This window comes from Pipistrellus kuhlii, unplaced genomic scaffold (assembly GCF_014108245.1).
Source record: "Pipistrellus kuhlii isolate mPipKuh1 unplaced genomic scaffold, mPipKuh1.p scaffold_m20_p_7, whole genome shotgun sequence".
Lineage (NCBI taxonomy): Eukaryota > Metazoa > Chordata > Mammalia > Chiroptera > Vespertilionidae > Pipistrellus > Pipistrellus kuhlii.
Window position 1 is genome coordinate 78041280 of NW_023425573.1, and position 144179 is coordinate 78185458.

Genomic DNA, 144179 nt, shown 5'->3' on the forward strand with positions numbered 1-144179 from the left:
CATATTTCTTCCTTTATCTCTAAAAAAAATCAATAAAGTATTAAAAAAAAAAAAAAAAGAAAAAGGACAAATATTTGCACAGATAGATATTTGTATAAATAAAATAGTTATTCCCAGACAGCCTATGGTTCCTAATCCACATAACCTATTATTAGCTACTAGAGGCCCTGTGCACCCTTGACCTGGCCTCAGGATCAGGCTGAAAGTGGCCCTCTGAGATCCCCTGAGGGGTCCCAGAGTGAGGGAAGGCACAGGCCAGGCTGAGAGACCCCACTGATGCACCATTGGGGTTGGGGAGGGATGCAGAAGGTTGGCCAGCTGGGAAGGGACTGTGGGAGGACTTCAGGGCTACATCTTGCCTATCTGTCTCTGCCCAGTAGCAAGTAATCTATTGGATGGAGTGTCTGCCCCCTGGTGGTCAGTGCACACCATAGCAAGCAGTTGAGCAACCTTAGCATACATTAGTATTGTATATTACACTTTGATTGGTTGAATGGCCGATCAATACTTAGCATATTAGGCTTTTATTATATAGGATTTCTGTACACTGACAATATTTTTCAGTAATATATTTATGTATTCTTTTTATCAGTATTTCTGTTAAAAAAATAAAAAGATAAAAGTAACTCTTTTCTTTCATCTGGAAAGATAACAAGTATACTTGGATTGGATGCTTCAGAGATACACAGAGTCCTACCTATTCTATTAGACACAGAAGCTAAAGTTGTCAGATATTTTACTATAATTCAATATGCAGATACTTTACTTTAAGGCTATAGGACATATTAGACTTCCAGGAGGACACAATTTTCCTATTACAACAGCTAGCCATAAAAATACATCTTATCTAATAAAACAGTAACATGCAAATTAACCATCACTCTGCGACAAAATGTCGGTGCCCATAGACCCAAGATGGCGGTGCCCAGTCTTCTCAGGCCCAGGGAAGGCTGCCGCTGAAAGCAGGCAGCATGAGGCCCTGCCTGTTGGCCTGGGAGGCGCCTTCACACCCCTGGCACCATTTGCTCCCAGCCTTGACCTGGGCAGTGGCCTGGGAAGCTACAACACCACCACCCCCCCCATAAGATTGCGCACCACAGGCGTGAACAGCACCCAGCTGCAACCTGGGCCATAGGCCTGGGAGGTGGCTGCACCCTCCCCCCCATCCCTCCTACCCTCTTATCCCCCCACTTCCACATGCAATCTGCTTCTAGCCTCAGCCTTGGCTGTGGGCCTGGGAAGCATCTGCAATTGCTTATCCCCACCCTCCCCACCCTCCAGCAATTAGCTCCCATCCACATTGGGGGGTGAGGGGTGTAAGCCTGGGAGGCAGCTGTGCTCCCAAGAGCTATCTCTTCCCTGGGGCAGCCTGGGGTGTCAGCCTCCAAAGGGTCTGCGCCCCCATGGAGTGACCCTCCAATCACACACTTATAGCCTTGGAATTTCCCTTGCCCCCTGCAGAGTGATTAGAGACAGAAAAGGAATAAAAGGAGAAAAGAAAGAAAGGACAAAAGGTGAAACATCAAGAAAAGGAAAGAGAATGAAAAAAGGAAGAAACAATCACATGTTATCAGCTTTCCAAGGCCTCATGAAATTCCTGTTTAAGGAGTTTATTTTATGACACTTTTAGTTTGGGTTTACATTTTTACTGGTTTGTCAAGACCATGGCAGGCAGGTATACTATTCAATATGTCAAAGAAAAATCCCTATCTAATAAAGAGGGAATACGCAGGGGAGGGCATTTGGGGCTGACCAGGCTGTCAGGGGAGGGCAGTTGGAGACTATCAGGCCAGCAGGGGAACAGTTAGACAACAATCAGGCTGGCAGGGGAGTGGTTAGGGAATTATCAGACTGGCAGGAAGAAGTAGTTAGGGGCAATCAGGCAGGCAGGTGAGCAGTTGGGAGCCAGCAGTCCTGGATTGTGAAAGGAATGTCTGACTGCCCTCAGGATTGGGCCGAAACAGGCAGTCAGACATCTCCTGAGGGATCCCAGATTGAAGAGGGTGCAGGTTGGGCTGAGGGACACCCTCCACCCTCCCCCATGCATGAATTTCATGCACCAGACCTTTAGTAGAATATAAAAGGACACGACTCAATCCTGTTTATTCCAGGTAAAATACCTTGTCTATCTAATATCTAAAGATGGGTTACTATATTATCCCTGAAATAAATAAATGAAAAATAGCTTAGAGGATTCCTGGGATGATTGAATTCTGTCACAATGTGATTGCAAAAATATTTATTAATGACCTAGCCTCTATCTGTTTTATTCAAATCAATCAAATGGAACTGATCCATTGCAGTGGCACCCAGAAGGGAAAAATGCTATAAAATCTCTAAATAATTACCTGCAACTCCCATTCCAGAACCCTGTAATTGTATGCTTTCTAACTTTTTATGCATGAAAATAAAGAAAATAATTTAGAACTCAAAACTATAGGACATTATAGACATCAATTAGATTCAGAAGCCAGAAGGCCCCTCCCTGCATGACAGCTATCTCCTCCACAGACATCTTATCAAACAAATAAACAAAAAAATAGTTATGAAATTTCCTTTGTTTATGTTTTTTATTTTGTTGGATCCTCAATGAATTCTCATCGCATTAAACACTTCTGTCATTCAACTGGTTCTCCTGTGCTGAATATTATTTTAACTGGATGTAACAGCTTTAACCCAGTAACTTTGCTACACTCTTCACAGGATGAAAGCATACACTGTTCTGTTTTGCTTACTGACCACTTTACTGACCACTTACTTGTTCCTGGATATGGTTTAAAGGAAGATCCTGTTGTTAATGCTGATGCAATTTAGTTTACAGATGTATCTTTGAAAGATGGACAGAGACATTGCCATGCTAGGTATGTAACTTTTCTGGTGGACATAATTAAATGTTCTTATAAGATATGCCCCAAAAGTGAGTTAATTGTTTTAATGTGGGCTTGTCAATTGGTCAAAGTTCAAATAGCCAATATTTTCACTAACAGGTATGTTCTTGGTATAGCTCACAACTCTAGAATGTCATAGGAGCAAAAGAACTTCTTAACTTTCTCAGGACAGTTGATAAAGAATAGAAAATAAGTTGCAGAATTATTAGATGTCATACAGAAATTGAAATAATAAGCAATTATAAAAATTCCTAAATATTCTAAAGTTGCCACCATAAAAGCATTAGGAAATTATTTAGCTGATGCTGCAGCTAGACAGGCAGCATTAAATAGCCATGTTTTCAGACATGAGAATGGTCCTTGCTTCCTCTCCTATCTAATAAAAGACTAATATGCAAATAGACTGAACTGCAGAACAGGAACAACCTAACAACAGGTCACTATGATGTGTGCTGACCACCAGGCAGCTCATGGGGACCATGGCAGGCATTAGCAGCAGGCAGCAGAGAGCGGAACATGGCAGACATCGGTCACAGCGGGATAGTGGAGGTGAGCAGTGGCGCCAGACTAAGGTGGGGGCACTGGTCTTTGTTATGGGGCAAGCCTCTGGTTCTTACTGAAAATTCTTTCCTCTCACACACCATGGTCCTGACTGTCCTTCACACCTGCTGCCAGTGTTACCCCCACTCGCACCTGCTGCCCAGACTGCTCAGGGCTGTCAGTGGGTACAAGCAGCAGCTGACAGCTCTGATCTCCCCTGAGGGCTTCTCCACCTTGTTATGCCCAGACTTCGTGATCCCCAAGAACCACCAGGGAGCCGAATCTGATGCAATAAACAAAAGAGCCTTCTCCATGCTAGCATGGGCTCCATGTCCCACTCACGCCAGCAGCATGGTGGAAGAGAGCAAATTTTGCCCAGTCCAGGGGTTTTACTCTGGTCGGTGGTGATGTCACTGCCTCGGCTAACCCTGATTGGTTGGGTGAGGGCTAGGGATAACTCCGCCCTGCGGGGCGGATTTGGGAGCTCATCCTCACCACGCCCTGCCCTCTCACACCTCCCCCTGCTCCTGAGAGGACAATCAGTGCATCCACACCTCTCTTTCTGTCAGCCTTTGCTGTGGCTGCTGATCAGCCCCACCTTTCTGATCAGGCCAAGAGACACTGACTGGCATAGAAACTAATCAATCAGAACCAAATCTGGGTAAAGTGTGAGGAGTAAATGACTGCCTAGGAGGCAGAGATTTTGATGCTAACTGGCAAAGAAACTGACTAATCAGAACCTAATCTGGGTGAACTGCAAAGACAGAACCTAAGGTGGGGGCTGAGGAGGGTTTTTAAGGGCAACAGCTGTTTGGTGTGAGGTGTGAGAAAGCGGTTCAATTTTTAATGACCAGTTTGGCAGTATAGTGCAGTGTTTCCCAACCTTCTCTCATGATGAGAATCACCTGGTGGAGTTGTTAAAACACAGATTCCCGGATCCCAACTAAGAAGTGCTAAACTAGAATTTTTGGGAACATATAGGTAAAATTGCATACCTAACTTAGTGCTCTGTATATAAAATCTGTCTTAGAGCACTAGTTAAGTATACAATTTTACCTATATGTTCCCAAAAATTCTAGTTTAGCACTTCTTAGTTGGGATCCGGGAATCTGTGTTTTAACAACTCCACCAGGTGATTCTCATCATGAGAGAAGGTTGGGAAACACTGGTATAGTGCATATGGCTGGCTATCAGTCCAGATATAGGGATTATGCATTTCTTTCTGCCAAGTGCATATCCTCCTGCTAAAAAAGGCTCCCCCCATTCCAATTTAAGCAATCCTATGCTATATAATCTATCTATACTAATAAAATGGTGATATACTAATTAGACCTAGTTGACTGGCCATCTGCCGTACATCTGACTTTCTTCTTGACAAGGCCATGATGGTGGGCGCTGAGGCAGAAACGACAATTGGGGATGAATAGGCCGGCAGGTGAGAGCAGTTGGGGGCAAGATAAGGCAAGCAGGGGAGGGCAGTTAGGGGCAATTGGGCCAGCAGGGGAGAGCATGCTTGAAGGGAAGGGCCATGGGGAGTGGGTCAGGCCAACAAGAGAGGGAAGTTAGGGGTGATCAGGCACACAGAAGCAGTTGGGGGTGATTAGACAGACAGACAGAGGGGTTAGGGGAAATAAGGCAGTCAGGCAGGTGGTTAGGAGCCAGTGGTACTAGATTGTGGGAGGTATGTCCAACAGCTGGTTTAAGCCCAATCCACAGGGATCAGGCCTAAACTGGTGGTCGAACATCCTCCAAGGGGTTCCTGATTGGAGAGCATGCAGGTTGGGCTGAGGAAACACTCCCCCCACTGCACAAATTTTATGCACTGGGCTACTAGTGAGGAAAATAAATTACTTCTCAATTGGTCAATCCCTCTGAGTTATAGAGAGTGAGGGACTCATTTTTCATTTCACTGGGCAAATAATGCAAATCATTTGTGAAATTTGGCCTTGTCTACAGTATTTTCATTGTGCCTATCATTCTGTTTTCCAGATTAGCGGAACATACAAGTGGTACATTTAAAATACAGCTAGGTAAATTTTCAGAAGCTTTTAATCTCCCTTGGCCAAAGCTCCTCTTATACTTCTCCTCAACCTGAAACCCACTTCTTTGGGCAAATACATACAGTGGTGCCTCACACAACGAACTTAATTCGTTCCAGGAGCAAGTTTGTTATGCGAAAAGTTTGTCATGTGAAACGCGTTTTCCCATAACAATACATGTTAAAAAAAAATAATTCGTTCTGTAGCATAAAATATGCTAAGATGACATAAAAAAAGATAAATTTTTTGTTATTATTTTTATTTAGATACATCTAAAAACATAATTAAAAAAAAACAAACACACACATTTTTTTAATTTTAAGACAGACTAAGTAGAGTCTACCGAATCTTGCACATCTTCATCCATTTTCTGCTTTTTGGCCGATGGTTTCATGAAAAACCTGTCCAAAGTCGTTTGTTTTTCTCTTTTCTCCAACATCTGCCGGAAATAACGGACAAGAGTATCGGAGTAAAGATCGTTGATCCTGTTTGCTTCAGCTGAATCCGGATAGTGGGCATTGGTAAACTCCTGAACTGCTTTCCATTTGACCAGGATGTTCTTGATGTCAGCAGTTGGGATTGGTTGATTGTTTGATTGTTGCTCCTCGTTATCAGATGACGCTTCCCTTTGAGCATTGTCCTGTTGCTGGACCAGAAGTGCTTGGAGCTCTTCAGTTGTCAGCTCTTCTTCGTGTTCCTCAATAAGCTCCTCTACATCCTCTTCCTCTACCTCTAATTCCAACCTTTGGGCCACTGTGATGATGTCCTTCACCACTTCTGTGTCATCAACTACTGCTTCTTCCTGGGTCCACGAAGGCACAAGCATCTTCCAAGCAGAAATGAGGGTCCTTTGTGACACTTCTTCCCAGGCCTTCTGTATAAGTCGTATTGCCATAAGGACATCAAATTTCTCCTTCCAAAACTTTCGGACAGTCATATTGTCTCCACCAAACTCGCATTCTTCAAACACCTTATTAAAGAGGGCTCTAGTGTAGAATTTTTTAAAGTTCGCAATAACTTGCTGATCCATTGGCTGAAGAATGGATGTGGTGTTTGGTGGCAAATACTGCACCTTGATAAAAGGATAATTTTCCTGCAATATTTCCTCTAGGTCTTTTGGGTGAGAAGGGGCATTGTCAAGTATCAGAAGGGCTTTGAGCGGCAGTTCTTTTTCCAGCAAGAATTTCTTCACGGCAGGAGCAAAGGTTTCCAGAATCCATTCATTGAAGATAACTTGGGTCACCCAGGCTTTTTGATTGGACTTCCAATGGACGGGCAGTTTGGACTTAGTAACGTTATTTTTCTTGAAAATTCTTGGATTTTCAGAGTGATAAACCAATAGAGGTTTGATCTTGAGGTCTCCGCTGGCATTAGACGAAAACATAAGGGTAAGTCTGTCCTTCATGGCTTTGTGTCCTGGCAATTTCTTCTCCTCTTTTGTAATGAAGGTTCTGCTCGGCATTCTTTTCCAGAAAAGACCCGTTTCATCGGCATTGAACACTTGTTGTGGGCAGTATCCTTCATCCTTAATACATTTTTGAAAGTTAATAGAGAACTTTTCTGCTTCTTTCTTGTCAGCACTGCCAGCCTCACCATGCATAGTAACGCTGTGGATTCCACACCTTTTCTTAAATCTAAAAAACCACCCCCTGCTGGCTTTGAATTCTTCTTCATTATCTTGATTGCTGCTACTTCCAGGGACGTTTTTCTTTAGATCGTCATAAATTCTCTTGGCTTTGTGACAGATAATATCTTGGGTTGTTACGTCACCTTTCAGCTGCCTGTCCTTAATCCAAATCGCTAATAGCCTCTCCATTTCCTTGTGGATTGAAGACCTATGTTTTTCATGAAATAGTTTTGATACTCCTTTGGCTACTTTGGCTGATTTGATTGGATCCTTATTTGTCAAAATGGTGAAAATGGTGGTCTTGCTGAGGCCAAACTCTTTGACGAGGTCACACTGTTTTACCCCACATTCACTCCTTCTAATTATTTCCTGTTTCATTTCAACAGAAATCACCTTCCTGCTTTTTTTAGAAGCCATGATATAAAAAAAGTATTGAGTTTAACTTAAAAGGACGACTGCCGTGATACGTGCGTGATTTAATTCGTAATGAAGAACGATTGCCGCGATCCGTGCTTAAGTTAAGCACAGTGACTAACGACTGCCTGCAGTGCCTGCGCGGAAGGATGCAATACATCGGCAGTGATCGTGGAAGCTCGGGCGAAGCAGTGGTGGAAGCTCGGGCAAAGCGGTCATGGAAGCTCGGGTGACTTCGTTGTGTGAAACGAAGTTCGTTGTATGAATCATGAAATGAAGTTCGTTGTGTGCAGCGTTCGCTGTGCGAGGCGTTCTTTATGCGAGGCACCACTGTACTTGTTCTTTTTCTGTTTGTTTTTTTCCCCTCAAACATCATTTATATAGCCCATATATTAATAATTGCTACAAGGGTATGTATGATAACTTTTATATTATTAGAAGCCCCATGCACGGTTATCAGGGTCAATCTGTGGAGCAATTGGGGAGCAGTGCTTACCTGCTTGCCAGTGACTGGAGCATGGAGTGATCAGGGGGAAGCTCTGGCCAACTCGCCACTAGCCCCGCCCCCCACTGCTGCCTGCTCAGTCGCTGCTCTGCCCCCTGCTGCTGCCACCTGTTGCCTCCCTCTGCAGAGCAATTGGCAGGAAAATCTGGGGAGCACCTGACTTGGCTGGCCTGGGGCCTGCAGGCTGGGGAAACACCTGCATCAAGCAACTGCCCCCTGGTGGTCAGTGCGCATCATAGCAACTGATTGTTCCACTTGTCATTCCACAGTTTAGTTGATTTGCATATTAGGCTTTTATTATATAAAACTAGGGGCCTGGTGCACAAAATTTGTTCACGGAGAGTGTCCCTCAGCTCATCCTGCCTGCATCCTCTCCAATCTGGGACCCCTCTCACAATCTAAGACTACTAGCTCTCAACTGCTCACCTGCCTGCCTGCCTGATTGCCCCTGTCCACTTTTGCCTGCCAACCTGATCACCCCTAACCACTCCCCTGCCAGCCTTATTAAAGCCTAACTGCTCCCCTGCCAGCCAAATTTACCCTAACTGCCCTCCCCTACTGGTCTGGTCACCCTTAACTACCATCCCTTGGCAACCTGGTCACCCTTAATTACCCTCCCTCGTTGGCCTGGTTGTCCCCAACTACCCTCTCCTGCCAGCCTCATCCTCCTCAACTGCCCTCCCTTGCTGTCTTGATCATCCACAACTGCCCTCCCCTGCTAGCAATCTTCTGGAGGACATCTTGCCTCCACATGGAGGCAGCCATCTTTGAACACATGGGGCGGCCATCTTGGGTGTTGGAGTGATGGTCAATTTGCATATTACTCTTTTATGAGATAGGATAATACTCCTTTTTATGATTTTTCTTTTGCAATTTGGAAGGAATACTATTGCAAAATGAAGGAGAGGATGTGTGTTTTTAAGTGAACATAAAAGTAAGTTGTTTGTCCTAATAAGTTGGTTATTTCTGAATGAATAAAGAGACAAACTAAGAAGAACAATAAAAGTTATAAAAAGTCAGTGGAAAAGAAATAATGAGAAAGGAATTTTATGTATAAATGTTAGAACACCATCATTGGGATGTGCTTATAGCCAACAATGCTACTATATTAATTCAGATGGAAGCTAAAGCAACTATGAAAGCATGGCCCTTGGTAACTGCTGTTGAGGCACAGGAACTTTACTTATGAAAATCATACTGTCCTCCTGACCTTAGGAGTTTTTAGATAGCAATTGCAATTAACACTATTATGTTCTTAAAATCTTGGTTTTGAATTAACCTTTAAGTTATAGCTTCTAATTGCTCAATGAATGGGATTCAAATTAATAATGAATGGCACTAGAATGCTTCCAAAGGAAATAGATAGGCCATAGTGAATGGGAACTGATGTCCTGGGTAGACTATGAAAACTGATAAGGTGTTTGGTGTGCCCTCCAACTATAAGTAAATGTTGTATCAGGTGCAAAATAGAGAAAAGACATATAAAAAACATATGATTCTTGATAACTTATAGATTAGAAATGATTTAGAGTGCTTTTCTTAATGTAGGTACATAAGATCTGACTATTTCCCATTTACCTGATTTTCATACAAGACTCCTCTCTTACCCCATCCCCAATGGTCGATCTTTCAATGAGAAAGACACTGATTGACACTGAGACTTCCTAGAAATGAGTCTTCCTAGCATCATGGGATCACATTATTCAACTAAAAGGTTGGTCATCAATACATTCTTAGTATTGATTTATTACCAAAATGGGAAAGTGTGGACAAGAAAAGGGCCACATACTCAACCTGACAAGTTCAGAGGAAGTCTGCATCATGGGCTTTATGACCCTGAAGTAACAACATTAAATGGTTTGAAATTAAAACTTTCTAGCTCAAAGTGAATCATGGTGGGTAGTTATGTCCTAGGCTGGTATCCTTCTTGACAAAGGTCAATCTTTACCTTCAACTGAGCCTTTCTATTGCCTTTGACATGTATGATAACATACCTTTGAAATGTGAGGATGATTTTTTTCCAGATCTCTCAAGGTACAATCTTCCACCAGAGCAGGAGACCACAGAGCCCCTCATTGTAATCGTTATGGTGTTAAAAAAAAAAAAGGTAAAAAAATAGTGTGTGTCTATTTTTTATACTCTAATCCAATTCCAGAGATTTTCCCACTTTGCTTTATCCCACCACCCTAATCCATCAGCAATTAATTTTATATAACCTCCTTATGTTTTCTCCTTGAATGAAGTAAGTAGTAAAACTGCCATTGTCTAGAGCATTTTCTCAATACATTGAGATTTTGCTTCCCAGAAATCGTCAGTCTGCTTCAAATAAACTCATAAAAATTCTAACAGGTTTGGATGTTTCTTATGTTGACATTCTTATGGATCTAGGATAATATACTTTTGAAATATAATGATTTTCTTTTCTTACCTCTTGAAGACACAGCGCAGAGTACAAGACCACAGGACCTTCTATTGTTATCTTTTGCCCTGCATACTGTTCTTATGCTATGTTGTAAATGTTTATTATTAACAATTCTTTACCTGATATTGGACTGAGCCAAGTATAGTTGCTCAGTATTTTCCAGCCAAAAGACAACACTGAAAATATTTTATGAGAAGGAACAAACTTTATTACTTCTGGCAACAAAAACATACCTGGAGGATGGAGGTGGGTTCACTTCACCAAAACAGTGTGTCCCTGAACAAAAAAGAATACCATTCATCTTCATTTAGGGACATCCCTAGGCAGGTGCAGTTAGAAATATGCCTTTAATACATTGAAAAATCTCCACTCCTTGGGGATAATTTAGTATTAGAAAAACTGTATCAGAAGAATAGCTTATGCAGAGGTGAGCAGAGGGTCCTCCAGGCTGCTGGGCCAGCCCCTGATGCTTGAGCCAGATGAATCCCTGGTCCTGAAAGTCATCCCGGGCTTGTCCCTGAAAAGACAGGTCTGCCATTCGTCAATGTCAGGGGTGGCATTGGCACTAAAGAAGTTTAACCAATTAACTCTCAGACCTGATAAATTCATATAAAATTACTTGCTATGGTTACACACACTTATAACATCTAGGGTGATATAAATGAGTTAATATATAAGGTTCATCTAAGTAAATTTATGAATTTTAAATAAAAGTTGGTCTAGCCGAAACCAGTTTGGCTCAGTGGATAGAGTGTCGGCCTGCGGATTGAAAGGTCCCAGGTTCGATTCAGGTCAAGGGCATGTACCTTGGTTGTGGGAATATCCCCAGTGGGGGTGTGCAAGAGGCAGCTGATCCATGTTTCTCTCTCATCGATGTTTCTAACTCTCTATGCCTCTCTCTTCCTCTCTGTAAAAAAATCAATAAAAATATATTAATAAATAAATAAATAAATAAATAAATAAATAAATAAATAAAAGTTGGTCTAAGCTAGGTCAGCTGCAAGGATATATAGGTTAGATAATACATCCACCAATATGAAAAACAAAAGATACGTTCCTCTATTTTGCCTTTTATCCAATCCTAGAGATTTCCAAATTATGCTTTGCCTCTTTAGTATACCACCAATGAATTCCATGCACCTTCTTTGTTTTTTCCCTTTGATTCTAATCCTATCTAATAAAAGGGTGATATGTAAATTAACTATCACTCTTTCACAAAGATGATGGTGCCCATAGCCACAAAATGGCAACGCCTAGTCCCCCCAGCCCTGCTGCAGTCCCTGGTCCTGTCCGAGCCACCACTGGAGTTCCCAGTCCTGTCAGCCCCATTGAGGGATAAGGTGGCTGGGGTCTCCAGCCCTTTCAGTTTCTGTAGCCCCTGGATTGAAAGCAGAAGCCGAGAGCACGGGAAGCACCAGGAATGCTGGGAATTGTAATTCTGGTGGAGCATGCATTGCATGATCTCCTAGACACTCGAGTGAAATGAGCCTGGAGCAAGTTATTGTTGCGGGTGGGTGATGGAGGGAAAGCAAAGGTGAGAAACATTAGTAAAGTCAGAATGTTGAGGAAAAATTAAAAGGAAGATATCCTGCAACTTCTAGGAAAGCTGGAGCAAAGAAAAAAAAAAGAGGTCTATTATTTTGTGAGCACCAAACCAGATTGGGCTGGGGTCTCATACAATTCACTCATATGATTGCAAAGGCAAACAGAAACTTTACTCTTTTTGTAACCAGTCAAATACAATACATGGCATGAACATTTTCATGGAAGAGGACTTAACCACACTTTTGTTAAGTAACCTTTTTTGATGGTCATTTCTGTTAGTTAATTGCCATAAACAAGAGTAAAAATTTAAACTTTTCTATCTCTATGACAAGCAGGTCCTTACAACTTGGAGCAAGTCAACTATCTACATTAATAAAAGAGAAAGATGCAAATTGACTGTACCTCTATGACACCCACCAGGCAATCAGGATTCAGTATGCAAATTATTCCAATAAATATGGTGGGTTAATTTGCATATGCAAGCACCAAGTGGCCGGGGGCAGGGAGGAATGCAAGTGTTCCACACCAACCCAGCTGCTCTGGGTTTCTGGGCAGCATGGGGAGGTGAAAAGGCAGCTCTGGCAGGGAAGTAATGAGGAGACAGCAGTCCTGGATTGTTATAAAATGGAAGCAGGGCTAAAGGACCACCCGCATATGCATGAATTTTGTGCACTGAGCCTCTAGTCTATACTATTAAAAGGGTAATATGCTAATTAGAGCAGGTGACTGGACAACTTCCAGATATCCAACTTCCTTCTTGAACAGTTAGGGGGTGATCAGGCAGGCAGGCTGGTGAGCAGTTAGGAGCCAGTGGTCCCTGATTGCAAGAGGGATGTTCAACTGTCATGGGATCAGGCCTAAACCAGTAGTAGTACATCCCCTGAGGGGTCTGTGATTGGAGAGGGTTCAGGCCAGGCTGAGAGACTCCCCCTGGTGCACGAATTTTCTGCACCTGTTCTCTAGTGCATAAAATAAGCTACAAAACTGTAATTCTCAAGAGCATTTGAGATCTTGTTTTCTAGTATGTATCATCAGTTTGGCTCAAATAAACACATAACAATTCTCTGTAGCAGTGTTTCCCAAACATATGTGTATCCCTTCTATAATTTTTGTAAAGCTGAGTACCCCATTTACTCATGAGAACGTAGAATTAGGCATAGCTAAGCATGGTGCAGTACATATCCCCACCAAACTCCGGTGCAACACATACCCCCTCCAAACTCTTCCCGTCCCCTGGGGGTACATGTACCACACTTTGGGAAACACTGCTCTATAGGTTTGAATGTTTCTTACCCAGATACTTTCTGGGAGTATAACAGGCTTTTGAGACTGATTACTTGCATCAGGGGATCAGACCCTGAAGTGTTTGAATTCCTGATGATATAGGGAAAAAAGGATCACTGTTTAACATGTTGACCATATTAATCCTAACTAATGAAAGAGTAATATGCAAATTGACCATACCTCTGCTATATCCACAAGACACATTCACCAGCCAATCAGGAGCAAGGATGCAAATCAAACTAACCAAGATGGCTGCAGCCACAGAACTGCAGTAAGCAGGAGGCTTGTGTTTCCCCAGCAATGGAGGAAGCCAAGTTTCCCTGCTTCCCTGGCTGGCCTAGGCCTACACTCAACACTATAAAGTTTCAATTAATGAAGATAAATAAATCCCCCAAAAATGGCAGCAGCCACTGAGCTGGAGAGAGCAGGATGTTTGAGTTGCCCCCGGCAATATAGGAAGCCATGTTCCCCACAGCACTGGCCTGCCTTGGCCTCTGCTACAAAGTTTTAATTATAGAAGATAAATAAATCCCTATAAAAATGGCTGTGGCGTGAAGTGAGCAGAAGGCTTGGCTCTGCTCCAGGCTACAAAGTTTCAATTATAGAAAATAAATAAGCTCCAGATACCAGGCCTCTGTTTGGGTTACCGGGGGGTGTGGTCGGCCTGCAAATCATCACAGGCCCCCTGCCCAGGCCACCGCATTCCCCAAGGGAACCCCCATCCTGATCCAAGACACACTTCAGGGCAAACCAGCTGGCCCCCACCTGTGCACCAGGCATCTATCCTATCTAATAAAAGAGTAATATGTAAATTGACTATCACTCCAACACACAAAGATGGCTGCCCCCATGTGAACACAACATGGCTGCGACAAGATGACCAGCAGGGGAGGGCAGTTGGGAGGGACCAGGCCTTCAACCGAGGGCAGTTAAGGGTAATTAGGCTGGCTAGGGAGCAGTTAGACATCAATCAGGCTGTCAGGGGAGTGGTTAGGGCACCCCCTGCCATCAGGCTGGCAGGCAAAAGTGGTTATGGCCAATCAGGAAGGCAAGCATGCAAGCAGTTGGGAACTAGTAGTCCTAAATTGTGAGATGGATATTCTACTGCCTGTTTAGGTAGGATCGGGTCTAAATGGACAGTTTGATATCCCTTGAGGGGTCCCAGGTAGGAGAGGAACACCCCTCCCCCCCCCAGTGCACGAATTTTGTGCACCAGGCCACTAGTGTTTAGTAATAAATATTAAACTTTTTTTTTTTTTTTTTTTTTTTTTTTTTTTTTTTTTTTAAATATCTGAAGGCAGATATCAAGGAAGAGGACCAAAATGGAAGCAAATATGCAGACCTGTCATGCACCTCATTCCAGGGCCAGACTGGAAATACAACTAAATCAAAGAACATCTACTAGAAATTAACAAATGAAGCCCAGCTGAGGAGGCAATTTATAGGAAGGAAGGACAGAAAACACCTGGAATCTAATAGAAAGGAAAGTGAGGTTCCAAGAGGTATGGCAGGCTTGCTGGCTGAGAGGGAGAGAAGAAAGCTGTGCTATGGGAGTATCCATTCCCTCAGAAAAATAGAAACCTGGCCGACTCTGAGCACCAGAGCTGTACCCCAAGGCAGCAGGTATAATATCCAACTGTGAAAAGGAAAAGCTGAAGGTCTGCTGTCTGCCAGGGAGTCTGGACCTGAAACTCCAGCTGCCAAAGGCTGCACCACACAAGGTGGGCCCCTTGAAAGGAGGAAGCATTGTGGTGCTGCAGGAGGGTGAAGTGTGGGGGGGAGGGAGGAGATCATAGTTTCCTTGTTTTTATTTTGATTCTGTTGAGACCCAGAACAGAGGACTTTTCAGTTGCAACCACTTACCTGAGGGAGGCTTGGACTTGAGGGGCTTGAGGAGGGACCGGGGAGGGAAGTAGGGTAGGAAGACATAGAAAAGCAGGAGCCAGGAGTCCTGCAGTGGGAGGTTCATAGGCTTCCAAACCTAAATGGCCATTTCTTCACAGAAGAGCTAGCCCCTCCCAGAAGCCTCAGGGCAGGTGGCACAGCCTGCCATACCCTGCATTTGAGCTTTACAAAGGAAATAAAGGGAGAGGCGAAGCTCACAGTCTGAACCATCTCAAGGAGCCCTCATGACTGAATTAAAAGAGGGGCCATCTACCCACTATTAAAGGGACCAGACTGATGCAAACTCTAGGGTCCCAGATGACTCCACTGGTCTCCATGCAAGGCTCTCTGTCCAGCCTAAGGCAGATTAATAATTTGTATCACTCATAGAGGAGTAGCTCTGGGACAGGAAAAACACCCATCATATTCCCTGAAAGCAAAACAGCACCAACCCCACTCAGGAGTCTGAAACAGACCTTTGAGTGATTAAAATTGACAGCTGGCAGACAGTCAAAGAGGGGAGATTGGCTCTTAATGTTTACAGCCAAGTCCTGTGGAAATAGATACAAACAGTACACCAGATCTCTTGGAGCTTCAAGCAGGGTGCTAAAGGCCAAAGATAGGTCCTGATGTATTATTGTTAGCACCTAAGAACCAAACAATACCAGAATTGGCAGAACAGAAGCTATCCCCACGGTGCATTAAATAACTCAGCTGAAATGAGTGACACTTCACTTTGTGTTTATTTTTTATTTTTTATTTTTATTATTATTTTAGTTTATTTTCTACTAGAGGCTTAGTGCACAACATTCATACATGGATAGGGTCCCCAGGCCTGGCTGGTGATAAGGGGTGATTGGGGCCTTCTGGTTGCTGATGGGGCCTCCCGTTTCCAGTTGCCTTCCTTTGTTTCACACCACCCCCTGATAGTCAGCACACATCATAGTGAGAGATTGAACTTCCAGTCTCTGTTTGAACTCCTGAGGGGACAATTTGCATATTAGGCTTTTATATATAGAGATTTTATTTCATTTTTTAAAATTTGCACCTTTTTCTTCCTGTTCTTTTTTCCTCCTGTTTTTCTTCTCTTTCCTACTTTTTAATTTTTCTCTTTCCTTTGTTTCTTTTTTTAATTGATCTTCTTAGTTTATCTGTTTTATTGATTTGTTGTTATTTTAGTTTATGTTGGTTTATTCATATATATAATTTACTCTGCTCCTACTCAATTTCCCTTTCTCTTTTCCTTTCCTTCACTACTCAATTTTTTTCTCTCTTCTATTTCTCTTTTTTTCTTCTAATTTTAAAATTTGTTTCACTTTCTAACTTTAGGTCTATGTAATCTCTACTCTATCATCCTTCCCAATTTTTTTCTTGTCTTCTCATTTCTTTTATCCCTCCTCTATTTTAAACCATGGTACTTTCCCTATTCCTCTAATTCATTAACCTTATTTTCTGAATTTAAGCTCTGCATCTACAGATTCTGCTCTTCCACTTTTTCTGAGTGTTTTATGGTTTGTGCTTTCTTGGTTTATTTGTTTATTTTGTGTGTGTATGTTTTTTTCTTCCATATTTCCCACCCCCTCTATTATACTTGCTTACTTTTTTCTTTCCTAATTCTATTTTCTCTGCTGGTCACTTTTATGGGGGGAAGAAGGGAGATTGTAGGGGTCTAGAGTACATTTATGTTCTGTTTCTACAGTAAATCATGTTTTCTCATGTTGTGTTTTGTGCTGTTCAGCCAGCACCTACAAAGGCTGGTACAACATGGTTAAGAGTGAGACACATAATTAGATACCCTGAGAGGATATTCCATCCACAAAAGGGACAATAATATCCAGACTCAACTACCTCAGGAGAACAAAAATATCTCATGCAAAGAGCCCTTGAACACCCAGTCCAGGAGAACAGAGAGACTTGTGCCACTGGGTCCAACAGATCTCTATTACATAAGACCAACCCCCAAAATCTTGATAGCATAGCAGTTTGATCTAATACATAGAAACAAATACAAAGAAATAAAAAAAAAATGGAGAAAGAAAAAACACAAATGAAAGAAAAGTAGGAATAACCAGAGAAGGAATTAAATGAAATGGAGGCAAGTAATTTGTCAGAGAAGCAATTCATAATAATGTTTATAAGGATGCTCAAACATCTTGCTGAGAAATACACACAACTCAATGAGAATTATAAGGAGCTGAATGAGAAATGCACCAAAAGGAATAAGAAACAAGAGGAAATGAAGAATGTCATAGCTTGCAGGAAAAATAAAAAACAATGGAAGGTTTCATCAGTAGACTGGAAGAAGCTGAGGACTTCATCTACCAGTTAGAAGATAAGGTAAGAATAAACAAACAACACAACACTTAAGCTAAGCAGCAACTAGAAAAAATAAAAAAAAGCAGGAGGAGGAAACTCTAAGGGAGCACTGAAACAACATGAAATGAAACAACATCCACATAATTGGGATGACAGGAGAGGGAGCTGATCATGGAAGAGAAAACACGTTTGGAGAAATAATGAAGAAAACTTCCCTGACTTTGGGAAGAAAAACTTCACACAAGTCCAAGAAGCACAGAGTCCCAATCAAGATGAAGCCCAAAACACCAACACAAAGACACATCATAATTAAATTGCAAACATAAAAGACAATGAAAAAAATTGAAAGGATGCAAGAGAGAGAAAGTTACCTATAAGGGATCTCCCATTAGATGATCAACTGATTTCTCAATAGGAACACATCAGGCCAGAAGAAAATGGAATGAAGTACACAAAGTGATGAAAAACAAGGGACTGAATTCAATAATACTGTACCCAGCAAGGCTATCATTCAAAATTGAAGGTGAAATCAGAAGCTTTACAGACAAAAAAGAGCTAAGGAAATTTATTACCACCCAAGCAGCAATGCAAGAAATACTAAAGGGACTGTTATAAAAAGAAATAAAAAGGGAAGAAGGAACACAGGCAAAAAGATAAAAATGGCAACAAACAAGTACCTATCAATAATAATCTTAAACATAAATGGATTCAATGCTTCAACCAAAAGACAAAGGGTAGCTGAATGAAAAATACAACCCATATATATACTTTTACAAGAGTCCCACCTCAGAACAAAAGACTCACACAGACTGAAATTAAAGGAATGTAAAAAGAAATTTCATGCAAATGGAATGAAAAAAAAAAAGCTGGGGTAACGATATTTATATCTACAGAACTCAAAGTGAAGGAGATAAGAGATAAGGAAGGCTGTTTCATAATACTAAAAGGATTGATATTATTACTCTGATAAACCTGTATGCACCTAATACAGGAGACTCTAAATATATTTAAAGAAGAAAAACCTTCTGGAGGATATCAAGGGAGAGATTAATAGCAGTACAATCATAACAGGGGACTTTAATATCCTACTGACATCACTGGATAAATCTTCTAGATTAAAAAAAATCAACAAGGCCGAAACCGGTTTGGCTCAATGGATAGAGCGTGGGCTTGGGGACTGAAGGGACCCCGGTTCAATTCCCAAGGGCATGTACCTTGGTTGCAGGCATATCCCCAGTAGGGGGTGTGCAAGAGTCAGCTGATCGATGACTCTCATCGATGTTTCTAACTCTCTATCTCTCTCCCTATCTCTCTGTACAAAATCAATATAATATAAAAATAATAAAATAAAAAAAAATCAACAAGGAAACAGCAATCATAAATGACACTCTAGAACAGATGGAACTAATGGAATCCTCAGAACATTCCACCCATTAGGTATGAAATATACATTCTTCTCAAGTGCACACCTGACATTTTCAAAGATAGACCACATGTTAGGGCACAAACTAAGTCTCTACAAATTCAAGACATTAGAAATCATATGAAGCATCTTCTCAGACCATAATCACATAAAATTAGAAATCAGCTACAATTAAATCACTCAAAAAGTATCAAATACATGGAGACTAAATATCATGCTATTAAAGAATAAATGGATTACTAAAGAGATCAAACGAATTTTAAAAAATTCTGAAAACAAATCATAATCAACAAACCATAATCCAAAACCTATGGAAACAGTGGCAGCAGTCCTGAGATGGAAGTTCATAGCACTACAGGCCTACCTCAAAAAACAAGAAAAACTGGTAATAAATTGTCTAACACTACAACTTAAATTATTAGAAAGACAACAATAAAAAATCATCCAGAACAAGTGGAAGGAAGGAAATAATAAAGATCAGAGTAGAAATAATTGACATAAAAACTAAACTAAAATAAATTATACATAAGATCAATAAAACCAAGAGCTAGTTCTTTTAAATAATAAACAAAATTGATGAACCTCTAGCCAGGCTCACCAGGAAACAAAAAGAGAAGACCCAAATAAACAAAATCAGAAGTGAAAGAGTTAAAGTAACAACTGACCCCACAGAAATACAAAGGATTATAATAAAATACTATGAACGACTTTATTTCAACAAATGGGACAAACTGGACAAATTCATAAAAAAACTATAACCTTTAAAAACTCAACCAAAAAGAATCAGAAAATCTTAATAAGCCCATAACTATTGAGGATATATAAACGCTAATAAATAAAAACTCCCATGAAACAAAAACCATGGTTTAAATAGATTCTCAGAGGATTTTTTACCATATATTCAAAGAAGAACTAACACCTCTACTCCTCAAACTATTCAAAAAATTCAAAAGGAAGGAACACTTCCAAACTCTTTCTATAAGGCCAGCATCACCCTAAATCCAAAACCAGTCAAAGACATGGCAAAGAAAGAGAACTATAAGCCAATATCCATGATGAAAATCCTCAACAAAATGTTAGCAAACCAGATCCAGCAAAATACTAAAAATATTATATATTATGACCAACTGTGATTTATTCCAGGAAGGCAGTACTGGTACCATATTCATAAACCAAGAAATGTGAGATAGCACATTAACAGGTTATAATACAAATATCACATAATCATATCAATTGATGCCAAAAAAAAGCATTGGACAAAATTCAGCACTATTTTTTGATAAAAACTCTCAGCAAAGTGGAAATAGAGGGATAAAACCTTGACATAATAAAGGCCATTTATGACAAATTTATAGCCAACATCATACTTCATGGGAAAAAATTAAAACCATTTCCCTTGAGAACAGGAATAAGACATAGATGCCCTCTATCACCATTCTTGTTTGACATAGCTCTAAAATTCCATGCTATAGTGATTAGACCAGAAGAAGTAATAAAAAGCATCCAAATTAGAAAGGAGGAAGTAAAACTCTCATTATTTGCACATGACATGATACTGTACATATAGAACCCTAAAGACTCCATAAAAAAACCAAACACACAAAATAAACAACTACTAGATATAATAAATGAATTTGGCAACATAATAGGATACAAAATTAAGATTCTTAGGAATAAACTTAATCAAGACAGTAAAAGTCTTGTACTCTTAAAATACAGATGTTGAAAAAAAAGATAGAAGATATAAACAAATGGAAGGTATATCAACATCATTAAAATGTTCATATTACTCACAGCAATCAAAGATTCAATGAAATCTCTATTAATGGCATATTTCACATACCTAAAACAAACACTACAAAAATTTATATGGAATCAAGAAAGACCCCGAATATCTGTAGGAATCCTGATAAAGAATGAAGTTTAAGAATCACAATATCAGATATCAAGTTATACTACAAAACAATTATGCTGAAAACAACCTGGTACTGGCACAATAACTGGCATATAGTTCAATGGAACAGAACAGAGAAACCAGAAATTGACTCTTTTCATTATGCTCAGTTAATATTTGACAAAGAAGGCAAGAGCATACATTGGAGCAGAGACAGTCTCTTCAATAAATGGTATTGGGAATAATGGATAGATACATGCAAAAAAATGAAACTAGACCACCAACTTACACTATACACAAGAATAAATTCAAAACAGATACAAGATTTAAATGCAGGAAGTGAAAACATAAAAGTTTTAGAAGAAACCATAGGCACCAAAATCTCAGACATCTCTCATAGCAGTATGTTTATAGATGCATCTCCTAATGGAAAGTAAGGGGAAAATAAACAAATTGGACTACATTAAAATGAAAAGTTTCTGCAGCAGAAAAGAAACCATCAACAAAATAACAGGAGAGCCCTCTACATAGGAGAACATATTTGGAATGGTACATCTGCTAAATGTACCATTAAATATCAAATATTATAGGGAACTTATACAGTTTAACAAAAGGAAAACAATCAAGCCAATTTAAAAAAATGGACATAAAACCTAAATAGAAAGTTCTTTAGAGAGTACTAACAGAAGGCCAAGTGATATATGAAAAAATTCTCAAAGTCACTAATCATCAGAGAGTTGTAAATTGATAATGAGGTATCACCTCCCACCTGTCAGAATGGCTACCATCAACAAATCAACAAAGGGCAAGAGTTGGTGAGGTTGTGGAGAAAAGGAAACCATTTTGCACTGCTGGTGGGAATGCAGGCTGTGCAGCCACTGTGAATATGGAGTATGGAGTTTCCTCAAAAAACTAAAAATGGACTCCCATTATCCCAGTGATCTCACTTCTAGGAATATATTTTCAGGAACCTGAAACACTCATCAGAAAGGATGTATGCACTCCTGTGTTCATAGCAGCACAATTGACAATAGCTAGGATTTGGAAACAATCCAAGTGCCCATCAGCAGTGGATAAAACAAAAGAAACAAAACAACAACAACAACAAAAACTATGGTACATTTACACAATGGAATACTGTGCAGCAATAAAAACAAACAAAACAAACAAACAAACAAACAAAAACACACAAACTCTTACCATTTGCAACAGCATGGAGGGACCTGTAGAATATTATGCTGAGGGAAATAAGCCAGTCAGAGAAAGATAAGTGTCACATGATCTCACTCATGTGTGGAATATAATGAACCAAATAAACTGATGATCAAAAATGAACCCAGAGACATATAAGTATGAAAAGACTGTTGAACTTCAGAGGGAAGGCAGTGGGTGGATGGGTAAAAGAGATCAATGGATGAACTTGTATGCATATATGCATAACCCCGGGACATAGACAATGGAGAGGTGTATGGGAGTGGGGGCAGGGGAGGGAAGTATGGGAGTGGTCTTGAAGAGGTTAATGAGGAGGGGGAAGAGGACTTATGTAATGTTTTCAACAATAAGATTATATATAATATATATATATATATATATATATATATATATATATATACACACACACACACACACACACGCATACATAGAAAGGGATCTGTTGTCTTGAAGACCAACATGTTTCAGACATGTTTTGAGAATGATGGAAAGACTGAGAAGTGTGTACTACAGATATTAGGAAACAATGAATGCTACAATGGTAAAGGTATCATTAAAACAAATCCAGAGGGCATGTCTACTATATTATCCCAAGGTTTCACAACCATGACACTCATGGCATTTGAATCAGATAATTTTTTGTGTGCATTGCAGGACATTTAGCATCATCCTTAGCCTCCATTCACTGTATGCCAGGAACAACTCAACATTTGTAATAACTAAAAGTTTCTGTGGACACTGTCCAATGTCCCCATGGGGTGGGGTGAGAGGCATAGAAATATCCTTAAATGAGTTGCACTAGGGTAACTGAAGGTTTTTAATGAAAGAAAACTGTACTTCATGGAAGTTATTGTGTTATATTATGCAGGATATATTGCAAGTGAGAATGACCCGTTTGGGTGTTGAGTCACAATAATGCACAAAAGTGAATGAGGGCAGAGGGAAGACAGGGATAAGATGTTAGTGAGAAGAAGGGACATGGGGAAGCCAGAATCAGCAGAATAGTGACTGATGGTGAGAAAGAGGAGGCACATGTTGATGGTTCAGTGATGTAGGTGGTATAGCCATGTGAAAAATAGCACAATTTGAGCCGTTTTAAAAAGGAGCTAGAGCAGTCATTCCAGAGGAGCTACATTGCTTGTCTTGTTCTTTAGTTTTTCGGCAGGTTCCTGAAGTCAGCAGGAAAGCAGGCATCCTGATCCCAAAGACGGATGATTGTGAGCCTTCTATATGAAGGTGGAATCAATAACCAATCGTGTATAGCCAGCAAAGCTCAGCTTCTAAGCACCCAAAGAAATTTTGTTACATGATTATTTCTTTTCTTTTTATCATAAAACTATTTGCTTTAACCTTGTAATCAGGATAGGAATTGAGTTTCTGTCTGAATCTGTGCTGCCTGAATTGCAAGTTTTATATTCCAAATAAACACTTCGCCTCTTGAACTGGGCTCCAATGTTTTGTTTTGTTTTAGGTTGGCTCTGTACTTCCATTATTTTCACTCTTAGAGCCATATATTATTGAATTGTTATAATTTTTTTTCTTCCATCTTTGAAAGAACAAGTTGAATGTTTGATATGATAGAGAGAAGAAATGTGCAGTAAGTTTATGATGGCAGTGTCATAGGTGAAAGAGGGAGAAAAACTTTGAGGAATCATATGTGCAGTTCAGGGTTATAATTTCTATGGGGAGAATGGTAGGTGGAAAATTTAAGGAGGATAACAGGATGACAGGTAAATGTCTCCATGGAAAGAGGAGAAAAAAGGCAGGTCAGATATAAAAGGAAATTCAAAAATAGTGAAGTTAACTTTAACACTGTGTGGAGTTAAAGATCATGAAAGCTAAGAAGAGGACAAAATATTTGTGTGAATATTAGATACAGGTCATTCACTGAACAGTAGTAGAGACAGCAATTAGATGGACATGAGTTAGGGGGTGGTGGGAGTACTGTCGACATTTTGCTAGAGTAAGAAATATGAAAAGTGTAATGTTATCCTGAGGTAGAGTATAGCTTAGGTAAATATTTTTAAGAGTTAAGATAAATATATGTGCATAGGATACACGAGTAAAGGGAAGAAAAATAACAATTAAGAATATTAGATAAACTCTAATTAGATAAACTCTAAATATTATAGATGCTAGTAGTACATGGACATGTCCTATGTGAGTGATTATATTCATAAAGGAGTGATTTCTGTTTCAGTGGCTTTCAGCTGTGCTTTACTTTTTAAAATAACTAAACAAAGATTGACACAATTGTACATTGCATCCTTTTGTGCCAAAAAAACACACAAAAAAACAAAAAACAAACCTCAAATCCCACAAAGCTTGGCTTTTCCAAGAATATATATATTCACACACACACACACACACACACACACACACACACACACACACACGGAAAAAATAAACCATTTTCTCTAAATGTTAAATTCATGATCAGAGGCATGTCAAAAGGATTGATAATAATGCTGTGCTTATAGCCACTGCACCTCAAAAACCAAACAGGTATCACATTCTCAGTGGAATTAATACTCTGGCTGTTTGTTAGTCCTCAGAGTTTTGCCATATTTTTGCAAGAGGATGAAATTTTCTCATCCAAGACTGGTAACAATAGCTTCTGAAACATCATGTCATGTGGGCCATTTTCACTTGATTTTCTTAGAAAAGCAAAATGAGAGAGACAACCTATTCATTGCTTCTAAAATAAGATGCTTCAGTCATTTCCTTTAAAATCCTTAATTTTGTTATGGTTTACACATGAAAATGAAGACTGCCATCCCCGCCCATCCTTTGTGACTCAATGGTTGAGCACCAACTCCATTGACCAAGAGGTCATGAATTGGATTCCTGGTCAGGGCACAAGCCCAGATTGTGGGCTTGATTCCCAGTAGGGAGTGTGCAGGAGGCACCTGATAGATATTTCTCTCGTCAGTGTTTCTAACTCTCTATCCTTATCCTTTCCTCTCTCTTAAAAAAATCAATAAAAACATATTTAAAGAAAAGAATGCCAAGCCACAGCTCTGCCCATATCTAGCTTGCCAAATAGCATAGTGCCTCTGCTAGAACCCGCAGCTGATTTCACTGCAGAAGGTGTAATATTCCAATAGATATGGGCTTCACTCTTGAGGTGAGCTGGAATTGTGGACACTGTGCACATTGTTTATTTAGTGCTCTGTTAATGATGTGAAATAATACAATGTTAATTTTGTATGCATAACCATAATTTATTTTACATTTTATTCAAAGTTAAAATTGCATACTTTTTTATTCAACATGTTCCTAAGCCAGAGCTTTAAAGCAATCTGGTTGTATGTCACTAAACATTTTTACATACGTATTGAGAAGTTTTATCTCTGCTCTGACTTCTCACAAGTTGAAAACAGACTATGGAAGCTGTTAGCTAAAGTGAAATCATTCAGTACTCCTTGCTATTTTATGCCAAATTATCATCACTACTACACATTGGAGAAAATCTTGCAATGCCTTCTCTCTGCAGGCCTTGCACTAGGGACTAGGAATAAAGGAAAGGAAAGGGAAACACTTCTGACTTACATGGCTCACAGCAGGGATAGTCACTGAAGGAGATACACATGGTGGGCTGTGGCAAGAATCAGGACACTTTCTAAGAGGAGAAGATCCATGAAGGTATGTGGAAATAAGCTAGTTAGTCAGATAGGGTAAGGTGATGGAGCCTCAGGAAATTAAAACAGTAAGCACAGTCCAGACTGCTAGGCTAGAATGTGTTGGGGAAATTGAAAGCATTTCAGAATATCCAAAGCTTAGCGAACACCAGCCTATGATTAGAAAAAGCAAATAGGAGTAGCAATATGAAGAAGATGTGATGAGAGAAGTGTTCTGGAAACTGCATTTGCCTACCAAACACACCATTTACAATTACTGAGATTGGCTTTGGTTTTGACAGAGAATATGCAGGGGAGAATAACCCATACCACCCTCCAAAGCAGGTTCTGGAGCTGCCTTTACATATACAATTTTTTTTTTTTACAAGAAATTGGGTAAGAAAGTAGGAGCTAAGTCCAAAAGATTTTCTCATCCCCATTCTCCCTTGAGCTGGAAAGAGTCAATCAATGTTTTCAGGCAGGAAGAAAAATTGGTTTGAAATTCAGGAGGAGCCTTTGAGACTTCAGCAGTCTGGCTGGGAATGCATCAGAATTGGAGAGAGAACCTTTGTCCTGGACTCCTTTCTTGGAATTAAAGCACATAAAGATGTCACTGAGGCGAGGCCATGAATCTCCTGCCAATGCTGGTGTAGCAAGCTGGCATTTAATTTGTCTTGCCATTGATCATGTTTAATTACTGCTGTTTTACACTGAACAAATTCTATACCCTACTTACTTACCACTCTCCTTCCCTCTGCTTTATTGCTCCATATTGAACACTATATTCTAATGCATTCATTTATACAACCTAGTTTATTTTATGAGTTACACACATATATAAATAATTGATTCTACAAAATTTTTATAAAACCAAGCTTGACTCCACTTTTATAACCCAATTCCAATTTTACCAAGAAAGGTATTATTATTATTAAACTGATTATTTTAGTATCCATTTCTAAACATTTTGCAGATATTATTGATAATTTTCATTTAAATATTTTTTCTAGTTGCATTCCCCAGTTAAATAGGAAGATTTCCCATTTTTTCATTTGATCTTCTATCTCTACCACACACAAACACACACACACACACACACACACACACACATACACACACACACACACATGTTAATGTTCTATCCCCTTCATTTCCCCAACACAGAGGAACCATAATTGTTTCAAAATTCAGTATTTATACTTTTATGATCATATGGCACCTGCTATTCATAGTTGATGCACATATTATGCCATCTTTTACTTTTATTTATATTTTTTAGTTTTGCTGCAGTTGGGGTTTATTACTATTTTCTATTTTTTGTTTGCCTAATTTTCTATAAACTTATAACTAGTTCAACTTTGTGCTGTTTGGCTCCCATGTGATTCTCTGGTCAGTTTATTTAGTTATATTTTTAGTTCTATGATGTTTACCATCATGAATAAGTGACTCCTATAATCTACTCCTTCAGACTGGAAGCCTGTGTAGGAAGCAGAACTGTCCTAGATTATAGCGTCCAACAGCATAGAATCAGAACTACATGTGTAAGAGTAAAGTGCTAGCCTCTAGATATAAAAGAAAATACAAAATAAACAAATTTATTTTTAATCATCCTATATAATAAAAGGCTAATATGCAAATTGATGGAACGTGGAATAACTGGTCACTATGATGTGCACTGACCACCAGGGGGCAGATGCAGCACTGCTCAGCCAGAACCCCTGAGCTGGCAGGCGCCTCGGTGGTGATGGAAACCTCTTCTGCCTCCACAGCAGTGCTAAGTATGTCCATCTGCCATCAGTTGGCTCCCCCAATGGCTCCTGGATGGCAAGAGGCCACAGGCTGGGCTGAGGGACACCCTCCCCCCCTAGTGCATGAATTTCATGCACTGAGCCTCTAGCATTTACTATAAAAGGTGACAATTACAAAACTATAGGCAAGAGATTAAAATGGTGTTGGACTAAGTGAAAGTGCACAGACATGCTCCCAAGACCAAAATGAAATTACAACTAAAATACATAAAACCGCACTGAATAATCAGCTAAAGATCAGCTGGAGAGCACCCTGACAACCCAGGACAGAAAGTAGAGATCACATAGAGACTGGGAGGAAGGACAGAGGCATGACAGGGCTGGCTGGGGTCCCACAGCAGCTGAAGTTCTAGAAAGATATCTCAGTTGTGGCAGGTAGCCACTGAGAACTTGGGGGTCTAATGCCCAATCTTGGCCCTCCAGCAGAGAGCAGCAGAACTGAAAAAGGTGCTTACATAACATATAGCTGAGAAAAGCAGCAGGGTTGCTGACTGCCAGGGAGAGACAGCTGGAAATACAGGAACCCTCTTAAAGGGCCATAACACAAAATTTTGAGTGTAGCCACTCACCTTGGGCAAGAAAACAGGGCTTTTCCTAAGCAAAGGGAGGGCAGAGTGGACTGGAGCTGTATGAACCGAAGCCGGGGTCGGAGGCTCTGGAGTTAGAGCTAGAAGGCAGAGGCTCTGGTTTCCTGTGCTGAGTCATTCCCTTACACTGTGGACGTCATCTTTCTTAGGCAAACCTTTGCTGTCCAGGTAGTTTTTCCTTTGGGGAAGAGAGTTGACCACCCTTTTGCAAAACTCATGCCTCACCCAGTGGGGTTTCTGAGACCCTTTAACTGACTGGGAATAACAATTAGCCTCCAGGCAGGAGCAACTGCCCCACCCTTTGGGAAACCTCTCACCCTATCTATGGATGATTGCTTGAGGTGAATCCAGACTGGATCTAATCAGTCTGCAGGAGGATTTGATTCTTTGATGGATCTAATTAATCATAATTAATCATAATTAGATCCATCAAAGGCAGCAGTTTGGGTCCCTACCACAGACACCATCCAGATTGCTCAATGAGGCAAAATCCAGTGGCACCCCAGGCATCTGCAACTGACACCTGTGGGACCAGCTTCATGGAAGTAGGGAGTACAGCTCGGAACAGGGACAATTGGGAGGAGTTAGCTTGGAAGACAGGTAGTCAGGGCAGGGGTCCAGTAGAAAATAAAGGCAAGCTGAAACCAGTTTGGCTCAGTGGTAGAGCATCGGTCTGTGGACTGAAAGGTCCCAGGTTTGATTCTGGTCAAGGGCATGTACATTGGTTGCAGGCATATCCCCAGTAGGGGGTGTGCAAGAGGCAGCTGGTCGATGTTTCTCTCTCATCCCACGTTTCTAGCTCTCTATCTCTCTCCCTTCCTCTCTGTAAAAAATCAATAAAATATATATTTTTTAAAAAAGAAAAGAAAACAAAGACAAGCGGAACACAAGCCGATGGATCAGCCTAAACACAGAAAGCAGCCATGCAGGAATAATGAAATGTTTTTAGACTCAGAGCAGGAGGTACGTGAAACTAAAAAGAGTTTGCAACAATAAGGTGAACTGACCCATAGGAACAGGGTAAGTTCAGGTCCTTTGCTGGACAAGAACAATTGAGGGAATCAATCAGGTGGTGACACAGATATAGAGCAGGTTTGCAGCAAACATATACCCCTAGACTACAAGGCTTCAAGTGGAAACCCATGATTTTTGGCCCCCTCCCCACGTGGGTAGTCTGAATCTACTTGTAATACATTTTTCTTACTTTTGATCAAATCTTGTGGTCTGTGGTGCACTTTCTTCAGACTGTGAGATATAACTCCAGGCAAAAACCTCAGATCAATGTTCCAGTAATCACAATCAAGGTGTTGGACTCAAGGCAGACTCAGACTCTGGGCTGAGGAGTTCCCAACCACTGAACTATCAGGTAATTCAACCTCTCAGACCTCAATAAATTTTCCCAGGGTAAGAAAGGGACAGTGACTCACATTCACCTGCACTAGAGAAGTTCCCATGAGGCCCAGGATAGACACACCAAAGAACCAGATTAAAAAATATCAGATCAAAATTCAGCAGCTCCATAAATAGCAGACCGAAAGCACCTGTAGAACAACTTGCATGACAATATGAGGGTTGAACCTCACTGGCAGCAAGTTGGAGGAGAGAGAGATCCCTCTCATGAATGGGACATCAATAATCAAGTCCCAATTACAACAGAAGAGCCAAACAAACAAAACAAAAAAAAAACACACAAACAAACAAATAAAAAAACACAGAAAGGACAATCCTAAAACATCCAGCACAGATGCACAAAGAGATGATATCACTAGACCCTCAAGATACTTCCTACATAAGGCCATTCCACAAACACTTGGAGGCATAGCCATTCTAATGCATAGAAGCAAATACAAAGAGATAGCTGAAATAGAGACAAAGAAACAGCCCCCAAATGAGAGAGAGTAAAAGGAATATGCAGAAAAAGAACTAAATGAGATGGAGGCAAGCAACCTATCAAAGCAATGGTTATATAGATGCTTAAGGAGCTTAGTGAAAATTACAACAGCATGAACATGGAAATAGAGGACAGAAAGGAAAAGTGATATATCTGACATCAAGAACACACTAGAAGAATTACAAGTATATTGGATGAAGGAGAGGATCAAATCAGCAACTTTGAAAACAAGGTATTTATTTCTACCTTAGAACAGCAATAGAAAAAAAAATTAAAAAGCAAAAGATAGCTTAAGGGAGCTCTGGGACAACATGAAACATAACATCTTTACCTTTACCTATGCCTGGCATCTCCAAAGCCAGAAGCTTCTGTCTTATCTTCTCTAGAGAATAAATATTTCCTCTTTTGTTCTGTGAACCATTTGTCCTAGGGAGAGTGAGAGAAGAATAAATGCATTTGGTTAAAATGAATTATAATGTTCTTAGCCATGCCTTCCCTCCTACTATCATAAGTACCTGGAAGCACCAAGTTGTAGACATTTGGCTTTGTTTCCTTTCCTCTTCTTCCTTCCTTCCCTCCCTCACTCATTCCCTCCCTCCTACTCTCCCTCACTCCTTCCCTCCCTCCTTCCCTCCCTCCCTTCATCATTGCCCTGAGTTCTATCTATCTATCCATAAGTCATAGTAGCAGCTTTAAATAACATGGCACAGATGAACAGTCTTATGAAGTTCTGTGGCAGCACTAAGGAACAGCAAGCAGTCAGGCAAGCAGTCAGGCAGTAAGGAGCAAGGGGTCCCAGACTGTGAGAAGAATTTCCAACTGTTGGTGTAGGACCATTCCCCAGGCAGACATCCCATGAGGGGTTTTGGACTGCGAGAGTGTGCAGGTTGGGCTGAGGGATGCCCCCGCCAGTGCACATTATAGACCAGGCCCATAATGTATAATAATAAAAGCATAATATGCTAATTAGACTGGATGACCTTCCAGATAAAGCCAGGGATGCCAGGCAAGCCCAGTACCTTGTGCTTGCCAGTGGCTGGAGGGAAGCCCAGTTCCCAGGTGTAAAAGGAAAGCTGGTGCCAGCAGCCAGGGGAAGAAAGGCCTACTTTTTCACGATTTGGTGCATCAGGCTTCTAGAATCTATATAATAAAAGGTCAATGGGCATAAAGACTAAAACAACCAAACAAATGGTCACCAGAAAGTGCATGGAGTACCTCTTGGTCTGTCCCCATGCCCACAAGCTCCTATCACAGCAAAGCTGGCTGCCAGTGGGCGGGCAGGGCAGTGGGTGGGTGGGGAGAGGCAGGCACCCTGAGCGAGGCAGGCCCTGATCAGCAGTTGCTGCAGAGGCTGTGGATCAGGCCTGGAGATAGGGGGGGGGGGGGGGAGAGAGAGAGAGAGAGAGAGAGAGACAGACAGACATGCCAGTGGGCTGTTCTGGATTTCCCAGAAGAGCAATTGACTGCCTAGGAGGCAGAGCTTTTGAGACTGACTGGCATAAAAACCGACCAATCAAAACCAAATCTGGGTGAACTGTGAGGAGCCCACAGCTATTTAAGGGGTGGAACTTTGGATGCTGACGGGCATTGAAATCGACCAATCAGAACCTTATCTGGGTGAATTGCAAAGGCAGAATTTAAGGAGGGGTTTTAAGGGCAACAGCTATTTGGTATAAGGTGTAAAAAAGCAGTTCAATTTTTTAATAACAGGTTTTGTAATATAGAGCATATGGCTGGCTATCAGTCCAGATATAGGGGTTATGTATTTTTGTCTGCCAAAAGCATCTCCTTCTGATGAAAAAGGCTACCCCTACCACCCCCCAAGCAATCCTATTCTATATAATCTATCTATACTACTAAAAATGTGATATGCTAATTATATTGTATCAACCAGACATCTGGGATCTTTCTGGACAAAGCCATGGTGGTAGGGGCCAAGAAATAGGCAGTTAAAGGCAAGATCATCTTGCAGGGAGTTAAGGACAATCAGGCCAGCAGGGGAGGGCAGTTGTGGGTGACCAGGCTGGCAGGAGAGGGCCATTGGGGGCAACCAGGCCAGCAAGGGAGGACAGTTGAGGACATGGCCAGGCCAGTAAGGGAGGACAGTTGGGCTGACTGGGCTGGCAGAGGAGGGCCATTGGGGGTCCCTAGGCTGACAGGGAAGGGCACTTTTGAGAATTAGGCAGGCAGGTGAGTGGTTAAGAGCCAGTGGTCCTGGATTACAAGAGAGATGTCCAACTGCCAGTTTAGGCCCGATCCCTGCAGGGGTTCTCAGATTGGAGAGGGTGCAGGTTGGGCTGAGGGACAACCCCCCCCCCTCAACCATGCTGAATTTCATGCACCAGGCCTTTAGTAGTAAATAAACTCCCAGCAATGACACTTTCAGAAAATGTTTACAATAATTGCCACATAGAGTTTTTCAGTGTTTTTATGTAATGAGAATTATTTTAATATTTTAAACATACAAACAAACAAAAATCCACAGATCTCAAATGTGAAAAGATGGCTCCGAGCATACTGAAAGTTGTTTTTCTGTAATAAGAGTAAAATTCTGGAAATTGACAGCCTGAGTTTGAATCTCAGTCCTCCATTTATCAATTATTTGTTCTCTATCAAGCTACTTAATTTCTTATCCCTCAATCTCTTAATATCAAAACAAAGTAGTAAGCATAATAGACTGTTTCATCAAGCTGTATTAAGAAGTTAAATGAAACACAAAAATACAGTGTAAGGTCACTATCGTTTTAAATGATCAATAAATGTTAAGTATTATTATTGATTGAGAAAACATGTATTGTCCAAATGGCAGTATAAATTTGCATCTTGCTAGTAATCATCACAGGTGGCTTCTGCATAAATTTAAATCAAGGAAACAATATTAATAAGTATATAATATATTATGCAATATTACACATATTGGTATACATCTGGAATTGCTGATTTATTTCTGGTTCTTTAGGTTTTAGAATTATATTGATGACATTTCAATTTTCTAATTATATTTACTTTTGAAATCAGTATTTTAAAATCATTTTGTGATCATAAATCTTTGAAAATCTGATAAAAACCTTTCAGCATTCTGCTTAACCATGAAAATAAAAAAGCAAATGAATAACATGTTAATTATTCTGGGTTGAGTTAATAGAGTTTTAGTACTAAAAACAATATCTAGAACATAGTAAGTGCATTAAATATTGTAGTAAATGTTAATTATAATTGCATGTTTAAGAGTGTCTGTAAAGGCATTCATGTCCTATTCTCCAAATTAAAGAAAAAGAAATGTTCTCAAAACAATGAGAATAAAATTTAAGTTGAAACGTTAATAAAATTAGGAATTACATATAGTACACTTATAATGTTCAATGAGGAGCTGCCAAATGCACTGAAAATTACAGAAGAGTGGAGAGATACATGAAGTCACATCTTAATTGAAGAGCTTAGACAGATGTGGAGGCTGAACACAATTTTCTAGAGCAGGTAGCTTATCTTGAAAGGCCCAAAATTAATATTAGTTTTGAACCATGGGAGGGGCTGTTGACTTCAATAGTACAGCCTTTTTTCAACACCATTTCACATGAAGAAGAAGTAGAGGAGTCAGATTCAGTGAGGAAATACCCAGGAGTTATTTTAGCTGAAAGTTGTCTGTGAAGCATGCCATGAAAGGGAATTTTTCATTTGGTATCATCATACAACTGCTGATCTCTATTGACCAGAAAGGAGTTAAAAGTCAAGGCAGCATGGTAAAGACAACTATACATCTTACAGAGCTTTGCTATGATCTAGACAGAATTCCTTCTGGCTTAGGATACTTCCCTGGTTCATTCCTACAACCTACTACAAATAGTTGATAGAAAAGATGAATTTTGTTCAAAGAAATAACCAAAAAGGACAACACAATGTACAAATATAGCACTCATAATATGCTAAAAGAGAATAGAATGTTAGAGACAGTATAATGAATAGCAAAGAACACTCACTAGAAATAAAGATAAAATGCTACCAAGCAGACAAAAATGTAGACTTCACATAATTTTTAAATTTTAATAAGACAATAAGATAAAGATCAGAGTTATTCAAAGTTATTAAATATATGTCATCAAACTTTTTTTTTCTGTAAAGAGTCATACAGTAGCCCTGTCCTAGTAGCTCAGTTATCTCAGTACTCCAAGATTGCAGGCTCCATCTCTGGTCAGGTATACATACAAGAATCAACCAATGAATGCATGAATAAGTGAAACAAATCAATGTTTCTCTCTTTGTCTCTCCCTTCCTCTCTCTCTAAAATCAGTAAAATAAAATATCATAGAGTAAATATATATTTTTAAATCATATGGTGTCAGTTGTTACTTCTCAAGCCTGCCATCTTAGTATATAAAAACCATAGAAAATCTTATAAATAAAAAGTTAATATGAAAATTATCCTCTAGGGAGTTCAACTGACTGAAAGTTCAACCACTCATTAATTATGACATGAGTTGACCACCAGGGGGTGGCTCAGAATGAAGGAAGGACCGGTCCAACAGCCGGCAGCCAGAAGGAAGGCCCTAATCAGCCCTGATAGCTGGCCAGGCCTGGGGATCCTGCCCATGCAAGAATTTTGTGCACTGGGCTTCTAGTACATAAACGAATGTGTACAAGTAGAAGTTTCATTTAGGCCATAATTTACTGGCTCTTAATTAAAAAGAAAGACTAATTAAATCACAAAGTTAACCAGCTACAGCAATACATTCCAAATAAAAGAAAACACAAATTTTTAAAGAAATGATAATAATTAAGGGAAGGACAGAGCCATACTAATTATATGTAAGAAGAAAGCAAAAATATTATATTCATATAATATATTAGACAGCGTATTCTATTGATATTAGTTCCTCATGTTTAACATGAAGGTAAGTGTATATGTTAGCATAAATACCAAAAGATTTACAAATAACTACATAAAGTCAAACTGAAAATGCAATGACAAAGAGAAAGCCATGAAATTCAGCTAGAGAAATTCATCATAGAAGCAGGATATAATATCAAAAACATTAAATAAATTTTATTTCTACACACTATAAACAATCTTTCTGAAAATAAAATAAGGAAATGAGTCCATTCACAATAGCCTCCAAGAAGAATAAATACTTAGTAGATTAAAAAAAATAAGATTGCAAATTGAATATACAAAACATTATTGAAAGCTAAAATAATTTCTAAATAAATAAAAAATATTTTACATTCATGGATTGAAAGAATAAGAAAATTCAAACCAGCAATTTTCTACAAAACAATCTACAAATTCAATGCACTGCATATTCTATATAATAAAGAGGTAATATGCAAATTGATATGCATCATGCCCTCACAAGTGGCTGCCTACAACCAGGCTGGCAGTGGAGTTAATGAGGGACTTCCAAACAACTGAACAAGTAGGTTGTATGGGGCAACCAGTCTGCCGGGGGTGGGGGGGTGGGAGGGGGAGAGGCAGGGGAGGTGGGGAGGGGGGCATGAGGGATGACCAGGCCAGCAGGGAGGCAGTTGGAGGCAACCAGGTCAGCATGGGGGGCCAGTTGGGGGTGACATTTAAAAAATATTGTTTGCATAACAATCTGGTCTTGGTATAGGTTAGGCAGATAAATTAATGGAAGGAATTGCAAGTCAAAAATTAAACCCTACAGCCCTGGCCACAAATGCCGGTTATAAAGGTTTGATATTGGATCAGAACACTTGTAGGAGGCAACTGATATTTATTTCTCTCTTACATCAATGTTTCTATCTTTTTATTACAGATGACCACCTTTCTCCCATTGACCTCCTTTCCCCAGCTTCCCTCTTCTCTCATAGACCTTCACTGCATTATTGTAGTTAATTGACTTTTGATTCAAGTATCAAAACAAGGCAATGGGAAAAGTATAGTATTTTTAGCAAATGATGTTGTAGCAATTACATGCACATGCAGAAACATCCAGTTAGATTTTTATGTTTCCAAACTATCTTAGCATGGATCAGACACTAGCAAACTAGAACACTCATCTAGAATACATATGACATAATGTTCTGACCTTGTGTTTGCCAAAGAGTACTTATATAAAACACTAAGAGCATGATTTGTAAAATAAAATAAGAAACCCATCACTTAATGAAAATTGTTGCATTTCAAAAGACATCATTAAGAAAATAAAAAGTTGGACAGACCACAGTCTCCTAAAACTGAGAGAAAATATTTTCAATTATGTATCTGCTAGAGAATACACACAATTCAACAGGAAAAGAACAGAATTAAAGAACAAACAAATATTTAAGTAGACATTTCACCAATGCAAATGGCTGAAGGCACATGAAATGATGTTCCAGATCCCTGCAGAGGAGTGTTAATTCAAACTGAAACGAGAGATCAACTCTACGGGCTTTCGTCACAGAAAAGGCAGGGAGGAGCTGAGAGCCTTGTGCACTGCTGGGAAGATGTGAGATGGTAAAGCTACATTGGAAATCACATGACAATTTTCAAAGGCTGTTGTAGGTTAATGTATTGTAATGCATCTTTTTGTTTCATTTTATAATATTTCATAATATTTTAAACACGACAAACTATTTTTAAAGTAGGAATAAACTTAATGAAAAACACACTAGAGCCATATGAATAAAACCTTGAAATGCTGATCTGAGGGGGAAAAAGAGGGGTGAGGGAAGGCATATCTCCTCCTTACATAAGTAAGTAATATCATAGAGCTTCAAACTTTCCCTAAATTCATCCATAAATTTCATTCATAAGTTCCTATTAATTTAACAAGTGGACTTCTTAATTAATACAAATAAATAAAAGCTTAGCTCATTAGTAGAAAACTGATGAGTACAGTTGTCTGCAGAAATGAAATTTAACTGATACCAAAGTCAGTTATATAGCTACCGTAATTAAAATTATAATATTAATGTAAAGATAAGTAAATCATCAGAGGAACAGAGTGAAAGTCCAGATATATACCTGAATAAATATTGAAATTTAGTGTATGAAAATGATATTGAAATGTTAGTGGCCCAGAGATACTTTATGAAATAAATGATGTTGAGACATTAAGTATGCATCCAGAAAATTAATTTGTGATGCAAAATTAATTCAAACATTTAAATGGGAAAAATAAAATAATACAATATTTTAGGCAAACAGATGAGTTTGTATAAAACTTCTCAAATATGACAGAATCTCCAAATTATTGAAATTCTGTGAATTTGAATTTTAAAAAGGATTTTGCCTGTTAATATCACAGTAAAAATCAAATTACAAATTGGGGAACGCTTTTGTAATACAGTTTATAGATAAGAAGGTAACATCTTTAAAAAATAAACATCAATATTGAGAAGGCTAAAAGGCTAATTCCAATGTAACTCTGATGTTTGGGTGGCTAGCAGTCTGAATCTGTGCAGTAACCTAATGCACACATTCTTGATGACCTATAATTAAGTCACTGCCCCTTCCTCCACAATCTGGTCTTGCAAGACCTGTTACCTAAATGCTCACATTTTACAGAGGCCATAGACCATGAACAACACACAACCCCTTAGGGGTTATCAGCACTAGTGCCAGGCCAGGCCCTTAGATATGATCTCAAGATCCCATCCCAACCCACGGGGCTTTCTGCAAAGCCCATGAGAGGTCTGGAAGGCCTCATCCATATTTGGGGGACAAAGCAACCAAAGGGTTAACAGAAGGGCTTCCACCATATTGGTTGGCTCAGACTCTGGAGGCAACTCCTCTGAGCTGCCAGAGTAATAAAGCTGTGAAACTCCTTTTCTCTAAGTGTCACTTGGGTTTCTTGGGTCTTCTACAACAATATGAGTTATTAGAAAATTTAATGAATCCCTTAGGAAAGTGGAAAAATATGTGGATAAACAGCTATAAGAATAAAATGCAAATGGGTTTAGCTGGCTAAAAGTAAGTATAATTTCACTCAAAATAAGAAATGTCCACATTAAAATTAGAATGAGATATTAGTTTTACTTAAATAGTAAATTTATAGAGAAACATATGTATATTTACTTTCCTGAATGGAGTATAAAATTAGGTATCTCTCTTCTGGGGCAATTTGGCAACCTTCATCGTGATTTAAAATGCACATAAACTTTGGCACAACACTGATTTCTGTGACTATGTCCTACAGATATATGCAAAACGACAAATAAGGGTACGGGTACACATTGAGTATGCGTGTGTATTAGCAAAAGATTGAAAATATGTAAATGCTCATCAATAGATCACTGTTTAAAGATTGTGTGGCAAATATATGTAACTGAATGCCATGCTGCTGTGGAAAAGAATGAGAAATCTCTGCACTGTGTGCAAGAACCTCCAAGGCATATGATACGCACGAGATGGAACAATTTTTGAAACACATTGCGTTGATTTAAGTAGACTTTGCAGTCTTTGCATAGAGTATTCCTGGACCACTTTGGTAGGAGGCAGGGTGAGGGCTGGTCAAAGAACACTGAAGGATATATAATTTTCACTATGCACATATTTGAATAGTATCAATTTAGAACATTCATATAAATTTGAATTAATAAATATTCCTATATTACTTAATAAATTATTTAACAATATGCAGCACAGATGCCAGCATGGGACTCTCAGTCATCTGTGTGTTTGGCTTGTTTGTTTGTTTTTATTATAACTAACAGACTACGAACAAAGCAAGGATTGCCAAATACTCCCATAGTACAAAGCACTAGACCACACTGATGAAGTTACATTAATTTGTGACTGTTTACTGCAGTTGTTACCACTTATTTATAGGATGATTGCAAAGGTTCCCCAACTGTTCATTGTCTGTGACTATATTTTCTGGGTGTCTGGAAGCTATTAGGTGTTAGGTTTTCCTCAGAGTGATGGGCGTATTGTGGTTCCCCATCCCACCCCCCCCCCCCCCCCCCCCCCCCCCCCCCCGCCTAAGGAACTGGAGGGTGTTTCAGACAACCTCCCCCAGCGTCACCTGCTCCTGGCAGGTTGGAAGTGTGAGGTGTGTTTGGAAGGACCACTCAGAGCAAGCAGGCCTCTCACTGCCCAGCAGGCACGTGCTTCCCAGTGGGATGGTGGAAGACCCCCGGGTGGAAGCCTGCCTGGGTCATTTTGAAAGGAGGGTTTTTGCTGGGTAATCTCAGCAGAAACGGTCTGTCTAATGAACAAGAGCATTGGGGGGCACGTTAATGGTCACCGAGAAGAGGTGAAGAAGACACGCGCCTCATGGGGCTCGGGCAGCCAGGATGTGAAGGACCCACATTCAGAACCCTGTCCACACAGCAGACAGCACCTGTGCCGGCCGTATGCCAGGAGCCAGCCAGGAGCCAGCCAGGGCTCAGCGAGGTCAGAAGGAAAGGGGAGCTTCTGAGAACCTATGGCAGTGGCAGCAAAGACTCAGAGGCTAACAAGCTGCTGAGACTTCAGGGACAGTGGGGGAGGCAGGGACACTGAGCCCAGGGGCGGTCACCAAGCCGAGGCGGGAACCGGTGGTCCTATTCCACAGGAGATGGGGCCATAGCAGAATCAGCTCCTGAGATAAAAAAGAAAGGACAACAGGAAAAAGCAGCATGATCCCCCTTCCCACTGGTCTCAGCCTTGTTTTGGGGCCTTTCATGGGCAAGCTCTCCCAGAAGTTGAACCCTTGCTGGACATGCAGTCAACAAGCACTTTCTGCCCCAACTTCAGGGCACAGGAAGGGTTTAGGAAGGTACTCCGATAAAAAGGTGCCCAACAGCTGAGCAGTGGCATGAAGCCTTCCCTGTGGTGCCAGGACAGGGAGGACCAGAGAATGCAAGGCAGGAAATAGAAGACACCAGCTATGCTCACCCTCTTCCCCCTCACTCCCACCAAGCTCCCCCCACAGGCAAGTCACAGAACTCCCTACCCTGCAAGGAGGAGCCTGATCGAGGTACATTAAGCAGCCCAGCACGAGTGGTCTGCACACACTCTCACCCTGACCACCCCAAATGCAGGCTGTGCTGCACGGGCTGGTTCTATGTGCTCGATAGCTCACCAGCAAAAATAGTATTTTTTAAGGAAGAAGGTAGAGTTAGGGTTGTTTTAAGTCTAATTTAAATCCTATCTAATAAAGAGGAAATATGCTAATTGACTGCCCTGCCCTAAAAGATGACGGTGCCCACAGCCAATAAGGATGGAATATGCTAATTGACTGCCACACCTTCAATAATGGTGGCACCCACAGCCATAAGATGGTGGCACCCAGTCCCCTCAGCCCTGCTGGGGTGGCAGGCCCAGCTAGTCCACACACCTGATTCAGGAGTCCCCAGTCCTCTCAGCCTCCCAGCCCCCCAGCTGCCCAGGGCTGGCCTGAGGCTCAGGTAACCAGGGCGGGCTGAGGCTTGTGCTGATTGCAGTGGCAGCAGCAGAGGTGTGATGGGGGTGTTGCCTTCCCCTGATCATTGGGTCACCTCTGGCCCCAGAAGGCTCCCGGACTATGAGAGGGGGCAGACCGGGCTTAGGGACACCCCTCCAATGCATGAGTTTTTATCCTCCAGGCCTCCACTCTGTTGAATATTCATCATCTCATTAAAAATAGTTAACCTTTGAGAAATGAAATGGCCTTACCTATTAAATGATGATAGCAATGACCATCATTTCGGCTTTCACAAGGATAACATCCCCACTTGGGCCCAGGTAGATGCTTAATAGTTGCCAATCTGTTTCCATGACTTCATTACCTGGGATATTCTTGATCTCCTCCCCATCTGGAAGAAACTCATCTATTGGATAAGATCTGCCTTAAGTCTTTTTCAAGATTAAGTCTGTCAGGGACAGCAGTCATGTTTATCCGTACACCTGGGTACCAGGCTCGTTCCTTAGTGGTCCCTGGGTGGTTATTCAGTGTGTGTACAGGGAGGGCACCCATGCACAAGGCCAGGCTCCCAGTTCCTCTGCATGCCCCTGTGCACGGTCACCATTCATCAAGCATTCGCTGGTGCATCCTCCCAGAGCTCAGGACAAGGCCAGACTACTTAAGGTCAAAAGTTGGCTCTACTTCTTGGCAACTAAGGAACTCTGGAAATTTTCTTTAGCCTCTCTTCTATAGTGGGAACAACTACAAAACAGGAATAATAAAAATAGTACTCAATTCTGAGAAGGTAATTTATGAAAGATACTTGAAATCAAGTCTTTTTATTCCCATCAAGTAATAAATATTCATGCAGGTGGGTGTTACTGAGGGAGTTTGCTGATACAGACTAGTATGTGTATATATGTTCACTCATTCACTTACTTTACTTTTCATTGTTGACAATGTTACAGATGTCCCTCACTTTCCCCTTTATCTTCCGCTGTATTTCTTATCACAGGAAAATTCACATGCACATATAATTGCCAAAATTCAGTCCCTCAAATACTTATGATTGGGCTGTCTATTTTGTAGATGGCTTTCCTACAAGAGGTGATAGACATTTGTGTAAAAATAAACACAGACTGAATTGGCTGCCAGGGAAAATGGAACTCTTATCTGCGTCTATGGACTTGTATGCATTAAAATAGTACCTCAATATATATGCTACCTTTGTGTACATCCGACCCGAATACAATAAATATTAGAATAGTTTTCTTGTCTCTCTAACATATACATCTTTAGATTATAAGGAAAGGAAAGCATAAATGTATGGCTTAATATGTTTTGATATGTTTTCTCTCCTGTCTCTTCTGACAAAGGACTGTGGTCCCTGCCTTTTCCTCTGTGGAGCCCCCAGGCCTGCGGCTGTCACTCTGCTCAGTGCGGGGTGCAGGGAGAGAGAGCAGGAATGTTCTCTCCTGGCAGAGCCCTGCTTCCCTGAGCGACTGGCTCCCAGCTGACAGGTCTGGTGCCTCACATCTCTGATGTTTGGCTTCCTTAACCTTGCCAATAGGTATGTTTTTAAACTAAACTCTCGCAAATCCACCGACTATGAGGCCATGGCTTTGGCTGTCTTGGCTGTGCCTTCCAGTTTTTCTAAGAATCACCTCTCATTTCAAACCGATATGACTTAAACCATCTTGTTTATTTCCCTCCTCTCCCCTTTTCTCAATGAAGGTCCAGTGACTCCCCTGGACCCACGCTGCCCCTGCCTGCCACACAGGCACCCTCCTCCACCAGCCAGGGCACAGCCCACTCAGCTGTTTGATATGTTCATTTGATGAGGAATGTGAACATCTTTGGCAGAGATAATTAATTTTACAGCCTGTGTTTCTAAAAGTAGCTCCTGGGCTATTTACACCTTGCCATGTGAACACCTGAGAGAATGAGTGAGCTGACAATATAAAACTTGGAATCGAACTGTGTGCAGTCTCCCTTTAAATGTAACTCATTACTCAGGAGGGGTCTTTCTGACTCAGGATCAAACACTCTCTGGTGCTGCATTTGATATTTGCACCTCATTTTAGCTAGTATTATGGCCTGAAGGACCATACATGCTGGGGCAAAAGGCAACATTTTGTTTTTACTCATGACTGAATAAATTCCACTGCATGTTTACCCTGCATTTTCTTTGACTACAAATGTCTTTGACTATGTTGATTTCAAAACATTTAGTGTCCTTTTGGATTTAGATATTCAAGGTGAAAGTATTACAATTCATCTTGGCAGGGGCACTTACTCTATGAATTAACTTGTGAAAGTGTCGTGAATTGCAAAAATATTTTTCAATTTAAGACAACAAATTATTTACTTTATGAGAGAAGGAACTGAAAGGAATCACAGAAATTATAGAGTCATGAAGTTTGTTTTATTAATTTAAAATTTCAGCTTTATTGATATACTAAAGGCCCGGAGCATGAAAATTCATGCCGTGGATGGGGTGTCCCTCAGCCCAGCCTGCCCCCTCTCATAGTCCAGGAGCCCTCAGGGATGGGAGGCAATCCAGCTATCAGGGGAAGACGATGCTTCATCACACCTCTGTTGCTGCCACAGTGGACAGCGCAAGCCTCAGCCGGCTCTGGTTACATAGCCCTGGGTGGCCCTGGGCAGCTGGACACAGAGCATCTGAGGCTTGCCTGCACCTCAGGTTGGCCCTGGGCTGCTGGAGGGCTGAGGGCGGGTCTGGCCACACCGTCTGTCTGCCATCATCCCCCACCCATCCACCCCAGCTCTGCTGAAAGGACTATGGGACACTGGCTGCAGGTGCAAAGAATGTCTGGGCCCTTCTCAGGGGTAACAGTGAGGGGTGACCAAATGACCGAAAAGCAGGCTGCATGGGGCGACCAGGTTGGCTACGCAGGCAGTCAGGGGCAACTAGGTTGGCAGTAGGGTGCAGTTGGGGGTGAACAGGCTAGCAGTGGGGAGTAGTTGGGGGCAACCAAGCTGGCAGGGGAGGCAGTAAGGGGGGAAACCAGGCTGACCAGGGGGCAGTTAGGGGTGATCAGCCAGTAGGTAGAGCCAGTTATGGGTGTTCAGGGTGGCAGGGTGGGGCAGTTAGGGGCAATCAGGTAGGTATGCAGAGGCTGTTAGGAACAATCAGGCAGACAGGCAGGTGAGTGGTTAGTAGCCAGTGGTCCCACATTGTGAGAGGGATGTCCAGCTGCACAAATTTTGTGTGCTGGGCTTCTAGTTTTCATATAAATATGTGTATATGTATTCTACAAATAGTGAGTTTTTGTATTTGCATTTCTCTGGCTCATTTTAGTTAGTATTATGCCCTGAAGGACCATCCAGGCTGTGGCAAAGGGAAAATTTTGTTTTCACTCATGAATGAATAAATTCCATATTTACACGACATTCTCTTTATTAATTTATGTACATATCTTGGTTACTGTGAGTAATGATGCAATAAACCTAGGAGGGAATATAGCTCTTCAATATCCTGCTTTCATTTCCTTTGGATATACACCCAGATGTGAGACTGCCGGATCATATGGTATTTCCATACTTAGTTTCTTGAGAAACTTCCACACTACTCCATAGTGGCTGTACCAATTTACATTCCCACAAAGACTGAACAAGGATCCATTACTAAGCATCAGCAGTGGCATCCATCACTTGTCTTTTTTATAATACCCATGCTAACAGGTGTGTGGTGATAGATGCATATTGTTTTAATTTGCTTTTCTTTATGAATAGTGAGGACAATCCCTTTTTATATACCAGTGGGCCATTTTTCATTTTTCTTTTTTGTTTATTTATTAGTATTTATTGATTTGAGAGAATGAGTGGAAGGGGAAGAGAGAGAGAGAGACATTATTTGTTGTTCCATGTATTTATGCATTCATTGGTTATTGGTTTTATGTGCCCTGGCTAGAGATTGAACCCCCAACCTTGTTGTATTGGGAGGATGCTCTATCCAACTCTTCTACCCATTTCTGTTATCTTTAGAAACAATCTATTCAATTTCTTTTCTTTTTTAAAGTTGTTGTTGTTGTTGTTGGTTTTTTTTTTTTTTTTTTTTTTTTTTGGTAGAAAGGGAGAGACAGAGAAACATTGACCAGTTGCCTCCAACACATGCCTTATGTGGAGACAGATCCTGAAATCTGGGACTGTGCCCTGATCACTGGGAATGGAACCCACCACCACCTTTGGTATAAGGAAGATGCTCCAACCAACTGAGCTACACAGGCCAGGGTCCTCCTCCCAATCTTTAATCAGATTGTGTTTCTTCTTGCAATTGAGTTTTATGAGCTCATTATTATATTTAGGGGCAACTAGGTAGGCAGTAGGGTGCAATTGGGGGTGAACAGGCCAGCAGGGGGGTAATTGGGGACAACCAGGCTGGTGGGGGAGGCAGCGAGGGGGGAAACCAGGCTGACCAGGGGGCAGGTAGGGGTGAGCAGCCAGCAGGTAGAGCCAGTTAGGGGTGGTCAGGTCGGCAGGGTGAGGCAGTTAGGGGCAATCAGGCAGGTAGGCAGAGGCTGTTAGGAGCAATCAGGCAGACAGGCAGGTGAGTGGTTAGTAGCCAGTGGTATCACATCATTAGATATATCATTTACAAATATGTTCTCCCATCCCACAGGCTGCCTTTTAATTTTGTTGCATGTTTCCTTTGCTGTGCAGAAAATTTTTAGTTTGATATAGTCCCACTTATTTTTACTTTTGTAGCATTTGCTTTTGGTGTTATAAAAAAAAAATCATTGCTAACATCAGTATGAAGTAGTTATTCATACTGTGTTTTCCTGCAAGTTCTGTGGTTTCATTCTTATATCCATGTGTTTGATCTACTTTGAATTGTGTTTTTTTTTTTTGTGTGTGTGTGGTTTATGGCAGGCATCCAGTTTCATTCTTTTGCCTGTGTACATTAAGTTTTGTTAGAACCATTTATTAAAAAAACTCTTCTTTACAATTGTATATTTTTTGATCCATTGTGATAAATTCATTGAACATATATGCATATGTTTATTTCTGGGTTCTCTGTTTTGTTCCAATGATGTATATGCTTCTTTTTATGTCAATACCATATTGTTTTGATTAGAATAGGTTGTAATAAAATTTGAAATCAGAAAGTGTGATGCCTGCAGCTTTGTTCTTCTTAGTATTGTTTGGGTATTCATGGTTTTTGTGTTGTCTACAAATTTTAGGTTTATTACTATTATTATTATTTTATTTCTGTGGAAAACATCACTGAAACTCTGATAGACTGCATTGATAGATTGCTTTAGGTAGTAAGAACATTTTAACAAAGTTAATTTTTTCAGTCTATGTGTATGGAATATATTTTTTATTTATTCATGTTTTCTTCTATTTCTTTCATAAATGTTCTATAGTTTCCAGCATATAAATGTTCACCTCATTGGTTAAATTTATCATTTTATCCTTTTTATCTAATGGCATATAGGATTGTTTCATTTTAATTTCTCTTTCACATTTTTTATTGTTACTGTGTAGAAAGAAATACAAGTTATTTTGCATATTTATTTTATCATGAAACTACTGAACTCATAGTATGAGTTTTTGTTTTGTTTTGGTTGAGTCTTTAGTGATTTCTATTTAAAAAATATCATGTCACATGAAAGTAGAGAAGTTTTACTTCTTTCTTTATAATTTGGATATCTTTCTTGTTTGTTTAACTGCTTTTTCTAATACATCAAATAAAAATGGCATCCTCATCTTTTTCCTGACCTTTGAGGAAAGCTTTCAATTTTTGACTATTGAGTATAATGTTAGTTGTGGGTATTTATTTAGAATATTATGTTGAGGGGTGTTCCCTATATAATCATCTTATTGGGGGTTTAATCATAAATGACTGTGGAATTTTTAAAATGTTTTTTTTCCCTCTGTCTAGACAATCATGATTTTTGTCTTTCATTATTTTTAATATGGTGTATCGTACTGAATGATTTGCAGATGTTGATTCTCAAATCCCTCTTGATAAGTTAAATTTAGTTTGCTAATTTTAGACAAATTTGCATCTAAATTTTTCAGGAATATTGACCTATAATTTCATTTTCTTTCTTGTGGTGCTGGTCTTAAAAGATAAGTTTAAAATTATTTTCTGTTCTACTCTGTGGAAGAGTTTGGGAGGACATTTAAATAAATGCTTGGTAAAACTAACCAGTGAAACCAAATGGCCCTGGACATTTTTTAATGGAAGTTTTTGATTACTGATTGAACTTTATTGCTAACAATTTCTCTGTTCAGACTTTCTATTACTTTATAATTTAAACTTGGCAGGTAGTAGGTTTCTAGGAATTTGTCAGTTTTTTAAAGTTTAATTACTTGATTTATCTCTTTTTCTTGGTTATGCTAGCCAAAATTTGTTTACTTTATTTTTTAAAAAGCTCTTAGTTTTATTGATCTTATGTACTATCTTCTTTGTTTTTTTTTATTTATTTCTTCTGATCTTTTTAATTTCCTTTTTTTCTACTCATTTTTGGATTAATTTTTCTTTTTTTAGTTATTGGAGGTATAAAGTTAATTCAGAGTTTTTAGGTTTGTTTTTTTTAGGGGGATTGAGGTTTTTCTTTGTTCTTAATGTAACTACTTATTACTTTGAACTTCCATCTTAAAACTGATTTGTAGCATCACTTAAGTTTTGGAATCTTATATTTATATTTATATTTATATTTGTCTCATCTCCCTGCCCCCCTTTTGATTTCATTGACCCAACTTTTGTTTAGGTGTAAGTTTTTGAATTTCCACACACTTTTAAGTTTTCCATTTTTATTTGTAATTATTTCCAACTTAATGCAATGGTGGTAGAAAAGGTGCTCTGTGCTCCTGCTCTTTCCTTTGTGGTTTGGCGATTCTCCGTGGTTGTATGCATAGATGCTTCTCTCCTTATTTTTTGTATATATTTTTTATTTTTTTATTTTTGACAACTTAGTTATAATGTGTATTGGATATATCTTATTAGAAAACTTGCTGGGCTTTTCAGATCTCTTTCTTTTCTCAAATTACGGATGTTTTCAGCCATTAAGTGTTTGAATAAACACTCTTCACCTTTCTCTACAGCTCTTGATTCTTTTTTCCTCCCCACTCTCTCTTTCTAGGACTGCCATAATGCAGATATTGGTCCTATTAGTAGTGTTTCACAAGGCCCAGAAGCAATCTTTACTCCTTTTTACATTTCTTTTAAAAACTTTTTTCCCCCTTGATTGAATGAATTCCACTGAACTATCTTTGAATTTTTAGAGAATTTTTTGGAGGAGCGGTCAGTAGAGCAGGGCTAGATCTAGTATTTATTTTCACTTATTTATGTATTTATTTTCAGTTCAGCCACTATATTCTATAGCTCTGTCATTTCTGCTTTGTACATTTTTATACTATCTGTCATTTTGTTTCAATTCTCAGTTTGTTCATGAATGTTCCTAGTGACCTCAGTGAACATCTTTATAACCATTACTTTGAATTCTTTATCAGATAAATCACTTATGTCTATTCCAGTAAGAACTATTTCTGGAGTTTTATCGATATTTTGTTTGTTTGCTTGTTTAAAGGGGAAACATAATCCCTTCATTCTTTCTTCTCCCTGACTGTTTTCTCTGTACCTCAGAGAAAGCCCACCGTGCTCACTCTTGAGGGATGGTTTCTTGTCCATGGTGAACCTTCTTATTTACCTTAGCCTGATGGTTGGCTCACATGCCTTTGTGATTCTCCATGTTGCTTTCTTGATTCATTCTTAGTGGCTGCCAGGAGCTGAGGGTCAGCCAAGACCTGTCAGTGTCCTGCAGGGGAGACATAGGAGGCTCAGGAGTACCTGAAGGTTGGCTGATTGGAAGCCAGACTCTCAGACAGCAGCTTTTAAGTATTCAAACAGACTAATATTAGGGAATGACTGGGAATTCGGCATTTCTGACCTATTCCTGTTCCTGAGCCTTGGGGTGATAACCAATTAGTAACTGTTTGTTGGTTATAGTCCTGTAGGACCTGTGATAGCAAACCCCACTGGCTACCAGTGCAGGTGGTCCAGGGCTGCTCCAGAGGGAACTAATTATGTATAAATGTGGGACCTTGGTAGAGCAATCCAAGATTGCCAGGCATGTGTACAAGCTTCTTCCAGGGACACGTTATTGACCTGGAGCAGGTAAGAGGGAGAACATGGAGATGTTTCCATTGGCAACCCAGTCTCCAGGAATAACTGTTGTTAGCTCTTAGCCTGTGCTCAGTTATAAGTCAGTCACTCAGACAATAGCTTTTAAAGTACACAAATAGGCCTCTTTCAGGCAAGGACTGGGAATGGGCAAGTCTGTCAGTTCCTTTTGTACTGAACCTTGGGGCATAGCCGCAGGAAGTGTCTGAAAGCCTGTTAGGAACTCTTTCTTCATTTGATAAAGACTTGGGGATCTAGTGGAAGCAAGGCCTGCTGGGTTTCAGACCTTGATGCTTTGTGAATCCATCAATCAGTTGAAAGTTTTAAAAGCTTGAACACTAATGTTGGGTTCTAAAACTTTGTTCCTTGGGAGAAGGCAGGGTTGTGAGTTTCCTCCCATTGCTAGGTTGCTGTGTCAGGGGTTTATGGTGAGAGTGTCTCAGCCTTCCCTTCTTGTTTTGATGTAGATGTTTTCTCATTTGCTTCTTGTGTAGGAGTCACTCAGCTAATTTCTGGATTTCTTTTCCCAGAATTGCTTTTGTGCAGCTGTAGATTTAGTATGTCTGTGGGAAGCTGTGAATCAAGAGCCTCCCATGTCACCATCACAGATGCTAACCTCATCTTATTATTTTTATTGCTAAAGCAAATGAAATCAGAAAGCTTACCTGAACAACTATGCAATTAATTCTAGCCCCGGAACCTATGCAATGCTTGACATACAATGTGCACTCCAACTTATTTAATAATGAAAGAGCTTCTACTCTTCCCTTCTCCCCCCTCTTTTTCTACTTTTTTCACCCCCTGTAATACATGTTTACTAATAATTTACTGGTGAATAGATTAGAAGTGTGGATAAGCAGATGTTAGATATGTGGTATAGAAGGGGCAGCTGTAACAGAAATAGATTTAGTCTATGACAAAGACTAAACTGTATTTATTTAGCAAAAAGAAGCTGCAGTGAAGAGACATAGTATTCCACAAAGCAAAGGGAAGGCTGTCTTTTCTAGCAAAAGTCCCTGCCCAGATTCCAAACCAGGTATTGTACATTTTATGTGAATGCGGTGTCCACATTGTGCAATTCTGATTGGACAGGATAGGTCTCAGTCCATTGGTAGGAACATGTCACCATGATTTCTTACAGCTGTTGACAGACAGTGTATAGAGGTGGGGCACAGTGTGAGATGCTGAGGTCAGTCTGAGGTTCTCCCCACTAAACAGAGGACATGAGGGGTCCTGGTCTGTAAATGGCCAGAGGGACCTAATTATGTATAAAATGCAGGCCCTCAGTGAGCAAGGGGAATCCATCTCAGCAGATAAGTTCCTTCTCAGCCTCCATATCAAATGAATCTTTCTTCCCAAATCTACACAGCTTTGAGCAAATGCTTTTATCCAGAGCATTTCCAAGGCGATCATTCAAAATGCTGACCTGGACTAGCCTAACACAACCAAGACCTCAATAGAAATTACTTTAAACTTACACTTATTATAACTAGGGTGAAATATAGGGATATGCACTTTTAATATCCTCTTTTTACATTTTTATTTATTTATTTATTTATTTATTTTTGCTCAAGTTGCTATTGTACATTTACCTACCACTCTCCTCAAAGTTCAGTGAAATATTCCAGAAAATACACAAGGGCAATAAGTAGGTGATTCGACAGGGAGGTGAAGGCACCAGGGATGTTAATGTTAGGAAGGCAGAAAGAGAATAGGAGTTTAGGACAATGGTGAGAACTCAGTCACAGGCGTTGAGGGGATTTGGGCACTGTGGCCATCCTCACAGAGGAAAAGTTTTGTTTTGACATTGGTGGGCACAGGCAGCCAGAGCAAATAGAGCACAGAGGTCACTAGAAGCAGTAGGTTTCCCGTTTCCCATTGTACCCCATTAGAGACTCAGGCACCCGGGGCCAGTGGCTCTGACAGGAGCGGCCTGCAGTGGTGTTTCACTCTCTCTCTGGTCAGGGGCAGCCCTCCTAGTTTCTGCCCAGGAAATGGACTCAGGGTTTGGAACCTTGGGGAGAAAGTGAGGTAGGAATTTTCCATCCCCTTCATTTTTAAGCACCTCCAATAAAGTATTTTATTCAAAACAGTCTTTAACAAGCACACGCTTATAGTTAGCCCCTTCCCAGCTCTTTCAAATACAAAAGCCCAGTCCATGCAAGAGCATAAGTAGCTACAGCCTCTCCAGGTACCATTTTCATTCATAACCACAGAGAAACATCTAGCAATCCTCACACATTTGAGAAGAACTGACATAACAATAACAAAAAATAAAGGTACGAAGAAACAAAATAGAATATGTTTTTGAGGGGGAAAGAGAACTTAAAATAACTATAATTCTGCATTCATTTATTAATGTATTAATAAAAATAAATATTTACCAGGCCCCGACTCTAAGCTAGGCACTCTTGTACTGGGGTTCGCAGGATGGGTAACATCTCCTCCATCACAGAACATACATTTTTCTGGGAAAATATGCACCAAAGAAATTAGCAAATTAAATGTAACTTACATAGCAGTTAAGTAATAAAGTGATAATTAAACAGATTAAAGAATTAGAGTTATTAGAAACAAAATTAACATTGTCGCAGAGAACACATCTATTAACAGGAACTCAAAGAAGGCTAGACAAGTAGGCTTTTGTGACTCTACAGACTGGTGAAAAGCAGAAACCAGGACAGTCATCCCAGATGCTGTGCTTATGTTCGTCATTGGACATGCCCAGGAATCCCTGCCACGGGGGCATTGCTCAGGTCAGAGCAGCCACCCCACTGCTGAATCTGAGGAGGCCACTCTAGTCACAACAGGAGGGAGTTTCCAAATTAGTCTGTAAGGTGGGCGTATCAGATGCGAGGGTCTTGCCTTCCTTGTAACCAGGAAAACTGTGAACATATGTGGCATTTTCAGTTCTAAAATGTGAAGCAAACTCTGTCTCATTAACAAGCATTTCTAAATTGTAGGAAAGGGCTTTGGACAGTGGCCACCAGAACAATGATGGTTCAAAGGGTCAGTCTGCATTTCTGGGCATTTTTCCATTGTCCTCTGCCTTCAGTGCCTTCATGTACTCATTTCCAAATATGACAGAGTAAGACTCAGGTATTGCTGAAGTTCCTTTCATATCTTACTTTCTAAGGTTCACTGATTCAAAGAGAGACAGGAGAACAGTTCAAATGTGATATTCAGAAAGCAGACAGGGCAACCAACATGATAAAAGAATTTTCTGAGTAAAAAAAAAAAGAACTCAGGGCAATCTTGTAATTGAAGAATAATGATCAAATATAGACTTATGAGGGAGGGAGAGAGATATATAGATTAATGAAAAATAGTGTTAGAGAAGCTGACTCATGCATTGATGTTACAGGTGAATTCTGCTTGGAAACTTGGTCAGCTGAAGGGACTGGCACAAGAAGATACCCATAAAAACTCCCCAGCCTCGCATTCATAGTGGAGCATGCCAGGGAAATTTGTAATGCTGATGGCCTGAGGTGGAAACATTTAATAATGATAAAAAGGAGTGTCATTCATCCATTCATTCATTCAGCAAACATTCTGTTCCACCTTCTGCATTATTAAGAATGAAACGCATGCTTCCAGCTGACAATCATCCCGGCCTAGAAACTGATTACTGCAGCAGTATGCAAGTGTCAAAAAAAATCAGTGATACATTATAATCTCAGAGAGCAGGGACAGGGTACCTGTCATGTAGAGTGCACACGCTCACGCACACACACACACACACACACACACACACACACACACACACTATTTCTAAGACATATTGAAGGAAAAATAGGAGCTCATCAGGAAGATAAGGAGATGTTTGTTCCAGAAAAAACAAAAAACAATAACAAACAAAAAAACAAAACACATATGATCTGAGAAAACAAAACAAACAAACAAAAAACAACCATCTTGACATAATGAAGTGTTTGACTTGATTTGAGAATCCAAAGTGCGATGGTGATTCCAGACAGAAAGAGGGGCCAGGAGATGGGACTTCAGTCATATCACACTGGATGCTGTGTTTCTGGCTAAGGAGTTGGAGTGAAATTCTGGATAACATAGTGGCACAGGAGGGTCTGGGGTGAGGAAGTAATGAAGTTAGAGTTGAGCAATAGGACAATTGAAAGATGACTTTTATAACAGGGTGAAAGCAATGGTAGATCTAAGGCAAGCAGATAGGGGTAGAAAAACATGTGATGGACCTGAGAAAGCCTGGAAGATCAGTTAAGAGGATGCAGGGAAGTATAACTTGAGTGGTTTTCCCAATCCCTAATTCCAAACTACTTTCAATCCAAAAAGCAGGAAAAGAAAAAAAAAAATGTGTGTGTGTGTTTGTGCATGCACACATTTATATACACTCTAGGGGCCCACTGCACAAATTTGTGCACCTTGAAAAAAACTCTGTGGTGGGCACAGGGGCAGGTTTCTACTCATCCTCCGCACCTCACCCAGCCCTCCTGCTGCAGCCCCGGGTCCCCTGTCTGCCCACAACCCTACTCCTGCTGCCACTGCTCCCATGTGCTAACCGTGCTGGCCCTGCTAGCACCCACTACCTGCGCAGAAAGATTGGGGTCAGTGCTGGCAGTGGGTGTGAGCAGTGGTTCTTGCACCAATAGTGGTGCAAGCGCCCAGCAGACTGCAGTGTGTGGGAGAAAGTATTTTCAGTAACCACCAGGGGCTCGCCCTTGGCCTGGTGAGCCCGCTCACCTGCTCCACCATCCCACCAGGGCTTATGACCTCCATGTTCTGCACTCTGCAGCCTGCTGTTGACACCTGCCATGTTCCACCTGGTGGTCAGCTCATGTCATAGCAACTGGTTGTTCTGTTGTTTAGTCTATTTAGTATATTAGGGTTTTTATATAGAGATACAGTATGTACACACTGTATGCAGAAATCTAAGACAGTTTATTATCACATCAGTTTTGTTTGTGTTTTGTTTTTGGTGATGAATACTTTGATAACCACATTTCCTAAAGGTAGCATTTTTTTATAAGGCCAATATATTCCAGAAACACATGTTTTATGGTAAAAATGGAGTTTTTCTTGCATCATTGAAAACAAATAACAAATAACATTTCATATATTAAAGTTGCAGGTTTGGTCTCCAGTCAGACAACATATAAGAAGTTCCAAGTGAATTCATAAACAAGTGGAACAGCAGATCCACCTTTCTCTTTCTCTCTCTCTCTCTCTCTCTCTCTCTCTCTCTCTCTCTCTCTCTCTCTCTCTCTGTCTCTTTTTATTTCTTGAATATATATATATATATATATATATATATATATATATATATATATATATAATTAAAGTTAATATTTAGCTTCCCAGGAAGAGAAATGTGACTTTCAGCTGTGGGAAACAAGTGTAATTAAATTGGAATGAGTCTGATTTGGGCTAGAGATGGTAAGATGATACCAACTAATTAAGCAGGCCAGGCAAACAGGGAATGAGTTAGAATATTAAAAAGGTAAAACTAATTACTCCCCTCTCAAATAATCTTTGATTGCATTGTGGATGTTAGTAGAGGGATTGAGAGATAGTTGGTTTAAGAGATTACCTAAGACAGAATGAGGTTAGGTTAGACAAGCGGACAGGGCTGTATGGGCATGGAGACTGTCTGTGAGTGGCTGGAAGGCAATGGAGGAAGAGTCAGGACTGGAGTGTTGGGGAGTTTCCAGGAGCAGGGGAAATAGCAGAGATATGTTTGATAGTTGCACTGAGAGACAACAGAGAGACAAAGCAGAAACATCATTTCAGGCAGCAGGATGATCCTGTATGAGGACAGGTGGGCACACAGTGGCTAGGCGTGTTCACAGCACTGTACGTGGCATGTTGGAAGGATGCCTGTGTGCACATGCCTGTGTGGACATGTGGAAGTTTAATGGGCAGAGAGGGCATGACTAAGAGAAAGGCAGCCGCAAATTTTAGAGAATCTAATACCACGATCTGGGCTTTGTCTGATAATGTTGTGTCATTAAGATTTCTGACAAGATTTGCAGTTTGAAAGATCTCTCCTGCAGTGGACTGTGAAGGGAGGTGGGAGGGACTCAATGCATTTTATACATGAATCACCTGCGGACCTTCAACAGAGATTCCAACCAGCAGGCCTGGGATCCTCCCCTCTTCCTGGGCAGCATTTTTGAGATCGGAAGGCCCCAGGTTGCTGGTCCCTGGGTAGCACTTTGGCCAGTGAGAGCCAGAGGGTGACTTCTCTGCGTGACGTGCTGAGGGCATGAGCTATAGCCTGCAGCTGCTGCTGCACACCCACGTCATGTCCTAACGAGGCAATGATAGTCCCAGTCCTAATGTGCACACACGTGACTGTCATGGTGGACGGGAGAGCCCCGGGAGAGTGCTCACACGGCTTGGCCCCCTGGGTTGTCCCCTTTGCTAAGTCAGGGACACCCTCATCTTCTTCATGGGAATATCTGTTTCCTGAGTTGTATGTCCAACTGATTTCCTCTAATACGAATATGAAAACAGATAACAAAGTCCAAATTCTTGCGCTCACAGGACTGAGTTTTCACTCCTGTCTGGAGAGGTTGTGCCACCGGAACCTGGTCTCTCCAGCCCTTGCTGAGACCCCGATGTGCGGAGGTTCTGTTTCCGCTGCTGTCCACACCGATCTGAGAACAACCGTGCTTCCAGGGAGGGGTTGCTTCTGTGTCCATCTTCCTCAGGGATGTGTGCCTATTGCTGAAGTCTGTCATTGATTTTAGGGTAAAGATCCACTGGCTACTCATTTCTAAAAACAAGAACAAAAGAAAAATAATACCTCTGAAAACTCTTTATTTTATCAACTGAGTAAAATTCTTCCCTAATGTCACTCTTCCTTCATTATCTGATACAAACTTTGTTTTTGATTCGCAAGTTAGTTGATGTATTAAACTATTAAACTATTAAACTATTGATTGATTAAACTATGAAATATTTTTGTCTCACTTGTAGCTTTATTTCTTTCTACTTCATGTTTATTCTTTCTCATCTTCTTGACTCATCCCCAGACATACCTGTGAAATTTGCTTACTCAAAATATCCTTCAATTTTCTATTTAAAAATTACATTCCACCTTGCTAGGGTGGCTCAGTTGGTTGGAGTATCATCCATACACCAAAAGGCAATGGTTTTGATTCCTAGTCGAGGCACATACCCAGGTTTCGAGTTTGATTCCTGGTACGAGGCAACCAATTGACCTCTTTCTCAACAAAACAAAAAGCACACACACACACACACACACACAAAAAAAAAAAAAAAAAAAAAAAAAAAAAAAAAAAAAAAAAACAAACAAAAAAAAAAAAAAAAAAAAAAAAAAAAAAAAAAAAAAAAAAAAAAAAAAAAAAAGAAAAAACACAAACAAACAAACAAAAAAAACACAAACAAAAAAACAAATAAAAAAGTAGGTGGCTATCAAATAAAAGGAAGACAATGAAAAAATATTTATTTACCAGTAAAAATATTTCATTAGATCTGTCAAAAATTGGGAAGCGTCAAAGATTTTATGCGACTGGAAAGCTGAAATAACTTCAGATACTCATCATTATCTATAATATTTAATATAAACCATTGGACCTATTAACTAAAACAAAAGTCCACTTTGTTTTCTCCAAAAACTTAATGCATTTATGATATAGAAGATGCAAATTGTTAGAGATCAATGAATACCCAAAAATGTTTGAACTCTATTAGGTAATTAGAAACCATGGATTTAACTTGGCTTATATTTGAAGGATTGATCAATGGCCAACAGGCGAAATCTAAAGTAAGATGCTAAGTAAAAGCTTACTCAGACAAGAGGCCTTCCTGTGAAGTGCCCTGGGCATGAAAGCTAGTTGCATTTAATTTGTCATTGTTATTAATGATTTGGAGCAGAGATAAACAACAGATAAATTAAATGAGCAGGCAGTTGAAGATTGGAAAGAGTTGTATGTCTGCACAATACAATCATGAGATCTGAAGCAAGTTAGAAATCCTCAACACACAGATGAGATGACAAAGCACTCTTTGAACCAGAAAATAACAAAATATATACAAAAAACACACAAATAAGATACTTAGAATAATGAAAACATAACTTAAAATAATTTACTTGAATGGCTCAAAGTAAATCATTCATGTGGGTCATGTGTTCAGGTAGGCAGGCATCTCTTGAAACTCTATTTACTACTCTTTTATTGTATTTCTTTTAATGGTTATGCCATATTCATGTATTCATCTTCCTTGTAAATATTCTTAGTGTACATTCTACTAGAAATAGGATAGAAACTAAAGTAAAAATGACAGGGACTTAGCAAGAATTCAACTTCTTTGTGACTTTTTGCTCTCCCCAATCAGTGTAGAAAGTGCCAGTGATAGCATTGTGCCTCTTGTAGACAGGAAAGGTCACTAAAATGTCTACTGAAATATACCACAGCTGCTCTCGCTCTGTAGAGACTATGTTTGTTTAGTTCTATATTCTTGACTAAATATATTGAGATTTATTGTGTATGCATTTATGGTCACTTCCCATAAATTCAAAATTTTAGAATGCTATAGACTCATTTCACAAATGCCTTCTATATGACCATAACTTTCAATTCTTGTGTTTATACGATCATTTTCATGATTTCACAAACTGTGAATGGTAAAGGAGAAAACAGAAGAAGGAAAAAAAAAAAACATGTAGGGAATATGTGAAGAAAAAAAGATTTTTCAAAATAGAGATTGGCCCTCACCTCAGTACACATATGGTTGATTGCTCTCTCTGTGGAAGAAGGAGCTGAGCGGGGGCTAGAGTTACCAATCAATTTAAGAGAGACGATGTATTGACTCAAACTGTAATAGACTTCAAAAAGGTATATAACAAATAACAAAATACTAGAAAGAAATCCAGGAGGCTGTCGAGTTGGTCATAGATCCACCAAATTATGTTAGCTCAGGCTATAGTAATCAAGTTAAAACATTCTTGAAATAGATACAGCCAAGTATCGAATCATGGGCTCTCAGAATGGAAAGTGAGATTAGGTCATCTATATTAACCCTCTAAATAGATGCATAAATTCCAAATAAGTGGTCATGTAGTTCTTTATTGCACACTTTCAGAGATGGGAATTCACTGTGTCACCAGGCAGTTCATTCCGTTTCAGGACAACTTTAATTATCTAAAAGTCCTTTCTTCCATTAAGCTCAAATCTAGCTCTCAATAATTTCTACTTATGAGTCTTAGCCCTTTTTTTCTGTGGCTACAAAATAGTATCCCAACTATTCCTTCTAATCCATTCTACTAAATATTTGAAACGATGTCAACTTAAGTCTTTGCCACTGGCTGAACCCATTTTCTCCCCAAATTTTCTCTTGATATGCCCTCAACTGCATTCTCACCACTTGATGAGACTCTCCCAATCTTTTCAACTCCAGTTTACTCTGGTCATTTTAAAGAATTTCACCCAGTATTTAATGTGTTAGTGCTCTAATATCGAATTAGATAGCATGAAACAGAGTCATAAATTCACTGTCTGTTGATGAGAACTATTTATTCCACTTCAAAGAAAACAGTAGTTGGTTCTAGCTTTCAAGAACCACTGTTGACTCAGAATGCCTGCTTACTGAAGATTGCTTTTCTACCTGAGAAAACTTCTATTCCCCTCTCCTCTCAAATTACTTTTGTCTCATTCAGATATCATTGGGCCTTAAAAAACTTTAATAAGGAATGGAACTTATCATCCTACAGTTTCTTATTGGAGGAAATACAATGATTTAAAATAAAATATTAAAGTCATAGATATTTATTATTAAATTAATGGCACGTGAATGAAGAAACTGATAAGGTGTGATTTTGTAAAGGGAAAAAATGGGGGCTAGCGAGTAAACATCTGTAACAAAAACAAAACAAAACAAAACAACACACATACTTTTCTAGATTACATGTTTTTCCTAGAATCATTCCTAAGAAATGTGTAATGAAATAGAAATGTCATCTTTGAGGATAAGAAGACCTGGCCATGAATTTATGCTCATTCACCTGCTTGTTATCTGAACTTAAAGTAATTAAAATTTATCTAATACTTAATTTTCTCCTTTATATAATCAAGGCAATTCTAACATTTACTTCAAAGGTTTAAAATGAGAATTAAATAAAATTATATACTAAATTAGTGAGCATATTTATGTGCAATAACTTTCTCTTCTCTAATAACTGAGATTTACTCATGAACATTTTTAAGTGTATAGGTAATTCATTAATAACTCTGGTTCTCTTCACTCAAGCCCTGGTTAAGGAATAAATGCATATCCACAAACTGTTGTTTGAAGAAAAATAAAAGTATTTTTGCCTGCACGTGTCCCCTCTTGCTCACTGCCATTGTGTCTTGATACTTTCTGAGTAATTTCTCAAGTCTCTTTTCTCTGTGAGAGCCAAATGACCAGAAAGTGTAGAAAAAATTGAAAGAAGGTAGACAATGCAAAGGTGAAAGTATGAATCACCCAGGGAAGGTCAGCTCAGAAAGGATGCTTTTGCATGCTTTCTGAAATGGGAGAGCTACAGAGCATGTGAAATGGTAGTAAAGAGTAAGGGAATAATTTCCTTTCCTTTAAGAAATTTCCAGAAATACCTGGAATATTTATCTACTAGTGTGGACTAAACCCATACCTAATTGACAGAAAAGGATCCTCCTATACTCAAAATAAAAAAAAAAGAGAGAGAGAGAAAACTGATTCAAAGAAGAATAAAGACCTTTTTTTGAGAAACATTTATTATTATTATTTTAATATTTATTCTTGAAAGTATTACATAGGTCCTCCTTTTTCCCTAATTAACCTGTTCTAGTCCACTGCCATCCTCCCCTCCTCAGGCCCTCACCACCTCACTGTCTGTGTCCACAGGTTATGCATATATGCTTGCAAGTTCATTGCTTGATCTCTTCCAACCACCAGTCCCTGCCTTTTCTCTGAGGTTCAATAGTCTGTTCATGCTTCTATGACTATGGGTCTATTTTTGATCATCAGTTTTTTTGTTCAGTAGATTCCATATGTGAGTGAGATCATGTGATACTTATCTTACTGTGACTGACTTTTTCCTTTTTGTTTGGTATAATATTCTCTAGGTCTATCCATGCTGTTGCAAATGGTGAGAGTTCTTTCTTTTTTATTGCTTCTTTGTATTTCATTGTGTAAATATACCATAGCTTTTTTATTCACTTATCTACTGATGGGTACTTAGGCTGTTACCAAGTCCTAGCTACTGTAAATTGTGCTGCTATGAACACAGGACTGCATACATTCTTTCTGATTGGTGTTTCTGTTTTCTTAGGATATATTCCTATAAGTGGGAAAAGGGTCCAATAGGAGTTACATTTTTTTTTGAGGAAATTCCATTCTGTTTTCCACTATTGCTGTACCAGTCTGCATTCCCACCAGCAGTGCACGAGGGTTTTCTTTTCTCCATAACCTCACCAATACTTGTCCTTTGTTGATTTGTTATGACAGCCATTCTGATAGGTGTGAGGTGCTATCTCATTGTTGTTTTGATTTACATCTCTCAGATGATTAATGACTGAACATTTTTTTCATATTTTTCTTGACTTTCTGTATGTCCACTTTGGAGAAGTGTCTATTTAGGTTCTTTGCTCATTTTTATATTGGATTTTGTCTTCCTTTTTTTTTTTTAAGTTGTATGAATTCCCTATATATTTTTTAGATTAACCCTTTATTAGATGTATCATTGGCAGATATGTTCTTCCATGTAGTGGGTTCTCCTGTTATTTTGATGATGGTTTATTGGACTGTGAAATATTTTTTCCCCATGTAACTTCCATTTATTCATTTTCTCCTTAGTTTCCCTTGTCCTAGGAGATTTATCTGTAAACATATTGCTATGAGAGATGTCTGAGATTTTTAATGCCTATAGTTTCTTCTAGAACTTTTATGGTTTCACATCTTACATTTAAGTCTTTTATCCATTTTTAATTTATTTTTGTGTATGGTGTAAGTTGGTGGTCTAGTTTCTTTTTTTTTTTCTTTTTTTTTTTTTTGCATGTACCTATCCAATTTTCCCAACACAATTTATTGAAGAGACTGTCTCTGTTCCAATGTATACTCTTCCCTCCTTTGTCAAACATTAATTGAGCAGAGTGGTTTGGGTCGATGTCTTGGTTCTCTGTTCTATTCCAATGGTCTATATACTTGTTCTTGTGCTAGTACCAGGCTGTTTTCAGTACAGTGGCTTTGCAGTAAGTATAACTTAATATCTGGTATTGTGATTCTTCTGACTTTTTCTTCTAGAAAGATTTTTTTTAATTACCAGGGGAAAAAGCAAGAGTCAAGACTAAAGAGGCATGTCAGGGAATTTGCCAGAATAAGGAAATCAGCTAAGAGTCATAGGGGTAAGGGATTAGCCAGGAAGCAGAAGTCAGTGTGAAATAATGGGCTCAGGGCTGCAGTGCAAGACTTCATTGCCAATGAAGACAGACTCATGCTAAGGGAAGTGAGATTCTCCAAGGGTCCAGACAGACAAAAGAAAATAAATATGATTTTAAATACTAGAGGCCTGGTGCAAGAAATTCCTGCATGGGGATGTGTGTCCTTCAGCCCAACCTGCACCATTTACAATCTGGGATCCCTCATGGGATGTCTGACTGCTGGGCCTAAACAGGTAGTTGGACATCCCTCTAACAATCAGGGACTACTGGCTCCCAACTGCTCACTTGCCTGCCTAATTGCCCCTAACCACTTCTGCCTGCCAGCATGATCACCCGTAACCACTCCCCTGCCTAACTGCTCTCCTGCCAGCCTGATTGTCCCCAACTGTCCTCCCCTGACATCCTGTTTACTCCCAAATGTCCTCCCCTGCATATTCCCTCTTTATTAGATAGGGATTTTTCTTTAACATATTGGAAAGCCTTAACTGGTTTGGCTCAGTGGATAGAGCAACGGCCTGCAGTCTCAAGAGTTCCAGGTTTGATTCCATTCAAGGCCATGTACCTTGGTTGGGGACACATACCCAGTGGGGACTGTGCAGAAGGCAGCTGATCATGACATAGATGTTTCTAGCTCTCTATTCCTTTCTCTTCCTCTCTGTAAAACATCAATAATTATATATGTATGTGTGTTTCATTTAAATGTTTAAATGAAACATTTAAGATTCCTCCATATCTGCCTGGCTGGTGTGTCTCAGTGGCTGATAACCCAGGCTGGGCTGGGAGGGGATTTCTGTGTGGGTCCTCAGGCCTCTACCAGCCTGAGACCCCAGGCTGGGGGCATAGACCAAACTGCTGCTTGGTGCTGGAGCATTCTAAGGCAGTTGCAGACAGAGTGGGAATGTCCCCGAGTCACCTCCAGATGCTTGGTGCCTGCACTCATAGGCTTCTAGTATCCAGGGGTGTTCTGGGACCCCTGCAGCTCAGGGTCTAAGTGCAGGCCTACAGGCTAGGAGCAGCCTGGGTCCAGAGGATGTTCCAGGGACCCAGGCCACTCAGTGCCTGCATATGCAAGTTAATCGCCATCTTTGTTGGGTTAATTTGCATACTAGCTCTGATTGGCTGTGGATTTAATGAAAAAATGGTCAAATTACATTTTTCTCTTTTATTATTATAGATGCCTCATGTTGGCTATGACCAAAGCAATGTGCTAGTTCAAACTCTTACATCTTCTTATCAAAACACATTTTTGTCATGACCCAGAAATCTTGAAATATAATCACCTGTGTGGCTGGCTGGGTTAAATGCTACAGCATAATTATCACAGGCATGATAACCATTGATAATGAAGTTGTTAGTTACATCTGAGCTCATAAAACAGAAGGGTAGTGATTAGTGAATGAATGCTTGAAGCAGCCACCACTGCGTGTGGTCTTTTGTTTGTTTAGTTTTTTTTTTTTTTTTTTTTTGAATATATTTTATTGATTTTGTACAGAGAGGAAGGGAGAGAGATAGTCAGAAACATCGATGAGAGAGAGTCATCGATCAGCTGTCTCTTGCACACCCCCTACTGGGGATGTGCCCGCAACCAAGGTAGATGCCCTTGACCGGAATCGAACCTGGGACCTTTCAGTCCCCAAGCCGATGCTCTATCCATTGAGCCAAACCGGTCCCGGCTTGTTTGTTTAGTTTTAATTCTGACTATAGATAACAGTCAGAATTAAATTGCCCTGTTTAATTGCCCTGCTTTAGAGAAACTCAGTTTAGTTTCAATGTTGGATTTTTTCCCCTACAAATAGATATGATTATTATATTTTTGGCTACTGAATTTGGATTCATTTACCCCATAAATGAAGTAGAAAAGAAAATATCCTTTTTGGAATAAGGAGAATTTAAACTAGAGGCCCGATGTATAGATTTATATCGGGCCTCTAGCGTGTGTGTGTGTGTGTGTGTGTGTGTGTGTGTGTGTGTGTCTGTGTGTGTGTATTTAAAGTACAAAGCAAGTCCATTACCTTAATCATGATTTAAGTAAATCAGATTTATTAAGGACTTTTTTTGCTCTAAATAATGAGTCATTTCAATTAAGTCTTTAAAAATATCAACTGTGAGTTATGAGTCTTTCATCAAGAGCCTTTGTTTCAGATTGTAGGGCAGTATAAAAGGAGTGACTTCATTGTGTTCATATACATGCCTGTACATACCCACTAGCTATGTCACTCTGGGTGATGCATTTAATGTCTCTAAACCTCAGTTTCCTTGCCTGCAAAACTTGTATATTTCTATTGTACCACTTTGAATAATATTGGCACCTTCTCTAGCAAGTAGAGGTATTTATCACTTAGTACCAAATATCATCATGATCCATTAAGTCTCTATCATACAGTGGCCAATATTATCACCCACATGTCTGTATCATATGGTGGCCAATATCACCATCTATAAGTATAAATAATTTAGCATAGTGCTCTTTAAATAAATACTATTAACAAGTAGTGTCTAGTATATAGCTATTAATATTTTATCTTTGTATCAGATATAGACTGTCAGAGGGAATACAATATATATAGTTGATATTGAATAAATGGTAGCTGCATAGTTTAATATAAACTAAAGTCTATTCTTACTCAAATAGAGCTGGTGAGTGAGATCTAGATTAAGAGAACATGCACAGGAGGTTTTTAGTAAATGGTGCTGATAACAGGAGTGTTTATATTGCATGTAAAGCTGCTAGTACAAAGCTAAAGCCACAATGGTTGCCTTGTAAATGATAGCTGGTATGTTCTCCCTAACCAGTATTAGACCTAATAACTTTACCCATTGCCTCAATTGATTCCCATACCAATGCTGGATATTTATGCTTCTTAAGTGGATAAAGTTCAGGAGGCCAGCTTTCATATCAATAAGCCCCTGGTATTTTGTTTTGTTTTCTTTTTTCAAAGAGTTTAAGCCCTTATTGATACAAGGCTTATCCAAAACAAACAACATGAGTCTGTACAAGAAAAGAGTCAGGTGAACGGAGAGAGATGTCTGTGTCAGAATCACTGTAAATATGGGCCGATGGGCGGGTGGATGCAGATGCTGTGCAGTTTACATGAGAATTCCATACATCACTCTCTCAGCGCATGGCATTTTGAAGCTGACAATCCCTAAGCCAGCTTACTGCAAAGTGCAGACTGCAGGGGATAAATGTGAAGAGGTTATTTCTGTCAAGGATTTCCACCTCAGCACAATCCCAAGAACTAGCTCCACAATATCTCAATCTAAAAAGGTGTCTTGGCATTAGCCGGCTTTCAACAGTATGCTTCTGAGAAAAAATTATGAATATAGACAACAGAGAGGAAAGCAAGCTAATTAAAAAGGGTTTTATTGTTATTTTGTTGTATTTGTGTGTGTGTTGTGTGTGTGTGTGTGTGTGTGTGTGTGTGTGTGATTGGCCATTGCTGGTACTCACTAAAGCTTGTAATTGGGTTGAGATTTTGAGAGTTGGACAGATTAACCAAAGATCACTCTGAAAACACACATATATACTTCAATAAGAAGAAAAAATATAAATTTTCATGTACTGTTTGACACAAGCTTAAGAATAAATCATATTCCATGTACCATAAATTTAAAAATCCTCAAGCTGTGTGCTTACTGGAAATCAAGCATAAGGTCTCATAAAAAAAGTATTCCTACTTCTCTCTTCTGAATATTTTTGTTGATTTATGCTTATCATCTCTACATATGAGAGCTTTATTATGTTTGATGTTGGAAATTATCCTCAGACTTGTGAGAAGGGTGTGAACAACCATCATGATTAAGCAAAGGCACCATACTTAGGATGGATTTTCAGACTTTGCCCTCAAATTTTCTACCATTGCTTTGATGAAATCTGAGATTCTGTTGTTAAATTACAGTCTTAAGTCATAAACACTGACTTAAGTTTATTCAATACAAATGACTATCAACCAAATCTCCTGAAAATGACTTCAGGTCAAAGAAAAAGAAGGAAAACAGATGATGAAAATACAAAAGGAATTCTATTGAGATAATCTAAGTGATTATGAGGATTAAAGGTAAATTTTGTTTGGCAGCAAGAAATGTACCATAACTAAATGTTAAGAGCTAACATATGTGTATAAAAACATGAAGAAATCTAAGCATTGCTATTATAAATTTGTGGGTAAAGACCTTTATCTGGATTATTAGTGAAAACAAATTCCCAGGCTGACCTGACTTTATTAAAAGAACTAGAGGCCTGGTGCATGAAATTCATGCATGGTGGAGTGTGTATGCCCAGCCTGCATCCTCTCCAATTTGGGACCCATTGGGGGTTGTCTGTCTGGTGGTCAGACATCCCTCTCACAATCCGGGACTTCTGGCTCCTAACTGCTCACCTGCCTGCCTACCTTATCACCCTAACTGTTCCTGACAGCCTGTTCACAGTCAACTGTCCCCCTGCTGGCCTGGTCACCTCCCAACTGCCCCCCCCCTTGCCAGTCTGGTTGCCTCATGCAGCCTGCTGTTCAGTCATTTGGTCATCCCTCTCTAAACCCCCTGCTGGCCTTGTTGCCCCACACAGCCTGCTGTTTGGTAGTTACTGTGATGGTGTCCTGGACAATTTGCATATTCCTCTATTATTTGTATAGATGGTGGAACTCAAAAACAGCTCATATTTTACCCATAGGATCTAAGATACAAAGTCAGACTTATAACATGAAAAAAAAAGTCACTTGAGACATGTTCTTTTCATTAAAAATTTGTTTTAATCTTATGCTTAGCCTTTTCTGTGATAGTTCTGCTTGGACTTCAGAGGATGGAAGTATGGCTTTGTGAAAAACTGTAGAGGACAAGGAAAAATAACAACAACAAACATCTACTTTAGGAACGATGCTGAAAATCAAACTGAAACATGTGGTTTACCTCTGGGCAGGATGCAAAGGTGGTTTCTTTCCTGGGACCTTGTCCAAGTGGATTTGAAAAATGAAGCCACAGACAAAAGGTGGTATAGGAAAAGGTGGAAATTCATTGGGAAACGAGCATAGACTCCCAGACGGTAAGGGGGCCCCAAAGCGGCAGTCCACTAAGCCCCTTTTCCTAAGGTTTACTAGTATAAAGGTGGCAGTTCTTTGTTTCCTCTCTGATTGGTTACCACAGCAGTTTCAAAGTTCAAACCCCAAGTAGGGTCCCCTATTTTTCTCCTCTTTCTATGGTAGAATTCTCTATTCCCTGTGAAAATCCATTTTCCTCTTTCTCCCTTTTGTTTTTCTATTCCCTGTGGCTGTCTCCTTATCTCTGTGAATGGGTAGCTCCCTCTCTGTTTAGGCTGTGGCTCCTTTAGTTCTTTGTGAATGCATTTAGCAGCTCCCAGCCCCCAAGTTTTGCACTTCTCCTATGGACCCTCCTTTATTTCTAAAACTCCCTAAACCTGCCTATTTTAGCCCTAAAAATTCATTTCACTGGGTTCTGGAAACCCAACAGACAAAAAGGCAAGGCAAACCTTGTATCCATCCTTATCTTGGAAAGCCACATCTAAAAAGAATACTTTGGAATTTATTCTAGATATGTGCGGGGATCTTAAAAGTGTCTAATCACAGGGGAAAACCTTAATTATTTTTAAAGATAACTTAAGTAGAAAATTCAAATCATGCTAGTCTGAAGACAAGTCCTTACCATAATTTTAGTTTTTACATGAATTCGTTGAATATGTCAGTGATCTCAACCTATTTCTTGGCAAACACACTTTGAACTCACTCAGTGAGGAATTGTATAGAGATACTACAGGCCCGTGCATGCAGTTTGTGCATGGGGGTGACCCTCAACCTGGCCTTCGCCTTTCCATTCCGGGACTCATCTCACAATCCAGAACCGCTGGCTCCTAACCGCTCAGCTGCTTGCTTCCCTGATCACCCTAACTGCTCTCCCATGCCAACCTGATCACCCTAACTGACTAACTGCCACCTTCTTCCTTCTCCCTTCTCCTGCAGCACCCTTCTTCCTTCTCCTTTCTCCTGTCGCACTGGCCTTCTCCCTTCTTGCATGGTGCTGGCCTCTCCCTTCTCCTGCAGTGCCACCTTCTCCCTTCTGCCTTCTCCTGTAGTGTCTTCTCCTGTGGCGCCTTCTCCCACGGCCTCTGCAAAAGGGATCATGGCGCTCACAGCCACAGCTGCTGGTGCTAGGCCATTGCAATCACTGTGGCTTTGTCTGGAAGGAAATCCACCCTAATTAACATATTACCCTTTTATTAGTATAGATAGAAAAATGCTGGCAACAAATACTCAGAACTTGCATCACAGGACTGCAGTGACAAAGGCTATATCTTGGTCCATATGCTCAGATGCATCTCACCTTTGCAGTGAAGGAGTAATGGGCTATAAATCTTGTAAAGAGAAGGATGGCTGTTAAATTATATTCATTTTTGTGATATGAGGTGTCATATTCAGACACTCAGTACCATTCTCTGGCAGTCCTGTACTTAACGTGGAAGAACTTCTCATCCCAATTCAAAGGTCAAATTTTTGGATAGGAAGAAAACAGGTGTTACCATCCCTGATTGGTTTGTATATAAAAATAAAATAATTAAAATATAGTACTCCTAATTTGCATAGGCCTTCTGTGACCTTCTGGAGCCAATCATACTGTTGCATGTATAAATGAGGTCCTTTCATGGAGTCCCAGAAAAGTTTTCCTGGGACACATGCCTAGGTTGATGTAGTTTAGTGATAAGATTTATTGGAGTTGAAATAAATGGCTGCAGCCAGGTTGCCCATGTCTCATCCCTAGCCATCACACTGTGGGGAAAATCCTTGCCTTCACCAGGCCCAGAACAAAGACTGATGTCCACAGATTCTGTGCCACAGGTTGAGTTCATGTCAAAGCTTAGTCCAGTTCAACCTTTGTCTCCATCTGGCTAGTGTAATTTGTGTTCCAAACCACCCTGGTCAGGTGCTTGATTGCTATACCCAGGTTTGCACTTGGATCCCACATTTGGAACCCTTGTGGCTGTCGGTCACATTGCTGTTAGGGCCACATGGCTGAAAGAACACAGAAAGGAATGGGGTGAGAGACAGAGTTTTGTTAAGTTTGTATTATAATAATAGGGGCCCACCAACAGGCGGGACTGCAGTATGCAGAAGCAAAGAATTAATTACCAGGGGCTCGCCCCGATAACAGCAACTGGTGCCTGACTTAGTCTGCTCCACCATCCTGCTGTGGCCAATGCCCGCCATGTTCCAAGCATGCCCTTGTGGTCAACCGGTTGTTTGGTTGTTCAGTTGTCCCTGCTGTTCAGTCTATTTGCATATTAGTCTTTTATTATATAGGATCTTGGGCTTGGGAAAAACCAGGCACCCTTTTAAACTAACAACTCATCTTTCCAGTCTTTCAGGGGCTTATGAAGGGTCCTACCCTTAATCAAGCCATTTCCTAGATCTTCCAGGATTCTCAATCTGATCTTTTTCCCAGGCTAGGCTCCGCCCCTCATGGTTGCCATCATAGTGTCTACTGCGCAAGATTTAAAGTAGAAGCATCTTTCTCAGGGCCATCTTGGCTTCTACTGGTCGTGTACCTGGTAGAGAAATTTCTCCTGCTGTTTTAATTCCTCCTTTGGTAAGGACCACTAACCATGATCCTTCCTGCCTATTTGGGGCTTTTTAAGGTGGAAGATGCAGCAGTCCCCTGGAGAGTGTGTGAAGCTGTACCTTCTGAATGAAGCAGGCTTATTATCAGATTCAGCTCCCTGGTGTATTAGGCTTAATAATGCCCCGATCTCGTTGGACACTTTTTTAAAAATTAATATCTAGTACCTTGATAATACCTGTTCATATAACTTAGTTGTTGTGAGAAGAGTTAGCCTGTCTTCTGACTTCTAGACCAACACTGTTTTCATTGTGCATCATCTTCTGAGACACTGAGTCCAAAATTACAGGGCTTTGATAGCATTATTTGCATTCCAGCTTCAGTGTTTTAAACATTCCTCCACTTGATTCTTTCTTTTCCTAAATTTCCTTCTCCATTACATTTTGTCCTCCTAGCTTCTCCTAATTCAACCAATTCTTTATTTTTTTTTAAATCCTCACCTGATGATATATTTTTTAAAATTTATTTTTAGAGAGAGAGGAAGAGAGAGGATGTGAGAGAGAAACATCAACTGGAGGCCTTTCATATGTGGCCAGATTGAGGATTGTGCCCTGACTTGGAATCAAATGCACTACACTTCAGTGTATGTGACAACACTCCAAGCAACAACCACCTGGCCAGGGCTAATTCAACCAATTCTATTAAATTACATACACATGCCTTTTTATAGAATTACGTATTTGGTGGCTTTAGCTCCCAGAGTTGGGTAGAGAGAACTAGACATTGGGAAATATTTTATAGACCAGGAGACATTTAAAAATTCAAATTTTAATAGTTATTCATGACATTTAGGCAGCCTCGCATGACAAATGAGCAGCTGATGACTGACACTCATAAAATTTACTATGGAAATCTTAATTGAACTCCAGAAAAATTGAGAATTTTAAAATACTTTAGGCTTTCTGACTTATTTCTTCCTAATTTTTTAAAAAACTATCTCTTTTTCTCAAAGTTCACCCATAGAAGTAGAAAATAATCCTAAACTAATTCTCACTGACAGCTTAACTGTCAGCTTTATGAAACTCCTTTGGGCAAAGGCATCACCTACTTTATATTAAACTAGAGGCCCAATGCACAAAATTCATGCGGAAGTAGCCTTTCCTTCCTCCGGCTGCTGGAACCAGCTTCCCTCTGGCACCCGGGAACCAGGCTTCCCTCTGGCTGCTGGTAGGCACCCAGGACCTAGGCTTCTCTTCAGCCCCAGCTTCTCCTGGAAGGTTGTCCAGAAGGACTTCTGGAAGGATGACCAGTCTAATTAGTATATTATGCTCTTATTATTATATATTATTATAGATACCTCCTTTGTATCTTTATGACAGGTGTTACTAATGCTTACTTTATGCTTTACACAAATAGTATGCCTACTTAATATTACTACTTATTTGTAGAGGCTCAGAAATAAATAATAAAAATTCTTTGCTCTTAAAAACCTTATAATCTACCATGGTACAAACAGATTGAAATAACAAAAATATTAAGTGAGTTCATTTAAAAACCAAACATGTTCTTAAAAATAGAGGAGGGCACACATCCATTTCTCTTGGGTATGTTCTTGAGTGGAATTGATTATTTGTATGGTAAGTTCATTATTTAAACAGTTTCTCAAAGTGAGTGCACCATTTCCATGCAAATTGCCAGAACTAATGCATCAGGGTACCAGTTTCTTAGCATACCATTCAACACTCTTGATTACAGTCATAGTATCCTGTTTCCCTGAAAATAAAACAGTGTCTTATATTATTTTTTTCTCCCAAAGTTGTGTTGGGTCTTATTTTCAGGGGATGTCTTATATTTCCATGCGCTAGGTCTTATTTTTGGAGGATGTCTTATTTTCGGGGAATCATGGGTAGTAGATATAAAGTGGTATCTCACAGTTTTGATTACCACTTTCTTAGTAGTTAATGATGTTAAATATCTTTTGATGTTCTTATTGGCTACTTATATAATGTTTTGTAAAATATATTTACTTAAATTTTTACATATTTTTAATTGGGTTTTTCTTTTTCTTTTTACACTGAAGAGGTTTTTTTTTTTAATATTCTAGATATTAGATCTTTATTTCATATATTATTTTCAAATATTTTCTCTACTCTGCTAGTTCTCTTTTCATATCTCTTTTCAGGGATATGGACCTGAGCAAATAAAAAAAAAAAATCTATAGAATGCGGGAAAGTTGGCAAGTTATATACCTGACAAAAGGTTACTATAAAAATTATAAGGAATTGACACAATTCAATAGCAAAAATAAATTATGAAAAACATTAAAAAGTCCTGAATAGACATTTTTCCAAATAACACATACAAATGGCCAACATGGACATGAGAAGGTGATCAATATCGTCAATATTAGAGAAATGCAAATTAAGACTACAATTAGATATAAACTCATACTGTTTGTAGTAGTTATTGTTACAAAGACATGAAATAACAAATGCTGGCAGAGATGTGGAGAAAAGGGACACCTTTTGGGGATGTAAATTTGAAATAGAACTAATTGAGAAATTCTATTTCTAGTTATATATCCAAAGGAAATTTTAAAAAGAGATGCATTGAATATGTTATAGTCATGAGAAAAAAGAAAATCTTGTCATTTACAACAACATAGATGAGCCTAGAGAACATTTTGTTAAGTGAAATGCAGTAGACAGAGAAAAATAAGTACTCTATGATATATGTAGAAACAAAAAAGAAACTTGAATCCATAAAAACATAAAAATAGAATTGAGGTTACTGGGGTCTTTTAGATGGAGGTATAGAGAGATGCTGATCAAAGGTAACAAGCCTTCAATTACAGTATGAATGACCTCTGGAGTTCTGATGTACATTGTACTGTGTACTTGACATCTACTAAGAGACTAGACCTTAAGGATTCTCATCACCAAAGGGGTAGGGGAAATACACAAAGAAAATAAAAAATACTATGTTAGGTGATAAATATGTCAAATCATCATGTGTATTTTATATACATATATTTTAAATCAATTTTACTTCAATAAAGCTGAAAATGTTTTAAAATAAATTAATAAAAACAGTGATATGAACCTCAGCAAGACAGATCTTATTGTTGACTTCACTTGAGTAGCTGTGTTCTTGGAGGATAGTTACAAATAAAAGCAGAAGTAGGTAATGTCAACTTGAATAAAAAGAGGTGTTTTGCTAGAAAACAAAACAGAGAAAAAAGTAAAAAAACTTATTGGGAGATGAGGCATTACATTCTGTAAAGTGGTCAGTAAAAACATCCTGATTGAGGAGACATTTATGCAAAAATTTGAATAGAAGTGATTGAGCCTTATCTAAGTGGTCTGTTAGCAGAGGTAACAGTAGGAGCAGAGGCACTGGAGCCTGAAGAAGCAATTATCCTGTCACACTTGAGAAAGGGCAAAAAGCTGGTGCAGCTGGTTTGGAACAGGAGTCAGAAGGAAAGATTTACAAATCTAGAGAAGGTGGGGTTTAAATGTCAAGGTAAAGCTTACTCTCTAATTTAAACGGTGGGATAAACCAATGGAAGGTTGTGAACTCTGGAGGGATATAATAATTTTTGAGATTTAAAAAATACAGTTCAGGAGTAGAAACAAGGGGAGGCTCTAGAAAAAGAGATGCTGCTGCTTAGACAGTGGGCAGCATTGCATTCACACATCTGAAGACCTGACCATATCCATTCATTAGTCAATTGCCATTTGATTGATTTGAAACATGTAGTGAAACCAAAAATAGCTCACCTTACCTTATTACTTTTGTTTGTTTATTTTTCCTGAGCAACTTGGTAAATGGTTTACCTAATAAATGATCCACAGAAAAGGGTGGAAGGAGTAGATTTGTTTGTGTAGTGAGGGAATAATTCTGTGTGAGGCATGGAAAGTTTGTGCTGCCTCAGGCATGCAAGTAAGGGTATGGACCAGGCAGAAAAATATGCCACATTTTATTGATTCCAATGCTCATTTTTCTTCTATACTTTAACATATACATCACACAACTGAAGTTCTCTTCAATCACAGGTAGTCATGTGGAAATGGTAATATAGTTGTCATTGTCTGATATTGCTATGACTTCAATTATGTGCTGTGCGATTTCATCCTTTGTGAAATAAACGTGTTTCTGATTGTTACCAGAATTATTTGAGACTTTTCAGCATGTTAGTAGCATTTTAAACCACAGTACTGGAGGGGATATCCGATGGCATCAAATAAATAGGATGACAATAAGTCTAAACCTTAGCCCTCTGGCATGCCATCATGTACAAGTTATAAAAACAGCATGGACCCAGCAATGGAAACAAACAAACAAACAAACAAACAAACAAAAAAAAACTCACACAAAAAAACCTCATCAATTAGATTATTTTAAATTGAAGAAACTATTATCTTAGACTAGAGGCCAAGTGCATAAAATTTGTGCACTGGTAGGGTCCTAGGGGCTGCTGGCTGCCGGCCAGAACATCCTTCCCTTCCCCTGCTGCTAGCCAGCACCAGGGCCTCCTTCCCTTCCCCAGCTGCCAGCCAGCACTAGGGTCTCCTTCCCTTCCTCCGGCCAGCCCACTCCCTGATTGCACTCCTGGAAGAACTCTGGTTGAGGGGACAATTTCAATACTATGCTTTTATATATAGGATGCCAGAGAAAGTGTTGGCAGAAGGATGAAATAATCAAGTAGGTTAAATATTGCTGAAAGCTCAAATAGAATAGAAACTGAGAACTGACCACTCAATTTGGCAAGATGTAAGTCATTGGTGATGTTGGCACAAACAGGAACAATTCAATGGGAGAGGCAGAGTCAAAAGCTCAATTGGACTATCCCAGAAAAAATAATAGATAAAAAGTGGAGTCACAGAAGATAACCTCTTTGAGAACTTTTTTAATAAGGATGATAAAATATAGGGATGAGGGGTTTGTCAAGAGAGGCATTTTGTTCTAAGGTGGATGATCTTATTTTATATTTAAAGGTAAGTATATTGCCCTAAATAAAGGGGTGAAATATAGGAAAGAAGGAGGTAATTAGGGGAATAGAGTTGTTAAGTAGATAAGAAGTTTTGTCATAATAGGTTTGGTCTTAAAAATAAACAGAAACAATGCTGTGTTTGCTGCAATAAAAAACTTTCTTTAAATTGAATATAGACAGGGGTAATCATCCACCTATACTGAAGATAAGCAGAATAATCTATTGACAATCTAACGTGGACTAGTCTTCCACCTCCCACTTCTGTCAAATGCATTCTGTACCCTGGGCCTTTACAATGCTCATGATACCAGAGATGGATAGAAAGAGAGATGCCAGAGTAGCTGGACCTGTTCAAAGAAGCCAACCAAATGCAAAGTGCCATGACTGTTCCACCAGACTACTGTCAGCAACATTTTCTCATCCCTGTGCTGATGTACCTGAACACCACCTCCACCAGCACCCTCATTAATTTGTTGATAATGGTAAAAAGCCCTTCTAGAGAAGAAACCATGTACTGCACTTCACCTGGCTTGCTGCATGCCAATAGCTCATATGTCAGCACAATTCAGAACACATTTGGTATCATGGATCTCCTTTAGAATTTTTTTCTTATTATTAATGTACTAGAGGTCCAGTCCACAGATTCATCCATTGGTGGGGTCCCTCAGCCTGGCCTGCACCCTCTCACAATCTGGAACCCCTCGTGGGATGTCAGAGAGGCAGTTTCCCTGCAAGCCCGGCCGAGGGACCCCATAGTGTATGAATCCATGCACTGGCCATGTAGTATGCATATAAGATCTTTGGTTAATCTCTTCCCATCCTCCTCCATACCGCCTCTGCTCTGAGATTCATCAGTCTGTTCCATGTTTCAATGCCTGTAGTTTCTGCTACTGCATTGACCGTTTGCCCCAAGGTGGTCAGTGTGCGTGATAGCTCCTGGCTGATTGGCTGGTCAGCTGGTTGCTTAGGATTTTTTCTATATAGACTAGAGGCCCAATGCATGAAATTCAGGCATGCATAGGGTTTCTAGGCCTGGCCGGTGATCAGGGCCTATCTGTGGGGTGATTGGTGGTGCAATCGGAGGCCCCCGCTGGCACCTATCTGTGGGGTGACTAGTGGTGCAATTAAAGGCCCCTGCTGGCACCAATTGGATGGCCTGGCACCACCTGGTCACCAGCCCTGCCCCCTGTTGCCCATTACCTCTCTCTGTGGGAGGCAATCGGGGGATGGCACTGGCCCATTTGCAGGCCAGCCCCATCCCCTGCTTGCCAGCCACTCCCGTCCCCAGTGCCAGGCGTGGTAACCAGCGGGGCAATTGGGGGTTCCTGCTGGTACCTGTCTTGGCTGGCCTGAGGCCTGTGGGCTGGGGAAAGCTCCTGCATTGAGCGTCTGCCCCCTGGTCAGTGTGTATTATAGTGACCAGTTGTTCTACTGGTCATTCTGTCATTTGGTTGATTTGCATATTAGGTTTTTATTATATAGGATTTTTATTAATTTCAAAGAGGAAGGGAGAGGGGGAGATGGAAATGTCAATGATTAGAAAGAATCATTGATTGGCTGCCTTCTGCATGCCCCACACTGGGGATCAAGCTTGCAACCTGGCATGTGACCTTGACTGGAATTGAACATGGGACCTTTCAGTCCACAGTCTGATGCTCTACCCACTGAACAAAACCAGCTAGTACCACCTGACACCTTCTTGATTCCTCCACCAAATTTTGAGGAATCCGTGAAGACCTGGAACACAAAAGAAGTCAATACCATATATCTGGAGAAAATTAGAAAATGAGAAACAATATTGTGAGGTTTACTAAACAAAGCATTTGGGATTCCTATGTGTTTCTGTTGGCTGCTATCCATGAAATGCTGTAGATACCTGGGACATGCCTATATTTCAGGCATGGCCTCATGCTTGAGGAGCTCATAACCTAAAGACAGCATTGACATATAAATGACTGATTGTCTCAGAAGAGCTAAATTTGAAGAAAACCCAAGTTTCAGAGTTCTACAGTGAATGTCAACAGCTATCTCAAGCAAGTACTCAGGGACCTCTGCTTTTATATGTGGACTAGTGGCCCAGTGCACAAAATTCATGCATGGAGGGAGGGGTTCCCTCAGCATAACCTGCACCCTCTCCAATCGGGAACCCCTTAGGGCACATGTGTCAAACACAAGGCCCGCAGGCCAAATCCGTCCCGCCAGGCCTTGCAATGTGGCCCGCACCGCGCTGTCATCACTGCACTCCACTGCGTTTCCATCACAATGACAGTTTATGACTGTTCAGTAAACCATTTGGCCCGCGATTTAGGCTGGATTTTAGATTTTGGCCCCTTCTCTGATTGAGTTCGACACCCCTACCTTAGGGAATGTCCAACAGATTGAACTTAAACTGGCAGTCTGACATCCCTCTCACAATCTGGGACTGCTGGCTCATAACCGCTTACCTGCTTGCCTGCCTGATCACCTTTAACTGCCTCTTCCTGCCTGTCTGATCACCCCAACAGCCCACCCCTGCCAGCCTGATCTAGCCTCCAACTGCCCTCCCCTGCTGGCCAATTTGGTTCTGATTGGTTGGTTTCTATGCCAGTCAGAATCAAAAGCTCTGCTTCCTAGGCAGCCATTGGCTCCTCACAGTTCATCCAGATTTGGTTCTGATTGGTCGGTTTCTAAGCCAGTCCACATCCCCAGGACTATCTCTGGGCCTGATCAGAGAGGCAAAAGCCCAGAAAGAAATAGAGTTGTGGCTGCTGGCAAAGCCTGGAGAGAAAGAGAGAGGCAATAGCTGATCAACAGCTGCCATGGAGCCTGTGGATCAGACCCTGCATATCTCTCCTGGCCTCTCTCTGTGCCTGATCTGCAGTCCCCTCAGCAGTCAGTGCTGGGTTTCTGTGCCTGCACTGGCTGAAGTCAGTGCTGGGTCGCTCACGGTAACCCAGAACTAAGAGAAAGACTGACTTCTGGTGTTTGGTCATTGTGGACCCTGAGTTTTTATATATGAAGATTGAAGAAGGTGAATATTGGGTCTCTAAAAATTCCAGAGAGAATGAACAAGCACTGTAAAAACTCAGAAATCCAAAAGGGCAGCAGAGCCCTGCTGGTGCAGTACAATGACCCATGAACCAGGAGATCACAGATTCCTGGTCAGGGAACATGCCTGGGTTGTGAGCTCTATCCCCAGTAGGGGGTATACAGGAGGCAGTTGATTGATGATTCTTATCACTGATGTTTCTATCTTATCCCTCTCTTTTCCTTTCTTTGAAATCAACAACATTTTTATAAATAAAAGAGCAGCATATTGGATAATTCTAAACTTTCAAATTTGTCACCCTTCTGAGCATGTATTGGATCACAATGTAGTCAATTATAATTTTTCTGTTATCTAACCAAGGTAATTGACAATAAAAGAAGTATATGAAGTATGGTCAGCATGAAGATACATTGCCTAACCTCTGTTTAAAGAAGCACTTACTGCCCATCTCTGAAGTACCCTCAGCAGACAGCATACAGTTGTCAGGTATTCTAGAGTGCTTCACTGCAGGGACTAGCCTCACCCGAGAACATTTTTTTGTGGTAATTGAGCAAGATGGAGTATCTAATCCTAGCCGCTGGACACAATTTGAAACAACTCCATCAGCCAATATTCATTCAGAGTTCCTCTGCTAATTTTGTTCTGATTTTGTGAGCCTGCATTAGAATCTGACTTTTGATTTCACAGGTGTTGATCTGTATGTACACCTTACTTACACTTTAAACTCTATGTCAATGTAAGCCTCTAGAGAGCTCAATCTGTAGCAAGGAGAATGGGTGGTTGATTGCCTTTTAGCTGTATGATGCCATGTAGGAAAATATCTGCTGTTATGTTGCATTGTTTTCTCTTTTATTCAAACTACCATAGTGAATATAAAAACATCCTTATAATCATTTAAACTTTCTTTTACAACATTTATCCATACATATGTCAGGTGATTTCCATATGAAAGGAAGCTGAGATTAAGACATTGAAAAGCTGCTGGGTCAGAGGGAGAGATTATTTGAGGGACTAGAAAGCTGTGGAGTAGCAAAGGCCTCAAAGAAGTAGCAAGGGCAGGAATCTGGCCATTCCCTGAATGGGGTGATATCAAGGGGGTATATTGGGGTGAAAAAGGGATTGATATTCTACCATTGATTAATGAGAACTCAATCAATGGTAGGTTAGTTATCACTGATTCCTATTGTTTTCAGTGTGGTTATTTTCAGAAATAGAAAACAGAGAAAGAATAATTAAGACAAGCTTCAGCTACTCTAACTTTGCCTAAGGCCAGCCTTTTTTCCCATTCAAAATGAAGAGGGCATATTTTAGCATCAGTAATTCAACAATAATAAATGGATAAATTGCCCATAATTTTCTGCAAATTCTTCACCCAAAAGCAAAAGTGGGGGTATAAGAAAAATAAATTAGGAATGATAATAAAGATTGAGATAGAGATCATTTGAGAATAAGTGAGTTTTCATTATTTTAAGTGCAGACCAGAATTAATTCAGGCCATCAGCAGAGGAGGCATATAAAAATTAAGAAAAGTGTGAATATCAAAATGATTTTTAAGGCATCAAGATAAATTTAGTTAAAATATTGGTATAAAAAGCCATGAACAACAAAAACAACAACAACACAGCACCTCTTCTCATCTGTGCAGAGAACTAGGTCTGCTAAAAGCAATGCATGTATACCAGTGGTGGCCATGCTCATTCTCTTAAGAGACATTAACAGGGCTTTTTATTTAAAAATGACTTCGCTTCTGTTATCAGGCAAGTAGCCTCCGGCATGTATTTCTTCTGCCTGAGGTAATAATCAGTAGAATAGGATGATTGTGTGTTGCCTGAGAAATCAGTGGGTCCAATTTCCCCCACATTAGTGGGATTGGAGAAGTTCTTGCAATATTTTCAATAAATTAATTTTCTAAGACTTGCACATGAGATTGAATGGTTTTAATTGGCATGGAATTATATTTCTTAGGTTGTAAAATCCCATGCCCTTAATTGAGTACTGCAAAAGATGCAGCTAGGGAACCAGCAGGGCCAAAATAGGTACAATTTCCAGAGTAGGTACAATCACCATTTCATGGTGAAGTTGGGTCCAATGTGGCATCTGGCTAGTTAAAGTCCATCAGTCCATTTGGTCGTGAGCCACATGGGCAGATACAGAGCATGGGAGTCTCACAACATCAGCCAGACCTCACTGAGCATGCATCTAATGGCCCAGTCCTTTCCCCCAATGATCTACAGGGAATGGACTTGGTGAGGGTGAACTGCAGCTCCCTGGCGAAGCTGTCTAAATAGCATACCTGCATTATCTAATCTCCCCTTTGTTCCTTTCCTGGTAGTAATAACCAGGTTATTATAGGACTCCATTTAGTTCAATCTCTTCATTTTATAACTGATAATACAGACTCCAAATAAAGCTTTAAATCAGATAATAGAGATAGCAAAACCAGAATAAGACTTTAGGGCCTGAATTACAGTCCAGCAAACTATAATATCCAAAAATGAAAAGTGTTATTTGATTGCTTTTGAAAAGTAATCCCACTTCTTTATCATATATAACACAATGAATGGTATGAAATGCTTTAGAATTATGATAAAATAGGGGAGGGGTTGCAGCTTTGTTGATTTCTATGATGTAAGTATTTATAAATGTGTTCACTATGAACAATTTCAAGCTACCAATCATTAGAACACTTAGTTGAGAAGAAATGTGCATAATCAGCTATTGTAGAAATCTTGTAGATTATTTAACTTGGTCTGTGGCAAGCACCTACAGCCCCTTGGCCTTCCCAGATTCTTACATGTTCAAAAAATAGCATTTCTCATAAACTACAAGTTAACTCGAGAAGAAATTATGATTATTTACTGCAAAAAATCTGTAGACATCCTCCTGCAATGTGCATTACTTCCCTTGAGGTCCCAAATAAACAGGTGGAAAGGGCAAAATTGTTACATTGCTTCAGGAATTAGGGTAGGGGTTAAAGAGTCATGTCTTAATTTATACTTTAGAATGCTGGATCTGTGAAAATTGTATCATTTAATATCATAAGCTATTGACAAGTTTCATGATTTAATAAAGCCTTTCTACTTTTCCTCTTAAGAGAAGAAAACCTAAATTTGTGTGCACAGGAGATTGAATTTTTTTATTGGCATGGAATTATAGTTGGTATGTTGGCAAAAAGAGAACTAGAGTACTGTCTCCTAACTTTCAATCCAAAATCCACTCTACTGACCTAACTGACCTCTGTATCCAGGAATAACACTAAGTTCCTATAAAACCATTTATACTGTCCAGAAATTGGAATATCTGGAAGCTGTTTCACTATGAGAACATTTTAATAAAATTTGTGTTTTATATCTGTAGCTAATGCCTCTCTCTTAATTTCTGTTCTTTCAGTGGCATTCCTTCCCTCATTATTTATCTACTGAGCTACTCATAAGGTGTGTATTATTCAGTAACAGAACCTCAAAATCAGTACTTACAGTGCTCATATTCTAAAATGGAAGGCATAGAAGTTAAACAATAGCAGTAATAGTGCAAACAATATTGCTATAGAATAATAAATAAAACTATAATTATAAGCATTCAGAGTGGCATAAGGAAATTACATAGTCTTCTGTGGTGGGCTATTGGTGAGAGAACTCATTGGTGGTGTGGACTTCTTGCAATATTTCAATAAATGGAATTCTCTGAGGTTTTCTTGGGAGAATGAAGTATTGCAGAAAGCTTTATTTCTGTGGAATCCAACCCCTGGTCCTATACCCCTTTGCCCCATTTTGCCTTCAGCAGAGCTTAGATCAAAGCTAGTGCCCAGAGTTTCCATTCCATGTTGGGACACAGTCTAATTCACCATCAGGCTAGCTTAATTTGTGTTCTCAGCTGCAGTCCATTAGTTCATTGTGTGTGGAGTCCACATGGCTGTGCCCACATGGGCAAATGCAAGCCAGCCAAGAGCCAAGAAGTAAAAGACAGTGCTCCTTTGTCTGCGGATTATGTAGTCCCCAAATTTTCATGGGTTTAACAATGGCCCTGCCTGATCTAGCCAATCCAAAATTTCCCAGGCTTGACTGACAGGCAATTCCTGTGTGTTACCCTGACTCATTACACAAATATCCATCCTCCACTTTCTCCAGTGCCTTCCTTCTGTGATCTGCAGGCAATGGGCTGGTGGTTCCCTGAGGAGAGTGATATGCAACTTCCTGGTAAAGCTGCCAAAATGACATGCCTATAATGCCTGGCCTTTCTTTGCTCCTTTGCTATTATTAACAACTAGCTAATTGCAGTGATATCAGTAGGAAATTGAAATCTGCAGAGGTTTGGAACTTACAGGATGACTGAGAGTTTACTAATAAGGTGGACAAAGTGACCAAGGAAGAGGGAGTTCCCTCTCCTCTCCTCTCCTCTCCTTTTTTCTCCTCTTCTCTCCTCTTCTCTCTTCTTGTCTCCTCTTCTCATTCTCCTCTCCTCTCCTCATCTCTCTTCTCCTCTCCTCTCTTTTCCTCTCCTCTCCTCTCCTCTTTTTTAGAGGCATTGCCTTTCCCCCAGATAACCTGCAAGGCAGCAGAAGATAGTACCCCATATCTGACTAACGGTCACAGAATCTGGATCTCTGGCAGGATAAAGATCACTTCTTGACCTAAGTTATATTTTAGTTCCTGATCCTCCCAAAGATGGAACTTTCCCATGAGATTGGAAGGAGGGAAACCAAAACATGTCTTAGAGCTATCTTCATGGCCTGAAGGAATGATTCATTACCCACACTTCACTTCTGATCAATCAGCTTTCAGCAAGACCCCAGCTCCTCACCATGCTGTTTTGTGATTTTGTCTTATGTACTCTGTAACCTATAGCCTATCAAGGAGTTCTTGCTTTTGATCATCAGCTTCCCATTCTCCTAGATGGTGCTATTCATCAATAAACTGGCCAATATTTCTCCTCTGAAATTCTGTGTCCAGCTCTTCTAGCACCAAGTGAACAAACTCTGTTCTGCAACACATGTCCAGATGTTTTCTTATGTTTAACCAGTGAGCATATTCACTCCTTATTTATATTCCTATTGCATCTTTCCTCTCCAAACACAGACTGCTAAGTCCAAGGACTATCATCACTAAGGAACCAGGGACAAAAACCTCTAATGCTTTACTTTCACATTTAAAAAGAAAATTCCAATATATGAAACTTAAAGGCTTTGAAAAGGAATACCTTCAGACTTAATGTTTATATCCCAGAAAAGATTTTTTAAAAATGGTTAGACCAGGAGAATAAGGGTAATGTTATAGAGAAGGTAAAATAGAGCAGTTGCTGAGATTTCTGGGAAAAGGTCTGCACCTGTCCTCTTCTCCTTAGGGAATGTTCTGAGGAAGAGTCTCTCTAGAATCCTTAGTCAGGTTTAAATATCTGGTATTGATAGGCACTTGTACTCTGCTTTATGTTATAACTCTGAGAGGTATCAGCCCTTTAGGGGCTCATCTCTCTATTGTGGTTTTAAAGAAAAAAAATCAAGATGCCTGCTGGGGGAGAAAGAGTCTAAAGCAGAAAGAAGTTCTTTGTCTCCTATTGTCCCAGAGAAAGATGGGAGCGGGTCAGATTTCTCTGAATCCCCAAAAAAGACATAGTATTGAGCCAACGGAGACAACCTCATGACATAGGGGTTCTGGATGGATGGGGGAGTGGGCAGTGTGGTGTCAGAAGTCAGGGTGAGGAGATGGCTGCACAGGATCAGCAGGATTGAACACTGCAGAGAATTCTACAAGATGTCTATGGGCCGTGTCTTTTCCACCTGCAAAGAGAATCTCCTGAGAGTTATAAACTAGCTGCAGATATAAATAGGAGAAGGAACTAAATTAGCATCCTGAATTAACTGCTTAAGCTAAAATTGTGGCAGGATAGTAAGAAGCTAGGAGAATCCTTGGGCAAGTGGAATGAGGTAGCTGAGATAAGAAAATAAGGCCAACCAGCTCAGGCAGCTTGCACATAGTTTGGGAATTGCAAGACCTTATCTTCCCCAACCAAGGACACTTGAGAGCAAATCATTAATACCTCTCCTCCCTAACCAGAAAGTACAAAGCAAAATCACCCTGGCCTGTGAAGATAGAGAACCAATTAGTCCCATTTGTGCCAGCTAAAGCCAAGGACAAATACCACTTGGGGGATGTTAGGGAAGCAAAAGAAAGGGAAGAGGGGGGGAAAGGAGGATTTTTATCTCATGCACTAAACAAAGAAAACAGCCACTTTAAGACCTACCAAATAAAATGATCAAATATTTGAATAAACATTCTGAGATAAGCCACAATAATGTAGAAGGGGACTTTTAAAACTAGCCTGCTACCCAAGATATCTGCAAGAGAACTTTGCAACCTATAAGAGGAAGGGTATAAAACCCCTTGGGTCCCCACAAGTTGGGGGGCTCAGACTAGCTGAGTTGCATGTGTGTGCTTTGTGCCAAGTGTACTGGTAATAAATTTGTTTGCTTTACTTCAACACTGCTATCTGTCACTCATCTGACATCTTTTTTGCAAGACTGACAAGAACCAAGGAGAAGACAGCCACCCCCTGACTCAGGGGCTGTCCAGTATCAAGATGACTGAGAATATCTACAGTAACTGAGTTTACTGAAACTGGCTTTGTTGTAGGCAGTTAGACACACATGAACAGAGGAAGGACAATGGGCCAGGTAGAGGGTCATCAGCCTGGAAAGCCCCAGATGCCTAGCAATGGACAATCAATTCTAGGGTGAGACCTCACTCCCAGGGTGACTTTTCCTCCCCTAGCATATCTCTGGCCCTGAGGTTAGGCCCCCCTGACCTTTCCTCCCTAGAGGCAACATCTAGGCCTAAGTTGTATTTCAGCTCCAGGCCCAGATAAGCAACAAAACCAGCCACTGCAGACTTCAGGACTAGCTGCATTGAATAATGACCCTCTGGTGTCTGCCAATCAATCAGTGGACACCACACCCCTGGAAGGAGACACATGGAAAACTGCAGAAATGTCTTTTGAGAGCTTCCCCAGGACCTCCTCTACAGTTCCACCCTTAAACTCTTAGCATGGAGGACCAGTGTGCTCTCCCTCCTGGGAGCCTGCTTATGCCTTTCCTTCCCCGCCTCCCCCAGGCATATTTTCATTACCTCCCTTGTTTCCAAGCTCCAAGAGCCCTTCCTTTACCTTCATAACTTATTTCCTAACCCATTTCTTCTAGGAATTACTTTTTCTACAATACTTCTGTAATTTATCCAATAAATGTTTTTTCCTAGCCAGAATCCAAGTGCTGAGGTTGATGAACCCAGGTTTGGGCTTACCCCACTGGTCAGACACCTGGTATTGTTCCCACCACCTACAACAGTTTGATTAAGTTTCCTATTCTTCAATAAAATAGAGTATTAGATTTAGACTCACAAACATAGACTGAGAATAAATATTTAGAAAAGTATATGCCATAAAAACAACAGAAAAACTGGTATGGCTACACTGATGTCAGACACAGAAAAGTTTAAAACAAGAAATGCTTTAAAAATAGAATGTAAAATAAAGTTTTTAAAAACATTATAACAAGGAAACATTATAATAATACTAGAGGCCTGGTGCATGAAACTTGTGCCCAGGGTGAGGTGGGTGTCCCTGTACCCTCTCCAATCTGGGACCCTTTGAGGGTTGTTAAACTGCCCATTTATACCTGATCCCACCAGGGAAACCCAAGCCTCTCAACTACTCTCTGTGGCTGCAGTCATCTTGGTTGGGGTTAATTTGCATACTCACTCTGATTTGCTAGTGGGCATGGCTTAAACAGAGTGATAGTTAATTTGCATATTATTCTTTTATTATGTAGGAAGAGACTGATTCTTTAGGAAGATATGATAATTATACACATATAGGTCCTTAAAATAAAATTCACAAAGTAAAACTAACACAAATGAAAGGAGGAATATTCAATAATAATAGTTGGAATGTTTGATATACCATGGTGATAACAGAAAGTAATACTGTTATAATAATCTGGTTATTATTAATAAGAAAGTAATAAGGGAAAAACTAGATAATATAGGCATGCCATTTATATAACTTTGCTAGAAATCTGTAAGTTAATATTCTCCAAGTCTGTTCCCCACTAATCCACTGTTGAAAGGATTGGACAAAGGCAGTTTGTATGCATGACCAGTAAAGTCTGAGGGACGTGGGAAGGTGCTTGTCTCCTGGTCATACCTGGGAACAAATAAGTGGCTAAGGCAGGCATGGCCACTGCAAGCCTGAGAAACCTGAATATTTACACTTCTGAACAAAGAAGCATGCTCTCTTGACTTTTATACTTTCTGGCACACCTGTCTCCTGTGACTCCTGTACCAGGGGCTACGTTCCCCTGTGCCTCATGGCTCATGGCCCTGTGGGACCCACAGTGGATTAATGGACTTTAATCAGCTTGGATACTATCTACCACCGGCTGCACATGGAATAGAAGCTCTGGACACTGGAACCCCATATGTGCCTCTTGTAGGACTGGTTTAAGGGGCATTGGGACTTTACAACCTGAGGAATGTAACTCCACACAAATAAAGCATTTTACTACATCTCATTCTCCCATGGGGGTTTCTTAAAATGCTTATTTCAGTGTTATCCCAACAACTCACACCCACTGGTGTCTGGGAGAACTGGCCCATTAATTTCTCCTGCAACAGTAGAACAATTTGAAGATCAATGAGAGAATAGAAGTTTTAAATGATATCATAGACTACAGATCATTGAATACTATTAGTCATTGATAGAACATTCCACCCAACAACAACAACAGCAAATATATATTCCTTAAGTGCAGATGAATAATTCTCAAGGATAAATCATGTCCTAGGTCATAAACCAAGCATTTGTAAATTCGAATGTATATAAATAATACAAATATTTCCTCCACCCATCATGGAATAAATTTAAAAAATTCATTATTTTATTATCATGCAAGAAAAGGGTATCAGCGGAAATATTTTAGGCAGTTGTATCTTCTGCCATAATTAGTAGGATAAACCAGAATAGATTAGACAAGCAGTAGGAAGACCAATTTGACAATAGACTTTGGCAAAAGGTTCTGAACAAGGGCATTGGATGTGGAGATTCAGAAAAACAAACAAACAAAACAAAACAAACAAACAAAACACACACACACAGAGGGGATATAGTTATCATACCACATCCATTTTGAGTCTGTACTTTGAAGCACAGAAAATTTCTTAGCCAATCCACTAGAAATGTGATCTTCATAAATGGCATGCAATACTTGACAATAGATTTTTTTTTGGAACAAAACAACACTATTAATAAGAATTGTCTGCCTCTGTGAAGAATGACCTTATCCAAGTTAAAAAAAAAAATGCTCTAACAAAAATAATAAATAAATAAATACATATTGCATATTGGTTATAATTAGCAATAGTAGCAATACTATCATAACCAAACTGATCAGAGCAAGTGCCATAAACAATAATTCCATGTGAGGAGAAAGTTTACAATATCTATTATGCTTGAAAATATTTGGAATTGGGTTTTTATTAATAATGTATGAGAGAATAGAGTTCATTGGAATGAAAGTTGTTGAGAAAAAATGAACATGGATATTTTGCAATGAAATTTTTGTACCTGAGTTTGTTCCTATGAATTGAGACAGAATACATAAATTAGTTAATAACTGTAGAGGGCCGCCTGGGAAGGCATATGGGCATTTTCCTTAAATTGCCAGCTGTGTCTGAGATGACAAGCAGAGCTGCGGCACAGATACACATTTCCCCAAGATGGGGGGAAATGTAATCAGCTTGGCCATCATATTAGCCCAGGTTTTGGCAGGAGCGGGTCTAGATATGTAAATCCAAGCAATCTAGGGCCTACTCAAGAATGCAAATAAGCTCCTTTGACTTCCTGGTATTTGGGGGTATGAATAAATGTGCTGTGTTGGGCTGGGTTGTCTTCATGCTGCCTCTCCATCAGAGAGGTTGGCATCCCACCCAGCTCCCAACTTTTAAATCTATCTCTGTGTCTTCTTCCTTTCTATTATTTCTCAATCCCTGGCCACCTCCACTTAGAACTGGTTCATTCATCTCTCTTTCTGTGCTGGACTCAGGAAAGGGAGATCCTGCCATGTCTGACCCTCGCCACATCAGGCCCCCATAAATAACATAATTTTTACTGGGTTCTTTAATAATTTAAAGCAGGAGATGTCAACTACCATGACAGCATAGTAAAAGAAATACATAAAAGAATAAGTAAACTTCCATTTCTAGAAATGCCTTAAATACCCATATTAACTAAGAGATTGCTCAAAGGTGCTTAAAGAGTGATAAATGGCAATAAATAAGTTCCTGTCAATAATGACTTTAAATGTAAATGTATTAAGTGCTCCAATCAAAAGACAAAGGGTAGCAGAATAGATACAAAAACATGACCCATGATATGCTGTTTAAAAGAAACTCAGATCAGAAGAAAAGATTTACATAAGATGAGAGTGAAGGGATGTGAAACTTTCTTTTCATGCAAATGGAAATGGGAAAAAAGAAATAAAAGAAAAAAAGAAGAAAAAAAAAAGCTTGGGTAGCAATACTTATACCTGACAAAATAGACTTCAAAATGAAGGCCATCACAAGAGACAACAAAGGTCACCACATAATATTAAGGAGATCAATCCAACAAGAGTATATAACCATATAACCCTGGTAAACATAAATGCACCCAATACAGGAATATCCATATAACCCTGGTGACAGATGTTTACCAGGGTTATATGGATATATAAGTATATATATATATATATATTCCTGTAAAATATATATATAAGGGAGATATATATATCAAACTTTGAAGGAGAGATAAAAATCAATACAGTCATAGTTGGAAACTTTAATACCCGGCTGACTACACTGGATAGATCTTAAAAATCAGGAAACAGTGACTCTAAAGGACACACTGGATCAGATTGATTTAATTTACATTTATAAAACATTTCACCCCTAAGCTGCAGAATATACAACAATTCAAGTATCATTCATAAATATGGACCACATGTTAGCACACAAAACAAGTCTTTGAAAGTTCAATAAGTTTTAAATGATAATAAAAGTTTCTCATATCAGAGAGAAATGGAATTAGAAATCAACTACAATAAAAACACTCCAAAAATTTCAAACACATGGAGGCTAAATAGAATGTTATTAAACAATGAATGGATTACCAACAAGATCAAGAAAGAAATAAAAAAAAATTCTGGAAAAAAATGAAAATGAATATACAACAACCCCAAATTTCTGGGACATAGTAAAAGTAGTCCTGATAGAGAAGTTCATAGCATACCTCAAAAAACAAGAAAAATCAGCAATAAACTACTTTACAACTATAAAGAGAACAGCAAGAAAAGCCCACAGTAAGGAAAAGAAGGAAAATAATAAAGATTAGAACAGAAATAAATAACAGGAAAAAAAATACCAAAAAATCAATAAAACCAAGAGCTGGTTCTTTTAAAGGATAAACAAAATTGATAAACCTTTAGCCAGACTCATCAAGAAACAAAGAGAGAAGACACAAATAAGTAAAATCAGAGGGGGGTTCAGGTGAGGCCTGGAGAAAGGCCTGCAGAGAGAGAAGAAGGTTCTGATCTGCAGCCTCGGTGACAGATGTTGATCAGCCATTGCCTCTTCCTCTCTGGGCTTCACCAGCACCCTGCCTCTGTTTCTCTCCAGGCATCGATGGGGCTGTGGATCATCCCCACCTCTTTGATCAGGCAACAGAGATAGGCCCAGAGACATTGTCAGGCATAGAAACCAACCAATCAGAACCAAATTTGGGTGAAGTGCTAAGAGCCAATGGCTGCATAGGAGGTGGAGCTTCGAAGGCAGAACCTAAGGTGGAGGTTGAGGAGGAGTTTAAGAGCAACAGCTGTTTGGTGTAAGGTGTAAGAAAGCGGTTCAATTTTTTAATGACTGGTTTGGTAGTATAGTGCATATCAGTCCAGATATAGGGATTATGTGTTTTTCTCTGCCAAGAGCATATCCTCCTGCTGAAAAAGGTTTCTTCCCCTCCCCTCCATTTAAGCAATCCTATTCTACAATATATAATCTATACTAATAAAAGAGTAATATGCTAATTAAACCAAGAGACTTTCCAGAAATCCTTCTGGACAAAGCCATGTGGTGGGGCCAAGGCAGAGGTAGTTAGGGGCAACCATACTGGTGAGGGATGGGGGCAGTTGACAGTGAGCAGGCCAGCAGTCAGAGTGGTTAGTGGCAATCAAGCATGCAGGCAGGTGAATGGTTAGGAGCCAGGTGTCCCAGATTAGAGAAGGTTCAGGCTGGGCTGAAGGACACCCCACCTCTCATGCATGAATTTCGTGCATTGGGCCACTAATATGTTAATGATATGCTAAGTATGCTCAGCCACTCACTATGACATGCACTGACCACCAGCGGGCAGATGCTGTGACTGGTAGGTGAGCTTGCTACTGAGGTCTGACCAATCAGGACTGAGTGAGATGGGACAGACATTCCCAGTAATCCTTCCCTAGTCCCTATCTGGCTGGCCAACCTCCCATGTCCCTCCCCTAACCTGATCATGTACTGGTGGGGTCTCTAGGCCTGGCCTGTGCCCTCTCACAATCCAGGACCCCTCGGAGGATGTCAGAGAGCTGGTTTCAGCCCGATCCCACAGGCCAGGCCAAAGGACCCCACTGGTGCATGAATTCATGCACCCAACCTTTGGTGTACCAATAAGCTGGATAATGAGGATTATAGGGCAAATTCTTAGAAAAATACAATGTCCAAAAATTGAAACAAGAAGAATGAGAAAACCTAAATAAAACAACTGAGGAAATAGAAGCAGTAGAAAAAAAAAACAAACCTCCTACCAATCAAAAGCCCTGGTCCAGGTGGCTTCACAGGCAAGTTTTTCCAAACTTTCACGGAACTAACAACTATGTTCCTCAAGCTATTCCAAAAACTCCAAGAGAAAGGAACACTTCCAAGCTCTTTTTATGAGAGCAGAATTATCCTAATTCCAAAACTAGATAAAGATGCTTCAAAGAAAGAGAATTAAAGGCCAATATCTGTGATAAACATATATGCTAAAATTCTCAACAAAATATTAGCAAGTTGGATTGAGCAATATATTAAAAAGAACATACATCATGACCAAGTGGGATTTATTTCAGGGATGCAAGGCTAGTACAATAGTCACAAATCAATAAATGTGATACATCACTTAAATTGAAAGACAAAAATCACATAATCATATTAATAGAAGCAGAAAAAGCATTCCACAAAATCCAATGACCATTTTTGATAAAAACTCTCAGCAATTTGAGAATAGAGGGAGCATGTCTCAACATAATAAAAGCTATATACGACAAACCTACCATCATATTCAATGGGTAAAAACTAAAACCATTTCCCCTAAGAAAAAGAACAAGTCAAGAATGTCCATTTTCAGGAATCCTTTTCAACATGGAAGTCCCAGTCACAACATTCAAACAAGAGAAAGAAATAAAAGTCACACAAATTGGAAAGGAGAAAGTAAACTTTCATTATCTGTAAATGACATTCTCCCCCAAAAAACCTAAAGACTATACCAAAAAACTACTAGTTTAATAAATGAATTTGTCAATGTAGCTGGATACAAAATCAACACCCCAAAATGAATGGCTTTTTTATACACCAATAATCAACTCTCAGAAAGCAAAACTAAACAAACACATTTATGATTGCAACAAAAAATTAAGATACTTAGAAATAAATTTAATCAAGGATTTAAAAACTTATACAGTACTCTAAAAACTACAGGACCTTGCAAAAAGAGATAGAAGAAGATATAAACAAGTGGAAGACTATACAGTGTTCATGATTTGGTGGAATTAATATAATTACAATATGCATCTTACCCAAGGCAATCTACAAATTCAATGCGATCCCTATTAAAGTATCAACTGCACATTTCATTGATCTAGAACAAACACTCCAAAAATGTATATGTGACCAAAAAAGATGCTGAATGGCCACAGCAATCTTGAGAAAAAAAGAACAAAGTTGGAGGAATCACAATACCAGGCATCAAGGCATACTACAAAGCCATTATAACCAAAATAGCCTGATACAGTCACAAGAACAAGCATAAAGATCAATAGACTAGAACAGAGGTCCCCAAAATTGAGCCATTACACTCAATTAATATTGGCTAAAGAAGGCAAAAAACATACAATGCAGTCAAGACAGACTGTTAAATAAATAGTGTTGGGAAAATTGGACAGGTACATGCAAAAAAAAAAATGAAACTAGATGACCAACTTACACTATATACAAAAATAAACTCAAAATGGAAAAAGAACTTAAATGTACATCGTGAAACTATAAAAATCCTAGAAGAATCCTTAGGCAGCACAATATCAGATACCACTTATAGCAATATGTTCACATCTCCAGGGACAAAGGAAACTAAGGAGAAAATAAACAAATGGGACCAGATCTAAAAAAGAACCTTCACAGGAAAAAAACCATCAACAAAACAAAAAAAGAGGCCACTGTATGGGGGGACATATTTGGCACTGATACATCTGATAAAGGGTTAATGTCCAAAATATATAGGGAACTCATACAGCTTAACAAAAGGAAGGCAAAAATCCAATTAAAAATAGGCAAAGGACCTAAATAGACACTTCTCCAAAGAAGAAATACTGATGGCCAAGAGACATATGAAAATATGATCAAAGTCACTGATCACCAGAGTGATGCAAATTAAAATGACAATGAGGTATCGCCTCATATCTGTCAGAATTGCTACCACCAACAAATCAACAAATTACAAGTGCTGGTGAGGATATGGAGAAAAGGCAACTCTAGTATACTGCTGGTGGTGTACTACGGAATCCTAGCCTACTGGTGCAGCCATTATAGAAAACAATATGGAGTTTCCTCAAAATATTAAATATGGAACTGCCATTTGACCCAGTGATGACATTTCTAGGATGATATATCCTAAGAACCCCAAAACATCAATCAGTAAAAATGTATGCATCCCTATGTTCATAGTAGTACAATTTACAATAGTTAAGATCTGGAACAGCCCAAGTGCTCATCAGTAGATGAGTGGACTGAAAAGCTGTGGTACATTTATACCATGGAATATTATGCAGCAGTAAAGAAGAAGGACATCTTATCCTTTGAAGCAACATGGAGGGACCTGCAGAGTTTATGTTAAGTGAAATAAGCCAGTCAGAGAAAGACAAGTTTCACATGATCTCACTCATATGTGGAATCTAAGGAACAAAGTAAACTGATGGGCAAAATAAATCCAGAATCAGAACCATAGAACAGAATGTGGAATCTCAGAAGGAAGGCAGGGGATAGCGGGTGGGTATAAAGTGACAAACCCAAGAATTTGTATGCATATAATCATAATCAGTGGACATAGAACATAAGGTTTTGAGGGCCTGGGGGAGGCTAAAAGGGGCCAATGGGGGAAAAATGGATATATGTAATACTTTCAATAATAAAGATTAAAATAAAAGTAAAAGGTGACAAGAAAGTGTATTCTACTGCTGTTGGGTGAACGGCTGTGGATAAGTCTGTTAGATACATTAAAGTATAGTTCATGTCCAGCATTTTCTTATTGATTTTCTGTCTGGATGTTTTTTGTCTGGATGTACACCTATTGCTAGCAGTCAGGTATTGAAGTTGTCATTATCACTATACTGTTGTTTATTATATACTCTCTAGATATATAGCTTTGTTTAACCAAGGAAAGAGAGGATCACATAAATAAAATTATAAGTGAAAGGAGATATATTAAAATCACATAAACACAAAGGATCATATGAAACATTATACAACAACAAATTAAACAACCTAGAAAAATGATTAAATTCCTGGAAACATGTAACCTGCCAAGTCTAAATCATGAAGAAAATCAAGGAAGCAAACCAATTGAATCAGTTATCAAAAACCTCTCAATAATGAGCTCTAACTGGTTAGTCTCAGTGGATAGAGCTTTGGCCTAGGGAATGAAGAGTCCCAGTTTTTCGATTCCCGTCAAAGGCACATACCTAGGTTGTGGGCTCTATCCCCAGTTCGGGGTGTGCATGAGGCAGCCAATTAATAATTTTCTCTCATCATTGATGTTTCTATCTCTCTCCCTTTCCCTTCCTCTCTGAAATCAATAAAAATATATTTTAAAAAACACATACTTCTCAATAATGAAAAGACTAGGACCAGGTAAATTCTATAAAAATTTGTGAAAAGTAATTAATGTTAATCCTTTTCAGTTTTTCAAAAAATTGCAGAGGAGGAAACACCCTAATTGATTGTATGAGATCAGCATTACCCTATTCCAAAGTCGCATGAAGATACAACAACAACTAGCAGACAGTTTCCCTAATAAACAAAGATGCAAAGATCTTTAACAAAATATTAGTGAACAGAATGGAACAGCACAGCCCTGGCCAGTGTGATTTGGTTAGTTGGAGAGCCTTCCTGTGCATGGAAGGATTACAGGTTCAATTCCACATTATAGCACATGCCCAAGTTGCAGGTTTAACCCCCATTTGGGATTCATTTGCACTCAACTGATTGATGTTTCTCTCTCACATAGATATTTCTCTCTCTTCTTCTCCTTTCCTCTTGCTCTAAAATCAATAAACACATATCCTTGGGTGATAATTCTTTAAAAAAAGGAATTGAACAGCTCATTAAAAGGGTCATACACAATGATGAAGTGGAATTTATTCCTGAGATGCAAGGGTGGTTCAACATATGCAAATCAATAAAGTGGTACATCACATTAGTAGAATAAAAGTCAAAATTATATTATCATCTGAATATATGCAGAAAAATGTTATAAAATCAAACATTATTTCATGATAATAACTCTCAACAAATTGGGTGTAGAAGGAATCTACCTCAACATAATAAAGGCCATATATCACAAGTATGCTGAAAACATTATACTCAATTGTGAGAGGTTGAAAACTTTTCTTTGAACTCAGGAACAAGATAAGCACGCCATGCTCAAGATTCCTATTCAGTATAGTAAGTGAATTCCTACCCAGAGAATTAGGTAAGAAAAAGAAATAACAGGCTTGGTATTTGAAAAGGGTGAAGTAAAATGATGTTAGAAAAAAACACATCCTAAAGTCTTCTCGTCAAACTTATTAGAGCTAATAAACAAATTCCATAAAGTTTCAGAATACAAAATTAATATACAATAACTAGTTGAATTTCTATACAATAACAGTAAGCTATGAGAAACAAAAATAAACAATCATATTTGCAATATCATCAAACCACAAAATAATTAGAATAAATTTAACCAAAGAAGTAAAAGATCTATACATTAAAAGCAATAATATATTGATTAAAGAAATTGAAAAAGATAAACATAAATGGAAAAAAATCTGTGATTATGTATTGAAAGAACAAATATTAAAATTTGCGTAGTACCTAAAGTTATCTATAGATTCAATGAAATGCCTCTTAAAATTCCAATGGCATTTTTCATAAAAATACAAAGAGCAATCAGTAAATTCTTAAGAGAACACAAAAACTAAATAGCTCCTTTCTTATACTATTCATAGAAATTAACTTTAAATTGATCAGGGACTTAAATATGAGACCTAAAGCCATAATATCTTAGGAAAAAATAGGTAAATTGCTTTTTTACAGTGGTCTTGACAATATTTTTTTGGTCATGACACTGAAAGCACCAATGATAAAAGAAAAACTCAACATATGAAACTAAATCAAACTAAAAAACTTCCACACAAAAGAAGAAACAATCAACAAAATGTAAAAAAAAAGTAATGTATGGAATGGTAAAAATAAAAATACTTGCACACCTTGGGTTAATATATTTGATGATGGGTTAATATAAGACAAATAACTCAATAGGAAGAAAACTAACAGTCTCACTTAAAAACAGGCAGAGGAACTAAATAAATATTTCCAAGGAAGATGTAGAAATGGCCAACAATTATATAAAAAATATGCTTAATATTATTGATCAGCATGTAAATGCAAATTAAAACCACAATGAGCAATCACTTAGAAAAGTTATCATCAGAAAGACAGGAGGTAAGTAGTGAAGAGGTGAGTAAAAGAAAACCCTGGGAATATAAATTAGTACAATACAACCACTATGAAAAATAGTATGGAGGTTCCTAAAAAAGTTTTTTAAAAAATAGAACTACTTGCCCTGGTCACTGTGGTTCAGTTGGTTGACGAGTCATCCCATGCACCAAAAAGGGTTGGGTTTGATTCCTTATCAGGGCACTTACCTAGGTTGCAGGTTTGATCCCCAGTCCAGGTGGTTGCAAGTGGCAACCTATTGATGTTTCTCTCAACCTTTCTCTCTCTCTCTCTCTCTCTCTCTCTCTCTCTCTCTCTCTCTCTCTCTCTCTCTCTCTCTTCCTCCTCCCCTCCCCATCTTTTCTTTCTCTAATATCAATAAAAAATAAAATAAATGGTCCAACAATTCCATGTATATATAATAAAATCATAATTTCATAGATGTATTTATACTTTCATGTTTATTGCAATAGCTAAGACATGGGAACAATTTAAGTGTTCATTAATAGATAAATGTATAAAGAATGTGTTATATGGTGTATATACCCAATGAATTCAGCTACAATAAACAAATCTTGCCATTTTTCATAGTTTGAAGGGACCTTAAGTATATTATGCTAAGTGGAATAAGTCAGAAAAAGAACAAATACATGTATGTTCTCACATATATGTGGAATACAAAAAAATCACCTCAGAAACAAAGGAGAATGGTGGTTGCCATAAAGTAAGGGTGTAGATAATAGGAAGATACTGCTCAAAGAGCAGAGCCTTTCAGTTATGAGATGAATGGGTTCTGGGGATTTAAGGTCACTACAGTACCGTTAACAATACTGTATTCTATACTCAAATGTCGCTTTGACAATAGAGCCTTAATATTCTCATAACAACAATAACAAGATAATTATGCAAGATGAAGTATGTATTAAGTAATCTTATTGTGGCTACATTTACACATTTATGTATGTAGCACATCTTTGCTTTGTACACTAAATTTACACAGTGGTGTGTGTCAATGATATGTCAGTAAGCCTTGGGGAGGCAGCTTCTTCTGTTCCTTTTAAATAAAAATCTTTAACTAGATTAATAGTCTGTTAACTAGGTTAATAGTCTGTTAACTAGATTAATAGTTTGTTAACTAGATTAATAAATAATCAGTGCCAAAATCTGTACTAATCTGCTCTAGTAGAAACATCACCTTGTATACGTAGCTGCAACCACAGTTACAGTTGGGCTAAGTTTACAGTAGACCCCTATCGTCTCCCAGGAGTGATCTTTGTGTGCAGAGGCCAAACTAATTACATATGATTGTAATGAGAAGCACCACTATAGCATCCCTTAGAGCTTTAAATTTTTAATGATGGCTTTAATCTCCACAAGTCCTGTTAGAATGCATTATCACTCTTGCTTATTGCCATTTCTGAGGGTGGAGGGTGTCACAAAGGACTTTACTTCGTCCTTACTATCATCATGGCTCTTAGTCCATAAATCATGGGACCGAAATGAGGCCCTGCCAGCTTCTAAACATATTTGTTCTAATTATACACTTGGACACGAGGTCTAAAGAAAGACTCAATCAATTGAGAAATGACTTGGCCTGGAATCCCATTTATACACAGCCTCACTAGGACTCCTACTGGAAGAAAGATTTTGATGGTATTTGGTTTCTCTGGCACCAGTGACACATCAGAACTCACAGCCAACAATTCTTGTAAAGGCTGAATATTCTTTTTTTCTCCAGTACAAAGTTAGTCCAATACTAGGTGGGATGATAGCACTTTGACAGTTGCTTGGATGGAAAAATAATACAATAGTTAATAAATTCTGTGTTTCACATACTCAAAACTGCAAGCCTATGTTTGTTCCACCTTGTATCTTCCAGAAATTATCTGGGTAATATTTAGCATAAATACTGTGGTAGCATTGCAAAGGCCTGCTTCAGTCAGTGAATTCTGGGCCTATGATCTTCTTTACTCTCTTTCAATGGGGATTGACCTATCTTGCCTCATTAAATATCATGATCTATAATATCATATTCCAGGGAATACAACATTCTCATATTGAGCATCCCTGTACCTTTTGGTAATTACATGTTGCCTCTGACAGTTGGATGCCCCACCTTCCTCTGCCATTGTAGAATCCCCTTGCTGGTACCCTCTGCCCTTGCCTGCAGTGTTCCCAGGAAACACAGTTTTGTGGTGGCATCGCTAGTTAACTGACACAGCCTACAGAGCAGAGCCAATCCCGATGCTGTTAGATGCTCAGTCTCTCTGCCAATGTATTGATACATCTTCCTATCCCAGGAGTGCCCTATTGGCCTTCCTGGAACACATAATCAAGTGATGTTTCTTGGGTTTTACATCATAAACCCATTCTCTCCCATGAGCCCTTTGGCCTTTACCTCAGTACTGTGGCATCACAGTCCTGCCATCTTCATGGCATTTACTGTTAACCATCATTTCAGAGTTTTGGGGAGCCATCCCCACAGCACACTGAGGTTATGTTCAGCTAACCTTGCCAGAATACTAACCCTTAGACCACATGTGTCAAACACAAGGCCTGCGGGCCAAATCCGTCCCGCCAGGCCTTGCAATGTGGCCTGCACCAGGCTGTCATCACTGCACTCCGCTGCGTTTCCATGAAAATGACAGTGTATGACTGTTCAGTAAACCATTCGGCCTGCGATTTAGGCTGGATTTTAGATTTTGGCCCCTTCTCTGATTGAGTTCGACACCCCTAGGTTAGACATAGGTCACTACTCCACCTTCAATGAGTTCTTCCCTATCTGAATCTCTAGTTCAATTTCCCACCTACCTGCAACCCCTCGAGGTCTATTTCCACACATCTCCTGATTCCTGCTGGTGTCTTATTATGTAGGTGCCGATTATTTCTGTTTGCAGTTATTGTATGTTCTTATTTGCCCTAATGCTGAGATTTGGCCCTGCTAACCAGGGCCAAAAATAACATAAGCACCCCAGCACAGATATAGATAATTTTAAAATGCATGAAAAAAGTGAGTTATTCTCAAAACCACTCAAGCCAATCATCCTTGTGGCTAAAGAGTGAGAGAAGCCACTGCTGGAGATGCTAGGGAATGATGGAGGAGAACTTTTAGAGCTGTGGTTCTCAACCTTCCTAGGGCCGTGGCCCTTTAATACAGTTCTTCATGTTGTGGTGACTCCCAACCATGAAATTATTTTCGTTGCTACTTCATAACTGTAATTTTGCTACTGTTAATGAATCATAATGTAAATATTTGTGTTTTCTGATGGTCTTAGGCTCTCTATAGAAAAACTGCTAGCAGGGTCGCCTAAGACCATTGGAAAACACAGATATTTACATTATGATTCATTAACAGTAGCAAAATTATAGTTATGAAGTAGCAAAGAAAATAATTTTATGGTTGGGTGTCCCCACAACATGAGGAGCTGTATTAAAGGTCTGCAGCATCAGAAAGGTTGAGAACCACTACTTTAGAGGAACAGCATCAGCTTGCAAGGCACTTGTTTTAGGTGAAGTCCGTAAGGGCCTCCCTGAGAAGGTGATGTTTGAACTGATACAAGAAAAAGGCAACAAAATAAGCCAAAAAGAGATCTGGTGTAAGAGTGATCCAGATGGAGACAACTTGAAGAGCAAAACACAAGAACAAAAGTGTGGCCAGAAGAATTAAATGGGACTGCGGGAGCTGAGAAGTGTGTGTGGAGATGTCTGTGAAAAAGAATGGTAGGAAGTGAGATCAGAGAACTCCCTAATCCTCAAAAGCCCTTTATGGGGCATGATCTATCATTTTCTTCAACATAGCGTTTAAGGAAATTTGCAACAATTTAAAAAGCTTGCAAAAGCAGACTCCCCTAAGGATAATATTTAAACTACATAGAGCTATTTATAAAATATGTGTTCTTAACAGTTATACTGTAGTAGTGAGCAAGGAAATAGCAAAGCAGCCCAGTTTTGCATAAACCGATGGGTCTGTGGACCCTGAGAGTAAAGATTCAGTTGATGTGAACCCTAAGAAGCAGTTTATCAGCTGAGATGGACACTCCATGGTCCATAGAGGACTCACGTGTTATGAATAATAAGAGCCTGGTGGCCACTTGCTGACAGGGCTTCTCATGCACCCACACCTGGGAGGACCTCACGCTGGACTGCATGCTTCCCCACTGTGCCCCACTGTTACACCATCTGACCCAACCGCTGCAGGGAAACCCTGGGGTCATCTTTCTACCCAAAACTGAGACCTGCCTGTTGAATTAGAACTATATAATTTGGGCACATCATTTAGGTAAAACAGACTGAATTGAGAACCTAGGCGGAACTTTTGCTGTAAAATGTGGCCACACCTTTGTCTCAGGGAACACAATTTAAGTTGCTAACTGATCCTGTATCCCAGGCTGCACCTTTGTTTATAGAGATGTTTCTCCTTTCTACATTTTCCTCCTCCATCTATTGCTCACCACTCAATAAATGTACCCATCAGGGCTTAGTTCTCAAGCTCCTGTTTATAAATGCACCACATCAAACAAACATGTTTGCTCAGACATATACACAAGCGCCCCAGCACATATAAAGATAATTTTAAAATGCATGAAAAAAGTGAGTTATTCTGGAAAACCATTCAAGTCAACCACCCTGGTAACTAAAGAGTGAGAGAAGCCACTGCTTTTGTTGGCTATGGGCATCCAATTCCTCTCACTTATGAGTCTTATGGCTGACTCATTTGCATATCGCTTCCATTGGCCATGTCATGTTTCAATGAAAAAAGGTACTTCATTGGACTTATTTAACTTAAAAAACTGTTTCCCAAGCAATGACTAAGAGTTTAATTTTTTTAATTATTGAAAATAAAATTTTCTGGATTCTAGTTGGTGTTCAAAGTAAAGAACAATCTCTGTTATTCAACTTAAAATAAATTATGCCTCAGCCACATGCTGAGTGATGCTGTCACTGAATTCTACTGAATTTCAGGCTCAGCTTGGGCATCTATGAAACAAATACTAATACTATCGATAATACTAATATCAGTTCATTGTGAAAATAAAGCAAAATGAAAATAACCAATGCATGGTCCAAACAAGTAATCTAAAACAGAATAAATGTAACAATCTAACATTTGTTTAATAAAACAAAACCATTTATCTAGTGTCTGTGATATGTAGACATTGCTTTAATTTTTGTATATACTAACTTATTCAACTGCCACAATATTTTCCCTAAATACAGTTATTATCTTTTTATACAGCTAATGATCTGCCCAACAAGCTGAGAGAATTTGCCCCGAACCCACATGTCATTAGCCAGGCTCTATTCTCAGCACTGAGGGTCCCTCATTCAGTCCTTATGTGGGACATAAGGTATGGCTAGCATTTTGTGGAGGAAGAGAAGAGGTTCAGAAAAACCAGGTAAGAAATAAGCAGTCCTGATGGTTACAATAGGGAAGCAGACTCGGCCATTGTGCCTTCTGCCCTGGGTGACACTGAGCCTAAATAAGTTAAATAAGCAAATAAAACTCTCTTTCTTGAAAATAAATTTCTGATGAAACACCATTGTTTGTAATGTAATGTAGTTCTCTGATTCCTGAGGCCATCGGCAACATTGCGGAGGATCAGAAAAGAAGCAGAAACACCGGCTTCTTCAGTGTGAGGTGGGTAGCCCTGTCACACACCACTGCTCTCAGCCTCATGCTGAGAGGTGAAGCCAGTGCCCATTTGTAAAGCAGAGATAACAGGCCTAAACGGTTTTCCACATCTCAACTGAGATATTTATTCCTGTGATATAAAAAAAGCTCACTGCATTAAGGTAATTTGATTTAGAAATATTTCCCTTAAAAGAGTTCCAAATAATGTCCCCATATTCTATCTAATGAAGGTAGAAAGGGCCATATTTCCAATTAAATGTTTATAAACACCTCACCCAGAAATTATTTTGCTGAATTTCTAGCAATACATTTCACTGAAGCTAATATGTGGTTTGAGAACAAAGTGTTTATTTATGGAAAGAAGAATAAAGAATGCATGTAAACATAATTTTAAGTTCCCTGAGAGAGAATCTCTGAGGATAGGAGGTCTTTATTGATCTATGTTAGTGAAAAAAAATTGTTTTGCTGAGTATTTGTAAAGGTATTTTATCAGCTATTTTATTTTTCAGTTAAACTCTAGTGTCTGTCCTTTTACCCTTCACATCACCCATGATTAAATCTCACTACATTGTGTTTCAACCATGTTTATTTGAATGTCTTATCCGCTAGAGTAGGAGCATCTTGAGGCCAGAGGCTTACCTTTGTGTCCTCAAAGTCTCTCCTAGAGCCTGAGAATGAAGCCAGAGGGTTCCCTCGTGTAGTAAGTTACAACAGCAGAGATCACCGAGCAGGGACCATGAGCTTGAAGGCGTGTAAAGGGGAGAGGGAGACATGTGCTCTGCAAACAAAACACTCATTCTACTTTAGCGTTTCTTAGTAATCCTTCTCCTGGTTTCTCCAATCAAGAAGATTTTGAGAAAATTAATGTTCAAAGTTTGCAGTATGAAAACAATACACATCTATTTTCTAAATATAAGGTCATAGCCAAGTATTAAATAAGTTATTTGCTACTCCCTCCCTACCATTTTCCCCTGGAACACTGGTCTCCTTTGGGGGTGTTTCCTCCCCATTAATTGAGTAAAGCTAGTATTGGGTAAGTAAGACCAGACATCCTTTAAAACATGTATGAAACTACTACTAAAAGAATGAGTTACTAAGTACATTGTCTAGGGTGTACTGCAGAGGGAAAATGATGTTTTAGAGATCCAGGTGATAGTCACATTTGAAACAAGCTCCTTACATGTACTACTGTCACAGTTAAAATTAATGTGTTTAATCATCCGAGCACACACGCTCATGATATTGTGGAGGCTGGGACAAAGCTGGGCAATCTCTTTCTCCTTTTACTGCTGTGACTTTGGCCTCCTGGGGAGTGCTCCACTTGGAAGTTTGTGTGCAGAGGATGTCACCTGCAGTCTCCACTTCTGAATGCTTCCCCTGCCACTGCTCCAGCTGGCAGAGATCTGAGCTTATGCCAACGCCTATGGCTTTATCTCAGCTTCCTTTTGCTCTTAAAGAACAAAAAGATCTCTTTCTAGTCTCATATCTCATTTGTACAATTTCTCCCCTGATGCCTTTTTAAGGAACATTCCTATCTCCCATATATCACCCCCTTCTCCCTTGGAAGACTGTTATCCCACTGGTCTTTGAAAGACATTTCTTTATGGCCCTTAAAACAGAAACAGAGTGGAGTCTTTCCTATTGTGGAGCTAATTTTCTCATGACTTTCCAACTACAAAATCTTACCATCTGTTGGTTGAGTCAATGACTGGTTGTGCAAAACATGCAATCTTAGTAGACATTTTGGCATTTGGAAATTAGCCTTTGAGTGGCTGGAAAACGAATGAAATATTTTAGGAAGCATGGTAGCTTCTGACAAGTACCTGCATTGGTGCTGTACTCATTTCTTGAGCTCAAGGGCCAGGTTCTGAGCTGAGCCTGCAAGAGAGAAAACAGAGGCTTAGTTTGGTTGGCTCTGCTTTCCAGAAGGTCATAACCAGTTGAAGAAAGACTTGTGCCCAAAATACCACAGTTAACTTCATGTTAAGTGACTAACTCAGAGCCCACTCAATAAATACTGCAGTGTTTTAGAAATGGAAAATATTAATAAAGTATGAATTCAAAACAAAACAAAACAAAACAAAACACGTGCCCAGCCAGTGTGGCTCAGCGGTTGAGTCAACCCATGAACCAGGAAGTCAAGGCTGGATTCCTGATCAGGGCACATATCCAGGTTGTGAGCTTAATCTCTACTAGGTGGCATGCAAGAGGCAATTGATCAGTGATTCTCATCATTGATGTTTCTTTCTCTCCTTCTCCCTTCCTCTTTCTGAAATCAATATATCATATATAATAAAGAGGTGATATGCAAATTGACCCTTATGCCCTCACAAAAGATGGCTGCCCCCATGTGGTCAAAGATGGCCACCACAAGATGGCCTCCAGGGGAGAGCAGTTAGGGGTGACCAGGCTTGCAGGGGAGGGCAGTTGGGAGTGACCAGGCTTGCATGGAAAGGCAGTAAGGGGCAAGCAGGCTGGCAGGGGAGGGCAGTTAAGGGAAACTTGGCCAGCAGAGGAGGGCAGTAGAAGGCAATAGAGCTGGCAGGATAGCAGTTAGGCATTGATCAGGCTGGCAGGGGAGTGATTAAGGGGTGATGAGGCTGGCAGGCAGAAGCAGTTGGGGCAATCAGGAAGGCAGGCAGGAGAGCAGTTGGGATCCAGCAATCCTGGATTGTGAGAGGGATGTGCAACTCCCAGTTTAGGCCTAATTCCACAGGGGTCCCAAATTGGAGAGGGTGAAGGCTGAAATTTTGTGCACCAAGCTCTAATATATATATGCAAATATATATATATCCTATCTAATAAAAGAGTAATATGTAAATTGACAGTACCTCTGCTATGCCCACAGCCATGCCCACCAGCCAATCAGGAGCAAGTATGCAAATTAACCTAACCAAGATGTCTATGGCCACAGAGAGAGCAGGAGGGTTGGGTTGCCCTGGTAATGGAGGAAGCCAAGCTTTCCACACACTCTGGCCAGCCTAGGGCTCCACTCAAGGCTACAAAGTTTCAATTATAGAATATAAATAAATTCCAGATACCAGGGCCTCTGCTTAGAACATTAGGGGGGCATGCCCGGCCTGCAAACCACTATAGGCCCCTTGCCCAGGCCACACCACACCCCAAGGAAACCCCCACCCTGATCCTTTCAATTGATATTATGTTTTGTTTTAATTTATTATTAACTCTGAATTCCTGTAGTCTCAAAGATTGTTTTATCCTTCAAAAAGTAGCCAATTGAAAGACATTCCAGGGAGAGAACAAATATCAGATAGACAAGGGTAATGATAGCTATCTCTGACATCACACATTCTCTTCTACTTTTGACTAGATGCTTTGATGAATATTAGTTCTTGTTGATATCACCATGGTTTCCTGAGGGATTTAGCAGAGAGGAGGTGTTAGTGCAATTCCTAGCACATGGTAGGTGGTATCCTATAAATGTTTCTTAAATTGAATAGTTTCCTGAAATTAAAAAAAATAATAAAAATACATTGTCAATTGTCTTTAAAAAACATTGAGCATACGATTTAATTTTATAATGCTAACTTCTTTTCCATATGATTGGCCAGGAGGCTTGTTCTAAGAGCCTTCCTATTTACCTCCTGAATACAAGACAGAAATATGGTTACCAACTATCATTATACTGTCATATTCCAGGCCTAATATCTTTTTCTCGATCCCAATTTTTACCTCCTGAACAAAGAGTCTTTGTTTGCTTTCCTGGGTGATGGAGTCAATCACTCCAATAAACACTCTTTAAAGTTTATCATAGAACATCTTGAAAAAAAAGTACATTTTTTGAGAGACAAAGCATCAGTTTCCTACTCCCTGCTCAGAAAGCTAGGTAAAATCTGCTGAGTGGGTTCTGCTGTAGGACAAATTCATGGTAATAATTAATGCCAAATATTAAGGAACCAATATTTATAAGATAGGCTCAATAAAAGCATATTTTAATGGAGACTGAACACTTTAAATTCAATATAGCCAATACCTAGAGGATCTCAAGTATGAGTGGCAAGAGAAGAAGCAAACCATAATTCACAATATCCAAGAGTGTTCTGGCTTTGCAGATTTCTGATAGCTAACTCTAAGGTCTGCTATCATTTATGGTTGGGCAACTCAGGATAAGGATAGCAAAAAGGCATTAGATCTTACTTTATGCTGAAAGTGAAAACATATAACTTCCTGAACATTCAAAAATGTACATAATGCTAATCATATATCACTTATTGTGGTGGGATGAAATAAATGCACATTGGAAAGGTACATTTGGAAGTACACCACTGAAATATTAGCCACTGTGGTAATCATCAGTGGCCTCTTGTCCTTACCTGCCTCTCACCTGAGGCACCCATAGTGCATATCTAAAGGCAGAGCTAAATTCTTGCACAAGGGATGACTCCTAATTGCTGTTTACAGTTGAATTCCAGATCCAAATATAAACATCTGCAGACCATTTCCACCTGAATGATACTTCACCCTTTAAGCCAAAATGATCTCAAGAAAATTCCTATTGTCTTCCATTAAAATTGTATCATTTTCTGATGTTATGATTGGTGCCACCAGTTGCTAAACCAAAAAACAGGGAGGCAAACTTGTCCTAAACAACTAATCTAATTGATTTTCCTTATCAGTTGCATTATCTCCTTGTTGCTATCCCTATTCCAGCACACAGGCTGTTGGGGCCAACTCATTGGTTTCCCAAGATTTTTCCAAGTCATAGTACACATTCTCTGGTACCTCCATTCTAGAGGTACCAGAAAATGTGTACCTCATTTGATTTATTTTCCATTTAAAAAGCATATTACAGCCATGAACACAAAATCAATTGTGATGACAGCAGGATGCTTATCACTTCCTTCACTAGGTAAGTTGTTGGGAACTTGGGTGTTGCAATGGTCTTGTTCCTCTGGAATTATATTCCATGACCTTCTCTTTGCTGTGCTCTCTTTGTCCCTCACCCTTACTCTCAGATGGTGTTTGGGAGTGTCCATCCTAAGTCACTCCCTCGGGGCAAGTGCCTTCTATCTTGTTTACTGAAATGGAAATTGCTACTCCTCACCATTAATCCCATGTCATCTTCAGTGAGAGCATTTGTCATTCTAATCACCTTAACATTACCTATTTAAAACCAGTCAGGTCATCACATTATTTAAAGGAGTAAAATTCATGCTGTAGCTAAAATAAACATTTTTAAAAAGTCAATTACCTTAATGAGCTGCAGGTGGAGGTATAAAAAAGGTGTTTGAAAGGACATTCCAAGGGGAAGTGGGTGCTGGAAACCAGAGGAATGCAGCTTAACTCATGCAGCAGAGAAAGCAAATGTGTGTGAATCTCTGAAGCAGAACAGACAGCTGTCCTACCAGGCACTGTTTGAATCTTCAGTGAAAGGATATGGGAAGAGTGAGGTAGTATACATACTAGGAACTTGAACATAGGATTGAAATCTGTATCATGGGAGAAAAAGGAACTCCTGGGGGAGAAAAGAAAGTAGTGAAACAAAAGATATAGATATAATGGAGGCTGTGGTGACATCAGTCAACTGCTATGGGTGCATCTACCAGGTCATTTTAAAGTCAAATCTATCCAGGATGAGTCTCTCTCTCTCAGACATTTCCTGGATAACATCTCAATCACTCAAGGCATAGGACCTGCAATATTATAATTTATATGATAAGGTTTAACTAGCTAACTTATTTATATAGACAGGAAGGAGTGGGGTTCCAGGCAGATGTAAACTTTTCCAGCCTGAGCAGTTGGGAGATCAAAGGCAACTCCAAATAGCAAGATAAGCGGGAGAGGAAGTGAGAGCACCACCTGGGCTTTAGACTTTGAAACTAACACTATGTAACAGAATGACCAATGAGAAAAACACAGGGTTCCTAAATTAAAATGAGGGTCCAATTAGAAAGGGTCAGGTACAAACAAAGAACTGCACCCTTTATAACCAGCAGATTTCAGATTTTATAGATTCAAATTATTTAGATATTTTTCCCATTAGAGAGAGAGAAAGCAGGTTTTCCCCATTTGGGAATCCCTTCCCTTTGATGACACCCTTGCCCAGATGCAGTTTGTATATGCTTCCAATAAATGTCTACATATCTATTACATATCTTTTAGTCCATGAGTTTATTCTTCAATCTTCCTGAGGACAAGGACCCACAAAAGAATCTATACCCCGAACCCCATGTTTCAGTAAGAAGAGCTATTACTTTCATTGTTGTTGTTTTTTTCCTTATCTTGACCCAAATTTTCCCTACAGATATTACAAACCAATTTACAAACTATTCTCTACTTTTCAGAAAAAATGTAAAAAGCAACAAATTAAAAAAAAATTGGAATTTAAAAAGGACCATACTCATCAAAGAGGAGTACATGTGCACGCACCAAAGCATATCCAGATATGGCAAAGGGCACAGTCAAATTCCCAAAGTAATTATCTCCTGGGAATAAAACTTTGCATTAAGAATTCTTTAATTTTGAATTCTAGAATGGTTTTGCATGTCATGTACCACCTAATGTAATAGAATTTTCATGTTGACAAATTTCATGGATTTTGTTAAGCTTGGAAGAGCAGAACACCTGTATGTGCAATAAATGATTAGAAAATAATATCTATGGTCTTTTCTGTTGTAATTACTTTCCTGTGTGCAATTAATTTTTATTAAAAATCAATACATTGAGAAAACCAAGATGGCAGCATAAGTAAACACCAGCACTCATTGCCTCTCACAATCACCTCGGTATTACAACTAACATACATTATTTAAAATCACCTGAAATCTGGCTGAATGGAAGTCCTACAACTATAATAGAAACTTAAAGAAGAAAGCACATTGAAAATGGTAGGAGGAGTAGAGGCACAGAACGAGTTGGTCCAACATCCACATGTAGCTTATTTTTCAATCAGGAGGAATACCTTGGCTATGGAGTCCTCCTGTTTGAAGCAATGGATACCATTCCCACACCAGACCCTCAGCCCAGGGTTTCAGAGCCGGGAGAAGTCCCCATAATTTCAATCTATATATATATATATTAAAAAAAAAAAAAAAAAAAAAAAGATGGGATTGTGGCTGAGAAACACAGAAGCTGCTAGAGACTCAGGGAGTTCCTCTTAAAGGGCCAGCACATGAAATTACACGATCCCACTTCCTCTGAGTTCCAGAGCTGGGTGATAGCCTTGGGAGATCCAGAAGAAGATAATATTGGATTATCTAGCATCAGGAAATTCAGGGGTGGCTTTCTCCAAATGTGGGTTGCTCACAGGGGTCATTGTTCCTATACTGGTGCCTCCCTGGTCTCAGAGCTGTCTGGCAGCCATATCTGAGTTTCCATCAGTGTGGCCCACAATGTTTGCTCAACCATAGTAATTCACTGACACTTTGCCCTACCTAATTTGCAGCCTCAGCCAATCTGTTTGCAGAGGCTTTTCCATATGAGTGGCCTGTCCTGGCTCAGGCTTCAGACTTTACAAACATCTCTCAAACAAGGAGCATGCCCAAAACCTATCAAAAAATACCAAATACCTGGCACTAACACCAGCCTGCCTCGCTTTGCAGCTGGACCTGGATTGGGTAGTTTCAAGCCCAATGTAAGTAGCAGCCATCTGCAGATTTCTCTGTAGTTCTAGCCAGGTGGCCTCAGGGTGTGGCTGACTTTGCACCTTCTGGGAGGCCTCAGAGCCAGTGAAACTGGTGGACAGCTTCAGACTATAGCAGGTTACAACTTTGTACATCTACAAATGACACATTAAAAAGGAAGACTCTGCGAGTCCCAAAGCCCTAATGAAGCAATTCCTGCTCCATAGTGTTGTCTCCTTCACAACACCACTTCCATTGTAGTCGCACCTGGTCCTTACAGCCAATTGTCCTGGAGATAAATTTATTCCAGTGACACCAACAGCAATCAAGGCTCAACTACAACAAGACTGTACACAGCCCACACAGGGTTGCACCTAGAGTGCCCAGCTCAGGTGATTGGGGAGGCTGAGTCACTGGGCCCTACAGAACACTTATTACACAAGGCCACTCTACCAATCCCAAGTGATATAGCAGCTCTACCTTATACAGAGAAACAAATAGATAGAAGGATCCAAATGTGGAGACAAAGAAACATTTCACAAATGAAAGAAATGGAAGCAAGCAAACTAGAAAGAGTTCAAAACAATGGTTATAAGGTTACTCAAGTATCTTAATGAAAGCTTCGAGAGACTTAGTGAGAGCTTTAAGGGACTTAGTGAGAATTCCAAAAGTCTTAGTGATATGGTAAAAGACATAAAAAAAGACCACTCAGAAATTAAGCATACACTAACTAAATTTTTTAAAAATAATAATAATTTATAGGAATCTTACATTGGAGTAGAAGACTATGAGAAACAAATCAGCAATTTGGAATATGAGGAAGCAAAAAACACCCAAACAGAAGAGCAAAAGAAAAAAGAAGAGGAAAATAAGACAAAGTAAGAAGAAGCAGAATAAGGAGAAGAAGAAGAAGAAGAAGAAGAAGAAGAAGAAGAAGAAGAAGAAGAAGAAGAAGAAATAAAAATGCTAAACAATAAAATGCCAATAAATACAATAATTATATCTAAAACTCAAAATAAAGGAACAAAAAATCTAATAAACAAAATAAATTGATGAATAAAGTAGAATCAGAGGCATGAAAGCATGGAACAGACTAACAAATCTCAGAGAGAAGGGGTTAAGGGGTGGCAGGGAGAGATTAACCAAGGATCTTATATGTATACATCATTATCTATGAACATAGACAAAAGGGTGGCAAAGGTTTTGGGCATATTGGGAACTGGGTGAAGGAGAGCACAGTGGGAGGCAGGATTATAATAATCTCAACAATAAAGATTTTTAAATGAAAACTTTATTAAATAAATTGAAATATTTAAATATCCTATCTAATAAAAGAGTAATATGTAAATTAACCATCACACCCACCAGCCAATCAGAAATGAGTATGCAAATTAACCCAACCAAGATTGCTACGGCCACAGAGCTAGCAGGAAGCTTAGCTTTCCCAGGAAATGGAGGAAGCCAAACTTTCTGCACAGCCTGGCTGGCCCAGGCCCCACTCAAGATTATAAAATGTCAATTATAGAAGATAAATAAATCCCAGATATAAGGGCCTTTGCTTGGGTCACCAGGGGGCATGGCTGGCCTGCAAACTACCACAGGCCCCTCACCCAGGCTGCCCCATGCCCCAAGGGAATCAATCCCCACCCTAATCTGGAACACCCTTCAGGCAAACCAGCCAGCTCCCACCCATATACCAGGCCTCTATCCTATCTAATAAAAGAGTCATATGCAAATTGACCATCACTCCAACACACAAAATGGCTGACCCATATGGTCAAAGATGACTGCTCCAATGTGGACTCAAGATGGCTTCCACAAGATGGCCAGCAAGGGAGGGCAGTTGGGGGGGACCAGGCCTGGAAGGGACGACAGTTGTGGGTGATCAGGCCAGCAGGGGAGGGTAGTTGGGAGGGACCAGGTCTGCAAGGGAGGGCAGTTAGGGGTGATCAGGTCAGCAGAGAAGGTTAGTTGGGGCGACTGGGCCTGCAGGGAAGGGCAGTTGGGAAAGACACAGGCCTGAACAGGAGAGCAGTTGGGAGGGATTAGGCCTGCAGGGGAGGGCAGTTAGGGATGACCAGGATGGCAGGGGAGCAGTTAGGCATCAATCAGGCTGTCAGGGGAGTGGTTAAGGCGTGATCAGGCTGGCAGGCAGAAGTGGTTAGGGGCAATCAGGAAGGCAGGCAGGCAAGCAGTTGGGAGCCAGCTGATCTGGATTATGAGAGGGGACCCAGATTGGAAAGGGTGCAGGCTGGGCTGAGGGACATACACCTCTGTGCAAGAATTTTGTGCAGTGGGCCTCTAGTATATTTATAATAGAATAAAAATCTTATTATAGTAATTCAAGTGTTTTTCAAAATACTTCAGGTTTTATCCTGAGACCCCTTGAATAATGAATAGAAAAGTTAGAGAAACATGGAAGTGGTCCATCCTTGATTCCCCAAGATCAGTACAATGTTACAAAGCCAAATCTCCTACTACAATAAAATTTATTTATTTTTATTACAAAAACATGCATTTCAATTACTTACAGTTTGGAAAATGCAGTAAAAATCAGAGTTAAGATCATATTGCAAATAAAATTTTACACCCGGCTTTTTCTATTTATGAGTATCTTATGAGCATTTTCAAATGTATCTAAAAATTCTTACTAAATAGACTCAATAGTGGCTGCAATTATTATGTTAGAAGTTTGCTCATTATAATTTATTTAATCATTTATCTTAAAGTTGAGAATTTAAATTGTTTCAAGATATTCTATATTTTAAATGTCCTATATAATAAAGAGGTAATATGCAAATTGACCATCACCCCAACACACAAGATAGCTGCCCCCATGTGGTCAAAGATGGCTGCCTCCATGTGGACACCAGATGGCTGCCACAAGATGGCAGGCAAGGGAGGGCAGTTGTGGGTGATCAGGACAGCAGGGGAGGGCAGTTGGGGTAAACCAGGCCTGCAGGGGAGAACAGGAATTAACCATCCTGACACGAGAGGGCAGTTAGGGGGACTAAGCTGGCAAGGGAGAGAAGTTAGGGATGACCAGGCCAGCAGGGTAGGGCAGTTAAGGGTAATCAAGCTGTCAGGGAAACAGTTAGGGGGTAATCAGGCTGGCAGGCAGTTGAGCAGTTGGGAGCCAACAGTCCTAGGTTGTGAGAGGGATGTCTGACTGACCATTTAGGCTTGATCCCAGTGGGGGATCCCAGATTGGAGAGGGTTCAGGCTGGGCTGAGGGGACCGCCCCCCCCCCCCCCGCACAAATTTCATGCACTGGGCCTTTAGTTGATTGATAACCATTTTTGATTAAAACTTGTTATTTTATATTGTAGGTTAGGATAGATTCCTAGAACAACAACAACAACAACAACACACACACACACACACACACACACACACACACACGCACACCAAATGCACAAAGGAAAACAGAAACAAACAATCTTCTTACTTAGTCAATAGTCAAGTGTTAATAGTCAAGTGTTTCCATGGGTTTCCCATTGGTACAAATAGGTATTCCTACATAAACCACCCCTGTAGATCAGTCAGGTCCATTAGGAGTCCCCATAGAGGGCGATGTTCAGACAACTGCCTGGCAGAGCAGCTTTAGTCAGAGGCACCAACAGTCTCCTGGGGGAATCTGTCACCTGCAAGCTTCTTGGTTGGCATCTATAAGGCCACTCATAGGTCTGGTGATTCACTGGATGGCCTCACTGAACTCCCTGGCAGCTGTCATCCCACAGTTACAGTTTAGTACAGTGCAGGATGCAGATGTAAATCAGCCACAGTGGGAGACACCTCAGATCCACAGAGTCTGAGTTGAGAGTTTTGTCTCTGACCAATGGAAATGAGGCAGCATTATTTCTGACAAGAAGACTCACATGGGCCACTTTGCAAAGGCTCAAAGTAAGCAGAATATGTTGTCTTCAGATACCTCCTAGAGATAGTGGCCTGTGTTTGAGAATGAATATAATTTGGGCAAAGGAGATAATGCAGTAAAATGCACTAGCCCTGAAAATCCTCATGGGGTGTGAAGGTCACGGATGAGGGCAATGGATCCAGTCAGAATGTAAGGAAGTGGAATGCTCTGCATACAAAGTGGACAATCATGAAAAATTTGTCAGGTAAAGATGTAAATGTTGAAACAAAAATAGTCTGAAAAGCAAATTCATGTCTATATACATACCCACAAATAAACAAAAATCGCAGGGAACAGGTAACATTTATTTACTATGTAATAATATGTCAGGTGCAGTAATAAGCTTAATGTATTTATTAGCTTAATATTTCTCAGACAAACAGTCACAAAGAAACTTTTTTAAACTGTTAATTAAATTCAATTGACTAATAATTGAACTGGGCATTGTTAAATGTGAGCAGAGCAAGGACAATGGGTCAGGTACATAAACTCACCAGGGCAGAATCCCCCCAATGCCTAGCAAGGGGCAAAACTGGGAAAACAAGAAGCCAGAGTAACCTATCCTTCCCTAGCATATCACTGGTCAGGATTTGGACCCCTGATCTTTCATATCACTGGTCAGGGGGTACAGATCCCCTGACCTTTCCCTCCCTAAAGATAACATCTAGGCCTCAGTTGTATTTCATCTCCAGGCCCAGAAAAGCATCAAAACCAGACAAGTGACACTGTGGTTGTCTCAAGGCCAGCAGCATTGATTGACTAATGACCTCCTGCCCTGGCACTGATTAGTCAGTGGACCACCACCTCAAAGGAGCACACCTGGAAATATGCTGAAGATTCTATTAAGACCCTCCCCTGAGACCTCCCATAACATTTCCACCTGCAAGAAAGAGATAAATACACTCAGGACAAAAGACCCAGTACATGCTTTCTCTCCAAGTAGCATGTCCATGCCATTGCCTCCCCCTCTCTCCCACAGGCATGTATCCTCCAACCTCTAAAGGACCCCATGATATTTGAAACTGGGGAAGCAATGGGCAGTGGCAGCTCATCCCAAGTTAACACCCTGAACTTGCCTCAAAGACCCCTTTTCTCTGACTGCTCAGTGAGCCACAGCAGCCCGACCTAGGCTCACCTGTTGCTTCTCCTAAGTACGCTTTTGCTGCCTTGGCTCGTTGTTAAGCCCTTCCCTTTGGATAGCACCATCATCCACCCTCTTTTCCTTAAATAATTTCAATTTTTCTTTACTCACCGGCTGAGATGGCTATTTATCCTGCCAAGTTTAACCTTTCAGGCATGACTAATGCAATGTTCACCTGTATGCAACTCAGCATTCAACAAGACATACAGACTGACCATGGCAAACTTAGATGTCATGACAATGCACAATTACTATAAAATGTTTAACTCTTCCTCTTAATTTACCACCTTTTCTGAACCAGTAACTAACAGCGTTCCACAGACAAAGCCCCTCCACAGACATGTAATCTGTGCAGTCTGTTACTGGCTGGGAGAGGTCCTCCATCCCACCTGTCCCTTAAGGGAGTGAAATTTTTTTGTAATCCAAAAAAAAGGAATTTACTGAGACTCACATGGAGGGGGAACCAGTGATTTTTATGTGTGGAATGAAATCCCCAAGGCTTCAAGGCCCTCTCCCTCGCTGACCCACCGAGGAGGAAGCCCCATGGCTGCAATTGGAGCCAGTGCCCAGAGCTTCCATTCCATTTAAGGGCACAGTCCAACCCAGCATCAGGCTGTGGGCCATACAGGCAAATGCAAGCACCAAGAATCAAGAGCAACAAGAGTATGAACTCCTTTGCTTGAGGGACTATGTATTTCCACACTTTAATGGGCTTACAATGCCCCCACCCATCCTGGATAATAATCTCTGTCACTAGATTTGGCTGACAGATGCATCCCTATCACCCCAACTTCACTTTGACATGATCTGTGGGGAATGGGCCTATAGCTCCCTGGAACTGCGATAGGCAGCTTCCTGGTGAAGCTGCCCAAATGACATGCCTAGACTGTCTGGCCTTCCCTCACTCCTTCCTATTATTAATAACCAGCTAATTATAATGGTATCAGTTTCATAGGACACATGCTCCAAAGGGTCTACCACTTTGTTTGCTGCTCTGCTTTCACCATCTTGAAATTCTTGATAATTGCTGAACAGGGAGCTCCTCGTTTTCATATTGCACTGGGCCCTGCAAGCTACCTAACTACTCTTATGCTCAGACCACACACTGAGCAGCATTGTGTTAAAAACAATGAGTTCTCACAAACATCTTAGGAGTTAGGTACTACCCATGTTTTGTTTTCAGAGGAGGAATTTCAGGCTCAGGGTGGTTGAGGTAACTGTACTGGTGAGGGATCAGACATATCTGAAGTCCTGAAAATATGGGAAGTGAGAGACATCCTGCCTCTTAACCACAGGCAAAGTAAAGGAAATATGGGAAAATTATGAACAATCCAGTGATTCCAAAACAAGGGAAGAAAAAGGGGGATCCTTCAACAGAGAAAAGGGATGTTCCATTCAAACCAGTAGAATAGCCTTACAAATTGTGAAGATACTACAGGATGGTCACTGGGGCTCCACTATTTTACAACGTGGCCATGATTAAAAGAAATGCCACTGGGTGGAGCTTTGTCATATTTAAAGTGCCAGCAGCTGAAATATCTGTCTGGAATGCAATATGCTAGACATCTGTGAGATCTGGAAGCTTTCTTTCAGCCACCCTGGCATCAGGGCTTGTTTAGTGACTGGGTCTCAATGAATTAGATGCATGGGCCACTGCATCAAACCTGGAGCTAGAGAAACACAGGAGCAGCTCCAGGGAAGAATTCTCTGGTGGCTGAGGATGGCGGCAGCCTATCTAGTCTTTGGGCTTAGTAGCAGGGGCTGAGCCATGTCCAGGGCAGAAGTCTTGGCTGTGACTTTGGTGACCTGAATTCGGTGCTGAGTGTGGTGGTGTCCCTCACTCACACAGTGCTGAGGTGGGCGTGTTCACTCTGCTTGTGGGCTCTCTTGGCCCTGTCCATTTACAAGCCAGGATTTTTACCCCTCACTATTCTGTCACGACTTGACATCTGTTCGAAAATTTCCACCTTTGCTCATACCAGCCCCAATCTGTGTCTGACTGCTAACAGGAGGCTCACTAAGGCAAAGGCTGAATGCAGAGGTAACATAAATCTTGACATTTCAAAGCAAATGACATCCCTAGAAGACTGAGATATTCTGGCTTGTACGTGAACAGAAGTAAAAGTTCCAGATATACCATAAAACGATGGGATTAGGATGAGGTTAATTATTCATTTTAAAATTAAATATTAAAAAATAATGATTAATAACAATTTTACATTTATGGAATACATTTCCTACTTGAAGAATGTCCAAAATCCCATTTGAATTTATAAGCCAAGGTAATATATAGAACATAAAATTATTAATTAGAACATGAAATTTATAAAATATATACATCTTTAATTAGAACATGAAATTTATGAAATATATACATCTTTAACCAGCAAGTCAGAAAGATTCACTGAAGCTTAATTAGCACCCATCATTATCAGTTTCAGACAGGCATTAGTCATGGGGTCGGTTTGGTCTTTCTACTAATGTCTTTGAGGTGTGCAGCGATAGCCCCTGGTCCCAGGTTCTGGGATATCTCTGTCAAACTGTTTGCCCTCTTCTGACATCTGTTACTAGCCCAGCAAGGCCTCTGCCAACTACTGTCTCAGTAGCTGGCAGCAAGGGATATGGAGTTGAGGTAGGGGTGCAGCCATGTGCTGTAATGATGGCTCACAAATCCCGAGGGGAGGAAGCGTGGGTAAGGGACAACAATGTCACACATGTACTTCTATGGTATAGAACAGGGACTGATTCTGTGTGCCAAATCCCTGGGACAATGTAGCCATGTTAGCAGGCATGACTGAGAATTTTCTGGTGACCTTTCCCTTACCCAGAAATAAACACAGACTATAACAAGAGCTACCACCTATCCCATGCTTATAAAGTGCACATAGGATTGTCCATTTATTCATAACCTCAACAATTAGGTATTGTGTAACATTAGTCAGGTGGGGCAGGAGTGTGATGGCTCAGTATGAATGAAACCAAGAAGAGCTTTATGACAAGAGGATACACAGATGGTGTGGGCCAGGTCAAGGCAGCCCTTGAGTGAGGCTGAAGCTTCATTAGGCCCTGGGTCTAGCCTCAAAAATACTTATTCCTGGCATGAAGGAACACACAGAAGAGGAGCAGTGATTTGGGGACCTAGCAAAGGCTTACAACTTGGAAGGGGACTCCGCAGCAGGAGCTAAGTCCATAGAGAAAGGCAACCACTGCTATGACTCCATAGAAAGTCAGCAAGGAGCAGACAATACTCCTGAATGTTCTTTTTCTCCTCACCTGATTCCTCTTCATGGCCACCAAGGGCATGGGTTCCAAAGGTGAGCCTTCTGGAACCCAAAACAGAGTAGGAAAGGTGTAAATATGGGAGGAGGATGGGAAAGCAAACAACCAAACAGCATTCCTTTTACATGAGTGAAACCTGATTTTCACATAGCTCTCTAGTAGCACAGCAGGGACTTAAGCTGAAATCATAGATTTTCCTCCTTATCCACTGGGCCTCTGCCTCTATACAGAACCCCCAAGGCTACTCAGATGTTCTTACTCAACCTTCTTTTTTTGTTTGTCTATTATTTTTATTTTTCAATTATAGCTAATAAATAATATTATATTAGTTCCAGGTGTAGCCAGAGATTATACATTATATAACTTACTAAGTGATCATCCTGATAATTCTATTATCCATACATAGTTTTTACAACATTATTGACTATACTAGAGACCCAGTGTATGAAATTCATGCATGATGGGGCAGGGTGTTCCTCAGCCCAGCCTGCACCCTCTCCAATCTGCAACATCCTTCTCACAGTCCAGGACTGCTGGCTCCCAATCACTTGCCTGCCTGTCTGCCTGATTGCCCCTAACCACTTCTGCCTGCCAGCCTGATCACCCCCTAACCACTCCCCTGCCAGCCTGATTGATTCCTAACTGCTCCCCTGTCGGCCTGATTGCCCTTAACTGCCCTCCCCTTCAGGCCTGATCATCCCTAACTGCGCTCCTGCAGGCCTGATCCACCTCAACTTCTCTCTCCTGCAGGACTAGGTCATCCACCACTATCCTCCCCTGCAGACCTGATTCCCACACTGTCCTTACTGGCAGGCCTAGTCATCTTCAATTGCCCTCCTCTGCCAGTCTGATTACCCCCAACTGTCCTTCCTTGCAGGCCTGATCACCCCCAAATGCCCTCCATTGCAGGCTTGGTCCTTCACAACTGCCCTCCCCTGCTGGCCTAATAGAGCATAACTTCCTTCCCTTGCGGTCATCTTGTGGTGACCATCTTGTGTGTTGGAGTAATGGTCAATTTGCATATTACTCTTTTATTAGACAGGATTCTCTATCCTGTATTTTGTAACCACATTACTTTTCTGCAATTATGAATTTGTACTTTATATTCCCTTCATCTTTTTTACCTATCCCACCAACTTACCTCCCATTTGGCAATCCTCCAATGTTCTCTGAATTTATGAATCTGTTTCTGTTCTGCTTGTTCATTTATTTTGTTTTTGAGATTCAGTTGATAGCAATGTATAGTATTTATTACCATTTTATTATTTATACATTTTATATTTATTTGTTTTTTTAAAGAACACATTTTAACATATGCAATATTGGTTTGTGATGATAAACTCCTTTAACTTTTTCTTGTCTGAGAAGTGCTTTATCTGTACTTTGATTCTAAATGATAACTTGGGTAGAGTAATCTTGTTTGTAGGTACTTGTGTGTCATCACTTTGAATATTTCTAGACAACCCTTTCTGGCCTGCAAAGTTTCTGCTGAGAAATGAGCTGATGTCTTATGGAAGCTCCTTTAGAGATAACTAACTGCTTTTCTCTTGCTGCTTTTAAAATTCTCTCTTTGTTTTTAACCTTTGGCATTTTAATAATGATGTTTCTTGATATGGGCCTCTTTGAGTTCATCTTGTTTGGAACTCTGTGCCTCTTGGCCTTATATATCTATTTCCTATATTAGGTTAAGGAAGTTTTTCCTGATTATTTTTTCATATGGGTTTTCAATTTCTTGCCATCTCCTCTCCTTTTAGTACTATCATGATACAAATATTGGATTCTCTTGAAGTTAAACCAGAGGTTCCTTACACTATCCTCTTTTTTTATTTTATTTTATTTTATTCTATTTTTCTTTTGCTATTCTGTTTGGGTGTTTTCTGATTCCTTATCTTATAAATCTCTGATTTGATACTCTGCTCTATCTGCTCCACTGCTAATTCCCTATACCTGTGGTCAGCAAACTGCAGCTCAAGAGCCACATGTGGCTCTTTGGCCCCCTTGAATGTGGCTCTTCCAGAAAATACCACAGCCTAGGTAAGTCTGTTTTGAAGAAGTGGTGTTAGAAGACATATAAGTTTAAAAAAATTTGACTCTCAAAAGAAATTTCAATCATTGAACTGTTGATATTTGGCTCTGTTGACTAATGAGTTTGCAGACCACTGACCTATACTGTATTTTTCATTTCAGTTTTATTTTTTTATTCTGACTGATTCTTTTTTATATTTTCTATTTCCATTTTCAGGATTATTTCCCTCTCCTTGTTAAAGTTCACACTAAGTTCATCTACTAAGTTAACTGAGCATCTTTATAACCAGTGTTTTAAACTTTGTACCTGGTAGATTGCTTGTCTCCATTTTGTTCAGTGTTTTTTTCTTGTTTTTTGTTGTTTGTTTTTTTTTTTTTGTTTGTTTGTTTTGTTTTGTTTTTGGAATTTTGTTCTGTTCTTTCATGTAGAGCATGTTTCTTTCCTTTTTTTTATTTTGGCTGCCTCTGTATGTTTGTTTTTATGTATTAGGTAGGACTGCTGTGTCTCTCAGCTTTGGTAGTAGCTGTCCTTTATGATACAGTGGCTCAGCCTCTCTGATCACCTAAGTAGGGAACTCTAGGTATCCCCTTATATGGGCTGTGTACATCCTCCTGTTGTAGGTGTGCCTTGATTGCTATTGGCTTATCAATGAGAAGAAACTACCCCCAGTCCAATGACTACAAGGGCTGGCTGCTACCACTGTGGAGGATCAGCTGTATAGGGGCCAACCCCTGGAGCAGGACTTACTTCAGGGACATTCTGATACCTGCTGAGTCTTCTCCTTGAGTGTGTCACTTATGGAGGATGTTGGGTGTTGCTTCCATATGGTCTGAAGCTTTACACTGGGTGTGTTGGCCCTGGGCCTTCCTGGAGGTACAGGCCAAGGTCAGCCCCCCTGTGCTCTACCTAATGCCACCCAGCATGAACTACTACTAGTATAAAGTGATCTGCAGATGGCTGCCTGTGTGCTGGGCTTACAAGTCCCAAGGAGAGGCCAATTTGTGAACCAAGGCTGCTGCCTTTAGTGCTGGGCCTATCACCACTTACAGAGAATACACAATAGGAGGCCAGATGCTGCTTGTTTGAGAGGTGATTTTAGGAAACTCTGAACTGTGAGCCAAGACAGGACATTTGTATAGAAATGCCATTAGAAACAGCTGGGATAGGCCTTACTATTAAATGGGGAAGGGTGTTAGAGAATCACAAAGATGGATTTAGCAGTGTTATCTGGGTGGATAGAGACTCAGATATGGTGCACACCTGCCAGCTCTGTAGGGAAGGATTCAGAACCAGAAAAATGATCTCTGTCAGCACTTCTGTCTGGGAGAAAACTGCACCCCTTCTCCCTACCCCTCCCCAGCTTTCATCCTGATGTTTCACATTTCAGTTCCTCCTGGGTTCTTCCAAGTTGTTGACCTGGTGATGGAACTCTAAGGGAGAGAGTCTAAGCAACTCAGTGCACAAGCCCTTTAAAAGGGCCTCCTGGAACCCAGCAGCCTTCCATCTCACTCAGCCACAATCCCCACTGATTTTTTTTAAATATATATTTTATTGATTTTTGTACAGAGAGGAAGGGAGAGAGATAGAGATCTAGAAACATCTATGAGAGGGAGTCATCAATCAGCTGCCTCTTGCACACCTCGTACTGGGGATATGCCCGCAACCAAGGTACATGCCCTTGACTGGAATCAAACCCGGGACTCTTCAGTCCCTAAGCCGACACTCTATCCATTGAGCCAAACCAGTTTTGGCCACAATCCCCACTGATTTTTACAGCTAGAAATTATGGGGTCTTCTCTTCCTCCAAAACCCAGGGTTGGGGGGGGGGGCTTGGTGTGGGACTGGGACCCCTCGCTCCTCAGGGAGGACCTCTGCAGTTGAGACATCCCTCTCAATTTTTATCCACCACGTGTGGTTGTGGGACCAGCTCATCCCTCATCTCTACCCATCCTAGCAGTCTCAGTGTAGGACTTCCATTCAACCAGATTTCAGGCAGTTCTGAATGGTGGTTGTTCTGTAGTTTAATTGTAATTCTGATGTGGTTATGGGAGTTGGCAAGTACCATGGTTATATACTCTGTCACCTTAACCAGAAACTCAGCTAAATATTCTTAAAGCTAGAAGCAATGAAATAGAACCTCAGATTGGGCTTGGGGTCTTAATAATAAACAGGTATAGAATATGTTTGAAGTCTTTTTTTTTTTCCTTCTTAAATATGTACATATTTGTTGGGGGTGGAGGGCTATAAGTGTGCTTGTGTGATTTTATTTTAAATTAAAAAAACAAAAAAACAAAACAAAAGAAACAATGTTGATGTCTCATCAAGCTTTGAGTATGTGGGGCCAGGCCATGTTTGCCTATTGCCTCCCAGGCCTGTGAAGCACAGTGACCTCTTCTGTAGCACACAGGCCTTTGATAAATCAAAAAGCCAGCCACAGAGCTCCTGCACTGAATCTCTCTCCATCCTGCTGTGAATCCCTGGTTTTCATTCAGGAGTGATTATTCTTTAAAAACAGTCCTTACCTACTTGGTAGCCTTATTTTCACAGCAAGTTAGGAAGCAGTGGAGTGGGCATGGTGGAGGGAACAGGAAGGAGTAAGGGCAGAGGCAGCCACTATGGCAAAGGTGAGAAATGAGAGTTGGGCTGGCTTCACTAATTGGTGTGAGGTCTCCGAAGACAAGTCCCTTCTTTGGTCTAGGACTGTTTTTATGTCAGTCCCATGGGTGTACTGTGGCCGGAGCATCCTGGGTGGGCAGCATCCCAGAAATGCAAATCACCCACTCCCCCACTCACCACCATCTATGAAGCCTCTGTTATGCATTTGCACTTCAATAGGCATTTTATATGCTTCTTCTTTTAGTCCTCAGTTATGATGATTAAAAATATTTTCATTGTGCCGAAACCGGTTTGGCTCAATGGATAGAGCGTCGGCTTGGGGACTGAAAGGTCATGGGTTCGATTCCGGTCAAGGGCATGTACCTTGGTTGCGGGCATATCCCCAGTAGGAGGTGTGCAAGAGGCAGCTGATCGATGACTCTCATTGATGTTTCTAACTCTCTATCTCTCTCCCTTCCTCTCTGTACAAAATCAATAAAATATATTTAAAAAATATTTTCATTGTATATATGAGCAATAAAGCTCAATGAGATAAAGGAGTAACTTACTCAAGGTCACACAGTTTAAATTTAGAGGAGTCTCATTCCCAATCCCCACTACCTATGCTGACCCTGCTTTGCCTGGCACAGTGTTTAGCCCAAAGACCTGATCCAGCTGCGGTGAGGTGGAGAAGGACCATGAGGCTTTCCTAGTTGGTGTCAGAAGTTCGTTTTGGGCTTGAGTCTCAATGTTAAAAGCCATAAACACGAGCAGTCATGATGTTGTTATGATGTTGTTGTTCCGTGGAGTTCCAGTGAGCTGACTCTCCTCATTGTGGATTCTTGTCCTAGGAAGTTTGAAGAATAAAACGTGTGGAAGTTTATTGCAAGTGTATATAGACTCCCCTCAGGGAGGGGTTTCCAAATGGGAAAAACCTGCTCGCTCTCTCCCTAATGGGAAAACATCTGAGTCAGTTTCTGAGTTTCTTTGCCCGTGGGTTTATGAAAGCTGGCAGTTCTTTGTCTGAACATGACCCTTCCTAATTGGATCCTTCCTGTTGGACCCTTCCTGCTTTCCTAATTGATCACTCTACTGCAGGGTATAAGTTTCAAAGTTCAAAGCCCATCTGGTGCCCACATTTTCCTCTTCCCTTTGTATTGTAATATTCTTCTACCCTACCCATGGATCCCTTTCCCTGATATTGCTTTCCTGTCTCTAAACTCTTTTCATTGTCATATTGTTACTGAACAAGAGTTTGTTGCTCAATGCACATAGAGGCATGATAGCAACTTTTGAGAAAAGAAAAGCGCTTTATCTGAGATTTGACTGGCAAGGAGACAGTACGCCCGGGCACAACTCAGAGCTGCCTCTCCTGATCCAGGATCTGGGGAGGGTTTAAGGGATAGCAATTAAGCATTCACAAATGTTGCTGGTATTTCACAAATGTTGCTGGTGTTGCTCTACCCACGTTGTAAACCTCTTATTAGAGTGCTACAGAAACTGAAGAAGAACAAAGAAATACCAGAGAGATGAGTTACATTTATTATGTGTAGGTCCAGAGGAAAATTTCTGTCAAATTCTGGGCCCCAACATTCAGGAATTCTTCCTATTTATGTTTTTACCTTCTTTGTCTCCCAAATATGGAGTGTTTCTGGCCCCTTTTGCAGGTTCTTACTTGAGACCTCAACCAGAGGCCTACCCTGGCACCAGCACTGATAATCTTGTCTGGGGAAGGTTTAATGGCCTCGCTTAAGCATTCTTTTTTTTCTTTTTCTTTTTTTTATAAATCTTTATTGTTCAGATTATTACAATTATTTCTCCCCCCCCCCATATCTCCCCTCCACCTGCTCCCCATCAACCCCCCTCTGTCCTCATCCATAGGCATATGATTTTTGTCCAGTCTCTTTCCGTACCGCCTACACACAGATACCCCTTTCCCCCTGAGAATTATCAATCTCTGCTCATTCTATGTTCCTGATTCTATTATATTCACCAGTTTATCCTGTTCCTCAGATTTTTACTTGACTTTTAGATTCACTTGTTGATAGATATGTATTTGTTGTTCAACATTTTAATCTTTACTTTTTTTTCTTCTTTTTCCTCTTTTTAAAGAACACCTTTTAGCATTTTATATAATATGGGTTTGGTGGTGATGTACTCCTTTAGCTTTTTCTGATCTGTGAAGCTTTTTATCTACCCTTCAATTCTGAATGATAACTTTGCTGGGTAGAGTAATTTTGGTTGTAGGTTCTAGCTATTCATCACTTTGAATATTACTTGCCACTCCTATCTGGCCTGAATAGTTTCTGTTGAGAAATCAGCTGATAATCAAATAGGTACTCCCTTGTAGGTAACTAACTGTTTTTCTTTGCTGCTTGTAAGATTCTCTCTTTGTCTTTTGCTCTTGGCATTTTAATTATGATGTGTCTTGGTGTGGTCCTCTTTAGATTCCTTTTGTTTGGGGTTCTGTGCACTTCGTGGAATTTGTAAGTCTATTTCTTTCACCAGGTGGGGGAAATTTTTGGTCATTATTTCTTCAAATAAGTTTTCAGTGTCTTGCTCTCTCTCTTCTTCTGGCATCCCCATAATTCTGATGTTGGTACGCTTGAAGTTGTCCCAGAGGCATCTTACTCTATCTTCAACTTTCTGGATTGTGCATTCTTGATAGCCTATAATTAAGTCACTGCCCCTTTCTCCACATTCTGGTATAGACCTGTTTTCCTAATTACTCCCAATTTACAAAGGGGTCATAAACAAAGAATGTAACAGCTTAGCTACAGGAGAAGTCACTGACACCACCCAGATCAGGCATTTAGATAGGAAAGCAGTGATTTTAGGGAAATATAGGCCAGCTTAGGCATTTTTTGGAATTGGGGTCCATAGAAAAAACACAGGACCACAGACCAGGAGAGGGTACATTTCCATAACACAAGGAAGCCAGGTGCAGTTACATCTCCATAAGACAAGGGAGCGGCAACAGGTATATTTATATAAGACAAGGGAACTGAAAGTAGTCAAGAAAGGTCTATGTTTACAAAATAAAGAGAAGGAAGTCCAAAGGGTATAGGAAAACAGTAAGGAAGGGGGGGGGGGGGGAACCTCACATTACACTTTTGAGCCCAGGAGTTACTATGGTAACCAGTCTAGGGGCAGAGTGACCAATCAGAGGGTATATCAGGCATCAGGATCTGCAGGCTTTATAAGCCATAGAGAAAGGAACCCAGTGGGATCCTTTTCCCCTCTCCCCACATGGGAGTCCATTCTGTGGGACTCTTCCCTCTCCCCACATGGAAGTCTGTACTTGTTCTTCAATAAATTCCACCTTTGCTATACCACTTTCTGTCTGTGGATTCACTCCTCAATTCTGGTGACAAAGAATCCGGGTTCTAGTCCAAAAATTCGGTATCAATACAATCTAACTTCCCATTCTAACTGACTCAGGAGGACCTGTGGAAGCCCACACAAAAGCCTGTAGTTAGGAAAGAGAAAACAAAGAAACCAAAAGATATAAAGGGACAGCTTCCTCCCTATTGGCTTACTCAGGATTTGGAGAACTGACCCCCTGAGTCACTGTACATGTGAAACATCTGAAAATAAATGGGTTTATCCTGGGCCTCCAAGCACTCCTGTATATTTTTTTGGTAACAACTCTGAAGTATGGTAACAACCATACTTAGGTAAAAACTGCTATTTTAATTTTAACCCTGCTAATCTGGCTTTGGCACTTGCTTACAATAAGGTAGTTGCCTCAACTGCCAGATTGAGACCTGGAGGCTAAGGAAATTTTCCTGTGCCTGTGGACCAGGACTACAGGAGATTGATTTTCACTGACTCAGTAGCTCCAGGAGTAGGAACTGTATATAACTTTTAGAGATTAACAGCTCAGCTCTGCTTCTGTACTATCTGCTTTCTCAAGATAGGGCCACATTCCAAGTCCAGCAGAATTTAGAATTTAGAACAAAGAAAAATTTTTGTGGTTTGGACCTTTAAAAGTACTGCCTACATCTGAAATGACACAGTCGTGAGCGTGGCCACCTGCGTGTGGTGCTCTTGTGGTTGTCCTGGCCAGTTCAATAAGTCCTTGCCTGTTTTTTTAATCAATCATCAGCCTCTGGTGGTCTTATTTTGACTCCAGGGTTCAACCTCACAACAAACTCTACATGAGATACCCCACTTCCCTGAGCGTCTGGCTGGTGTGGCATTTCTAATGTTGTATACGTAAACCAGATACTATATATATAATTATCTAAATAAAAAAACATGATGAAATAGAAACAAGAAGAAAACACCACTGATAATTGTAGCACAACCTCCTCTCCCTTAGATGTGATGTGATCAGCTTTTTCAGACTTAAGGAGGACTCTCCCAGAAGTACAGGCCACTTGATGCTCTGGCTTCCGTTGCCTTGAAAATCAACCTATCATTTAGCCAGCCCCCACTGCAATGGGAGGAGTAGCAGAGATTAAAGGTGAAGGAAGAATAGAACCAGTTCATGGAAATTATAGGATGCCCTCTTTGCTTTCCTTTAATGCCCTTTAGGAGTAGGGCCTCAGGTAGTTCTTCATTTGTTTCCTTTACCATCATCAATTTCACTGACTTAACTGGAAGAGTAGCAGAAAAGACAGTTATTTTTCATAACAAACACCCACCTAGCTATCCAAATGCAAAGAGAGTTTTGAATATGACCTTAAGAAAATAAAGAAAAGTCAGATTAGTCTTTTACTCTGACCCCTTTATTTGTAGTCCCCTCTAGAAAATTCTACAAGCTGTTGTGGCAATCAATCTCTTATGTAATTTCATGGATTTTGCTTAGAATCTTTGCATTGAAAGGCCACTTCTGTAATCTTAAACAAAACCAAATTGCTATTTGAATTCTACAGATTCCCAGAGAGAGGACCTATAGGATTGATCTTAGCCCAGCAGAGTGCAGGCGGCCACCCTCCCACCATGATGACTGACATCCAGACTCCAGATGGAACTATGTCCTGCCTGTCCAGGGTGCGAGCCTCCATCTGTCTAAGCTTCTCAGCACTGGGTAGTCACAGTAAGAGAAGAGAGCAGAATTAGGGCCTCGGACTTGCTCATCCTCTTCCAAAACACTGTCCTCCACATCCTGTGTGTCTGCTTCTTTCTTGCTCACTGGTAACCTTTTATTTTATTTTGTTAATGTAAAGCATTCAAATAATTTCCGTGAGTTTATTTGAGGCAACCTGTCAGCAATTGCCAGGAAACAGAATCCCAACAAATTGGGATAATGCTCTGGAGAATGGCAGCTTTTCATCTTGTTTATACATTACAGTCAAATGAGGAGACCTAAGTGAGTTACATGAAATCCTTTGGTGATAGATTAGGGAGGTGGAAGAAAGCAAAGCAGGAAAACCTTTGGGATTGGATAAAAAGTAAAATGATAGCCACATAATTTTTTTAGATGGGTACATGATAGTTAATAGTTAACAATTAACATGATAACAATAACAATGAAGGAATCTGTGGTGTCTATCCTGGAGTCCAGGGCATTTGGTTTTGCCCTGAGGGGTCTGGAAAAAAGGGAACTTACAAGTTACCCTGACTTTTCAAGGATATGTTATCTATGTTATCATAGATGCAAAAAGGTAATAGGGTCAGTTAAGGTAAAAATTAACTTTGTCCTGGAAGATAAGGCCTAGGACTGGACTACCCACCATAACTGATTTTAAATTTTTAATTTCAAACTATCCTTGTGGTTATTTTAGGTCTTTGAGTCTGCAAGACTGCCATGCATACCTTCTCTGGGCTTGTCAGATTAGCATGTGGCCCCTTTTTCTTTTTCTTTTTCTTTTTTTCTTTTTTTTTATTAATAAGTTTTTATTGTTCATATTATTACAAATGTTCCTTCCCCCCCCCACCATTGCTCTCCTCCACCAGGTTCCCACCCCACCCTCTGCCCTTTCCCCTCTCCCCATTGTCCTCATCCATAGGTGCACAGTTGATGTTCAGTCTCTTCCCATGCCCCCCTCTCCCCTTTTCCCCAAGAATCGTCAGTTCACTCCCCTTCCATACCTCTGATTCTATTATATTCAACAGTTAATATTGTTCATCAGATTTTTTTAATTTCCTTGGTTTTTAGATTCACTTGTTGATAGTTACGTATTTGTTGTTCATAATTTTTATCTTTGTTTACTTTCTCTTCTGAAAGAACCCCCTTCAGCAATTCATATAATTCTGGTTTGGCGGTGATGAACTCCTTTAGCTTTTTTTCATTAGTGAAGCTCTTTATCTGGCCTTCGATTCTGAGTGATAGCTTTGCTGGGTAGATTATTTTTGGTTGTAGGTTCTTGCTATTCATCACCTTGAATATTTCTTGCCATTCCCTTCTGTCCTGCATGGTTTCTGTTGAGAAGTCAGCTGACAATCGTATAGGTGTTCCTTTATAGGTTACTACCTTCTTTGCTCTTGCTTTTTTTAATATTCTCTCTTTGTCTTTTGCTCTTGGAATTTTAATAATGATTTGTCTTGGTGTGGTCCTCTTTGGATTCCTTTTGTTTGGGGTTCTGTGCGCTTCCTGGACTTGTAGGTCTAATTCTTTCACCAGGTGGGGGAAGTTTTCTGTCACTATTTCTTTCAGTATGTTTTTGATATCTTGCTCTCTCTCATCTTCTGGGACCCCCATAATTCTAATGTTGGTTCGCTTGAAGTTGTCCCAGAGGTTTCTTACATTATCTTCAATTTTCTGGATTTTCTTGCCTTCTAGCTTCTGTGGAGGAGTGTCTTCTGGCTCTTTATGTTCCAAATCTTTGACTTGATTCTTGCGATCTTCCCTTCTGTTTTTAGGACTCTGTAAAATATTTTTTATTTCAGACAATGTATTCTTTATTTCTTGTTGATCCCTTATCATTTCTTGTTGACTACTTTTTAATTCTAGTTGATCTCTTTTCATATCCTCATAGGCCTTATCCATCTTTTCTAGGAAATTCTTGAAAAACCTTATAAGCGTAGATTTGAACTCTATATCCAGATGCTTTTTGTCCTCCATTTCTTTCGTTTGTGATCTATTTCGTTGTCGCATTTCGCAGTTATAGATGGGACTGAGTTTCAGGGTGGAGCCTGCAGCTTTGGCTTCCGTCAGCCCCGCCCTATGCGAGTCCTTCAGTGCTTGCTGCCTGCGCCTCTGAGAGAAAGGTGCCCTCGATTTTCGCCTGCTGCCAAACAGTCTATGCTCTCCCCCAATGAGCCCGGTATTGGGGTTCAGTTCAGTTGGAAGTGGAGTTGGAGGTGGCGTTCAGAGCAGTCTGGAGCCCCAGTCTCCTTCCCATCAGGGCAATCTTGCGGCACAGCTGACTGTCCCTTCTCTGCGTGCAGTGTGCGCGCCTTCGGGACCTCCTTTCGCCTCTCCCTGGGGTTCTGCCTTACAGCCCGGCTCCCTATGGCTGAGCCTGAGTCCCTGAGGTCTGGCCTAGAACTGGGGTTCAGAGCAGTCGGGGGCCCAGCACAGTCGGAGTTTTGTCTCCTTCCCGCTAGGGAACGCCCTCCAGGCACTCGGCTTCCCTGCACTGGGCCTCCCTCCTCTCCGGCTCGTCCTCTCCGAGTGCCTTGTCTCTGTACCTTGGGCTTTTCCAGCTCCTCGGCGCCTCCTTCTGGTTTTCTCCTTGCTTCTCGCTGTAGAATTTCCAGTCAGTCAACCTTCCTGTAGTTCTGGGCAATGTCCGTTTTATATTTTAGTTGTATTTTATTGAAATTGTTGTGTGCGGCTGTGGCTAGGTGTTCACCTGGGCGCAGCCATCTTGGATCCTCCCACAGTAATCTGTGGCCCCTTTTTCCACAATTTATTTTACTTTAATATTTTAATACTAATGTTTTTATGTTTTTCCCATCTCCTCACCTCTTGCATTTTGGCAACTTTCAGTTTGTTCTTTGTTTCAGTTGTAGGCAGCTAGACAGACATAAATAGAGCAAGGAAGATGGGCCAGGTAAGAAGGTCACCTGGGTGGAAAGCCCCAGGTGTCTAGAAATGGATAATCAACTGTAGGGTGGGACCTCACCCCCAGCGTGATTTTTCCTCCCCTAGGAGACCTTTTGTCCAGAGGTTTGGATGCCCTGGCCTTTCCTCCCTAGAAATAACAGATATGCCATAAGCGGTATTTCAGCTCTAGGCCCAGATAAAAACAAAGCCAGGCACTGCTGAAGTCAGGACCAGCTGTGGTTGCATAATAACCCCATACCCTGGTGCTGGCCAGTCATCTGAGATCACAATCCTGAAAGTCGATGGATACTCTGTGAAGATTTTCCCTGGGACTTCCCCTAAAATCTCCACTCCTAAAACCCTTAGGATGAAGGACCCTGTGCACCCTCCATCTCAGACATGCACTCCCCTCCCTTTCCCTTCTCTCTCCCTGCTGGGCCCCAGGCCTGTTAGTATTTGCTTCCTTACTCCCCAGTTCTAAGGACCCTTCCTTTGTCTCTATTTCTTAGTCCATTTCTTCTAGGAATTATTGCTTCTGCCTCTGTGATTTACAAAATAAATGTTCTCTTACAGTTTGGATCTTGGCTCTGAACTCTTTCCTAGCGGAACCCAAGTATGAGATTGCTGAACCCCACAGGTCAGACATCTGGTACCATTCCTGCCACCTACAACATATCTAAGTTGTGTTTTTTTTAATTTGTTTTGTTTATGCAATTGTTTGCTTTTGATATTGATTTTGTTTTGTTTTTTTTGTATTCCACATATAAGTGAAATCATACAGTACTTGTTTTTTCTCTGAATTATTTCACTTGGCATGATGCATTGTACAATAGGTTCATCTATGTTGTTGCAGATCACAGGGTTTTAGTCTTTTTTATTGCAGAGTATTATTCCATGGTACATATGTACACTTCTTCTGTGTGCACTATATCCATCTATCACTGAGCACCTAGGTTGCTTCTACATCTTTGCTTATAGCTAGTAATGCTGTAATGAACTTAGGAATACATATAACTTTTTCAATTAGAAGTTTTGTTTTATTTGGATAAATACATAGCAATAGAATTGCTGAATCATACAGCAGCAATATTTTTATTTTTTTGAAGAATCTCCATATATTTTCCATAATTTACAACCCCTGCAACAGTGCACGAGGGTTCCTATTTTTCCTCATTCTCTATAACACTTGTTTGTTGATGTATTGATGATAGCCATTCTAATAGGTGTGAGGTGATATCTCATTGTGGCTTTAATTTTAATTTCCCCTTGATTAGTGATGTTGAGCTTCTTTTCATATGTCTATTGCCCAGCTGTATGTCCTCTTTGGAGAACTGTCTATTTAAGTCCTCTGCCCAGGTAATTGGTGTTTTGTGTGTGTGTGTGTGTGTGTGTGTGTGTGTGTGTGTGTTAACTTGTATGGGTTCACTATATACTTTGATTAGTAACCCTTTATTTGGATATATCATTGCAAATATCTTCTCTTAAACAGTAGGTTGCCGTTTCATCTTGTTGGTGACTTTCTTTGCTATACAAAAATCTTTTTAGTTTGATGTAGTCCCCACCCCCCTATTTTTTATTTCATGGCCATTGCTTGAGGAGCTATGTCCAAAAAGATATTGCTAAGAGCAACATCAGAAAGTTTCTCTCTGTCCTACCAGACCAGCGTTGCTCAGTGGTTGAGCATCAACCTATGAACTAGGAGGTCACAGTTCAGTTGTGGTCAGGGCATATGCCTGGGTTGTAGACTGGATCCCCAGTATGGGGTGTGCAGGTGGCAATGATTCTCTCTTATCATTGGTGATTATATCTCTCTCTCTTCCTCTCCATTCCTCTCTGAAATCAATTTAAAAAAAATGTTTGCTCTCTATATTTACTTCTAGGAGTTTTATGGTTTCAGGTCTTACATTTAAGACTTTAATCCATTTTGAGTTTATTTTTGCATACAGTCTAAAAAAGCTTTTTTGCGTGTATTTGTCCTATTTTTCAACACCATTTACTGAATAGACCATTTATACTCCATTATATCTTTTCCATCTTTGTCATAGATTAATTGACCACATAAGTGTTGGCTTATTTCTGGGCTCGCTATTATTACATTGACCTATATATTGGCTTTAATGACAGTCTTGATTATTGTTCGAATAGTTTGATATAAGAGAGTGTGATACTGCCCACATTGTTCTTTGTCTTGACTTTTTATTATTATTATTTTTTGTTATTTCAGTGTCTTTTAGTGGTTTCATATACATTTTAGAATTAATTAGTCTAATTCTGAGAAGAGTGTCTTTGATATATTGTTTTAGGTGGTAAGAACATTTTAGCAATATTAATCTTTTCAATTCATGAACATGCATATCCTTCTGTTTATTTGTATATTATTCAGTTTCTTTTTAAAATGCCATAGTTTTCAAAGTATAGGTATTTCATAGATGGTTAAATTTATTCCTAAGTATTTTATGCTTTTTAATGGGAGCATAAAATACTTGTGAATGGGAGTGTTTTCTTAAATTCTCCTTGTCATTTTTCTTTTTTTAAAATATGTTTTATTAATTTTTTATAGAGAAGAAGGAAGAAGGATATAGAATTAGAAACATTGATGAGAGAAACATCAATCAGCTGCCTCCTCCACACTCTCTACTGGGGATGTGCTCGCAACCAAAGTACCTGCCCTTGACCGGAATCAAACCTGGGACCTTTCAGGCCTAAACTCTATCCGCTGAGTGAAACCAGTTAGGGCTCCTTATCATTTTTCATTATTGGTGTATAAAAACACAACATATTTCTCTATATGTATTCTGTATCTTACAACTTTACTAATTTGATGTATTACATTTAATAGTTTTGTATCAAGTTTTCTATATATATTATCATGTCTTCTGTATATATGAGAGTTTTACTTCTCTTTCCTCTTTGAACCATTGTTATTTCTTTTTATTGTCTGACTGTTGTGGCTAAACTTCCAGTATGAAGTTGACTAGAAGTGGTAATAGCATGCCTCATTGTCTTTTTCTTGATCTTACAGAAAAAATTTTCAGCTTTTCAGCATTGAATATGGTAGTAGCTGTGCATTTGGTATATATAGCTTTTTTATGCTGAGATATAATCCTTCTATACATACTTTATTGAGAGTTTTTATCATAAAAGAATGCTGATCTTTTCTATTATTTTGTAATTTCTTTTCCATTTATTTCCATTCTGATCTTACTTCTGTCCCTGTCTTTACTTTGGGTTTTGTTTGTTCTTTTTGTAGTTCCTATAGATTTAGAGTTAGCTTATTATATGGAACTTTTCTTATTTCTTGAGGTGGCTTACATAGCTTTAAATGTTTTTCTTACAACTGATTTTGCTTCATCTCATAAATTTTTAAAAGATGTCTTTTCATTTTATTTTAATTCTTTCAAGATATACATTTTTTTTTATTTCTCATTCTATTTCTGCTTTGATCCATTGGTTGTTCAATAGCATGCTGTTTAATTTCCACATATATGTGCTTGGTTCTTCCCCACCCTTCAAACTTTTTTTTTCTTTCTCTTTCTAGTTGATTTCTAGTTTTATGCAATTGTTATCAGAAATGATACTTTATATCATTTCAATAATCTTGAATTTATTGAGGCTTGTTTTGTATCTTAAAGTGTGATCTATTTTGAAGACTATTCAATATGCATTAAAAAATGTACTCTCCAGTTTTGGGATGAAATGTTCTATAAGTGTCTATTAGATGTGTGCTAATATGACATTATGGCCATTATTTTCTTATTATTTTTCTGTATGGATGATCTATCCATTGCTTTGAGTATTAAACCCCCTACTATTATTGCATTATTATAAACTTATCTCTTTATGTACATTAATTATTGCTTTTTATATTTAGCTTTTCATATGTTGGTACATAGATATTATGTCCTTTTCTTGAATTGACCACATTTATAATTATGTAATGACCTTTTTTTTACATTAAAAATATATATTTTATTAATTTTTTTACAGAGAAAAATGGAGAGGTAGAGGGATAGAGAGTTAGAAACATCAATGAGAGAGAAACATTGATTCAGCTGCCTCCTACACATTCCCTACTGGTTGTGCCCGCAACCAAGGTACATACCCTTGACCAGAATTGAACCTGGGACCCTTCAGTCTGCAGGCAGATGGACTATCCACTAAGCCAAACCAGTAAGGGTAACATTTTTTGTTTTAAAGTCCGGTTTTTCTGATATGAGTATTACTACTTCAGCTTTTTGTGTTTGTATTTGCATGAAATACTTTTTTCATCCCTACTTTCAGTCACATATCTTTCGTTTTGGCATTCTGATCAGTGTATAGATGGAATATACTTTTAATCCATTTAGCCACCCTATGTCTTTTTATTGGCACATTTTATCCATTTATATTTAAGTAATTATTAATAAATATTTATTGCCACTTTGTTAATTGCTTTTTTCTTATCCTTCTCTTGTTTCTTCTCTTGATCTTTTCCTTTGTAGTTTGTTGTTTTTCTTTAGTATTTTGTTAGGTTTCCTTTCTCTTTGTTCCTTGTACATCTTTTGTATGTTTTAGTTTGTGGTTACCATGAAGTTTATGAAAATCATTTTATATTATAGGGATCTATTTTAAGCAGATAGGCATTTACATTTGAATGTGTACTATAAATACTTTTTTTTTTCTTCTTCAGTGCTTTATGTTATCGATGCCATGTTTTAGAATTTTTCATTTTGTGCTCCCTAAGTACTAGTGGTGGTTTGAGTTGAGTTTGATACGTTTTTTCACCTTCATAGTAGCTACTTAAATGTCTGATTCATTGTATTTATTAATTATTGACTTTACATGTGAGATATTTTCTTTCCTCATTTTTTTCCTATTTCTGATTTTGGTCTTTCCATTTCTACTTAAAGAAAACCTTTAAGATTTCTTGTAAAGCTGATTAAACTCCTTTAGTTTTTCCTTATCTTGGAGGCTGTTTATCACTCCTTCAATTCTGAATTATAATTTTTCTTGTTAAATTATTCTAGATTGTAGTTTTCTTTCAGCACTTTAATAAAGTCTTTCTAGCCTATAAAATTGCTAGTAAAATCATTTAATAGCTTTATGGGGTTTCTTTGTATGTTCGTCATTGTTTTCTCTTATGTTCTTCAATATTGACTGTTTAGCTTAACTTTTGGCATTCTAAGTATATATTTTAAGCATGCGTGGGTCTTTTGGATTTCATCTTGGTTGGAATTCTTTTTACTTCATGAATCTAGATATCTGTTTCCTTGATCAAATTAAGGAAGTTTTCAGCCATTACTTCTTTAAGTAAATGTGCTGTATCTTTTTCATTTTTTTCTTCTAAGATCCATAGAATGTGAATGGTTGAATGTTTGATGTTATCCCAGAGATCCTCAAATTGTCATGTTTGTTGTTGTTGTCCTGATTGGTTGATTTCCACTAATCTATCAAACAGTTAACTGATATATTCTTTTGTATTAATCTTCTACCAATGCCCTCTAATGCATGCTTCGTTTCAATTATATTCTTTAAGTCTGCTTGGTTCTTTATTTTATTTTCTAACATTTTGTTGAAAGCTAATTAAATGGTGATTAGTTCTTCTATTACACTCCCAACTTTGGTGAGCATCCTTATAAATATTTATTTGAATTCTATATCAGGCAAATTAGTTATTTTCATTACTGCTGGTCACTCTCAACCCCTCAGCGGTTTTTCTTTATTCCTTTATTTTTGAGATATTCTTTTGTCTTTTCACTTTGTTTGAGTTTCTATGTTTGTTTATATAAAAAACAAACAAATAAACAAAAGCTATTTCTTCCTGTCTTGAAAAAAACAGCCACTTTTAGAAGCAAGTTCTGTGTATGCTCTGTGAGCCGAGTGGTGCCTGGGGTATCCAGGACACCAGCCTACCTAGCCAGAGCAGCTCTAGATGGGGAGGATACATGGGTGCAGCAATGTCTTGTTGATCCTGTTTGCTCCCTTTGTTTGGAGCCATAATGGGCTCAGGCAATGTATCTTGGTACATGCTGTAGTGGCCTTGCAGGTACCTTATGGAGGTGAACTGGGATAGAAACAATGGTACTTCTGGTTCCTTTGACCCTGGAGTATTCCCAGGTGAATTCCCACAACTCCCAAACTTCTCCCTGCAGGCTCTCTCATTTATCGTACAGAACATGGTCTTATAAGGCATCGACCTCTGTGTAAGTGTTATGTGCTGTGTAGTTTTAGGAAGCCAGTTGGAGCTGGAAAAGTTCTTAGGGGCCCTGGGCTCTGGTTTGATGGGCTGGAGCAGGTCTGGGCAGGGAAGCCAGACCCCTGAGGTGATGTCCTATATTCCTGCTTGCTCCCTGTGTTCAGAGGCTCTGGGCAATGTAGCTGAAAACACTGTGCTAGTCTCTGAGGTGGGCCAAAGCACTCAAATAGAGTTCCTTCCTTCCCCACCAAGGTCAAAGGACTGTAAGTAATGGTGCTGCCCAGCTCCTCTGGCAACTGTTGGAGGGCTCCCGTGGCTCCCAGCCTTTCCTCGTTAGTCTTTTCCTCTTGTTGTGCAGAAGCTGTTTATTCAGCCCTCAGTTGTCCCACAGAAGTGCTTCCTGTAGACATGCTTAATTGAGTTTGCTCATGGGAGGGGTGAGTTCAGGTCTTCCTACACTACCGTCACATCACCCTGCACCTCCCTGAGCCTTCTTTCAATTGCCTTCTCTTCATCCCCCTCTACATTGCACAGTCCAAACCCCAGCACTTTCTGTTTCACACCCTGAAGTGGTGTCCTTCATAACACACAGCACTGCACAAAGTCATCTTTCCTTTTGATCCATTTTCTTGTTTATTTTCATTCACTCTCAGATTAAGTGTCAGGTCAGTGAGATCAGGGACTTGGGTTTGTTCCCAGCTCTATTTCTAGCACCTGGGATTGGCTCTGACACAGTATGAACACCTCCTCGACTGAACCAGAGGAGAAGGATGTGAAGAGTGGAGACAGTGTGTTAGACTGGAGCCAGGAAACATCTGTTTGAATCCATGCTCAGGGACAAGCAGCTTGATCTTGAGTAAAATATTTGAATTATCTGGACGTCAGTACTTTGAGTTGGAAAGGGCACTGCAGAGCCTGTGGGTAGGAATAGATTCACAAAAGCAGGTTTTGTGCCTGTTCCTCTCCTCTGGCCTGTGACTCTCCAGGCTTATAGATGGATGTTGCTTTTAGAAGACACATTATCACAAAGCCAGCTTGTGCCTTTGGGGATGCAAATTAGGTGAGAATATCTATGACTTGATTATAACAGAATATCTGATGAGCTGGGCCTGATGAGTACTATGCTCTTCACTCCATAAGAAACTACATAAAATGTATTATTTCTCTGGCTTTTGTAGACAGTATGGACACCAATCAACAGCTAAGTGAGAGCTGCTGTTTTACACGTGTGGAAATGGGGTACAGGTGGGGATGGGTTCAGATCAAAGAGGCACAGAATAACATTTACATTGTAGGAGTAGCTGGAAGCCTTTGGGACAGGGAGAGAAGATGTACTGATGCACTGCATCTGTATGGTCACTGTGATTATAAATGACTTCAAGAGGTCATCCAGACCAAGCTCTGTGAAGACAGCTCTGCAGACCCAGGTGAATTCACTTCGTAGTCAGGGAACCATATCTGAACCCCCATTGTCCTACTTACTACTATTGTTTGCTTAGGACAAACTAACTAATCAATTGACACAAATCGCAGTTTTACTATCTTCAGATTGTTGACTACCATATATAACCTAAAGATTAATCTGAAAAAAGAAATGAACTCATGTTGGGTAAATATGCCTAACATAAGGCCCTTCTGTTAAAATATAAAATAAACTTCAGTAGCTGGTAGCTTTTACTGTTCTTCAGTAAATAAGTTGTTGTATGCTTATGTTTTGTTGTGTTCTATTGCAGAATGTGTTACAAATAAAGCAACTGAAGACCAGATGCTAATTTATTTGCTCCAAGTAACACGTGGTCCAGTGGAAAAGGCACAGGAATCACTTCCTGTGCCTTTTACATTGCACAGAGCAAGGCTTTGGGGATATTTGGTGATTTGATCAAGTTTCTGTGTTTAGTGATCTCTAGGGTATTCTTTTTTGTTTGTCAATCAGCAAGTCATATGTAAAAGGATCATTTGTCACAAAAGTACATATCATCATTAAATTGTGGCCCAAATACCAATATAGGTTAAGGGTGCAGGTTTTATACAGAGAAATAAGTCCCCAAAGGATATTTGATTATGCTTAGATTTTCTAACAGTGGTCTGTCTGATACTTTAAATTTAGACAGCTAAGGAAACAGCAGGGGTTCACACAGAAATGATCAGAGGCTGCCTTACATGGGATGCACTGGCATGCCTGGGAGAGTATGACCCCTTGTCTAAACAATGAGGGGAGAAGTCTATCTGGTCCTCTGGTGTCAGGACAGTCTATGAACAGTGACACCTCCAGGTGAAAGATGGTAAATATCGAGTAAAAGGCAATGAGGCAGAGTATGTTTCTGCACAACACACCACCATCTAATTAAATTCTGTTTTGTCAAAGAAAATTTATTGCAGTTTTTTTTTTCATATTTAGTCTATAGTTTTACCTTTTCATAACCTCTGAGAAGATCCTTCATACTTGATCTTATTTTTTGTTATCTTTAACATCCAGGATCTAGTAGATCTATATTCTTGGCAACAGGAAAAACTAACTACTGTTTCCTTCATCCTCAATTGCCTCTCTCCAACTTATAGTAATGATGTAAAAATAATAATAATAATAATAATAATAATAAATAATCTTGAATTCACTGAATTCTTTTTAATATGTTTTGATTGATTTCAGAGAGAGTTAGAAAGAGGGAGAGATAGAAACATCAATAATGAAAGATAATCATTGATTTGCTGTCTCCTGCATTGCCCCCACTTATCCCTCTTGGGATTGAGCCTGCAACATGGGCATGTGCCCTTGACCAGGAAAAAAATGAAACCATGACTTCCTAGTTCAACCACTGAGCAAGCTACACCAGCTTGGCACACTTAATTCTCCAGTGCACTCTCAGTGTGAAGGTGCCTTGAAAAAGAATGTTTCCCAAGCACATGATAAAGGAGTTTCATAAACTAAGTCATTATACTAGCACTGTGTTGAATAGTTTTCCCCAAAAATTCACTTCCACTGGGAACATCAGAATGTAAACTTATTTGAACACTAGAAGCCCAGTGCATGAATCCCTGCACAGGTGGAGGTCCCTTGAGGTGGCCTGTGGGGATCAGCTGAAACCCATAGTCCAATGCCTCCTGCCTGCCACTCTCACTGATCCTGCCCTGCTGTGCCTACGATGGGCTCCCACCCAGTCAGTCCCAATAGGGAGAGCCTCAGAATATAATCTTGTTTGAACATACTCTTTGATAATTAATTAGTTAAGTTAAAATGAGGTCAAGTGAATTAGAATGGGCCCTACTACAATTACTTGTAAGAGAGAAAAACAGAGACCCACAAAAACTTGGAAGAGAATACCATGTGACCATGGAGACAGAGCAGAGTTCTGGAATGCCTAAGACTTCAGTGGAAGCTAGAGGAGGCATGGACTAGTCTTCTGTGGAGCTACACAGGAAGCCTGGCTCTGAGGCACTATGATTATGGCCTTCTTTCTCTGCCTACACATGCTTTCTCTGCTGGGCAGTGGGTTTTCCTCCCATCATCACTCACTCTGACAAACACACATACACACACACACACACACACACACACAGGCACTATATATATATTCTCACTGACTATATATCATTCACTTCCAAATTCCAGATCCTAGCTCCTCTATGGTCAGCTCAGCACCCAAGCTTATGGAACTGTGATGGGTCCTGCACTCACCTCCAGGGAGACTGTGTGAGGAAAAGTCCCTGCATGGCAATGTGAGCAAGGAAGTAAGAGATGGCTTGCCTGCCATAGGCAAAACTGCCAATGTTCGTTCTGACATCTCCAAACAAAGAGACCAGCAGTCATTTATGAGAAATTTTCTTTTAGATGAGGGGACACTGGCTTATTGCACCACACCATCTCAGGGAGGGAAGTTCTCAACATTATCCTCTTCTCTCTGTTATGATTCATATTTAACAAGCCCTAGCATAGAAGACAAGATCTTTGTAAACAAAAAAGCTATTGTCACACTAATAATATATTAATAAACTAATAAATCAGCTCCTTTTTTCTTTGGGTACTTATACAGCCCAGTTTCTAGTCTAGCAAGGAAAAGGGCAACATGTAAATTGTGGAGAATTTAACAAGGTGCTAGCTTCTACCATGGCAGATATATTGGCTTTATTATAAATCATCACTTGTTAAAATATAAGTTTAACACCTAGAGAAAATTACCCAGGTCCCCTCACAATGCATCCACAAGTAATTGTAAAGGCCCACATAATAAATATTTCTCAAATTTCTCTGCACAATGGAATCACTTAGGGTGCATTAAAAATATTTACACCTACATTTCATCCTAGATACAGATGTCATTACTGGGCACTAGACTTTTTAAAATTTTTCTGCCAGTGTGAGGCTGGCAGAAAAAAGATGAGGACAAACTACTGCAATTTTAGACTGATACCAGTAACAGTGCCTCCATCTGCTTAGGTAGAAAAATTTCCTAATTGAAATTTTAATTCCTGCATGAATGAATGTCTGAACAAGAGAGTGTTCACCTTTTAGACCAGTTTGTGGTCATCAGTGAACATAGCCTGTCTCAAAATCCAGTATTGAGGCAGTGCATATTTTAGAACATTTTCTTTCAAATGCTACTCCAAGACTCTCAGCCTGTGAATATTCCTTTAGGTGTAATAGAATGGAGCTGACATAAAAAAATATAAAAGGCACAAGGAGATGTACATGCATGATTCATATGAAAAAAGTTCATATGGGGGAAGAAGAGATCAAGTAAGTACATCACAGTAACCCACGCTGAGCAGAGCACAGCTGGCAGGCTCACGTAGACTGGCTTTGTTCCGGTGCAGAGTCCTTAGATAGTGACAGTGCCGTGCACCTAAAATGGACAGGCCTGGCAGCACCGTGATCCTTTGGGCATCTGAGTCCCACAGATTATAGAAAGAGCATCTTATGGAGTGCATGGGAAGTCAGTTCCCAGTCCAATGCCACAGTCACTGCCTGTGCACCACCCCTTAAAACAGTAAGATACGGTGTTCCACAGACTAACCACCACAGAGAAATAAAGCCTTTTGTCCCAGCATAAGCCGAATGCAGATATGAGGTCAGAGCTTCCTGGAGGAAGGGAGGCATATAAATAGGATTGGTTAGTGATTTTCCAGAGCATACTATTTAAGACCTGTCTCTACAGAATGCTAGCTTGTTGGTAATTCAGGTCTGGGTAGAACTGACATTTCTAAAGAATAAAATGACTATTTTTTAAGATCAAGAATGGAAAAACAAAAGCACTGCAATCCCATTTTCCCAGCAGGGTCTTAAGTCTCTACACCAGTTTTCCGTCACCTGATTTAAGGACTCTTCCCACAGGAGTCTGAGAATAATAGCAGCCCTTCTCTCTTAGATGGGTTAAAAGCTACTGCATTCTGAAATCATGAAAGAAAATGCATCGTTTTCCTATGACAGAAGGCTTTGCTCCATATCTCTGCATGTCTAAAGTGACTGGGAGAAAAGAGTCTGAAATGAGGTACATGAAACACATATTTTTGGGAGGGGAGAGGGAAAGAGAAAGGGAAAGAAGAAAGTAAAGGAAAGCAAGGAGGGAGAAAAGTGAGCAAAGAACATGGGTTACCTCATATTTTAGACTAGGGTCCCTCAGCCTGGACTGTGCCCTCTGGAAATCTGGGGCCCCTCGGGATGTCAGACTGCCAATTTCATCCCAATCTCCGAAGGCCAGGCTGAGAGACCCCATTGGTGCCCAAATTTATTCACTAGGCACAAATCTGTGCACTAGGCCTCTAGTATGCATATAAAATCTTTGGTTAATCTCTTCCAACCCTCCCCTCTCCCCATTTCTCTCTGAGATGCATCAGTCAATTCCATGTTTCCATGCCTGTGCATTGAGCATCTGCCCCCTGATGATCATTGGGCATCATAAATACGTGTCAAATGGTTAAAAGGTTGGATGGTTACTTAGGCTTTTATATATATAGATGGGAAATTTGAGTTAGATCTCAGTCAGAAATTAAGGCAATTAGTACCAGGTGTGAGTACCTGCAGGCTCAGCCCTTTCCCACCCTAGAGGCCTCCAGGTACTTCATGGTCAGGTGGAAACTGATTCTCAAGCATGATTAGTCCTCACAGCTACAAGGAAGTGAGAAGTTGAGTGGGGAGTGGGAAGGGAAGCTGCTGTGCGCTTGTCTGAAGAGAAAGTGCCTAACACTCTGTAGTATCACATCACACAGGGAGCTTGACATTCCAAAGGGAAAAATCAATACATGCAAATGCATTCCCCCTTCTTCTTTCTCATTCTTTACCAGTTGGATTGGAGATAATCAAACTTATTCACATTTGTCAACATGAAAACCTAAGCCCAGTTGGAATGTCATATTCCAAAGGTACTGAGGAATTTGAAATCACTTATATACAAATCCATATAAAGATCACATATTTTTAAAAAAATCATAGAGCACTTTTAAGACAAAAGGAGAAACTTCCACCTGTTTTAATACATAAATATAGTTTATCTTATTGCACTTGTATAAATGATACATGTATACAGGTTTAGAATGGACACATGGAGTTTCAGTTCTAATATATGAAAGAAGCTGAAATTCTGCCCTGAGATACTGTTTTATCAGAAGATTACAAAGGGAAGTGTGGGAACTGGGCCTACTAGAAACAAGAGCCATTATTTGGGAAGCCAAGTGCCTTGAGTTAGGGACCTAAATCACATTCTGTTTAAAAATAAAATTAAACTTCTATTTTGTTATGAAATTAAAACTATAAGCAGATAATTAACTCCAAGGGGATTTGAGAGAAAAAAAAATGTACAACTATTTTCAGCTCATAAAAGAAACCGTATATCTTATAAATGGGTACATAGAAAATATATATTTTTCTGAAAACACATCTGTTTTATGCAAAGAATATTGCTACTACACTTATATTTCCATAAATAAAATATTAACTGTAGTATTTTACACAGAATGACACAAAAGAACTATCTTAAATTACTCTATGGATAGGGGATAAATTGCTCATTTTAGGCTTATTTCTCTCCAATTTTAGAGCAATTAACAATCTGATTCAGTGAGATTAAAAGGGACAGAGGCAGAGCTGAAATATAGCAACTTATATACTGTATTTAATAAAAATCCTGGCATCATAATGAATATAATCCTGCCACCCCACATACCTCTAGTTGTTGACTGTCATTACCAAACCCATCTTCTGGTGAGAATCACTGCTTCACCACTTACACACACACACACACACACACACACACACACACACACACACAGTGATGCATCCCCATTTATAGGAAGCAGTAATTCAACTTTGTTTCAGCTCAATAAGGCAACCTTGGACCCCTTTCCTCTTTCATTCCAGAACTGAGGGGAAAGCCTTTATATGCTTCTTAGAAATGGTTATTGAGCCCCATTTAATCATTTAATATGTTAAACTTCCATCATAATAAAATCTGGTGACTAGTCTTATTTACTTGGAATTGTAGTTAAAACTGCATGTGATCCTTAACTTGAAACAGGAGTGTACCTCACAGAGTTGTGGCTGCAGTGGTGTGTGCAATACCACAGGGCAGAGAGAAGGCCGTTTACAGAACTTACCTGCATAGATAGCACTTGCACATGAAAGTGGAAAATCTACTCTTCATACAACGAGCCAGAAAAGACATCAAACAGAAGAAATGCTTACATTGAATATCTTATTGTCAGGAACAATGTCTCTTAGAAATTCACTCAAAAAATAATGATCAACTAATCATAAGAAATTTAATCCAAGAAAGTGAAAAAAATATATTAACAACCATTGTGAAACTAAAGTGAAGCAAAATAAATCTGGAAATGCTCATAAGAAAGACTAGAATCAGAGTATTTATGTGGGATTAGTTGATCTATTTTTTTGTTTATTAAGAAGTATGCACTAAAGTTAGATCAGAGTTATGCCTCTTTAAAGACAGCGTTTGCACATAATATGTCCTGCAGTAGAAGTTCAGACACTCCCAATAAGACTGTGCTGTCTTTGTTAAGATCTTGAGTTTTATTCTATTGTTAGAGATGGGTGCTTGGGCTCAGTGGGTCACCTCTGGCTGCCAGAGTGAACGCTGCACTCTCCAGGGTGAGTAACCCAACCCTCAGACCTGTGCACAGAATTCCTTGTTATTACATTGAATCTGTTCTGGGTATATGAACCACTCCATGCCTCTCTGAAATGCATTTTTCTAATTCTATGTTATATCTGTTTTCTTTTTGTTTTAATTTCAACCAAACCATCTTCTATTGTTTGGTGTCTACACCAAAATAGATAATAGCCCATAGTGTGTTTTCTAGAAGTAAAGGTCTGCATCTGCATTTACTTTCACTTTGTGATCTCAGGAAAGTTATTTAACCTGTAACCTTCTGTTTCCCTGCACATAAACAAGTACTATTACAGACGTAGAAAGATTAAACATGTTATGTCATCTACCTCACTACTAATTTCATCATTACTATTATCAGCCAATCATAGTATCTCTGAAACAGAAAGAGACTCAATTGCTAAAAAGCCCAGTTCCCCGAGTTTGAAGTTTTTCTTCTACTTCTGATATTGTAAGTCTTACCTATTATCTGGAAATCTGATTTAGCTCAGAAAATGATTTACCAGTGGGTTGTGGTTTCTCTCCAATGCTGTTATTGAAAGTATAACTTCTGTCTGTAAGTACTCTTTTTAAAAAAAAAACTTTCTTTTTATAGCTGACACTAATACAGATGTCTCTATCAACTCCCCTTTGTTCCCCTCCACCCACCCCCTGAACCCCTTCACTACGGCCCTCATCACACTGTCTGTGTCTATGGTTATGCATGTATGTTCTTTGGCTAATCTCTTCACCTTCTTTTGCCTAGTTCCCCACCCCCTTCCCCTCTGACAGCTGTCAGTCTATTCCTTATATTTATGCCTCTGTTTCTACTTTATTCATCAGTGGGTTTTTTGTTTTTGTTTTTTTTTGTTGTTGTTTTTATTCCACATATAAGTGAGATCATGTAATACTTATCTTTCTCAGATTGGGTTACTTCACTTAACATAAAAATCTCCAGGTCGAGGGAGGGGGAAAAATCAAAATATGTAAAAATTAAAAAATTAAAAAATTAAAAAAAAAATCTCCAGGTCCATCATGCTTTTGTAAAATATAAGAGATCCTTCTTTTTTACAGCAGTGTAGTATTCCATTGTGCAAATGCAACACAGTTTTTTTTTTTTTTTTTTTTTTTTTTTTTTTTAATCCACTCATCTACTGATGGGCAGTTAGGCTGGTTCCACAACTTGGCTATTGTAAGTAATACTGCTGTGAACATATGGGTGTATATATTCTTTCTAATTTGTGTTTCAGGATTCTTAGGCTATATTTCCTGAAGTGGCCTTTTTATACACCAACTAGTAACCCAGTGCACAAATTCTTGCACATTGAAAGGGAATTAATTAGAAGAAATATTTTAATATCACTATTCACCCTTTCTCTATAATAGAAGTATCAGAGATGA